At 40.7% G+C, this 144,179-nt stretch overlaps 3 protein-coding genes across 5 annotated transcripts in view; 1 reads left to right on the forward strand and 2 right to left on the reverse strand.

Annotated features, from left to right (window-relative positions):
* Nucleotides 1-35,752: 35,752 nt before the first annotated feature.
* tbx15 (T-box transcription factor 15) lies at nucleotides 35,753-72,313 on the reverse strand. Its single transcript, XM_088644845.1, has 8 exons — nucleotides 71,587-72,313; nucleotides 59,601-59,808; nucleotides 54,493-54,594; nucleotides 51,613-51,784; nucleotides 46,235-46,402; nucleotides 43,335-43,399; nucleotides 40,617-40,714; nucleotides 35,753-37,748 (listed from the first exon to the last, which is right to left on the reverse strand). Exons 1-8 carry the CDS (start codon nucleotides 71,786-71,788, stop codon nucleotides 36,964-36,966), a joined length of 1,800 nt encoding a protein of 599 aa, XP_088500971.1. The 5' UTR covers nucleotides 71,789-72,313; the 3' UTR covers nucleotides 35,753-36,963.
* A 6,809-nt stretch (nucleotides 72,314-79,122) lies between these two features.
* wars2 (tryptophanyl tRNA synthetase 2, mitochondrial) lies at nucleotides 79,123-99,700 on the reverse strand. Its single transcript, XM_088644858.1, has 6 exons — nucleotides 99,550-99,700; nucleotides 85,265-85,519; nucleotides 82,919-82,999; nucleotides 82,426-82,508; nucleotides 81,935-82,053; nucleotides 79,123-81,482 (listed from the first exon to the last, which is right to left on the reverse strand). The coding sequence occupies exons 1-6, from the start codon at nucleotides 99,652-99,654 to the stop codon at nucleotides 81,034-81,036; spliced, it is 1,092 nt and encodes a 363-aa protein (XP_088500984.1). The 5' UTR covers nucleotides 99,655-99,700; the 3' UTR covers nucleotides 79,123-81,033.
* A 42,756-nt stretch (nucleotides 99,701-142,456) lies between these two features.
* The window catches only part of hao2 (hydroxyacid oxidase 2 (long chain)), a 15,053-nt gene continuing 13,330 nt past the window's right edge, over nucleotides 142,457-144,179 (forward strand). The window contains exon 1 of one of the 3 annotated variants that reach the window (XM_088644913.1): nucleotides 142,457-142,609. The gene's annotated coding sequence lies outside the window, so the exon portion shown is untranslated. The remainder of the gene's footprint in view (nucleotides 142,610-144,179) is intronic. The other 2 variants (XM_088644895.1, XM_088644884.1) reach the window with 2 other exon arrangements.

The raw sequence follows: 144,179 nt of genomic DNA on the forward strand, positions 1-144,179 counted from the left end.
TGTTGTCATGCTGAAAGAATAGTTGATATTCTATTTTAGCCTCCATTGCAATATTCCTCTAAATGGATCTCTTGGCCTTTCTGAAATCCCTTTTCACCTGTGCTTGCAATACATTGTGTTCCTTTTCTTTAACTGGATCCTGTTGTTTTTTAATCTATTATGAAAGTCCTCTCTTTCTGCCTGATTTTTTCAACAATTAAGAATCCTGTTTTTTAAGACTTTCTTTTAATAAAAAAAATAATTTAGGTTTGCACAACAAAGGCTTTGAATACTTATGCAATCATGACTTTTCCTATTTACTGTACTTTCATACTGTATTAATTATCCATTTACTTCTTTCTTTTGTATTTTCAATGTATGTATTAGTTTGTATATATAATGATGTATTACAATTGCTACTTCAATTTATCATGACTGTAAGCACCAAAACAACAAAATGTAAAACGTGTGCACTGCATGTTTTCTTTCCTTAGGGTTAGCAGAGTGTATCTGTTATTTAATTATGCATTTTATTTCAAATAGAAAAAAGAGAAAAAAGGGTTAAATGCTGGAATCAGTTTGATTTATTGTAACTGATCTAATTAATTCTTCAGTTTTCTTAAAAGTACATGGAACTAATGTATTAAAATAATGCTTTCAAACAAAATGTCATTGAAAGGTGACATACTATATATAGTAGGAACAAGTAATAGGTTTATTCCATGCTGAAAAAAAGAAGAAAGAGAACACAACGTTTCGGCCGTGGAGCCTTCTTCAGGTGTGAAGGCAGGTGTGACACCTGAAGAAGGCTCCACGGCCGAAACGTTGTGTTCTCTTTCTTCTTTTTTTCAGCATGGAATAAACCTATTACTTGTTCCTTTGCAGCCTACGCATGCTGACGCAGCTACCCACCTGAACTACTACTATATATAGTATGTATCTATCAGCTGTTTAACAATTAATTGAAATGTATGAGATATATCTATAACAGAATTAAGTCAGAATAGGTCCTGACTCTCTCTGGTCATTAAAAATCCCAGGGTGTTTCTCGAAAAGAGTAGGGGTGTCACCCCGGCATCCTGGCCAAATTCCCCCCTGGCCTTTACCAATCGTGGTCTCCTAATAATCCCCATCTCTGAACCGGCTTCATCACTCTGCTCTCCTCCCCACTGAGAGCTGGTGTGTGGGGAGTGTACTGGCGCGTCATCCAGGTGGGGCTGCACACTGGTGGTGGTGGAGGGGATCCCCATTACCTGTAAAGCGCTTCGAGTGGAGTGTCCAGAAAAGCGCTATGTACTGTACGTGTAAGCAATTATTATTATGTTATCCTTTTAATTGGACTTTCCTCCATCATTTTTAGAGTGACAAAGCCAATGCTAGGAGTGTTTAGTAATGTTACAACAGTTGTAAAAATGAAAAGGATATAAAAAAAAGAAATATCTAGTGTCCAGTTACTACTTAAGTAACCAAAGCATTACAAATGACAGTGGTAATTAATAACATTACTGTATACTGTTTGCATGAAATATATAGTGTCTTCATTGATGTGCACAAATGAAAGGCTGTCCAAAATCACTAAAGACGTTATATTTGCTCAACACATTTAACACATGACTGCTGGAACAGGCAGATTGTCATAGTCGGATGATCCAAGCTTTGAGTCTGCTGCAGTTTTTCTAGAGGCTGTACAGCTGTCCTGTGAGAATATGTGAGATCTATAACAAAACCGAGGGCAAAAAATCCTAACCTGATTTGATTGAAATTTGGGAGCTGTCAACTTCCCTAAGACTTTCTTTTCAGCTGAATTGAAAGACATTTGATCACACGAACAGTGTCTGAGTTCTAAATGGTTATTTACAATCCATAATCTTGAACATAAGAGACTTCTGTGTCTGACCTCTTTACTCCTGTGGAAGACAAATGCAAGTGCAAGGTAAGAGTAAAATGATCCTAGAAAATTCTTAAGGCACATACTGTAAAAACCTTCCCAACGACCAAAAAAAGGAGTGTTAATTGTTCTGTTAATCTGCAATGAATAAATAAAATTCAGTTTAAATTCCCATTGCTCATCTGAGCTTGATACAGTGGCTAGCGGTGTAACACACGTCATTAGCAGCATGGTTCATAGTGGCCAAGTTAGATCTGAACAATATTCTGTAAAATAACTGTAAAATTAGCTTTCTGACCATTTAGAGTTGGCTTCTAACTGAGTGATTAGATTAATTTTGCTTTTATCTGTTTGTATTAATCCAGTGACTACCTAACTACTTTGGCTGAAAAAAAATCAGAAATTGACTGCAATCCAAGTGTTTTAGCACCTGTACCCTAGCGAGTATAATAAATGTCATAGGAATATTAATAGCATTGTATATGGAGAATTTCCAATTCCCTGCTCCGTAATAACACAGGTCCATCTGCTAACAGCATTAAGTCTTTTCAGCTTCTAAAAGATAGACTGAAAATAGAAAACTGCAGGGTGTACAGATTTCATGTCAAGCCCTTAGTGCTACCTTAGACTTTTCCATTAACTTCACCGCAGCGACTGCAGGAGCTCAGCCACAGATCACAGCACAGGGGTCGTGTAGACTCACAGAACTAACACGTGGGTGTGGACCCTGACAAGAGTGGGCATTGCTGGGCCAGGCAGGTTGCACACTAGATGTTCTTCTACAGTATGTCCTTCGCTGCTGTAATTTTGCAACACAGCTGTGACTGAAGTGATGCATTCCCTCAATCGCACTCGTTCAATTGTGTGTAGCATTAATGGGATTTGATCCCATCAAAAGGTGTGCTTTTATTTTTATTGAAAGATGACCTATACATTTCCGTTATTTTAAGTGATAGATTAATTCTGAATAATACACTGTCCTTTTATTCAGTATCACACTGCACATTATATTTAGCATCCTGTATATACCGTATATACATGCATTTGTACAGTATCTACACTGTAGAAGTTCACAAGATGTCTTCCGATGAATTTAGTGTACCATACTAAAAAGTATGGTACACTAAATAAAAAAAAATCTAGAGATCAGAAAACTGACATTTAACTACTTAAACTGTGGTCAATATACAGTATAGATGCATATTAAAAGTAGTGATCGCAAGTGCTTTTTGCTGCTGTTTATGTTAAGCATGAACAAAAGCTACAGTAATAAAACAGGCTGTGATTAAGATAACATTCACTTAAACTTTATAGAAAGCTGCCAGGTTTGAACTGGAAACTGCTTTATTTAGATGGGAGGCAGAGAGTAAACTAAGCCAAATCATAACAGCAGGTTTTCAACAAAAGTGACCAGAGATTCGTTTTCCTGGTGTTTTCTTTGCTAGGTTTTGACAGCTGTTTGTGGAAAAAAAAAAGGAAAAAGTGAGCTAGAAGACCTTGGTCAAACGGAATCCGAATATCACCATGATAAAAATGTTACAGAATTTCTATGTGGTGTGAAGGAATTATTGGGCAGGAGTGTCAGATTCTCTGTGTCACTGGTATTTTTAAAGCTGCATCTGCAGCATTTGACCAAGTGCAACTACACTTCACAGCCCACAGGAGCCAAAATAATCTCCACATTCACCAGAAAAAAAGCTTGAACTCTCGGTTCTTTGACTAACTCAGCTTCCTAGGGCAGTCAAACATGAAAGGCCATATGGCAAAAAATTTACTAGATATGTACTTGCAGTATTAAAAAATAAGAGAGTGAAATTTTGTAAAAATAAATAAATCGTGTGTTTATGACATGATATTTGGATAATCCAAATGTGCTATCCTGGCCAATCACAAAGAATTAAAAACGTTTTTTTTTGGCAACCTTGTGTGTGCTGTTACTGCTTGTTTTCTCCAGTCTGGCCATATGTGCGGCCATTATGGCATTAAGTCCTCTGATTTTCATGTTGTATACGTGCAAGTGTTTCTTTTAGTGTAAATCATTTCACCACAGCTGCAGCACACTCTTCTGTCTATCCTGAGATAAGCCTTCTCAAATCTCGTCTAACATTATCTGCCCTCATACTGGGACGGACCTGGCTGCCAATCAAAGTTCCCAAGTTGTTGGGCTCTGACTCTCGATTCCAAATTCTCTCTGCCTGATGAGTAAGCTCTTGTTCACAGCTCTCGCTCTGTGCTTCAGTGTGGAGTGCTGAGCTCGCGAAGGACATTCTCAGCCTTTCAGCACACTTGCTGGAATAACTCAGCTCTTTTGGCTCGCACTGGATATGGAGATATTTAGTTACATCTGGTGTACCTGTACTGTACCTAAGATCTGTACAATCAAGAAAGTTAACGATAACGCCATTCCTAAATGTATGAAGTTCATCTAACCATGGTTTCCTTTCAAAGCCTATTCCCTTTCTTGCTTTTGCATGTCACAAGTGTATGGAAAGAATGGCTTTTTACTTTTTTAGAGTTGCAATAAAAAATTGTACACGTCTATGAATTTGCCCATTTCTAGGCACATCACCAAAGAACGGTAAATACAGTTCCATCTTATATTGTTTCGGCAGCTGAAGGGTTTATTTCATCTTAAAGTAATAACGTAACAGAATAGATGAAAACGTTTTGTTTTATATTGCTCACTCAGATTGTCTGACTCTTCTCTCTTTTCACATGAATTTCACTCTTCCAAGTCTCCCCATTTCCCCTTATTACTCTGGAATAGTTTCAGATGGACAGAGGAGTACAATATGTGTAAGCTGGCTGTTGAAATGGAAAGTGTGAATTTTACAGAAAATTACATCTCCAGGACCTGAGAGAAAACAAAGGGAAACAGACCCCACAGAAGGAGTTTGGATTAGGTTTCAACCTCAAACTCAATTGACAGTGAGTTTTCACGTCTCTGTTTTAAGATACCAAGTGTAAGAAAGTATTAGTACTGCAAGGAACAGCTATATGCACATCAGTATTTCAAAAGAATAGCTGATCATTCATTTAAACCGAATTAATTAATACTTATCATAGACAATAAATTATGATTAAGCCTCAGTCTCAAAATACCTGTAATGATTTCATACTATTAGCAACAGTGTGGAGGCTATTAGTATTGATTATGTCTAAAAAACTATTTACACTTATGTCCTTTTTATGCAGTTCATAGAAAATGAAAGAATCAAGTTTCTTGCAGTACATGATATATTTTAATTAGTTATGTACACTTTGAAAGGCTTGCACCATATATATCATATCTGTATTTTGATTTATGGATCAATTAGGATTGATTGGACAGAGCAAACACATATGGAACATGATTTACTGTGAAGATAACCTACAAAGAGGTTTTATCACGGTTTCTCCTTTCTTTCCATTTCTTCCAAAACTATTTCACTCCTCATTACAACCCATCAGCCAGACACACTACGTAACATATTAGGGAAGCTGTGCATTTCTGGATAAATGCTATGAATCACATAATAAAGAGCAATAAGGATAAATTGACCATTACATCTCAGAGGCGTGATTTTTAATGGAGTAGCAAAAATGAAAGAAAGCCCACATATTTCTCAGCAGGACAGATGGACTATGAAATTAAGTGTGGACTTCCAAACAGAATGTGTAAACATGAGCTCTCTCAAGTGTAAAAGAAAATGTGTCTCTGTGTGAGTTCCAGTTAATTCGATTTTCTTTTTAAGGGAAATAGTCAAAAGTTGTTTTTTTTTTACATTTCCAAGTACAAGGCAAGGTGATGAAAGATTTTTTTTAGGTTTGTTTTTTTTTAAGTTTGGGGGAGGCATTGGTTCAAAACGTAGATTTTTTTGCAATGTAATGTTCATGAAAATATACAGAGTGCAAAATAATGATAATCCCAGCTTTCAGTCCCAGAAACCTTTTTTTTCAGTTAAGTGCTTTTTTTTCCTCTGCATTTTATGGTGCAGCAGACAAAAAGCAAGTGGGAATGAAGACAGACAATCTGTTGTTCAACTTTTGTTTCTAGATCTTCTGTAAATCTATAATATTAAACAGTTTAGGAGTCGATTGTTCAAACAATAGAAGCATTGATGTTTTAAATTCCTTCAGTGTTGACAAATGAGAGTGTTCTTTGGTCCTGGGTGTGATTCCAGGCTGGGGCCGCTCGCTGTGTGGTGTTCTATCTGCGCTCAGGTCACAAAAGCAGGCCTGTGTGTAACGGGGGCTGGTCCAGGCTCCCGTGAAGCGTAGTTCAGGACCCTATGCAGACGGTATAATCTGGGAGTGAGTGGAGTAGGACATCAGGGGAGGAGAAGACGAGGATCAGGACGGGTTGACGGCCAGGGGGGCGTGACGATGGTGATCTTGTGCTCGAAGGGCGTGGCCAGGGCGAACTAGTCCAAGGAGTCCAGGGGGGAAATCCGGGGCGAAGTACAAGGTCCAAAACCGGGTGATCCATCCGAGACGAAACAAGACAAGGTTAAAAACCGGAACAGGATCCAGTACAGGGACACGAAATAAAAACAGGATGACGAGGCCAGGCGTTCAGAGCCCCAGACTCAGACGGTCAGGACGCCGTGAGGAAGCCGATGCCGTCGGGTCTCTCCTGGACCCACTGGTAGGCGGGCTTCCGGGCGTCCATCTCCCTGTTCTGAGCCAGGAATACCGGGAGCGCCAGGCTTAAATAAGGAGTGACAGGATTGGGGGCAGGTGCACGTCATCAGCAAAATAAGAAAGAGCTGGAGCCCCTTAAGAGGAGGGATCACGATCGTGACACTGTAGGTTGATTGGCTGCTGCCCAAATTCTATCCATCCATTTTCTAACCACTTTATTCAATTCAGGGTGGCGTTGGAGCAAGACCCTAACCCAGCCAGTCACAGGACCAAGGCAGGGTACACCCTGCACGGGACAACAGTCCATCGCAGGGCAGACTGGCACAAACACAGACACTCTCACACCAGGGCGAGTTTTCCTAGAAGCCAATTAACCCACCAGTATGTCTCTGGGCTGTAGGAGGACACAGGAACACCTGGAGGAAAATCATGCGAGCTTGGGGAGAACATGCAGACTCCACACAGACAGCAGCTCAGGGACTGAACCCGGGCCCCCGGCTCTGGGAGGCCACAGTGCTAACCACAGTGCCCAAAGTAAAGCATCACCCAAATTAATTCATACAAACTGTCATTAAAAGCTTTGCTGTCTTGGTAGCCTTGAGCAGAGAGTACACTACAAATCTGATCAAATCTGTTTCACAAGTAGTATATTTTCCTTTGTTACTATGTATTGTATTTTATTTTAAATAACAATAAAAGTGTTATGAAACAAAATTACAATATTGCCGTCTTTGATGCTGTGTAAAGTTAAATACAGGAAATGATTGTGCTTTGCTGTAAGCTGTGATTTTACCCCTTGGGAACAGAGACACAGGCAACAGCTTGGACAACAGAAACTTGCTCTGTTACAATCATGATAAAACACAGATTTATTTTAAAAATACAATTAAACCAGGCAATAGTGTTGCTTCCAAAATACAGACATTTCAACAAATTCTGATCGGTAGAGATAAAGACGTTTTACCTTCTTGTAATGCCAAAAGGCAATCTCAAAATTATTATTATTATTTTCTTTCCTTTTTTGATAAAAAAAGGCAAAGGGATCTCAGCTATAATTATTTTAATGAATGCCTTTACATCCTAAAGAACAAAGAGATGTCCTTAGTCAAATTAAGTTCAGGTTATATTAAATTAAATGCATCCATGCCAAAGCTGCAGGAGTTCCCTGTGTTTCAGAGCCAAGCAGTGGATTTTGCCAGACCTTAATACACTCTGTGTTTCGTCATTGTAAAAGAGCTGGGAAGATGCTGGAAAGATACGATCAAGAAGGCCCTATTTAGAGGTTTCCTCCTGGCCCAACTGCTCAGTTTGGAGGGACAGCCTGATCCAGACAGTGTCTGCATGGTAAAATCCAACTTCCACTTCAGTTAATGATCAAAGCCATCAGGCTCAAAAGGCTATCCCATGTTTTTCCACGTTTTTGTTCCCTTTTCCTGATATGTGGCTTTCTGCAACTTTATTCTTGAGTTGTTTTGAAAGTTGAGTGAACCCTGTTCAAAGTTCACTACCGGACTGAGGGACCTTACAGACACAGGTGTATTAATTCTGCAAAAACAGACCAGAGGCCTCTTGCCTAATTGTTTGACTTGAGAAAGTGTCAAACGCGTGCTGGCTATTTGTAACACAGGAGTTGAATAGTAGTGCGATCAACATGTTTTAGTAACGATGTGTATTCATTATTTGTAATTCAACAAAACGGGCAATCGTTGGCAGGGGTGAATACTTTTGCAAGGCATGGTATAGACAGTGCAGAAAACCAGTGAAGTGGTTCAGGATGGTATCTCCTTTGATTGCCTGAGCGCCCTCTGCCACTTCACTGCCCTTTTCACCTCCCAGTGTTGCTTCACAGAGAAGCACGGCCCTCATTTGCTAATTAAGAATCAGACACGTCCTGCAAGCACCCAGCTCCCCACAGCCCCTCTCTCCCACCTCTTCCTCCCCATGCCTTCTTCCTTCTCCACCGCCCCATCAGTCTCACCCTCGGCCCGGACTGGTGGAATGGACGACCCACAGAAATCAGGACTGCTCAAGAGTGCTTTTGACCTCTCAGTTCTCTGCTACTACAACAGCTCAATTGCTATTTTGCACCCGGAATTCTCAAAACGGCGATGCAAGCTGCGTGCAATCCATTCCAACAGGGTATTTACACTCCCCCCTTGTACCTGCATACTATTTTAGTTCTTACTGCTTAATTTTGCTTCTTGTATTACTATACCAGCTTGTGCTGACCTTTTTGTCATTTCATTCTGAAGTTATTTATGTACACACTCACTTACTGTACACATAATGCTATTTTTACATTCATGGTACATCTCTCTGGGTAAGGACAAATCCTAAGCAAATTGTAATAAACAAAGTTGAGCTGAAAATCAAGATAACAATTAGTTAGATAACAACCAATTAACAAATGTAACAATTAATTAGGTGAGAGGTCTGTGTATCTGTAAGGTCCCTCAGTCCAGTAGTGAACTTTAAAGAATATTAACCCATGAAGACCAAGGATCCTTCATAACAATTCAGGACAAAAGTTGCAGAAAGCCACAAAAATTTAAAAAACACTGGATATACGTACCTTTGAGCCTGATGACTTTGATCATTAACTGAAGTGGAGGTGGGTTGTAGCACTCAGATGATAAATTTTGTTACAATTATTGTAATAAGAGCAGCTATTAAAGTAACTGTTATTTATTTTCTGCATCAGGAATTGGGTTTTCCTTTTATAAAGAACTCCGGTACAGGCTTCATTTTTTCAACTATCTTTTCCAATGCCTGGATGACATTTACTGCATTAATGTCTACAAACCTACCCTAGTTAGCAATAGAGGTGTCCATTCCACTAATCTGTAAATTGCCTCTTTACTCCAGATAAAGACCTTTCCATGCTAAATTAGGTAACCTGCTTTCAAAAAAGGGTGTGGAAACAAACTGCAAAGGAAATGTGTTCAAAACCTGACAGTTTAAGACATCGGAGCTCATGGATGTTGGCAGGTACATCTTTACAGAAAATCAGCTTTTATAGTTTTGTGTTAGCAGGTCCTCTGCTCAAGCCAATGAATTAACTCATCTCTCTGTGGAGAATTAAAATGAGCTCACTACCTGCATTGTGGCCAGCAGAGGGTTATGGTGAAACACAATGCTTTCATGGAGTTGTTGTGCAGAACCTCCTGTGACCATCCCTCTTCCAAAACAAAATGCTTTTCTACACCTCTCCAGTGAAGTGCACTTTTCCTTACATGAAAAAAAAAACTTTTCTAAATGGAAAGACATGAACGTTTCTGTCGCACAGAAAGAGGGATATTATCATTCCATCGTGTCCAAATGTCCTCTAGATACAGTACATGTGCTGAAGACAGTGAGGTCATGCTTCCGGCGCTTGTTTATCGAAAACAAAGTGACTTAGCAACAACAATGCGAACACTCAACACCTGACAAATTCCCACATGCGGGACCGCGGCACGGCCAGCCATTCCGCCCCCTGCTGACAAGACAAGGGGCTGGGAGTCTAGAAGGTTCCGCTAACTTCCAATGGAAAGAGCACATTCTGCAATACTGGGTTAGGTCAAGGCGCTGGCCATAAGTGATGACGATAAGTTCATTTTTAAAATGTATTCAAAGGTAATTTGTTATTCATATGGCACCAATTGCAGTTCCTGAATATGTCATCTTGTCACAAAAATGAGTTGCCTTTGAAAAGGAATGATATAAGCATCTAGCACATATTTCTTGCCACGGATGTATAAAACATGGAACAAAACAGGTTTCATGAGGAGAGATACAACAAAGTGCTTTACAACTACAATATGAATTAAATTCACATGATTATTTTATTTTTTGACAGTGAACAATTTGCATTTCCTAAATCACAAATATTTAAATGTAAAAAAGGGAAATTCAACTATAACATCCTTTATAATTGTGGGCATTGAACCTAGTTAATTAGAAAATCTGTTAATATGAATGTTATTTACTTTACATAATTTTAGCATCTTTATTCTTAAATAAATTATTAAAAAGACAAATTAAACAAATTGATTTTTATACAAACTCAAACTATATAAAGAGCTCTTTAAAATCATATGCTGAATATAGTGTCCATAGTTCAGTTACGGATGTTTTTTTATCGCTGTACACTATACGAATAAGTATAATTCTAAGTGCGTTTTTGTGAAGTCTGCCCCTGGGATATCTGAAATTGCAGACAAAAGTGTTAATGCGTTTATACAAGCCAGCATCAACCAGAACAAATATACTGTAGTGTGTATCTACAGCAGCTGAGTGAGGAAGAGAGTGAGACCTCTTCAGGCTCCTGCCACTATTTTCACCATGATACAGCTGCTTAGGTTAGAAACCTCGCACTCAGCACAGGTACTCCATATAAAAATGTTCCACGTACATACTGTAGGTACATAATGTTTGTTTGTTTTTGGTTCTCGGGCATCACACTTTTTTTAATTTCCATTTTCCTGTAGAAGATCTAAATTTTTCAAATTCAGACTGCATGGACTTCAGATTGCAGATCTTTTTGCTTCTCTTTAACTCGTTGCACGTTACGGCTGTGGAAGACTTCAACCACAGTCTGCAAGGGAGCAGGTGACTCCAGCCTGCTAGATGAGAAACTCACTGGAATGAAAATGGAGTCAAGAATAATGGAAATATAAGCAAGAGATTAAGCCCAATTTCCTGAGTTTAATCTTAAAGCTGTTTTAAACGCGAAATGCAGTTTGATTTTTAAAACTCTGCAAACAGATAAACAGAGGGTGTCTTTACTTATCTTGTCCACTTCTAACGCAATACAAACTCTGTATTTATATGTTCACCATCGTACAGGACATTATTCTTCATCTTCACAGGGGGAAGCACCTGGTCTTTTTCACGTCTCCTCTGGATTTCCATACCTTTTCATCTTTTTTGCAACATGACCTGCTGTATATGGACTGACATCAGTCCAGTGCAGCTTAAGAGCTGAAAACAAGCTAATCTGCTTTTGACCTCTGACTTGGCAGTGACAGGGAGAAGGACGTATGAAGACGATTGAATTTTGTTTTTCCATTAAAGGAGGCTGAGGATTTAACGAGAAATCAAAACCCTCTTCCATGGATCATGCAGCTGTCCCTTTTCCCTCTAATTTTTCTCTGTCAGATTTCAAGCTATAATTAGCTGAAAGACCTTAGTGACACCACACAAATGTGAGTGTGTGCTTGCACAGCCCAACACTAATGGACTTAATCCCCACTGCTAGAATGACAGGTTCACATGTAAAGATTTTACCCAACTCAATGTTACTCTTAAAGGAACATTATAGGACATACTGTAAAGAGGGACATTTACTCATTTCCGATCTGTTTCTGAAATATATATACAGTATATATATTCGATACACATATTGCACGAAAAACCTTAAAAACAGTTGTACTGTATACACAATTGCACATACTTCACTGAACAGCAATTAGAGCTTGAGAAACCCCTGATGCTCTCTGACAAGAGGAAAATCCCATTACAAGCACAAGGTACAGGTTCAAGTATCTCCATTAAAAGGAATCACAGAGCTAAGCAGTAAGAACAGATCTGACTGTTGTTCATAGGTCATCACTTCTGTTTTGTGCATTGACGCAACAGTATAACAAAAATAAACTACTCACTCATAACGTCAAGTCTTAAAAGGTCTTCAAATATGAACGGATGTAATTTTTTTCTATTCAATATTTTGCATTATGTGATGCATTGAATTTATGTTCACTACATTGTGTGCTAATTTTGTATCTGATCATTTTTGATTAACACAGCAAGATTGAAGAATAAAGAATTTCAAAGAGAGTTACAGTAAGATATGAAAACAAGCACCAGATCTGAAACAGTAGGTTTCTCATCATCATTCTGATGCTGAGAAGTTGTGAAATATGAACTTTCCTTAGTTAATTAACATAAGTATGACCGATTTGTATTAGGTGGCCTTGCTGTGAAATAAATATTATAACCTTCACCAGTTACATGAAAAAGCAAGTTTTGCTTACAGAACCGTGCAAATCTATTCAGTTCAGCCAATAACTTTGAAAAAATGTTTAATATAGGACTGACCCACACATAATATATGGGGTTTATCATGACATTAAGTTTTGTGTTTTGTGAAACAGATAATCAGTGCTTAACCTTTAAAAAAAATGTGTCGTGGACATATTAATATGTTCTGCGTCTCATGATGCTTTTCCAGCACACAGCTGGCCTCCTGCTTCCATGGGTTCACCATAGGGCACTATTCAGATGGTCTTCACATGTTTGATTAATGTGATTTGGGGGATTTTTCTGAGTTATATTTAGTAAGATGGCTGTAAACTGATAAAGATTGTTCACTTGACACAGGAGCAATATCACTGAGCTAAAAAAAATGCAGTTCAAAAAACTAAGCCAGTGTCTCTGATTGACATGTTCATGTGGAGAGACCTTTACCTTAGCAACATAACTTTGGTTGCTATGTAAACATGGGCAGATGGATGGAGCAAGTGGTTTTCCACATCGACCAAGAGTGAGATAGTTCTGATTCTCTTCGCACCAGTAGGATCCCAGGAAAATGACTTGGCACAGGGAAAATGCATTAGATTCGGGTGACAAATAAGAATCTGGCGTCGAATGAAATATCTGAGAAAAGGTTACATCACAAATATAACTCAGTCTTTCAATAAAACTCATTTTGAGCAGGACTGATTGCTGAAGTCATTGAAAAGTAACATGTAAGTCGCACTGATTGATAAAGCACCTATAAATTCTATTTAGAATGTAACACGCCGACAACGAAATGATCTATGTGGCATTCAAAATACACTAAACATTTACAGAGATCCTCACATAAACCAGTGGTGATCAATGATATTTGGAAAAGGGATTTATCTCGTGCAGAAGGAAGCGTTTCCTGGGATACTGTTTGGAGTCATTGAAGTTGTGTGTTAAAAACAAATCCCGACCACCAGTTGGACCATTTTCAATTTTATCCACAGAATCTGCTCAACCCCGCCCCCAGAATTGCTTTATGCCGTGTGTCACTGATCCCCCAAGCACGCTGTGTCCCCAGGGTGGAACGGGCACATTTTTCCATACGGTGCAGGAATGGACAGACAGGGTTTGAGCAACCCAACGCCCAGGTCTGAGGAATAACGTGTCCTGCTCCCCTCTTGGTCCTCTGCTGAGTGGGGACTCTTCGCGATGTGGGACGATGGTGCCAAGAGGAAGACGCCGCTCTGCGATCTCTCCCCGACCTCTCTGCATGGGACAGACGGAGTCACCAGCAGGTCTGGGCCATGGTGCTGGAGCCCACCCAAATCCTGCGAGACAGGGGGCGCTGTTAAACTCGTCAGCGTCGTTTGCTGAGTCACATCGTCACTAAGTGACTGTAAAAAGATGCCGTCCTTTGGATGAGACGTACAACCAAGGTCCTGACTCTCTGTGGTCATTAAAAATCCCTGGAGCATTTCTTGAGAAGAGTAGGGGTGTAACCCCGGTGTCCTGGCCAAATTTCCCCTTGTGCTTTACCCATCATGGCCTCCTAGTAACCCCCCTCTCTGAACTGGCTTCATCACTCTGCTCTCCTCCCCACTGATAGCTGTGTGGGGAGAGGACTGGTGCATCATCCAGGTGGGGCTGCACACTGGTGGGGGTGGAGGGGATCCCCATTACCTGTAAAGCGCTTTGAGTGGAGTGTCCAGAAAAGTGCTGTATAAGTGTAAGAAATTATTACTATATATATGGTTGTGTTTTTGTATGTTTATACTGAGCTGTTTTGTTTTCATAATAAAATAGAGTGATATAAACATTCCCACTCTAGAAGACCTTGTATCACAACACTGTGCAGTTACTTATTGTCTGATGCAGTCATAAATTAAACGTGCATTCATGCAGTAATATTGAGACTAACAGTCAACGGAGTTTTAAGAAAAACTGCAACAACAACAACAACAAAAATCAGAACTAGACGTCTCTCAAACCTTTGCTTGTTCAGATGAACCAGTCCGCAGACTAAAGACCTGCGTGAGTGTGTCCAGTGTGAGGAGAGAGCATTGCATCCAAGCTGTCCCAGTGCCCCAGTGCCCCAGTGTGTGGTCACTGTTAAGACCTTACACTCTTAACCTGCAGAAACGGTCAACAGAGCCTGAAATCTTTAGGAAATAAGAGAAGGGCAGCGGGTCCAGCTTGGTAATGAGTCACTTATTGATGCAGAGCTCCGCTTGTTTGTACTCCCTGTTTCCCCATTGAGGTCCCCTGGGCTGACTTCATCAGTGCCCTTGAGGATCTTGAACAGTTGCACCAGGAAGCCTCACGGTCCTCTCCGTTCAGAGCCAAACAGGTTCAGCTCTTTTAGCCTGTCACTGTACATTGATGGAAAGACTCTGCTTAAATGACACAAGAAAGGGAAGTCTAGCACAGCAACTATATTTCTAGTGTGCTCTGCTAAGACCATCTCAGAAATATTGTCTAAATGACATCTTGATTTATTTACTTAAGCCCTACTGTGTTTTTTTTTTTAAAGCTGGGGTTTCGTTTTCATGTGAAATCTTTACGTATCCAACCTAATCTGGCTGGAATGGAACAGGGACTCAGAAAAGGGATACTGTGCTCTGTGGCACAGAATTGGTGGTGAAAATGTTTAACATATCTGTGGGTTTTAGCCATCTGATGCCGTAAAATTATCACCTTTACAGAAAGATAGTGACCAGGGATATAAATCAGAGTGCAAAGGGAATATTTTGGCAGCTGCTGCAGCAGTTAATACTGAGCTGATAATATTTCCGTTTTTATTGACCTGTCAGTTCTTATCAGTGACTTTCTCTAAAAACAGATAATCCCTTTTCAACAGCAACTCCACAAACCAGGTAGTTACAGTATTTCGACAGGGTGAATGTTATGAAACATTGTTCTAAATACGTACATAATTTGTATTTTAAAAAATTGAATTGATTTCCAAAAACAATCAATGAATGGCAGATTATGATGGGCCATTGAACACACTTGTTTGAAGAGAAGAAACATATTTCTGTTTTATTTCAATATTAACAGATTCCTTCTCCAAGCATCACATCAACTGACAAATCAATGTCAATAAATTAACAGGGTAAAAAGCAGGTTACATTATGCTTATTACATTAAGCAGGAAATCAAATGTAACTGCTTTGGACAATGCACTGTATAACTTAATTTTAGCTTCCAAAGTAAATGTAGTTTTTATTACCACTGCATGTGTTGATCACACTGCCACAGCCAGTACATTAAACACTATGTACTGCCAAGGAAAATAAGCAGGATTTCACATATTTACATTTTAGAAGAACTTAGTATCAAATTGATTTTTAGCTAAAGAAAATATGAAACACAGAACCAGGCAGGATGTTTCACCCCTTTTATTTAGTTTTCTGTTTCAACGAGTTGTGAAGATTTAAAATGGCTGAGGAACAGTGGTCTTGTTCCAAAGAGAAAATTCAACCACCTTTTTTAGACATATCGCAGAACCTTCTCTTTTAAAACCTTGACAGTTCACCTGTGCAGCTTTCCTCGGAGAATTCACACCACCCCTGAGATCTGATCATATCAGTACAGTCAACTGACATTTGAGAGAGTCTATATGAGAGTCAATATGACCATAACCCAACATAATCATTATCTAGAAGTTCTCAAGTTGAAGTTAAAAAAAGACTTCAGTTTTATTGCATTTAAAAATGATCTAATTTTGTATTGTGTACTTATACTCAAATACTATTTAGTATATTTTATAACATATACTATATCAACAGATTTAATGAGCTCAAAATATGAAAGGACTTAAAATGAATGGTCTTTAAAGCCACAATTTCTGATCTATTGATAAAGATGAAAAAATAAATTATTTGTGTAACGTGATATCTTTTGAAAAGATGAAAAGACAAATTTATAATAGCAGTACTTCTAGTCTGAGTAGTAGCACTAAAGCTGCCATGCCCACTGCTTTTAATAATAATCAGAAGGGCAAACATGTTTATCATTCATCAGAAATAGTGATTGAATAACAGAGAGTAGTACAAGGTTCCACACTGGATGTGTGCTTTCATTAAGAGTCACTTAAGAAGAATTGGATATTATTCAGACTGCATGGTATTTAAGGAACAAGGGAGACAATCTTCCACGACAGGAATCTGTAAAACTGAGAAAAGTACAGCATGCTTAATCGTCTTAATCAGTTTGAGTAACAAATTAAAGTCAATTCTTGAGTGATATGAGGAAAATTTAAATATGCTTTTTAGCTTAGTCTTATAAACATATTCTATAGAATCTCTTCAAATCGGATCACATTTTATTTTCTCGTTTACTGTAAGTTACTATTTTCTTCCTCTTTGGTGTTTAAAACGAAGGGTATCATGTATTCTGGTTTGCTGTTTTAAACATGCCAGTGTTAACACAACATAGAGAGCAATATTCTCCAGGGTTCTGCTTCAAACATATATCCAGATTTAGTCCTCGAACGTGTTTTCTATAGAATGATGCTGTTCCATTCTTTTATCGAATTGTTCTTATGCCTATTTCTTCCAAAAAGTAAAGAATGTTCAACAACAAAAATATAGTACGGGGTTAAATAGTAAATGTTATATTGCAAATATTGATATCCGACTAAGCTTTCAACGAAAATACAAGAATCACCAAGTGTCTTATTAAGATTGTAGATAATACCTTAACATTGCAAGCAGTGAAGAACGTACTTATGATATAAGTATGTCATAATTAATGGCTTAGTTGCATTATATATGTCTATACATTTTGCAATATTTATAACTTTTGGTCCACCAACAAGGTCTGCTAAACCAGTCTGTGGTTTGGAGTTTTCATGTGATGTTAATAGTTCAGAACACTTAGTGGAAACACTGCATGCTTTTCAAGTACTTGGTATTCCTCTTTTAGGTTTCAACCCTTGGACCTTTAAATTGAAAAGTTCATGAGCTGCAATTTTTGATGTGTTGAAGCTGTAAAGAAGAACAGCTTTAACAGTTCAGAAGAAGGGCCTTCATGTTTAAAGGCAGTATGGAATAATCCCAAACAAGTATTAGCCAAAAAGATGTTTGTTTTTAACCATAATGCTTTTTAGAGAGCAGCATACATTTCTGTTCATACTTTTCAAAACTTGTTTGTGTTGAAATTACATTTTAATTACATTAATGACAACAGAACATTACACACACTGCTTCACTGCATCCATCAAAATTACATTTAAACTTCCTTTACAGATAAAATGAACTTCAAAGTTATTATTCTGTGTGGCAGATTATGTATGTGTCATTATGTGCTCTTGTTACTGGTCCAGATGTGCAGTATTTTATGGTTGAAGCCGAGATAAACTGCACTTGGCTTAAAGCAAGCCCTGAAGAACTAGTGAATGAACTGAAGCCCTTTCTGGTGCTGTTATTTTTTGTAATTGTATTTTTAATGTCAGTTTTTCATATCTGAACACTCAATATATCAAATGTCATTCATTGTTATTACAGTATGGCTTCATACAGATATATTTAAAAAGAAAGTGATGTAAAAAAAAAGTCAATGACTACTTTCAACGATGAATGCCTGTCTGTGTTTAAGGCTAGCAGTAAGGAAAGGTCAATGCAGGAGATGAGTAGAGCCTCTGGGTATCTTGTGCCAAGTATTAAAATACATTTTTTGTGTATCTGGATATCCAGCAAAGTGCCAGCTTTTGAAACATGATATGTTGTAAGTTTCAACGGCCAGAAGCCCAGCCAAGTGTGCTCCAACAACACACGCTCACTGCATAATATCAGAAATTCACACAGTACACCTATCTGAAAGTGTTTCTGATTTCTGATGTGTTTTAAAATTTGACTAAACATCAGAAGTAACTTCTCAATTTCTACAGGTATGTGTTTGTAAGAACAAAGTATTTAAATTTCAAAGTATTGAAAACATCAATTTGATCATTCAGATCTAACTGTGATACGCCTGAGTGTTTTTGTCACATAAACAGTTAATCTCCTTATTAGTTGGAGAGTTGATTGGACACAGATGATGAGGCGATGTAATCTGTTCAGTCTTAAGCCTTGTGAAAACTAAGAAAGAATAAAACTGTTTTAATTGCAGTGTATAAAGTCATGAACCTTATGTTTAAAATCAGCTCTACCTGTCACACTGTTGGCGAGATACAATGTGCCCCACACACCTGTGGGTTTGTGTTCCAGCTGAGCCCTCAGGTACCCAATCAAACCCTTCATTGAGGTGTGACAGCACGAGTCTCCCAGCTGTGCTGTCAAAGGCTGGTAGGAGACTTTAGGAGGAGACTTTAGCACAGAGGTCCACCAGGGACTGTGTCTCATGCCACAGAGCAGAAGTAACCACTGGCACAGAGGACCCTCAAAACCCTATCTCCACCCCAAGAAAGCACACTTATCCTTGTCAATTTTCAAAGACAGCAAGAAGTGTACTGTCAGCCAAATTTGGAAAGAGTGTATATTTCACACATGCAACAGCAACAGAAAGAGTATGTTTTCTGGGTGAATTTAATGTTCTATGCTTATGAACTGCTTTTAAGTAAAGCATATTTTGAATTGGAGAAAAGGATGCACTCTTTCTTCAGCAGGATAATTTAACTGAAACAATACTGTCCGGATTGTTTTATGACGGCATGTTTTTCCACTGAAATCTGCCCTCATCATGCATACTGACTGTCCATAAGTGGTAGGTAGAGGGACTGGTGATGACAGAAATGCTTGAACGATCGTGGACCCAGTTGCAGAAATGCTGAGGTAATTAAGACACTTGGAAATGCATGTGCGGTACTCAGAACAGGACATGGGAGCAGAGATCCAGACAGAAGAAATGTTCCATTAGCATTTCCAGAACATGCCAAGTGAAAAATACCCGTTACAGAAGTGTAGTGGCATAAGATTCATTATGGATAGGTCCACAAACCTCCCACAACCTGTCCCCAACACCACTACAATTCAGCAAAAAATATATCTTAGACACCTCCAAAAATATTTGACATTTACCAGGGTTTATATTTAAATGATAGATTCAGAGATTTATGTTGTGAAAATTATAAATTGAAAAATCTGTATTAGTAATATGATGATCTGAAACTGCACTGCATATTTTAGAGTTGAAATACTAAAACCATTAAACCTTTTACTATTTCAACATAGTCAGACAAATCTTAAAAGTTAAAATCTTTTTTTCACCTGGTGTCGATGCTTCTGAAACGTGAAGGCATTTTGAGATGTGATGCCTGCATCACGGAATCATCTGTTCGCCTCCTCACCCTTTGAATCTTGTGTGTGTTACTACTGTAAGACCACTTCGCTGCACATCACCTGTAGGTACTGGACTGAGTTCCATGCATCATGTTAAGTAACCCCTTTGTTAACCAGACACACAGGGGAGCTCCTGCAAGAGGGGGTCCCGTCCATAACAGGCAGAGTCCCCTACTGAGGCCTGTGGGTTGATACCACCTGAACCTGGACACTGTTAGCACTTTCCAAACCCGCAAAATGTCACACCGCATCGCTGATCGCAGAAACCGCCCTTGAGCTCGTCACCACTTGTGAAGGGATTCAAGGGGATAAAATGAGGCTCCCTGATTTATTAAGTACTAATTGTTGTTGCGAATGCCCTCCCTTCCTTCCAGGCAAGGTAACTGGCATGCTTTGCTGAGTGTCAGCTTTTATCAGCTGGCAGATTCATGGCTAAATCCCCTGCCGTGTACGTAATATTGTTGAAAAGTCGCAAAGTTGTTCCCACCAGTTGAAAATTGCCCCTCACGTCTACAGGGTTTTGTTGTTTTTTCACCCCTAATGGTCCAGTGATTAATGGCTGGCAGAGAGAAGCCGAAAATAAGTCTGGCACGAAGCGCCGGCTCGGGATGTGCTCATGAGATGACACAGGATGGATGATTGAGATAGCAGGCAGCCGCGGAGGACGGAGAGGGGGGAGCGGTGGGGCTATATCTGGAACTGAAATTCATCAGCACGGCCTAGCAGTCTTCTTACCATGGATCAGTGCAAACGAAGAGAGGCCCCACTCACACCAGTGAGTGTCAGGGAAGCATTGCCGCACTCCAATAACTGGCCGTGCCTTGGGACCCTTTAAAAACCATTAGGCACATGGCGTCCTTCACACAAAACAAGTCCCCTTCTTTAGAGCGGTCAGTCATGTGATCTGGCAACAGTATCTGCGACATTCTCAGAAAAATCTATGGCATGCATAGGTCCACCGCCGGCCAGTCAGTTGGGTACAGTTTGGGGATATTTATAATATTTGTAGATGTTACAATGCAGATCAAGATGATGAAATCTGGAATTTGTGAGTAAGGGAAAGAAACTGTTATCATGGGAAATATAATTTCACGTATAGATTGGGAAGAGCTGTGAAGGATGCCATAATATGAAACTAAAAATGTTTCAGTTTAAAAAATGGCCAACAACTGTTTTGTTACTCAATTTGTTACAGCACCTTCTATTAGGAAAGCATACAGTACCAATACAGTCTGTACAGAAAGTCTAATTATAAAAGGGTTAGAGAAAACTGAATAAAAAAAATAAAAATAAACTGTAATCATACAATTGCATGCTTTGAATGCTTTGAAGAAGACGCTGAGCTGTAACTGGTCGAGTCCATAACAATTGTTGGCTATGAGGGAATGAGAATTAAAGAGAAGTGGAGTGGGACAAGACAGATCTAGAATCAGTAAAGACAGAATCGCATTCAGTGTTAATTAAGCACATCTGGAAGCACAGAAAAGTTTCATCCCATGAGTGCATAAATCAAAGTTTAGAAAGCAGAGTATCAAATGGTTTCATAAATCAATTCAATATAAATATAAGGACAAAAAATAAATTATTTTAAAAGCGGCAGATCCAGATAAAGAAAATAAATATAAAGAAGTCTGATACAGAATTATTGTTGGTGTAACAACAGCAAAAGAACAGTAAAAGACCAATTAAAATGTTAGGAAAATAATGCAAAACATTTTAGAAATGAATAATGGAAAAAGGCTGAAATTGTGAAAAGAAAAGGGCTGATGCATTTCGTGAATATTTCACTTCAGAGTATATTGAGGAAGAGCTACTGCACATGCCTCAGAATAAACACGGAAAACGTTCTGTATTAAATTGTATTGACAATTGACAGAAGTGTTACAAGTGTGGGGCACTGAAGATAAACAAATCTCCAGGGACAGATGGGATTCTACCAATCCCACCGAAGGAAACAGATGTTATCTGTTCAAAAATCTCTTCCAGCAGTCGCTCAAAATTAGTGTAATTTCTGGGATCACATGCATCCAAAAGAGAGTGACAAAACTGAAGCAGGCAAGTACAGAGCTGTGCATTTCACTTCTATCACACGTGAGAGTGTGTAAACGATAGTAAAGGTTATAAGGATCAGCAGTATGGTAGTTGGGACAGAACGTTTTTTAGATTTCTAATTCCAAAAATATATGCTGTAATAAATTCACTTTAGTAAGAAACTGTCTGTTTAATTCTTAGAGTTTGATATTAAGTCCTTTGGACATGGATATATACTGTATTTGATTATGTGTCTGAATATCACCAGTGCACACAAATTGCAGTCAGCACATGTTCTGCCAAAGCTACTTTTTTCTTTCTCATTATCATTTGCTTGCAAAATTAGTGGAATGAGTTGCTATAATTTCAGTCCAAATCCACTAGTTGAGAGATGAATAATAATTTTATATTCCTCAACCACTTGTTTTGGAAATGACTCGTAATCTAGGGAAAAAATTAAACACCTAAATCAATCATTCTCCTTTTACTTATTTATTATGTGTTTTGTTCTCTCACTCTGAACGATCAGAAGAAATCCAACAGCTTCTTCCTGAAGCGTGATGTGATGTGACTATCAGTTACAAATTCCTTTACACAAATTCCTTTTTACACACACAAAAAGTTACATGATTAAAACATTTACATATTTATGTAACACTTTAAATCATTAAAATCTGAAAAGCACAAGCATTTCACCACATAACTCTGGGCACATTGCCATTTTAATTGAATCAATTATCATCATATGGAGAGAGTTACATCTTATATATTTTAATCACTCATGTTTTGATTAATGTTGCCAACAAGCATCCTAAAAGACCATCACTGATTTCTTTAGAGATTTTTCTGAAGTGATGGGGCTCAATATGTCTTTTGGAATTATAGTTTATGGAGAGATAATTTGTGAACTCAAAGTTTCAAAATTAGAAATCCAAAATTTGAAGTCAGGCTTCTTTTGGGTAAACTAAGTGGTTGTGTTTGATTGGAGATGATGTAAATGTAGTGCCTAGATTATTTTAAAGTCACAGTATAATTCTCAATTAGTCCTTTGTTTTTTTTTTAAAACATCACCTTGAATTCCATGATCTTCCCTTGTGTGCTGTCGGTCCCTTTACATCCTATATGAATGTACAGAACTTGCCTACAGAGACTATTGCTTGTTTAAACATACACACAGTATAACACAGCTTTCCAAACATGATTTTGAATTAGTGCCACTTTGTGTGGTGGTTTAAGCCACTAGTAAAAAGGTTAGAACAATTCAGTGTTTTCAGTGGAGTTCAATAATAAACCTCGGACATGACAAATGTGCAAACCCTTCACCTTAATGCCACTCTTGGGGTCTGTAGACATAAGTTATGTTTGTTATTTTTCATTTTTTGCTTTCTGAACTTAAGTGCACAAGCAGCTATTTTTGGTTAAAAAGTATTTAAATAAAACATGATTTCACTGGGGCAGGCAGTTCTCGTTTTGTTTTGTTTTGGCTTGTATGGAAGGGCTGTTAAAAAAAGAAAGAACTGACGATTCTGGCAATGATCTGGACATTCTGAAAACCCACGGGGGTCGTTCTGTTTCCCACTGGGAGCTGCTGCAGGGGTGCAGGGGTGCAGGGGGAGCCAGGATGGGGTGAAGGGAAGTCCCAGGTCCAAGACCTGTGCGGAGTTGAGAGGAAGTGTGTGAGATCAGGATCTAATCCTCCTCCCGAACTCCCGTTAGAAACTCCATTGATATCTCTTATCTAACCAGGTACTTCCTCGATGATGGAAAGATTTTTTTAAATTGTATTTTGCATTCATTTCCACATTGATCTTAACCCCTGCTTTTGAAGCTCAATCCTGAAACGAGTCTCGCCTGAAAACAAGGTGAACAGCAGATAGGGGAACAGGGGTGATGTTTTCCAAACGGTGCTCGGAAAATATTCCTATACAGCAGCACAGCAAATCCACGCAGCTAAAAACAAAATGACTAGAAGGAAAATTGAAATCGATATTTCTAGTGTCTGTAAGTAAATAAACAGAATGATGCCCTAAATGTCATCAAGCAGTGCAAAGAGAGGGGAAATCAAGGAGAAAGCAGGAGTGGAAATGCCATAAATCAGGAGGATTTTAGAATCTGATGACAAACCTAATTCCTGTCTGAAAAGAGCAGAGCAATCCCTTCCAACTGTCATCGAAGCCCTCCTATAAACATCACAGCTGTCACCCAAGCCTCCCTGGACTGTGAAGGGCATGCCATCACGCTGCTCATCAGCTGTTCCAGTGGCCAGGTCTGGGGGGCTCACGAATTCCTGTTTGCATTTTGTCACATCCTGAGCTGGGCCATCTGTTCAAGGGCATTGCTCTTGTAAAATCACCGTATCCTGCTTTCGCTCCAGAAAAACAGGTTGCGAAAAGCTTGGTGTGGAACTACTCGGCGGGGGCAATGGGGATCTGCCCAGCAGTCGTGTGAGGCCATGCCACTGCGCCATGTCGAAGGTGTCAAAGGCGGGGGCGCTGAAAGACAGCGCTCTGTCAAAGAAAACAGAACCGCCTTTATGAGATTAATGTGTGCCTCTGTGACACAAGTGTATTAAAAACAAACCATAAGCAGTTTTGGGTAACAAGTGAAATTCAGGTCCTCTTCCCTTAAATATCTTATCCTTCACCCTTATACTGTATAAATCCTGAAATATCCTTATATCCTTAGAAGTACAGATGCACAGAAACAAATGTAACGTCTTTCTGAAAGAAATGGAAACATGGACCCTACTGTACTTTCTTAAATCAAAACTGTATCTAGCATATCTAACTGAATATTTCAGGTGACTATATTTCAATATTTCAACCGAAAAACAGCATCGACTGCATGCTTTGATGTCATGCAGCCTCTACAATACTTGAAACATCATTGTGCAGAGAAAAAACAACTAACGTTAAAAATGATATTTCATTGTTTGTTGTCATTATGCAAGTGAGTTTCGGTAAAATAGGATTCTATTATTCTGACAAACTGCACAGTCACATGTAAGTGGAGCAATATCACCCTCCAACTCACCAGCAGCCATATCACCTGCAACTCACAACTGGTAACCCACTGAAGCTCAGCAGGTGTGAGCCTGGCCAGTACCTGGATGGGAGACCTCCTGGGGAAAACTAGGGTTGCTGCTGGAAGAGGCGTTAGTGGGGCCAGCAGGGGGTGCTAACCCCGTGGCTCATGTGGGTCCTAATGCCCCAGTATAGTGACGGGGACACTACACTGTAAACAGGCGCCGTCCTTCGGATGAGACGTAAAACCGAGGTCCTGACTCTCTGTGGTCGTTAAAAATCCCAGGGTGTTTCTTGAAAAGAGTAGGGGTGTAACCCTGGCGTCCTGGCCAAATTTCCCATTGCTCTTTATCAATCATGGCCTCCTAACAATCCTCCTCTATAAATTGGCTTAATTACTCTGCTCTCCTCCCCACTGATAGCTGATGTGTGGGGAGCGTTCTGGCGCACTATGGCTGCCGTCGCATCATCCAGGTGGAGCTGCACACTGGTGGTGGTGGAGGGGAGTCCCCATTACCTGTAAAGCGCTTTGAGTGGAGGGTCCAGAAAAGCACAATATAAGTGTAAGCAATTATTATTATTATTATTATTATATTTATTAGACTCCTAGATTTAGGATGGGATGTACAGTATGTGCAACAAAAAGAAAAAATCTCTTCAATTTGAGATCCCAGAGAATTAGTATCCACACATCATAAATAAATTGTGAATGTCACTGGTCTTATTTCCTGAGTAATTAAATAAATGTGCACAGAGCAATGCCTGTGTTGTGTGTGCGCCATATGTAGGGTAAGCACATATGTTTATATATGTTTGTTTAAATGGACATTAAACAATATCCTGATCTCTCAATAAAGAAGTCAGAGGGTTCAGATTTCAGTTTATTAAGCTGCAGATGAATGTATGTAGAGTGAAATAATTCACAAACAGCAGAGAGCTGTTTTCACTTTGAACACTCAAAAAACTTGGCTGCAGAAATACCTTAAGAAAAATGCCTTCCAAATGACCTGTTGCTGCTGCACTCAATAAATGATTTTACTCAGACGTGAGCTGACTTTTGAGCTTCATTTTAGAGGAGAGCTTTGTTTCCAAAGACATTTGAGTTTTAAAGCTTGCTATGGAAACAGCACCATGCATTTAATTTGAGAATTTATAACTCCTGCAGTTATTACCAATTATCTGAACTATACTGAGTGGCATTAAAACCAAAACAAATGAGTATTGTAACCGATGGCATTTACTGAATTTTTAATGCCTTGCAGCACATTTCCATTACATTATCGTAAAAGGAAAACAAACGTTTTGGGTGTGGAACAAAATGTTCTTTACTGGCAAAGTTTACTTTTGGTGAAGCTTTTTCAGTTATATTCAGGATTTGTGCTGTGTGTCTGTAATGTTGTAAGCAACAAAAGTTAAGACATTGCGGTTGTAGTCAGGATACACATTTGATGGTTAATGTTCAGATGAATGTTGCTTTTGCCCTGCTTTTACAAAGAATATGTGCTCTCCCAGATCTTCTGAGCTTAAGAAGGAATAGATAAACCATCTACGAAAGCGTACAGTAATTAAGTGAGATGGGAGATGCCATCCTTGTAAAACCATGAAATGCACAGGCTCAGTCTAAGCAAACCAAAAGGAATCTACAATTCATAGTAGGGTCTTCACATCAATTCATAGCTGGTTTTTGGATCAAAAGCAGTTAAAAGACACATGCGCAAAACAAAACTGTGACTTATTCATTTGAGCAGTTGCATATAGAAATGGATCTCAGCTGCAAGTTAATGTACAGTAATCATTTCACAGTGAATGTGGGTCTTGTGTAAGTTACATCTTTGGATAAAGGTACAAACAGCTGGCAGCATTAATTACTCAGTGTCTCTAACGATGCTGTGCACCAGGTGTGGTGAGTGGTATTGCTGCTTCACAGCTCTGGGCCCAGGTTGCACAAGACTGGAGTTTTAAACAAGTGTGTTTGAGGCGATTTCCTCACCCAGTCCACTCAGCTCCATACATTGCCCATTGTCCACGTGTGTACCCTGTGACAGACTGTCATCCCATTCAGGCTATAGTCTTCCTCATGTTTCTGGGATAAGCAGCCTAAAGCTCCAACACTTACAGTACCAGGAATAAGAATCTCATGTAACAAACTGAATATAATCACTCCAAGACTTCAAAATATAATATGAGTTACCGCTACAGGAGATGAGGTTATTGAATTAAAAACTCCCATCATGTGATCACACAAAGACGGTTATCTGCATCCACTGCTGTTCTTTTGTGAAACTCAATCCAAAATGTTCCAGTCTTTAAGCCTTTCACTCAACGCACTGTCTTCAAATTATGCTAATGGACACAATAATCACCCACACCAATGAAAACACCAGTAAAGGCATTTCTACAAGTACGTCCACAAATGGTTTTCATTCGTGGCAATTTTGCTCCTGTGTGGAGGTGATCACAACAGGCAGTAGCTGGTATTTAGTAGACTACGCTGTAGACAGAGTCTGGCAGACAACATTACAACAAATCTACTGGCAGAGGCAGTGTCCTTGGATGGGATCTCTCTTTACAGACTGTTGCCAGAAGAAAGAGGCTCGTGTGAGGCCTCACAGTTTCCTCCTTACATTCTGCTATGCAAGGTGCTTGATTGACAAGCAATGTAACCCTTCTGCCATTGCAGTTCTGTCAACTATGAATTGCTTAACTCTCATTATGTTACTTTTCAGGAACTATTCCACTATGTCGATTTTAAAAAAATAAAGCTATGAAAAGTAAAAGCAAGACACAGAGGTCACAGTCTATATCAGGACAGTTTGAGAGAACTGCTATGAGGTTTAAAAAAATCATTTTGACATGATGGCTTTCAAAGGCATTATATAAAACAAACATTATGAATTATGAATGTTAAAATTAGTTAAATTAGTTATTTCAGACATGTCAGCGTTTCATAAATTAAATTCTGCGTAACAGAAAATAAGTGCGTTTATGCAGAATTAATGGAGGGGAGTCCCTATCACCCGTAAAGCGCTATATAAGTGTAAGGAATTGTTGAATTGTTGTTGCTGTTGTTGTTCTGGCCACCTGCAAGAACTTGTTTCTCACTCTTATTGTCTCTTTGAATTAGAAAATGGGGAATTAATTCCCATTGAACCCAAGAATGCATGTGGTTACATTTCACAGGACTGACTTTTTTAATCTCGCGAATATACATTCTGAATATTCTAAATGAGCTATTAGCTGTCTTTGTGCATTTTAACATAACATCCTTGAATTAAATTCTTCACCCTTATGTAGTAACATATACTGTATGTACAGCATTGTATATGATCCAGTATATGTAAATATTGTTCTTTGTGGGCCAACAAAGATGTACATATCTATTATATACTCTGTATTGGGTTTTATTCAGATCTACAAAGGAAAAAAGAAAGTCTTTTACAGAGTAGTCGGAAATCTTCACAGTCTCACACACTCCCTGTTCAAAATCAGTCCAAACGACAGCACTTAAAAAAGCACAAGAGAATGTCCTTTTCTGTCTTTTCTGCTAAAGCACTTAAAGGGAGCGGAAAGAAAACTGATAAAAAAAATACAGAAACACAAACGCATTTTGCTTTCAAACCTATTGCTGTTATGCAGTGACTAGTTTAGTATAAGGCTAAAGTATAGTATAAGTATAGTATCTTGGCAGATCTGGTACAGAAACCTCTTTATCCTATTTATTGCTACACATGTTCAATTTTCCATCCCCCTTTTTAACAGCAGTGCTCGTTACAGGCAGGTATAACTCTTCGAACCACTGCTAGTGCTTTTTAATACGTTCAAAGCGGAATGTGCATCGAGTTAAAGTGGTCCAATTAAAACGTTCCTTGCAGCCGTAAATCTAACTTGACATTGCCTTTTGCAACAGGTGGTAGAGATTATTGACCCTCCAATTGCAATAAGGAGCTGAAAGGGAACGGGGGAGGGAGACAGCCTATCGGCCTACATTTGTTCTTCTAGCACATACGAACTTGAACTTCATATCACTCCTATATTAAGACACGCAGTTGACTTTATTTTTGGGTCTCTTCTCCCCCTGATGCGCCCTCCTTGTGCTGTCACAACCGTTACTGCTAAAAATTGATGTTTTACATGCACTGTGTAATTTATGGAAGATGAATGCGGCGCTATTGGCAAGCGAGATAAATCAGCTGTGGGAATGTCGGACCGTGCTGCTGTGGTTTGATTGTTTTCTTTCTTTCTCCCCCCGACTATAAATATCTGCAGATTTCCCATTAGTCTGGAGCGAGTTTCAGTCGCAACCCCTATTCGTCCTTCCTCACCTGCTACGCAAATTGAAAACAAGCATGGAGACTGGGGGCTGTTTTTTTTTTGTTTTTGAAGTCAGTTTTTGTTTCATATGTTTCAATAAGCACTCCCCCCCCCTCCAGGAGCCCCAGTCCCGGAATGACATTGTAAGCAGCAGGGGTTACCCGATACCCCCCTAATGCGCGTTCAATAGGCTGTACAGACCCAGAAATTGCTTTCGCACACAACGCCGGAGGAAACAAACGTAAATGGAGATGGCGGCTTTTGTGCTGTAAAGGAAGTTTTAAACGATTAAAAAAATAATTTGGTTTACACCAAAATCCTTCATCGGGTGTTTCGAGAGGCAGTTGACATTTCTTTCTAAATCCGAAAGCTGGAAGAGGACCTTTGTCCTAAACATCCTGAATTTCATTAGCTGTGTGCACGCAGATGGAGCTACTGTACCTTACGTTTTCACGCAGTTGTGCATCAGCGAGTCTGCGAAGAGAGGACTGATAGCTCAAGGAGTGAGGGCCGGTAGCTCAGACGGACCTCGGCAGAGGAAACTAGCTGTGATTACACAGTGATCTGGAAGTGCGGCAATGTCATTGTTCAGCTCCTCTCTTTCATTTACGTCCCTAGTATGTTAAAGGTCCTGTTTCCGCTGCAGCCACACGACGGCCAGGGGTGAGAAAGCTTAGTAGTTTTATCAACTCGGAAATAGAAAGCCATTTTTCCGGGCAGTTGAACGGGTAATTACTAGGCCTTTGAATAAAGGTCAAAGGCATTATTTTTTCCTGTACTGTAGGTGGCTGGGCTTTTTTCGTTGCAGGGCTGGTAGTATGAGGAGGAATGTGGTGCTATTTTTTATGCTGGCATTCAGGCACGCACGCAGCATATTTATTATAGCCAGGGAGGTCTAGTGGTGGCTCAGTAAACCGGGAATCCCAAGTGTGGAATCTCCACAGGCGTGACAAGTTGGACGGTCACGTTTGTTATAAACTAACGGATGCGCATAAGCTTGTAGTTACAGTAAGACATTTCTGACAAGCATTATATAAATGATTCATTCGATGCATGTGTAGCCCACATATTTTTCGGGAGTCTTCATCCGACGGATTACTGGTGTATTTAAAATGGCGTGAATTATGGTTGTTTCCACTGTCTAATAACGTTTTACAAATTCCTCTGAACGAGGTAACAGCGTAACAAAGTCAAGCGTGGGGAACGCAGGAGCAAATTCTGTTCGAGACACGGCTTGTTAATCTGTCACTCCAGGAGAACATGCCAGATGAAATTCAAGTTTATTTTTTGTTCGCCCGCCTAACCTTGTTATCCACAGTGTGCCATTTGAGCTTGCCAGAGCTCACCTTGTATTGTTTAGCCCAGTGTAAATGATCTGAACTGTACCGGAGGACCAGTTTAAACGGAGAATTGTTTTATACTGAAACTGTATGATATCCCCTGTAACCATCAGTACCACAGAGAAGGGCAAAATTGGTTATTTCAGCACCTAGAGAGTTAACCCTAATCACATTCTAAAGAGGTTTGCAATAATAATGATCACTGAACGCAACATTAATGAAGCTCGAAGAGCTACTCTGCAATCAGCAATGCAGTGAACCCCAGGGGTTCGCTTCCTGGCTAGTCTTGGGGGTGCGGATCCGGTCCCTTGTGAGGATGCACACAGTGCTGGCACGGAGGCCTCGTCCTTTCCCATCCCATCTCCCACCTTCCTCCGGCCCTCCTGGCCTGCGCTGGCAGTGATGACAGGCTCGGGAATCAGCTGCCAAATGTTTTCCATTCCCATGTGACCAGCCTGCTCTCGGAGCGCAGAAGATACCAGCCCTGCGGTCCGCGGCACTAAACTGGAAACAACCCCCTTTTGCCACACAAAAGAATTTCAGGAGGCAGGTGAGGGCGTCTGCAGCTCCAGTCGGACTTCACTGGCACTGGAAAACGCAGGGTGAAATTGAGCCCCGCAGAGGGCTTCAGCACTGGCGTGCTCGCTTAAAAGCAGAAAAAACGGCATCGGTACAAGTATGCTCCTGCAAGACCCAGGTGGCAAGCTGCATTTAAAAAGGACCCTTAAATAGTGTGCATCTGACATGAATGATCACGCTTTCATGTACTCAGATCCATCCTCTGTCCACTTCCTTCAGCCCAGGGTCAGGGTGAGTCGGCAAGAAGCAGGCCCAAGGCAGGGAGCACCTGCTAACACTACTCACCCCTGTGCCACTGCGCCACCCATGATCTGCACCCTGCTGCTCATAGCCGAGAGCTGCATATCCATACAGTCAATTCCAAAAGTCCCCATAAGGACCTAATTTTACTGTGAGGTGCTGCTGTTGAGTTCCGTCTGCAGGTATTTGTTGAACATTAATTAAGTGAGAAAAGATTGTACATCAAACAGCTGTGCCTACTTTTCCGCGCATACCTTTATATTTTCTTCCTGAATACCAACTCATTTTTTTTTTCAAATTTGTTTTCAAGATAATTGCTGTGTTGTCCAGGTATTTACTTCTTACAAAAATACAGTATATCTTACTGACTTAAAAACAAAGAGACAAAGAGGGTTTATATTTAAAACAAATCTATGTTTGTTTGTTTTTACACTGACCGTTTATAACGGTGTTTGTTACATGAGGTGAAAGTGTAAAACTTTGCTTCCCTAAGCAGATCTAATGACAAATCACCTTAATGGTGTTTGAAGGGCCTGACCAAAAAGCCTAAGATTAATTCATCTAAGTGTGATCTGCCGCCATACAAAACATAAAAACAGTGTGAATAGTTTGGAATCGGGAGTTTAATACAGAACATTACAGAACCTGAATATTACACTAGCCTAGCTTGAGTAGGTAGCTGCATCAGCATGCATAGGCTGCAAAGGAAGAAGCTCCACAGCCAAAACATTGTGTCTCTTTTCTTTTCCTTTCAGCAGGGAATAAACCTCTACACCTGTTCCTTTACACTACACCAGCAAAACAGACTTTGTTCAAACATACCCCTTAGCAAAAGCTCAAGGACACCACATGCACGATCACTTGAAGCTGCATGTTGACACTTGGCAGCCAATCCTAACTGGGTGTTTTTATTGATTTGTCAGCCACACTTTCAACAGCCGTCTGCAGTAACCCGCCGGTCACGCCTCCCCAACTGCAGGGTCAGACTCGAGATGTGTTTCCTCTCCGCTGCGGGTGGGTCTTATTGTTAAGAAACATGTTTCTAGACACTGTCACTGACCTCAGCCCTTACTGGGTCATTACTGTAACAGAACCAGGTTCAATGATGGCAAGCTCGAACTGGGCGTTTTCACATGCAGCAATTCTGCAACGGACTTCCTGCGCGCCGCACAATCCTTATTTCAAACACAGGTTGCAGATGTGCGATATCCTCTTTGTGTTTCCATTTTAGGGGCTACAAGGCTCTACAGCTACAGCTATCCCTGAAATTCACAAGAGCTGGTAGAAGATCATCTGCACAATCCCTTTGAAACAGCCAGCACCAGTTATCTGATTGAAAGCCTGTTTGAACTGCAATGTGAATGTTTTTCCAACTCAAGTGAAAAATTAGCCCGGGCTTTTCCTCTTGTAGACACATTTAACACCTGTTTGGCTGTATCCCGGCACAGGGGGTTCCCACACACATCTGCAGACCATTCACAGGAGAGCTAGACCTCTTTTCAAGTGCAAATTTCCTCAGCAGCATGATTCCACAGGGCTGAAATGCAGGCCCCTTTGCTGAGAGAGAAGGTCATTGCTGCTCACTGGCGAAACAGTGAAGTTCTTCAGAAGTCCACAGTGCCAGGACACTGGCTGCATTTGTGTAAACCTGATAACCCTCAGTGTCTGTGCAAGACCCAGGTGGAAATTACCCTCCTGCTCACCAGGTATCCTTCATGCAAGGGCTGAGTTGTTTCAACAGTTTATATTACTTCCACCTGTTTCTGGGGCATTGCACTAAAATATCTTTTTTTTTATTTTACTCCTTTCCAATAAAAATCACATGCAGTATTTCTTCCTGAAATATTAACTGATCAGTGTTGTTTCTTTCACACAGAGATGAGGAGAAGCTATGAATCAAGTACCAATCTAACCTACAGGCCCCGTCTCCCCTTTGGAATGAAAAACAACATGAACCTTGAGAGGTTTTTACACTCGTGTACAGTGCAGTTACTGAGAGATAAGCAAGATCATTCATGCCTTTATCTTTTATTTTACCAATACTACCTTTATAGGCATTGCCAATTTAATATATTCTTAGATGCTTAGAATTGAGTATTACCTGACTGAAGAGTGCTTGCCTGGGCTGTCAAATGCATGTATGGAGGAATAATGGAGGGACATAGGTTTATGATTATTCAGTATTTAGGGAAATTCATGCCAAGAGGGCAGACATACCCATAAGAAAGGATCCAAATGTTATCCTTGCTTCCCATCAGTCAAAGAGGCTATCTTATTCAGGTGGGGAGCTGCGTCAGCATGCGCAGGCTGCAAAGGAACAAGTAACAGGCTGAAAAGGGAAGAGAGAAAACACGTTTTGGCTGTGGAGCCTTCTTCAGGGGAGGCTATCTTATTGATTATTAAGTGATATTATGTTATGTGCCACAAGGGTCTAAATATTATAACAGACTGAAGGAATATATGTTGCTTAACGATATTGTGAGAATAAGCTGTTCAAAACAATTTTGAGCTTACAAGCTCAAGCATAAAATCAAAATAAACACAAGAGGGCAACAGTTTACCAGAAATCTGATGACAGAAGGTCACATTAAACCAGGAAAAGAGAACAGTGAAAGGGATCAAGTGTGTAGCAAAAGGCATTTTCGCATGTTCTTCCATTCCAATTACAGTAACTCCTGAAAATAACTTTGTTACGCCATTCAAGAAAGCAAACATGGATGTGTGTAAAGATTGTGGAATTCTAGCTGAATGAGTGTATCATTGTTTAGAATCTGACCATCCATACAAAATATTTACAATACATTCATAAATATGTGGCTATTTTGTTAAAAATGATGTTAACTTTGGTCTGTGTGTTGAGAGGACAGCTGTTTAATTGATGTGTCATGTATGAACTCTCCATCGTCTCTCCCTACCAGAGTTTCGTATGGAAGAGTAGAACAAATATTATAGCACCTAGTTAAGTGATATTCAGATATACTGTACCACTGAGTGTCTTGCTGCCTCTAATGTGTCAGATATCCGCCTGTTCAAGGCCTGATTATCTAGTCTCCGAGGGAGGTCTGTTCTTGAAAAGAATCTTTTGCACATGTATGTCAAATGAAAGCATCAGTGTTTCTTCCATCATTTCAGTTGCAAGCAAACTACTTGAAAATGTTTTACTCACCCATGAAAAAATAAACATGTTGGGATTAGTGCATTATGAGCAGAGTTCACTGAGTCACAAACACATTGTGTATTTCCACTAAATCTGTCTCTGCACAGAAGAAATATAATATTTCTAAAAGACATAACAGGCACGTGTTCATGTTTTTCTTGAAGAATATTTGATCTCTTCTTTAGCAAAAAGATTATCAAGAGTGTAACACAAAGACTTTTAAACTGTAAAGAAAATCGTTGGTTTCTTGCACAGGTGCTGTGATCGTCTTAAGTTGATCATTTTGTGCATCAACCTGTGTGCTTTGCCATAATTCTTTTTGAAGAAATGATTGCCATTTTATCACAACTACAAACTCAAAGGACTGTCCACACTTCTGGTAAACAAAAACAAAAAATAATTCATGTATTCTGTAATCTGTATATATGTCACTATGTACTGTATTTCATATTGCCCTGCTGTACTTAATTATTTAATGGGGGGGGGGGGGGGGGGGTGATCAGTTTTCTTTCTCATTCCCATGATCCATTTCTGCACTGTAAATAGAAACATTTCAAATGCAGAAAACAAATGATCCTGCATTTAAAAGAGGGCAAATGTTGAATCTGAAAGATCATTTTAATTTTAAAACGCGTACGGTTTTAGTATGTTAAATAACTTTGTATTGTTCATAACATTTACAAATATACAGTATATGATGTCGGGTGATGGTGGATTTTAGTTTCTGCGCTGATGATAGCTGTAAGATGTACAGTAACTGAAAACGTTTACTCTGGCACTTTACAGCGTTTCACTTGTCTTTTCACAGCTCAAGACTCTCTTTTTACAGTGTGACATGTCCATTTGTCATACTTTACATATCCAGTTTGAAAGCAGCTATCGAGGATTAGAATGAATTCGAATTTTTTGAAGATAAACGCTGAGGTTGAAAATCAGCTATTGCCCGACCTGCAGATATTTTCTAACCTTAAAGAACAGAAATCATATAGTCAGATCAGTGATTAATTTTAAAACGTTCCCCCAAAGGCACATGTGTGCATTTGATCATTGTGACAGGATTTTGAATTCAACCAAAGGCACAGATCTGACATCCACAGCTTGAAAAATGCAACTTTGTGAGTAAAAAAAAGCTAAAAGGAATCCCTCTTATACAGTATCCTAATTCATGCCTTTTAAAGTGGATGATGTTTTTCCAGGCTGGAAGATATCTTCCTTATGCTGTGCATTACTAGACAGTGCCTTACGTTTTTTATTTCAGTTTCTTATTTGAAACTAGTTGAAAAGCACACCATTATTCAGATCAAAGAAACACATAAAGGAATTATAATGTTTATTGAACTTTTTCGTGCTTTGCACTTCTATTTACAGGTTCACAAGTAGGCCTGTTATTGAATACCCCTGCCTTTTTTGTTTCAGTTCTCTTTCTCTCCCTCTCCATTTTTAGCATCCTATATATCTCTTACTGGCCTCTGGGGTCGATATAATTGTATTATTGCTAGGCACATAAATACAGTTATCTACAACACATCAAAACATACTTTAATAATTCTTTTTCTTATTATTTTGTATTTGCACACAATTCATAGCATTTGTTTCTTTCACCAAGATATATTTTAAACTAATCAGCAATGCATACGGTGAAGGCAGTTCTGACCGATGCAGGACAATGTCTGTTGTGAATTAGTCACAGCACCGCATGTTCAAGAGGTGATACAGAACATTTCAGAGTACATCTCCGATAATCCCTTTGGCGTGCTCCTGAACGTTCACATCCTCCTTGTTCAGTGTTGTGATACTCTTCAGCTGAATTTTCCAAGATATTGCTGCACTTTCCACTCTTAGCAGAATGTGTATTTCCATTTTCTGGGGATTTTAAATCACTTTTTCAAAATGTGGCTCTAGGCTATTTTCAGTCTTCAGTTTCCCAGAATACCTCCTCAGACACATGTCTTTCCTCAAGCTCTGCAGCAGAGACCCTTGTCCGTCTGCGTTTACTGCTCCAGGGCTTCTTGAAGGCAAGTGCCAGCCTCTTCGCCCTTGGCAGCGAAGCTGGTCAGATAGTGTTTCAGATAGGGGTCTGTGACCCCAGACAAAGTCGGCTTTAACGGGTTTCCTCTTCCTCTATTGCACCAACACTGCTGTCCACTTTCCCACAGGCTACTTGAAATCCCTTCTTCTTTGCAAACCCGTTGAAGTGCAGGGTGTGATTTTGCCTTAAGTCCTTCTCAGTCAGGCAGGTGGGTGAAAGTACAACCTGACATGGACCACTGACAAACACAGCAACTATTCAACTATTGGACACCTTTTTTCTTAACAAAGAGTTCAAGTTCAACAACATCCCTTCTTTTTGTTCGTTTACGCGTGAGAGTTCTGTCAAGGTCTCTCCCCTGTCGAGGCAAGCCGTCGTGTCCAAGAACGCATCGCCTGCCTCTACGACATGCCTCCGTCCTTCGGCTGAAAGGGCAATGCAAGAACGTGGGAAATGCAAACCGAGCGAGTCAGGCCGGTGAGGGTCGTTCCCCGTCTACACCATGTGCACCGACATCTGTGAAGATGGCCCTGGCATGGCTCCGTACTGGCGGCTGTCGCAGGTGTTGGCGGTCTGCTGTGCGCCGGAGGGGTTGGCGATCATGTGCATCCCCTCCATCCCGTTGGCCAGGTACTGCCGGTCTCCGAAGGGCCCGCTGGGGGAGGACGAGCACAGCAAGCTGCCCTGCGAGGCGGTCAGTTTCTCTGGGCTGGCGGCCAGCCTGGGGGACGCGGGGAAATTGTATCCGTAAAGGTTGTATGGATTGTGAAGGGAGAAGGCGTTGTAAGATCCCTGTTGCATGTGACCCCCACTGAACATGTGGGAGGAGGAGGAGCTGGAAGCCGAACCTCCTGCTTGCATGACGTACTGCAGCTGTGAGGGGGGGAAGGAGCCGAGCTGGCCACTGTAGGTGTCCATCTTGTTGTTGCTGGGCAGAGACGCCGGGCTGGCCTGCATCCCGGCGATTAAAGACGAAGTCCTCTGGGGCATGAAGGACTCGGAGGGCTGGCTGGCAGGGGTGCTCCCGGCCTGCAGCCTCCCGTATGAGCCCTCCCCCAGGCCCGGGTAGCTCTGCAGGGCCGCCATGTTGCTCCTGGCGCAGGCCGGGTACTCGGAGAGATTGAGGTTGCACAGCTGGTTCTCCCGGCAGCCCACGTTGAAGGTGTTGGGCGCCAGGTGGAAGGTGGGGGGGGAGCAGGAAGGGGAGAGGAGGTGGGAGGAGGCCGAGGGGGACGGGGTGCCCGTGCTGGATGTGGTTGGAGATGTGCCCGTGCTTCCTCCTGCGAAGCAAACAGACGCATTTTGGGGGCGATTAGTTCCTGCTGTTCTTGCCATTTAAAAATCACTGAAAACAGCCCCGCAGCCAGTGCTGATGCTGAATACACAGCAGTGTGCTGCTACGGTGGACAGGGGAGCCGCTGCCCTTTAGGCCCGAATTCCAGAAATATGAGTGAGGCGACCCATTGGATTCAAGGCCATCATGAAGGGATCTGTACCCCAGCACTGAAGGGCAGTGACAAACAGCCACCGAGTGCAACCTGACAGAGAGACACCCGTAGAAGGCTCCACAGCTGAAACGCTGTGTTTCTGTTCTTCTCTTTCCAGCATGGAACAAACCCTAGCTTGTTCGTTTGCAGCCTACGCATGCTGACGCAGCTCCCTGCCTGAACTACTTCAGCCTACCTCTCCTGCAACCCACCATGCCTTCCGCTAAATCTCTTTCTAGATCTCGTCGTCGTTCCTTCTCTTCCTCCCTGGGCCACCTGCCCCCCTCTCTCACCGAGCCGTCTCTGCACAGCGATCTGTTCCAAGACCAGGCTTTCTAACCGCCTCCTATTCCTCTACAGACGTCATTGTGTTATCATTCCAAAAGCAAGGCGTTTTACTGCAACTGTCAAACCTGGGTCCCTCTTTAAAGGGGACAACAGCAGTGACCTACAGTACCTGGGACCTGAGCCTTTTCAAACTAAGCCCTAACCGCTTCCCTACACTGCTGTCTCAGTATACAGACCAGCACGATGCCAGAGGTTTCAAAGGTACCCTAATTAGTTTTGGAGCGATAATGACCATGGTGTTTGACTCCTGTAAGCACAATTCTATATTAGGAAATTATCATTTCACATTACATATTTCATTAAGCTTTCAGGAGTGGTAACCCTCTGCTCCAGCTCTCTATCTGATTCATTTTAAGAACAGAATACAAGTCAGAGGGGGTTAAATTAGAGGAGGCTCATCTAGCCCATTTCATGGTCTGAGGATCTTTTCCAGCTGTTTCTTGAAAGAAACCGAGCTATCGACTTCAACCACATGGCTGGGTAGTTTGTTCCAGACATCCACAACCCTTTGGGTAAAGAAATGCCTCCTGTTCTTAGTTTTAATTAGACTTCCACATATTTTCCACTAATCTACCAGTAGGTTTCAGTTACCAAAGAATAAAATTAATTATACCTAATACTGATTTGCGTTTTTCCTCAGAGGCGTATGTTTTTGAAATTTGAGCAACTGTTTAGAAATAAAGAATTAAACTATTAGTACGGCATGAAACATAAGACATGGATCATGTTCAGTGTTCCTCTGCTATGAAAACAAATCTTTACATCTTTTCCAAAAACGCAATATTTTTTTCTCTAGCATTTATAAAAAATCTTGGATCCGTTTCATGTTCAATATGTCAAGCTTTTTGGAATGATGTTGTAGCTGTGGGAAATCAATCACATATTTTTATTAATGAGAATTTGGCTAGGGTTCATTTTGTTGTTCAAAACCCTTCCTAATTAAATAATTCAGGACACTCTTGGCTTGCCCTGTCTTCACACCATGTGTGTTCAATAATAACTCTATGCTGTGTTTTTGCCATAAGTTGGATATTATGGTGACGTAATGTAAAAAATCCTAAGGTTCTTCTGTATCGTTCATATACGAAAAGAGGGCTTTAGACACATGAGAGATTAGTCAGTTAGGCCACAAGTTCAAAGCTCATAAGTGCATAAAGTAAAAAAGATTAATTAAAATGTAGTCTGTTCAAATTAATTAACAATGAGCAGATGTCTGCTGGACAGAGCAGGAGATTTCTGAGAATTATACGACCACTGCCAGCAGTGCAAGAGTGGTACATCTTCAGGTTGTTAGAAAAGCAAAGCAGGGAGACCGTGGCTTAGTGTTTTCTCACTCATGTGTACTAGGGAAAATAAGCACTACATAATGTCAGGTTAAACCCAGCTGTGCGTTTTCATGGAGAACATGAAGGAGAAAACTTTGCATTAACTCGAAAGAGACTGTTGATGTTCAAAACACAATAAAATCAGCTACAAACGTGGATGTGTCCCAAAGTATCAGATTAAATGATAGCTTGCATCCACCTTTTTGAAGATGAGCCTAAACGGCAGACTCTTTTTGCCTTTCGGTGCTCAAGAGAAACACACTTGACTGTAGGGAAGGACAAGCACGGTTTGGAACTCCAGGGATGTACTGCAATCAGGCAGAATCTGTGGTTCTCTCAGTCATCAGAAAAACATCAAGAACATTTCTGTCATATCACTCTCAGGCTAATGTCAGCAGAGACAACACATAGGACTTAATTTTATATTTGTTCTAAAGGTGTAACTGTTTTAGACATAAAAAAAGATTTAAATCTGACTGTGCAACCTTGCTGGAGTACAAAAAAAATATTAGTTATTTATTGTGGTTCAGGAGGATAGCTGCTTCAGCATGCATAATCTGCAGAGGAACAAGTTAAGGTTTATTCCATGCTGAAAAGAGAAGAGAGAAAACACAACATTTCGGCTGTGGAGCCTTCTTCGGGTGTGAGAAAGACAGGGCAGACGTCACAGATTAAATAGCACAGGAGAACAAAAGCTGGAAATGTGGAGGAGGAGGGAGAGGGGAGAGGCAGAGAGGCCACTCAGGAAGTTATTTATTGGTTCACTTTAAGCCATTATGAACATATTAATTAGGCTTTATTAATTTATTAGGGAATTGGAAATCAGGGGGCTCACCCATATTTACATTAAAGGTTTTTCATACAAGCCTTTGTACGATATAATACTACAGCACTGCCTTTCCTGGAGAGCATCAGAGGAGACCGACTCTGAACGAGCCTGCTGTCAGGCTGGCTGTCAAGCTCCATATCAGTCCGTGGCCCCACACACCTTGCTGTTTTTGCATGGTGGTAAAGTCCTCGAATGTGAGGGTCCGCACCGGTGGTCTCCAGAAAGCGTATGTTTCCATTATGGCCTCCAGACCGGTTCTGTGAGACAGAAAAAGAGGGAGGAAAGTCAGAGGCAGAGCAATCCAGAAGGGAACCATTAAAGGACCAAGTTTACTGTACATATAAATCTCCCTGACATTCCATTTCCAAACAGTTCCCCAGTCCCCATCCTACTCCATACTGATTTATATACCTTCCCAGTCGGGTTTCTGTAAAAGAACGAAAATTGTTTTATCATTGTTTTTTTATAAGTTATAATTCTTCTGCTATTTGACATTAGTTTGTACAAATACTAGCCGACAAGGATGGTACACTGCTTGGCCTATGAATGCAAGTAGAGAACAAATGAAACTATGAAAGGGGCTAATGTTTACCAAGAATATGGTTTTTAACCAATAACGAAACTGAATCCTTCTACAGCACAAAATGCTTGTAAAGTCAGTAAAATATAAGCTCCTTTCATGACAACAAATGCAAATCCTGAAACAACACTGGACAGAGCCTGGTATAGCTGTCTTCATCACCTGGGGATCCTCCGAGATCCGGTGATGTCTTTTGTCAAGATACCTTTGATCACAACATGTGCGAGATTCCATTCATGGTGAGAGCTTGTTTCTCCATCTTGTCTCTCCCCCAGGGAATGAGCAGCATACAGAACTCAGAATCTGTACAGAATCCCGTTCTGAAACCCTGAGGTGTACTGCGATCGAAGCTGAGCGCTACGCTTGTACTTTACTGTAAGGCCTGTTCCAGTCTCATGTACAGCTGAGAGGGAGCTCCAACCTTTCACAAAGCAGTCCTCCACTTGTATGAAGATGTATCCTTCTGGATCCATGCTGAGCCTCCACTGCCAACTCGGGTCCAGAAGTATTAAACCTCAAGGCTGCACAGCTAAAACACCCTGACATGTTTATGCCAACGCGGGTATCAAGGATTGTCTACTACAATGGCATTACTTCAAGCACAGGCGCTTTTCAAGGTTGGGCTGCGTATTCAGATGTGCCGTTTCTGATTAGACTTCAGAGAAATCCAGGGAGACCTGCAGTGTCTCCCAAGCTAAACAACACGGGAGAACACAGTGCTCCTTCACTTTGACTTGAACTGGAATCCTCCCTGAGGAAAAACATCAACACAGTCCTTGGGAACAGCTGGCAGCCTTGCACCGTGGAGATTTTCTATACATGTAGCTGCTAACGGATGAATATATTGTTTTACTTCAGTCTAAAAGATTTATGTTAACCAAATATTTAAAGAGTTGTGTACTGGCACAGAGATCCAATTATCGGATCCTGTTTAAAGTCAGTAGGATATTTGTGAAATTGTACAGTAGAATAAATTTTAAAAATGCTCATCTAAAATGTGGAAACAAAATATTTGTGAATTTAGTACTGTACATCATCTTGCTGTAAATCACAGTGCTATACCAGCCAAGCTTCAGCCTGTGCTGCAGGGGAACTGCCTTTCTGAGGCTAAATTACATTAAATAAACTTGTCCTTCAATTATGGTTGCAAAGGAATTTAAAAATGAGTCAATGCATTTTGGTTGGGGAAATAATACAGTGATTTTAACCTTTATTATGTAATCCTTACATTACACATTTTGAGCAGGGAGCTGCAAACTTTCTGTCTTTTTTACTGGATTTTTATCCACATAGGCTCACATCTTTTCATCTTTAGTTTTCTTTTCAATAAAATTTTAATAATAGTTCATAAATCAGCCCCTCTATTGTTTGAAAAATGAAAAAAGATGTCTCAAATATCTGTGTTGATAATGTATTCCAGATGGCTGTACTTTCATGTGCTGTGGGTAAGTTTCACCATTTCCCTTGTTACATGATCATTCTGAGGCGAACCCTCCAATGTAACAGACAGGAAAGATCAGCTGGAGCCTCTGCTGTGCAGGAGAAAGATCACAAATCTACAGCACTGTCGTGTCATGGTGTGATGCTCACTGTACAGGACTTCCAGCACCTAGGCAGCTGTGTGATGCTTAGAAGCCTCATCGATATGAAAAACTGCCGGCCACAAAGATGATTTGCACACATCATAACGTCTTCCGTCTCCTTTCATACACCTCCGAAAAACTCATCTGCTCAGAGTCTCATCTGTAAGGCGTCAGCAAGTACTGCCTCACACCTGCTGAGGGCCTTTTTCGTTCTACTGTGCTATTGCTTCACCACTATAAAAATTACAAAGATCCTCAACAGCTTTGCATTGTATCCTTCAATCTGCAAACAATGCAACCTACTGATATCAGAGAGTGACCTTCTCTGAACTCCTTCATTCCAGACTCCAAACCTTCTTCTTTAGAAGGGCCTTTACTTAACTGGTTCTGTTCTTCACCCCTCTGCTCCTACTGCATTCAGTATCCCCTGTCTACTGTCTCCTCTCATTGTGTATCTTCATTGTGCATATCTTGTGTATTTTTTTGTTTTTGTTGTTGTCATTCTGTATATCGCTTTGAGAATCCACCTTTAAAGGCACTATATAAAATAAAGTTTATTATTACTGTATCTTTATGCACAACATAACTCATTGTAATTCTGTCATTTAAATTGTTTTTCCTTGTGTTTTGGTAAATACCATGAGCCAAATAAATAAGCAATCATACAAGTAGCACTATTCAGATAGCAGAATAGATAAATTATGTGTCCAGTACCTGTTTCTCCCTGAGTCTCTGAACCCTTTAGCAAAAGGGTTTCTGTCGATTTTTAGCCGGGTAATCTGAAAAGAGAAAGAAAACTTTCTGAAAGGGGTTTAAAGCTTCATGCACCAATTTTCTCTTTCAAACAAATTCTCATCGTAATACATCAGTTTGAAAAATGGACTCAGTGATACCATTAACAACCTAGATTAAGGGTTGCAAATTCCATTCTAAATTCTTTTCACAAAAACCTCCAGATCTAGTCCACAGCCCTCACAGGAGTGCAATACCGGAGCTGAAGCACAAACTGGTTCTGGAGAAATGTAAAGCACTTGAGCAGCAGAAACAGTTGTTCGGGCAGTGCCACATTCTAATAGGATTTTAGGCTGAAAGTTAGTGTTCCATAAAATGCAATTCAAATCCATATTATATATATATCGAGACAGAACTGTAGAAAAAGAACTTGAGAGACTTTTGTCTTTTGCAAGGAGATTTTGCAAGGAGGCAGTCACTTTGCTTTGGAGAGACTTGGCCAGTAAGGTCACTCAGTTATGGGAGGAGGGGAATTGCTTCATCCGAAACCAGCATTTCTTTACCAGTGTGCCTTCACTCCTTAACCGCTGTGCCGCAGAATTCCAGAAGTGTGACATACGAGGGTAATTAAAACGAACGCGTTTGATATTTTGTATATATATATGAGTTCTGCGTAGTGTCCAAAGTGTTGTAGCACACCTCCAGTGAATACACACGAGACAAAGGCCACACTCTTAAGACTGTTCACGTGGGAGCAGTGTGTAGTGTGAATAAAGTTTTTCAAGATTGAAGGATATAAAATACAGAAACACAGAACGGCTGAGAGCAGCAGAGCAAGAGTCTCTGTGTCTCGCAGTCACCAGTTCCTGCCGGGAGTGTGGCTGGGCACACTGAAATCAGCTGGTTCAGAGTATTCATCATAATGTTCTTGGGCCTGGGATGTGTGTGTATCACAGGGCATGTTGGGAGAAGGGGGCGGTGTGCTGTATTGATGTACAGTAAGTGTGCCATGGGATTAAAAAAGGTTATGAAACACTGTCCTCGACATGTCATTTGCTTGTCATGGACTTGCGGTGACTGAGGCCTTCTCTGTCGCTGCTCCAGTGTTGTGGAATGACCTTCCTCAGACTTTACGAGAGACAACTTCTATAAATCTGAACTTAAAACATACCTTGTACCAAGGTCTATATCTGATTGCCTACAGTCAATTGGTAACAACCTGTATGCTTTTGTTTTTTTCCACTTACTCTCATTGTACTTTTCTTTTGTTCATGGTGTACAGCTTCCCTGGGTTTGGAAAGGCGCTTTAGAAATAAAGGTTATTATTAATGTGAAGTTATTAAGTGAGAAACACCAAGGCTGAGCCCAGAGGTGTCCAGCAAGGAGGCCGCAGCTCAGCACACAAGTCAGTGAGACACACCTGTGCACCCCCAGTGCTAGCTGCTGAGCTGGCAGGAAATCACAAGGGGCTGGTGTCTAAGCTGATTAACAAAGGGCTGTTCAGAACGGGCTGGGCAGAGAAGTAAAAGTAAATAGCAATTCCAAATTCTCACACAAAGAAGACAACATGTCATAAAATAACCACCTAATATAAAAATATAGCTCAGAAAAAGCTGCGAGGTCCAGCAATTTAATCTGTGCAAACTATATTTTCAAGTGAAAAAGAAATACGACCCAAGAATCTGAACTCCGCATACAGTCAGTTAACAAAACTCTCAGAAATTACAGGAGAGCATTTATATTTTAGTTGGCTGACACTTTTTAACTTACATTTGCACCCATTTTGTACAGTTGCATATTTTACTGGTAAAATTCAGCACCCTGCTGAAGAGTACAACAGCATTGTCTTCACTGGGCTTTTGAACCTGCAAATTACCAGCTGGAAGTACAGAACTCCCATCAGTTCTGGTCCTTCACAACTGGCTCACAATAACTACACCCACTACCCTACAGGAAGAAATATACAAACCAGGTGATTAACAAGTGATCACAATTTGAAAATGTAACGTATACCTACACTGTACATATATGTAATCCCTGTTATTATGGCAGGGGGCTTCTCACCTTGGAATTATTTATCTCGGTATCCACTAAGTTTCTTTCTTTTTTTTTTTTAAGCGCTGGACATGCTTTTTCGCTATAACCTTCTGAAGGGAAATTCCGGGCTCAGGCTTTCGATCTTAGGGATTCAATGTCCTCCATCGTAAAAGCAGGAAATGAGGCTGTAAATCCTCCCTCATTTAAATCCCGGCTAACGGGAATGTGGGCTCATGCTCACCTCTGGACAGCCTCGTCTCTGTCTCAGACCATGACAAACGAGCTCTCATTTCCTATTTTGTATAAGTGAGGGCAAAGTGTGCTTTCCAGAAATAAAACTCACTTCATACTCAAGCGTTTTAAGCTCCAAGTGATAAATGGGTGCTCAGCAGGACATTCAGGGTTTTTTTTTTGGGGGGGGTTGTTTAAAATAGGCCCTGTTAAACAATCATCAAATTATTTATGACTTTATGTTCTACTACATAGCAAGTCATCATGGAGAACGGTGTCAGGACGAGAGCCACCAGGACGGTGATCTGAAAGTTGTGTAGCCTGTGGACAGGTCAAGGAGACGAGAGGAATTTTCAGCCAGAAACAAATGAGGAGGAACTCTGGAACTACTGAAGTCATTCAGGGCCTTTATCTCAGATGCCGACCCCTGGAGCCGGAGCCATCTTCGTGCAGCACTGGAGAAGAAGGACAGGCCGGCGAGGCTCTCGAGGACAGCCGGGGCTGGCCTGTGGGATCGCTCAGCTCATAGGAACCTAACGAACATGGCCCTCCCTGGCGCGCGACTCTTCCTGTGCACCCCACCGTTGGCAACGCTGCTGCCCGCCTGCTCTCACCTGCTGATTCTGATAGGCCGTCACGGTCGTGAACACCGTCTCGGGGAAGCTGAAGGTCTTCACCCCCTCTCCAGTGGGGACGGGCTTGGTGGGGGACAGGTCACTGCTGAAGTCCTTGCGGATCACGTGCACACGGGGCTGGTACTTGTGCATGGAGTGAAGGATGATCTGCAAGGAATAAGCCGATTATCGAGAGCGAGCCCTCACCCGGGTGTAGACGACTCGGCAGCTCTGGCAAGAACTCTAACTCAGAGAAGTCAGAGGCAGGTCCACACACGTGGCCATTTCCGTTACCAAGGGTCTGTCTTTAAAAACACAGCCAGACTGGCTCACATCATGTGTACCCATCTCATTTTTTTTGTTCTTCTGATTTTTAGCCGAGGTCTGTTTGTTGGAAAGATACTATGTTATTATATTGTCAAAATAACTTCATTATTTACAATTTACAGTACAGTCTTTTTTACATTAACCAGCTGATATATTGAGAGGATTTGTACAGAAGATCTGGCTTAAAACCACAAAATCTCTTGCTATAATTGAGCAACTGAGCAGAATGTTTTCGCTGTGATAACATAACTAGGAAACATTATAAATGGTGAAACCCAACGTGGTTATTTGATTATATAATGTATGTGATATAAAAATATTTTGTCTTGTAATTCTGGAGCCTTCCAAGTAATTTGGTGTCAACAGCATAATCGAGAGTTTTCTAAGCAAGTTCTCACTGCCTGGGACATACCGAGATTGAGTGTTAATGAGTCACTTACTCCAAATGCGGGTGTATGTTTGAAATAAAAAAATAAATGCTTAAGTGTGTGTGTTTTTACAGGACCTCCAACTGTTTCGCTTTCTTGTGTTGAAACTTCTGTGTCCACATTGCGACAGATCACATGAGGGGAGAAAGAGTAAATTCAGGAATTATACCTCACATCGCCATTCAAAGTGGAAAATGAGTACTGAATGCGGAGATTTCACACTAGAACTGTTCTGTAAAATATGGATAGTTTAACATCCCCTCCAGTCTCTGTCTCTGTTTTTAATTAGTGGAAAAGTGAGCACATGTCCCCCTGTACTGCTGGGGACCATAGGGTCAAACAAAAAGACATTTTGAAAGCAGTGCAAAAATAGTGACAGTAAATTTAATATACCGGCCACCCCCCCTCTGTATGTCTGCCTCAAGGGAATCCCAATTTGGGACTTAGACCTCAGCCCTACCTAAAATAAACCTAAGCCAGATCTGCTAAATTCGAACAACGTGGCAGAGGAACTGAAGCAAAACAGTTTTTGCTGGTCAGCTTATACTGCTGCTGTCTTGCATTTCCCCTGTTTTATTACTTAATGCAAAGTTAGAGGTTGGAGGAAAATGTATATCTAAGTTTTTGGTTTCAAGAACAAAAGTACATTTCATGGCGGAGATGTCTTGTCAAAGGTAACACCGTTTTCTGTGTTGCTTCGTGGTTAAAATATGGGAGTTCAATAAAAAAATACACCATAAAAAACATTGAAACAGGTTAGCCTCACCAATATCTAAAATAAGAAAAAAAAAAAACCGAGCTTTAATAGCCAGAAAAAAACAGTTTTAAAATTCATCATCCTTGCTTTTTAGGTTAGTAAATTGTTTTTAATTCACCATAACAGGCAAAAATGTAGATATTTTTAAAAATGAATATATATTTTCAATGTCTCCAAGCAACTATTTTTGTGATCTCCTGGATAAATTGACATAAAGCTTTACATTACTATAAATGTGAAATGTGTGTTATGCTTCTTCTGGGATTTTCATATCACAAGGGTATTGAGGGTCTCCACTGCACAACCATTTAACATACTTTCTAGAGGGCCACTACTGACACCAGACAGAATGGCACAGCAGCTCCACAAGAGAATGTGTACTGGAGGTGGAGTTTGCAGCTGATACAAGTTTTTCAGTCAGCTGTGATGTGGAGGTACAGTCCAGAATCACAATGCAGCTAGAAATAGCACCTTCCTTGTGACATCACTCATCATACAAACTGGACAGCCTTTGAGAATAACTACTGCAACACAAAGTTTTTCTACTGGGATGCTACTTTATCCACTTAAAATAAAAACCTATGGATTCGATTTTAGTATTAGTAGTAGTAGCCTGTTCTAAATTATTTACATACTCAAAGCAATAAAGTTAAGAATATTTCCCATTTTTGCTGATAATCAGACGTCGTGCCTTGAGTATGGGTCAGCCTACAGTACACACCGCAGATTGTGGTTCGCAGGATAACTAGAATGGCTGACAAATGGCTCACTGGAACCTTTCTGCTGACCACAGATGCTTGCTCAAAGCCAATTTGGAGCATTTCTTTACCACAGTGACATTCGTCTTGCGCAGGCTGATTTTCAGTAGACAAAAATAGGGAGTCTGTCGCCTTGCTGTGCCACATGTGCCAAATCAATGCATATCTGATAAAGAGGCTAGCAGTTGTGTTTGAGTGGGCATGCACCAGGGACAAGACCCCAAAGTAATTGGCATGGTTCTAAGGAAAATCAAAACGGAGGTAATTTCTCTTGACAACAGTAAAAGAAGAGTAAAGGTTCAGTCCTGCGTAGGGTGCTGCAGTTCTTCCCTTGAGCAAACTATTTAAAAGTAAAATGCTTTGCTAATCTCCAGGTTACCGCCGAAAATAAGAATTCGTTCTGTCTTGAACTTGTAAAATGGAGGCTTATTAATAGAGCTGGGCTGTGCTGTTTCTGTAAAGAGCTGTCAAGAGAGGTGCCACATTAATCAAAAGTTGTTTTTGCTGTTGTTTCTATCTATGCATCTGACACAATAAACAGCTGCTGTGATACTATTCACAAGCCAGGACCCACTTCTGACTGACTACTGAAGCCGGGGATGGATATTTAGAACACCTGTGCTATCCAAAAGGGATGTTTCAGAGTTTATTTTTATTTGTTAGTATTTCTTGTCAACCTGGGAAGAAGTTTGGTTTGCCACCAAACTCCAAAATAAAAACTGAGGACAACAACAAAAAATGAATACAGAACAAACAATAACATGATAAAATATACAAATATCTTTCTCGATGATCTACTTGAAGCAGCATTTTTAAATGCACCGTATATCACATTTTGGGTAATATAATACTATTAATAAATAATGATCTCACAGCAACAACAAGAGCAGCCTGTAAGGAACACAGCAGCAGCTCATGAAACGCAGAATCTGTGTCAGTCTTTGCAATCAGCGTGGGGCTCAGATCTCTGCACTCATCAGAGCTGGGTCTATACAGCACATCAACAGTGCCACGAAGAAGCTCGGAAATGCAACAGCAATTACTTACCACAAATGGCTAAATAGTGGCAGCAAATTTATTTTTTTAAACATGAGTTTAATCTCTTCAATTCCCCATCTTCTAAACAAACAATTCAATTATCTGAAGGATGACAGACCACACTGTTAAATCCTACAACGCCTGCCAAATACTTTTTACTTAAATCATGTAGAAGCAGATCTCAGACCATGCTTTTTTATAAAAACCAAAAAGCGGAATTTCAGTAGTCCGAAAACACAAAATCTTGCTTTCCTAGTCTGATACAGTGGACAATAATTATTATCAAACACCTTACACACCGAGAATCAGTCTCTCAATGTGTTAACCATTAGCGACTCTGATTGCTGTTTTTTTTTTCCACTAGGAACCTGAAATTGCACTCCTAGATCAGAGCAACTAGAGAATGCTGTTTTGATCTGTCTTGGCCCAGAACCCAGGGAAAAAAACATCTCAGTCAGCACTGAGGTGCACAGAGTTTTTCAGAGGAAGCTGTTTAAAGCTTTTTCTAGTACTTCCCCTGATTCTACAGGGAGAGATTGCTCAATATGTCATTTACATAAAAGTCACAACCAGATAATTTATAATAGAGCAAAAACAGTGAACATAATGATTGGTAGCAGACGAGGAAGCATGTGGTCAGAAGCTCTGGGCTGGGCCTGGTCGGTACTGGGATGTAAACCTCTAAGAAATATCAGGTCGCTGCTGTATGTGGCTTTAGTGGACCAGTAGGTGGCACTATTCCCTTTGAACCTTCTATTCATCCATCTGTGTTGGAACGGCTTCATCCAATTCAGGGTCACAGGCGAACTAGAGCCTATCCCAGCAAGCAACAGGAGCCATCGCAGGGCAGACACACACACACACACATACACACACACACACACACACACACACACACACCAGTGCCAGTTTTCCCAGAAGCCAATAAACTTACCAGCATGTGGGAGGAAACTGGAGCACCCAGAGAAAACCCGCGCTAATACAGGGAGATCAGATAAACTCCATGAAGCAGCCCAGGAACTGAACCCAGGGCGATGCTGAATTTCCTCAGTCAGTGCCTCGGTGAAGTGTCTGGAGACACAGTGCAGTAGGAAATACTATCCTTTGCATGACATGATAAACCAAGGGCCCCACAGCGTGGCCATCAGAGATCCCATGGCACTGCTCATGCTAACAGAAGTGTTAAACCTCATGTCCTCACTCAATCAAGAAATCGGACTCTCCTCAAAGCCATTTCTCCCTTCTCCACAGACTCTGCTGTGTAGCTCCTTCTGTATGCGAAGCATCACGGGTTCCTCTGCGATAATTGTGAGTTCTTGATGTTGTTATTATTAAAGATCAATGGCAATCCGTTCAAGTTTTCAAATCTGACCGCAGTCCTTTTTTTCGAAAACACAGGACCAAAACATTCACGGTTTAGAAAACAAATAGCCAAGAAGAGAATTAAAGTAGAATGATATCGATAAAACAAGTTTTCAAACCCACCCCTCTGTTTCTTGTCAGTAAAACCCTTCTGACGAAGATCTAATTTCTTAGGCAATGAATTACAGTTTCTCTTTATAAATATGGAGTGTTATTTAGTGGGGACACTCAATACATTTCTTTCCATCTTTCACGCCAATTTATATAAACTGCACAGGGGGGTAGGGAACTAATGCAAGCAACACTGATACCCAACGCATTCAATAAAAGCAGGGAATATTCAATAACAACATTAGGAATGTAAAGGATATACAGTATGTGTTAAATTGATTGGAGCAAACATTTCGTTTCCTGGCAGACAGGCAGTCTGTTGTTATGGTGGACCTAATAGCATATCCTTACTTAACCCTTCAGAGCCACTTCATACCAATGCACAGTACAGCACAGAACTCGTAAGTAGACAGGTTCAGAGAGACGGGCAGACAAACCATTATTAAACTCGTTAAAGCTTCCGTGTTCGTGTTTGAAGTTCAGTGGAGCTCGGCAAGCCCTCGTCTGAGAGAAGCCGGGCCTAGCGCTCCCGCGGGCCGGGCCCTGCGATGTCTGAGCGTGCACGTCCTGAACAAGAGCCGGCGCGCGCTCACTCACGTGTCCCTGGTCGTCCAGCTCGTTGTTGGTGAGCTTCAGCTTGTCGAAGCTCACCACCTGCCTCATCCAGGTGTCACCGGAGGCCAGGGAGTCGGGGTGAATGTAGACACGCGGGGGGACTGGGGAGTCCGCGTTCCCCGCCACCATCCACTTGGAGCTGTGATACACGTACCTGGAGCCCAGAAAGACGAACACGGCCGTTAACAGAGGAACCGCAGGGAAGTCCCTCTTGTCTGTGCTCACATCCTTGCTGCTGCTTCACCCCTGGAGAGAGCAGCTCCCCACATGCTGTACCACCGAGTACCTGTGTGTGGGACTGTGGGACATTGGGACAGCAGGACTGGGGAATTGGGGGACTGGGGGACCGGGGGATAGTGGGACAGTGGGACAGTGGGCGACTGGGGGACTGGGGACAGTGGGACAGTGGGACAGTGGGACTGGGGGACAGGGGGACAGTGGGACAGTGGGACAGTGGGACTAGGGAACTGGGGGACAGTGGGACAGTGGGACTGGGGAATTGGGGGACTGGGGCACCGGGGGATAGTGGGACAGTGGGGGACTGGGGGACTGGGGGACTGGGGACAGTGGGACAGTGGGACAGTGGGACTGGAGGACTGCGGGACTGCGGGACAGTAGGACAGTGGGACTGGAGGAATGCAGGACAGTGGGACAGTGGGACGTGCACAAAGCAGGGTCCACACTGGGCCAGCGTCCCCAGCCTCTGTCATGGGCACTGGAGGAAGCTCAGTTTTCACAAGCAGGACTCAAAGGTCCGTTTTATTTTTACCAGTCTGCAGTGCTTGGCAACAGCGGTCACGAAGTATGTACTGTGAGTGTTAAAGAGCTGCATTGATAAACGACCTTTTTCGAGTGAGGGAAGGATTCGGGTATTACCTTTTCTACTTCCACAGCAAGACTAATAACTTTTTTGTTTGATTTTTTTTCTTTTTCTAACACAACACCTGGCCGACATAAAGGTTTGAGTTCACGGCAGTGCTAAAATATTTCTTTAGTAAACGTTTTGAAGTTTTTGTTTCTTAAAATAACGATATTTTGTCACTCTCAGGAATGATCATACTGGAAACAAATCACGTCACATGGATTCATTTAAAAATTATTCAAAACCTGAGTCGCAGAAATGTAAACCCTGCACAAGTATTCAAGAATATAACACATAAGAAAGAAGCTGGGATGACAGCTTACATACAGAGTAATTTTACTCATGTATGCTTTACTGGCATTCCTGCAGACCTTGAAAAACCAGTGTGTGTATTTTTTTTAGCATTTGGGAACTGTTAAAAATTGTATTCTTAATTCACTTCCACCATAGCTTTTGCAAAAATAGGATTTTATTCACTTTCCGAATTCTGAAAATGCATATAACGATCAGTACGTTCTGCCCCTCCCAAAACAAAGCATTCCTCCAGCAAATTGCAAGAATGAGATATTGCTGCTAGCAGAGGAGCAGCTGTTTGACTTTAGTTCTGGCCATGCTAGCAGTTGAAAGTGCTTAGCTTCGCCCCTCTGCCAAAATTGACACTAAATGGTCAAATTGACAAAACTCTCATTTCACCTTTTGTTATCGCTTACAAGTATTAAACGCTCCCCTGCGGAGAATTCAAGGCATTTCTATAATTTCCTGTGTGAAGTTCTGTTTAGGGTTATGGGCTGAGTAGCAGGGAAAGTGTTAAAGGAGAAACCTAAGCTGAAACAGAACTGGAAATTTGATTAGTCTCTTTCATCTTTCATAAATCTGCCATCTGGCACAAGCACAATCAATAAAGATCCGGGCTTGTGTGACACAATCCTGGACAGATGGCCCCCCCACCTCCTCCCGCTCTCGGTCCACACACATGCATCTCCGCCCGAGCAGCGTGTCGGCAGGTCCCCCCGTCTCGCAGCGCTGCCAGTCCCTGCTGTGTGAGCTCGTTCGTGTGTGCAGCAGGCACATGCCAGGCACGTCGGAGTGCGTTCCTGGTGCTGCTCATGGGAGAGCACCCAGGGGCACGTGCAGAAGCGCCCGAGTCCGCGCGGTGCTCTCTGAGCTCCTGGCGCCAGTGGTAGTGGACAAGGGGTGCGAATGTGCACGTCTGTTTCTTGGAGTCTTGAAACAGACGCATCTCTGCTTCAAAATAAACTACAGGAAAGGTATTGGGCAGGAATCACAGTTCTACGCGAGGTTCTCACATGATTAAATTACATCATATGCTTGCACTGTGCATCTGCTAACTATGAACTGGCTCCATCACTCTGCTCTCCTCCCCACTGAGAGCTGGAGTGAGGGGAGAGGACTGGAGCATCATCCAGGTGGGGCTGCACACTGGTGGTGGTAGTGGGATTCCTCGTTACCTGTAAAGTGCTTTGAGTGGAGAGTCCAGAAAAGCGCTATATACGTGTAAAGAATTATTATTACTAACGTACTGTAGCTGAATAGCAATTGTGTGAATACACAGTAGCTTTTAAAAGGCATTAAAGTGCTGTAGTATTGCCACTACTAAGTTCAACTAAGTTTTATAATCAGTAAACAGTGAAATGGCCTTCTAGCAGAAAAGCACATCTTTTTCACACGTACCAGGAGTCTGGGTTAAGAGACTTAAGGGGAGCAGGAGAACATCAGAGAGGTTATAAACAAGAGGAAGCCGTGCAGCCTGTTTCGCTTGTTTGGGTTCTAGTAATTAATTGATCTGAGGATCTCGTCCAGCTGTTTCTTGAAAAGAAGCCGGAGTTTTGGCTCCAAGAACTGGGCTGGGTGCTTGTTGCAGATCCCCAAGATTGGAATGAAAGCAGTAATTATTATGACTGTGCTGATTGCTGAAATACTTAAATGACTACTAGATCGGCAGCGAATGTGCTTGAGCGAAAGGGAAAGAACAGGATTACCTATATCTTTTGTTGTCCACGGGCACTATGTCCATAGCAATGTAGTACTGCTGATGTGGATCCAAGCCCAGGATTTTTACTCTCATGGCAGGAAACATTCTCCTAGAAATATATTAGGGAAAAAAGGGTAATGAAACACAGGGCTGGAAGAAATCTGATTTCAGCTCATCCCCGGACGACCAGCTTCAGTATTAGGGCTGCTTTAACAGAACATGCTTTCACTCTGCGTTTAACTGCTGCCTCTCCTGCGGCCCGGACATGGGCCCTAAGAACAGGCCTGTGGGCCAACAGAAATCCTGTAGACCCTCCTCTCCATTTCCGATACTGTTCCTGCAGGAAGCCTTACTGACACGCGACATTCTCACACGTGGAGAGGTAGAGCTAACCGGTGCTCTTCAGCTCAGCTCATTCACCCGCATGCCTCCTCCTGCACACCCACCAGCAGCCCACGAGCTCTGCAGAGTGTCACTTGCTCAACATCAAACAGGCAGTCATCTGCATTTTCCCTCCATACCAGCAGACAGCCGAAGTGGGAGGCAAGATTGCATGTGAGAGTTTCTCCTTTTTATCCGCCGTCTCTCAGCGCCGAGGTGCTCCAGTAGAGTACACAAGAAGTGCAAGGATGCAAACAAGGCAGGAGGTTTAATTTGCCTGTGTATTTACACATCAGTGCTGCTTTGCAAATGTCAACGACCAGCACTGTAATGAGCGTTACAGGAGTATAGGAAACTGGCCGGAATGGGACACAGTCAGGGGACTGCAGTGCCTTACTGCACAGACTGAGCAGACTCACAGCACTGAGGCAGACACTACTTTGGCTACAGGAGGCATGTTCATGACTAATGTATTGACCCAGGCACTGATCAATTCGGAGACCTGTTTCTACACATTGACTCGCTTTCATTTCTGCTCTCATTAACCCCAGCAAGTAACAGTGTCTGACTTTAAAATGACAGAGCTCCTCTATAAAACACGTCATCTTGAACGACATTGTTTGGACCCGAGTGATCGCCATTTATATGATTAGAGCAGCCGCTTAAAGGAAACCCAGTCATTCTGGGCTTCAGTACAAAAGATTTTAACCATTTTGGAAGTGATTCTGCTTCTTTTCAAAACTGACGTCAGCACGATGATGTTCTTAATTATTTTAACATGTTTTCACAATGCACTGCACTGTCCAAACACAGTCCATGTGCATTTGAAAGCAAATCTAAAGAGCGATTGCACGCTAACAGGAACAGGGAAATGTACTATATAGTTTACTGCCTATATACACACCTCTGGCATTGTAGGATAGATCAACTTTCAATAAACCTCAATAAAATGAAATGTGTTCCAAAAAAATGAAAATCAACAATTAAATGTACTTCAGCATAATACTTGATTCAAACATATTTTAACTTAATTCTATTTTATTTTTGCTTCTACAAAATCTAGATTTTCGCCCTAGAGAAACACAATAAACTGGTGCCCTCATAATGAAAGAAAAAGTTATTTTTGTTAAACTTTCGCTTACTTTGAAATGTGTATGGTTATTAAAAACAGAGCCATGAAATCAATGCCCCACGATTCTAAAAAGGCTTTTTAAAACACGAAAGTTAATTCTTGTTCAAGGATGCCCGCTAACGTGGTATGAATTTAAAATGTCATTCATCACACAAGGTTTATGCGAATTTAGCCAATTAAGGGAAAACAGTTCGAGTATCTAGTGTTTGCGCTGCAGATAATAAATAATACTAGACGTAGTAAACAATAATAAAACTACAGTTTATTTAAACAATAGTTTTCAGATTCTATTTTTTTTTTCATTTTAGCACTGTACAATAACAAATTACAGTGATTTGCAACTATACTGTAAGTATCTGGTAACTTAATTCAATTGCTATATTAGCCATAATGTAAAATCCGTTTCCATTATATAAATGAACAATATTAGAAATATTAGTAAAATGTCTAGAGATGCAACTTCAGACATAGTGATAATAGCAGGGAAGACATTATTAAATATATTATTCATAATATATAAATATGTCAATTAAAAGCATTGTTAAGAATAGTTAACAATTGTGTGTTTTAAAATATGCGAGAAAACGTTTCACGAAATTTAGCGACACGCCGTTATTAATGCGAACAAACTAAGAATGTAATATTCTATTTATGCGGGACATTTCGAATAATCTGCTGAAAACCGATAAGGTACAGTACAGCGAAGGAGCATCCAATATCAAAGCGTTATGAAAGAAAAGGTTCTATATATATTATATATATATATAAATCAAACTCACGTTGTCCAAGTTTTAGGTGTTAGTGGTCAAATAAATATTTTAAATTAACCTTATTTTGGAAGAACAAGGAGCAGATTATTCTGAAAACCCTTCCTTACCGATTCTCGAATTACCCATTAACGAATTGTGCACTCCTTGAATTATCACGAATGATACATTTGTCGACCATATGTATTTACTTAAAACTACTCCATTATGTTGATTAAAATAGGCATTTCTTTTTTATTTTTATTGTAAATAGATTAACAATTAATTTTCTCGAGCGCGCGGATTCACACTACACACCTCTTCCATTACTTATTTCAATATTTGTATTACTAATTAATAATATGCCTAAGAGTTATTGAAGATTGATGGCTACACACGGAAAACACGTTGTGCTGGGTTTGTGGCACGCGGCTATGACAACAATTCGGTTTAAAAGTCTTCTACATTGCCCACATTTCAGCCTTTAAAAGTATGAGCAAATCTATAAAAATGAATTTGATTCAAGAGTATAAGAAAAGTTACATACAAGAAGATGCCATCAAACCGACCTCGATCTTTTTCGTTGTTTAAGACGGAAAAACCCAGCTTCTTCAACTCAATTTCTATTTGAATCAAAATAGTTTTCCGGATAACCATCCTCTTGTTCAAAGTCCGTTTCTCCTGGCGACGGTTACGGTTGTTCAAAACGCTGAGCGCGTCAATATCACGGGAACATAAAAAACTGGATTTTATATTTTATATTTATATTTAAATGTGTAAATGTATAAGCAAAGTAAGATGTTTCACACCTCATCAAGAATTTAGGCCTGCTACTTACTATTTTCCTTTTTACTCTGATAACTTTAAGAAAATGTAATGACAATTAACGATCTGTTACAAAATTTGCTATTATCTAACTTAGACTTCCGATATGAAAGCAGCGCCCCAGAGCTCTGGAATGTTGTCCCCAAGGAAATCGCGAGAGTCGCCTTCCCGATCCCTTTCAAATCCAGACTCTAAAAATTCCTCTTCAGAGGCTTCGCCCGAACTATGTCTGTCTGCTCCTCTGCACTTCTCCCGGTCTCAAAGTCCTTGGTCTTAATAGTGCTGCTATCTTCCATATTTTCTTACTCTTGGAAAATATAAAACATTATAGAACGTACATAAAACATTATTATTATTATTATTATTATTATTATTATTATTATTATTATTATTATTATTATTATTATTATTATTATGTCTGCGTTTCTTACGCAGACCTACGGTTCCTAGTAGTCCATCATGATGTTTAAATAAATTCTTTATTAATAAGTCTTTAGCTTCCTGATCGTCTGTGGATGTGTAGTAGGTATACTGTACTTCCTTGTTGCAAACGAATAAAATGATATTAAGTCATTTAATAATATCAAGTTATATCTGAATGATATTTTCTTTAATTATTTTTACTCCTGGGCTTTCGTCTTTGATCCCAGGGAGAGAAAATATTCCACCAGAAGTCGTCATGACCTCGGCACAGAAATGAATTTCTTATTTTGCAAATAAAAAAAAGCGATCCATCGTAATGCGTCAGCAGTGCTCTAAAATAAGGTTTTTGTTGTTTCTAAAATGTTCTATCTCTGAGGCAGTGCGCGATATTCTGCATGTTTAGAATTAACAGCCAGTTGTAAGTCCCTTGAGCAAATGAGGAAGTAAGAGTTCTGGCGTTTGATGGTTTTTAATTAAAATCCTTTGAGCTCTTTGAGGACAGTTCCTTCAGAGACATCCGTACAGAAACCCGTATGGCCCCTTTTAGACTCTGCGGGCGGCACGGCGGCGGTTGTTGCGGTGGTCCGCATCCTCGGCTGCTGTCTGTGTGGAGTTTGTATGTTCTTCTCCTGTTGGCGTGCGAGGGCTCCGGGGGCTCCCGCTGCCCAAAGCCATGCTGGTAGAGTTACTGACTTGTGTGAAAACTGCCCCTGGCGTGAGTGTGTGTCTGTGTGTCTGCCCTGCGATGGACTGGCGTCTCGTCCAGGGTGTACCCTGCCTTGCGCCCGTTAATTTGCCGGGAGAAACTTCGGCTCTGGATAAAGCGGCTAGAAAAGAAATGGATTATTTCCCCATCTATGTCGCAGAAGTAACTACAGTAGGAAAACGATCACTTCAACTATATAGGAACAAGTAAAGGTCTATTCCTGCTGAAAAGCAAAGCGAGGCTGTGGAGCCTTCTTCGGGTATATTTATATGTTGTTCAAATATTTATTTCAACATAATATATGTACAAATTTATATTTTGATTCGACTACACATGACGCCCGGGATGTCCCTAATTTGTTTAATCTGCATCCCAGTCGCATACTCGCTGACAATTTCGAATTTACATGTTGTTGTTTGGAATAAATATTACGTTACCATAACTGTCTGGGGTCATTTTAATTTGTAATAAAAAACGAAAAAAAAACTTTACTAAAAAACGTTTAAATACATTATTATTATTATTATTATTATTATTATTATTATTATTATTATTATTATTATTATTATTATTATGTAAGGGTCTGTCCCGAACAGCTGTCGGAAGAATTGAGCCAGTTTTAAGACAACGTTAAAAATAGCAGAATCAGTGTTGGTGACTTCATGCCGAAAATTAAAAAGAAAAAAAAACACACCGTGTTTCTGCCGTGGAGCAATGGGTGAACTAAACGAAATAAAAACATTTTGCTTCTGCAGGCCCCCTTCTTTCACTAATACACACAGAAAACGTTTTAGGAGAAAATAAAGCAGGCAGTTCATTTAAAACAGTATCACGGGGGCAGGAGATCGCCTGGTAGTTGTTATAGTACTGTTCACGACTTGGCGATGGAAAACCAGCGTTACCTGCCAGCTTTAGTGATGATCATCTCCGTGCCGATGTCGTGAAACCTCTTCCAGAGGTCGGCGCACTGCAGCTCCACCTGGATCTCGTCCATGGAGGAGGCCGGGGAGGCGTCGCCGGGCGTGTGGCACAGGTCGGAGCGCGACTCGAAGGAGCAGGACGTGCGCTCCGCCAGTCCCTCGCTGTCCGAGCCGGGGCTGGCCTCCGCCTCTGGGGGACACAGACAGGCTGAGATCGCGGGCGGCCGAACAGAACTCCTCCCGAGCCGCGGAGCAGACCGGGCGCGTCTGCACTGCTTGTGCGCGGAGCCGACCGCTACGGCGTCTTTATCTTTAGGAAAATATTACCTACGGATAAAGCGTATTTTCAGCGCACCGCACAGAAAAGCAGACTTCATGGAACATTTTAGATTTGTTTACACGTGTTGTCACCACAGCTATGCAACCGAGCTCTACTAGGTCTCAATTTCCCTTGACCACGCTAGAGCTTTGTAAATATTTATGAGGTAACAGAATAGATTTTATGGCCCATTAACGGTATTGTAAGTTTGCTTTATAAAATAATACACTGACTAACATCGTTGTATTGCGCTACACAACACACAAAACTGATTTTCAGTGTTTAAAATCACTCTATAAATGAGAACTTTTAAAACACGAAGCACCTTAGCCCAGTGTTATAACACATAAAGCTGATCAACATTTAAAAAGTTATATACAAATAACCACAACAAATGGGTATCAGAACCGATAGGAGTTATTGCCTTTTCATGCTTTCAGTCCAGTTTAAATTGACGCCTCACTGTTTTCTGTAGGCAACAATATAAACATTATAAAAAAGAATACATGTACAAAGCTGAAAAGGGAGGTTTTATAATACAAATATTTCTGTTCCCTAATTACAGTCCGTCTAGAGCTCTAGACCAATTTAGATAACTGCTGTAAGACATGTATTGCTAATTGTAGACAAACACCAAAGTAATGTTTTATGTGATATTTGTGTGTTGAGAGGAAGTACATTCAGATTTCTTACACATGTAAAAACCTAACTTCATGTTCAAAAACAACATCAGCTACAACAACGATAACAATAATAGCTTTAAACAATTACTGATGTGTTCAAAGTTGGTTTTAAAGCTGTGCAAAAGAACAACAGTGTATTTGCGCATGTTCGATGGACGATATATAAAATGATTGTTTTTTTACCATTATGGTTTAGGGATGGTCAATAACAGCCCCTAAAGGCTAAAAATGAGAACAAAATTGCACATTCCAACCAGTGAAGGTTTGCATCTGTCAACAGGAACCAGTGAATTCTAGATTATAGACAATTATGATCTTTGATTGGCAGTGAAAGAAGATTCACAACCATGACCCGTGACTCCCAACAACAAACAATTATTGTATAATCTGGAACCACAACATACGCATCAGACTGGGTCATATTTGGGAAACGTAGTTTGGTGACTAGAGGAGTTGAATTATTGCAGTACATTTACCACACAACAGGACAGCCCCTACAAGAGCCTTAATTACAGGTGTAATTCCACTTCTGAGCCAAGGGCTGCTGAAATTAGAACTAGCCTTCTATGAAAATCAATTGTTTTACTTTTGCCTTACAAAATATTTTCATTACATTGTGTGTATGTGTTTAATATGTGAGAAAAATACATGATAAAATTAAAAAAACAGCATTAAAATATTGTTAACCATACAGACTACATAATGTTAGACTAAATTGCTCCATTTTGGATTATTCACCTCACGTAATTGTGAGTTTGCATTCATTGAATACGGAATATAGAAAACCTAAAATACTGTACACAAGAAAAAGAAAAAAGTACTTTTACTTTTTATTTAAAATGAGTAACTGCCCATTAAGGAATCATTGCCTTGTAGCAACATTTTAGTAACTAATAAAAATTAATTGCAAAATAGTTGAGTAGAATAGTACTCTTGTCTGGCTTGCACAGCAGACGTACACATTTAGACCCGAATAATTTACAGATCACACAAACAGCAGAGCAAGCGGTTACTTAGAGTGGACTACAACCACAGGACAATAGATCTTGAGAAATTTCCAAACAGCACATAGACATTCTGGAGTAATGTTAAACAGGAGTTCCCCGAGGGAATCTGATCAAAGAGTGAGCAGACCTCGTGTAAGAGACAGGACCTACAGGTTGTAGGGAGAAAACAAGTATCACCTGAATTCAACCTCACGTACTGTACATGCAGGTCAGACCTCCAGAGAACCAGCTTTCATCTCTCGGTCTGACCTGTGTCAACAGCGCCCCTCCCACAACAGCACCCTCATTGTACACGGAGAAGCATTCAAACACAACAAATGAGCACTGGAACTAAATGCATCTCTCATCCTCTCAGTGAGTAGTCCTTAAGAAAGTAATGAAGCCGATAATGACATGTTATCTAACATCTGGCATTCTTTGTCAAAATGTCTGCAACCAGCAAATTGTACTCACTGTACACTAGCCAAAGACTTAGCTCTTTTAAAAGACTGTGATTTTACGAAAGCCTGGTTATCAGGATATATACTGTAATGACTTGTCATCTGCAGAAGTCTTGCAATAAACAGTATTCCATGATAATGTATTTTCAGAAAAGTATACTTTAGACAACAACAGTGTATTTGCACCCATCCTTAAACTTCATTCTATACACCTCTATTTTGTGTATATACTGTATGTGTACACATCATTTCATCTTAAAAATATCGAATATGAATGCTTTATTTTTAGGTAATTGTTCAAATTTATCTTGCAAGTCTCATGAATATTATGTTTCACGGATTTAAATTGTGCATTCACCGCAAGCATAATAACTTTAATGTATAAACCAGGGAAATTACTACTGTTGTAGTTTACCTGCGTTAGTAGAAAACAGATACTTCACCTCGGTGAAACACACTCTGGAAATGTGTCTTTCTTCACATTTGCCAGAGATCCTGTGTGTGTCTATTCTGAACGGGCCTGCTTTTAAGTATCGAGGTGATTACTGGCTTGGCAAGAGGGAGAGGGACCTCAGAGGGCCATACAGCTTCTCCTGTGCAGGGAAACAGTGGAGAGAGCTGTTGGAGCTGTTACAGGAGAGTGTGAGTCTTTAATAGAGGCTGACACAGAGCAGGGAATCAGAGAAACAGTCCAGACTGGAACAACTGCCTTCGCTGGAAATACAGTCCACATTTTCAACAAGCAGCACCTATCTGTTAAAGATATACTGAGCTAGTCATGTTAAAGCCCAGGACACAGTGTGACATATGCACAGCAAACCCTCGGTTAACAGAACTACTGGCGGGAAGGGGTGTCTGTTAAAACACAAAATACATTTTTTACACACACTTTAAATATGCTTGGTGGATTTTTTTAGACTTATTTTTTAACAATTGCAATCAACACAGCCAATGAAAATTGTTGCTTCTAATCTGAACTGTCCAATCAGAAATACACAAGCTCTTTATTTCACGTGTGGTAAATACACTGCATAGAATTTCTTGAAAGCACATGAAACACCCATTGCAAGCAATTGACCTACCCCTGGGTCACCAGCACTGCTCCTGAATTTCAAACCTAACCTGTGTGGTGGTTGTTTTGATCGTGTTTTATTATGTGTGCCTGTTATTGCAGGGAAAGTCAATTATTTCTGATTTTTACAGACAAAATTCCCTTTTAGCAGATTTTGTCCCTTCAATCTGAAGTTTATAAATATGAGGGTTTATAAATATACCATATATCATACAGTTCTTTAGAATTTAATAAAATGACACTTGCATAATAATAAACATAAAAAGGAGTAGAAGAGAAATAGAAAGGAAAGTAGTAGAAGGATATTCTTCTCTGACAGACACATTAATAGGATATGTGAATTACTAACTATGGCATTACGACAAAGTGCCTAATTTAGACATTTGTGTTAAGACAAATAATAATGCTCTCAAGAATGGGACATCAACCAATATGTCCTCTTCTTCTGTTTGAAATACTTGTTAGTTCTGTTGATAACAGTGGGATTGACTATCCCTGTTTCTGTTAATGAATAGAGTAATACACCAAAGCATTCACACAGATATGCCTTACAAGCCAAAGGAGAAAAGTGACAATTAGGACTGGGACATCCCTGCTGCAGTCTGCTTCCACAGATGAGGTCCCAGGAACACCTTAAGAACATGAGACAAGTTACAGAAGAGAGGGAGCCACACAGCCCATCTAGCTCGTTTTAGTTAATTGGTTAATTGATTCAAGGTTCTCATTCTGCCACTTCTTAAAAGAAGCCAGTGTATCAGTTTCACACACGTGGCACAGCCCCCAGGTATTCAGGTATTCCCTGTCTCCCCAGCAAGTACGAACCAGGCCCGAGCATCTTCCGAGAGCAGGCGCGTCTGTCAGTTTTCAAAATGGGATGGGTAACCTTAGAGGTATGAGAAAAGTACCAGACTGGAAAAAAAAAAAAAAAATTATCTCATATGAAAAGAGTTACAGCTGGTAGGTTAGTTTCTACTAAAGCTCGGTTTTAGATTTATTTTTGCAAAATGACCTATGGTAAAGGCTCCAGCTGTCTGGACTCCTGTGTAGGTAGTTGGTAAATGCTGAGGGCTTCACAGAACACAGGTGCAGTCCACACAGGCCTGCGCTGGAACAGACACTAGCTGTGTAATGTTATCTATGGAACTACACTGTTATATTATATACAGAAAGAAGTCTACGCAGCCTTGCAGCAATCCAAACTTCGATCAACATTTGTAACTACGCGTGTGTCAGGGACAGGAAAATTTGAGCAGGCCTCAGTACACCTAAATTAACTGCAGAAATGGTATTACTAATACAATTATATGGTCTGTAAACTAAAAAATTACTTGTAGGCTTGACAAATTCACCCATCGCAGAAGACTCACATGATCTTGGCCATGATCTGAAATTTTTGTTTTCAAGAGGAGAAGATTAGTGCCAATTTATGACTATGTCTCCAAAAGAACACACAAGTTAGAGAATCTTTTTCCATTCATTGGTATTAATGCTCATACTGGAACATAAATTAATATGGATAATAATATTTAGATCCTACAGCAATATTTAAATCACAGCCAGCCTTCCATCAATGTAATATTATGATAACATATGATGTATGATGAAAAGTCCTTCTGACAACAGTTATATAAAAAACACCATGTACTGTGGTTCCTGGCTCGATACATTTATATGCTGCACAGCAGAGATCCCGGGAAAACATGATGTACTGGGGCACCATGGGAACAAAAGGAGAGCGAGGATCTCTTGTCAATCATCATGGCCCACTCTCCATAAAACCTGTCATATGTGTTGCATTTAGCTATTGAAGCGGAAAATCTGTACCACCGTCTCGACGCAATGCTTTCAAGATACGCAATACCTTCTCTACGTGATTTCTCTAAAACAGGGGTCTCCAACCCTGGTCATGGAGACAGAATCCCAATTCAATGCATTTCATAGGTCGGTCTAGATTTCCTGTTTCGAGCGACGGGGAACACTTGCAAGCTATTAATCAATTAAACAAGTTATTTTTTCCATTAGGGTAACTATGCTGTTTGAGAGCTGAAGGGTATTTAGATTTCTTGCCAGGTGAACTCCAGTTACTTAATTGAACAAATTACCTGCTCAATCAAACAGAATTAAAACGTTGTAAGTATTTAGAAATTGGTGAGTAAGTGGTTATATATAAAAGCTGTTGGATTGAGACTCGACAGGTCCACAGGCAAAAACAATCACCAAGTATTGTACAAAATCCATATGATACATGTGTGTATACAATTGATATATCAGTGACTTAATGTCTAGTTGGACTCAAAATACATCCACATATAATTTTCTGGATACATGTTTAAAATATATTCATAATTTGCATGTGTGCATACAAAGAGAAGCATCCGTACTCCTGTGCAAACAATGAAACGTTAAGATTATGTTGCATAATATGGGTCCAAATCACAACCATATGCTTAATGAAAAAAACAATGCTATAATAACACAGCACCATAGCATGTTACACACAGTACATATCTTTAAAAAACAACTGAATTGCAACTGCATGGACAAACTATACATCAATGGTTTACCGCAACAAGGAAGTGCCACGTAAAACATGTTCATGTCTACACGAGTGGAAACACCTTCACAATAATGTGACTAGCCACAGGTCGAAAACATCAGGCAGATCCACGGAAAACCTCAAATGTGTACAAGGCTGAAAGTCTGGGAACTGGTATAGCAAAATTAATTAGTGAGAAAAATAAGCAAACGGGTCAGACCTGAGAGTCCGAGTACAATGTCTGTTAAAGCCGAGAGACTCATTATAACGAAGAGTAAAATATAAAGTAAAATAGACAAAAGTGAGGAACAAATTTGGCGGACCCTGCAGGAACAGTTCATAAGACCATCGGACAGTGATATCCGAACAACCCTACCCTTCTCTAGAAAACAGACACAGCTTAGTGTACTGTACATGGCACGATAATCCAATTGGGCAGAAGTAATGAAGACATTTACAGTATACTGAGAATTTCACTACAACTACAGGGAAGCATGATTCACCTTGTGGTGGTTTAGATCTTAAGAAACTCTCACTCTATTGAAATAGATACTTAAAGTATTTAAAGTGCAGAATCTGCCTCAATGGTACCAAATTATTGCAGATTCATTTGGCCATAGCTTCATATTTTAGCATAACAGCGATTCACAGTTCTCAATCCTGACACAAATTAAAAGTAATTCCTGAGAGCAAGGGGTTCTGTATGGTATAGAGATCAGCGCAGTCTTCTGTCTGGAACTATGGGGCCTTCATTATTTCTCTTTGCATATGATAAAACAGTTTTTAAAAAACAAATTTTTTCTTGTTTTTTCTATCGATAGAGTCAAAAAATGCTTGTTTTAGTTTTTTAAATTGTAAATTTATTTAAAAGATATCATACTCATCTATTGCTATACTGCTGTGTATCTAACTCAAAGTTTAACATTACAATGTGAAACTTCATTATAATATATAATTCTGTCCTACCTATTTGCAAGAGAAAGTCTAGATTTTCCAAAAATATGTATGCACTCAATAGCAAAACGAGTACAATCAAAAACAGATTTGTTTATCACAAATGTATATTGTTCACTTATAATATTTATAAAATGCAAAGAAGATAGTAATTTTTAGTCCTTTCATTACAGTGTTCTGGACAAGATATTTTAATATCTTTATTCAATATATCAGAAGAATAAAACACCTCCATTTTGCTCATGGAGCTGACCTTAAAACTGCTCCAGAGCTTTCACATTTTTCGTTGAGGCCCATCATCCGAAAAGGCGCACAGCCGTGATGAATCCTGCTTTGCTAATGCTTTTGGTTTTCTGAAACTTTTGATCTTAATTTTTGCTCCAGTCATGTACTTCCAAGTGTACAGCATATAATATTTTGAAGGCAAACATTTGAGAACAATTCTCTGCTTAAGGAACAAAAAATAATAATAATAATAACCACACACACTGACCACAAGAAAGCTGCTGCTCTGAAAGTGTGTAGGCTACCATTTGCTCACTGATGATCATACACAGCGCTGAAAAGACAGGACACCCACATTCAGAAAAATGCGGTGCCAGCAAACTTCAAAGTCCATAGCCTTCAAGATGCAGAGGTTTTCAAACACTGGGGCACGACTCCAAGGAACAGACCAAAGCTAACCCCGATAAAGTAGGAATTAGAATTTGTAAGGCGACTTGCTCAGCCGCCGGTGCTGTCCTCTGCGAGGAAACTGAAATCACCTGCAGTGTCTTATCCAGGAGCTGGCCCAATCACTCTCCCGGTGCCGTCCGTAATAGCGTCGGTCCCTGCTAAATTTCCATTGTATTTACTTGATTTATTTCAGCCCAAACGTACAGTAGTTAATACGAGTAATCTCGCAAATGTATTTTTATAGTAATCTTTCGGTAAAACCTGATTGTCTCACTGGGATTTTCTTAAATAGATGCGTGTCTTTCTTGTTAAAGCCAGTCACAATTTACCACAAATCTCGATTAGAATTCACCACCACGGTGCTATTTTTAATATCCTCCTCACAGTCACAGGTAGACGTGACAGGAGCTGGTGTTCTTTTTGCTGTTACCGATGTATTCCGTTTTTTACAAACGAGCGAGCTGGGAGTCGCGCTGCTGGCGAGCTCTTGTAAAGCGCAGAAGCGCAGAAGACCGAGGACGATGTGTGAACAGAAATGATTTAACATCAAGACATTTCACTCGGCTGGTGTGTGTTTCTGGACTATGGGCTGTGAGACACATTACGGTCTAGTTCATGAGGAAAAATACTTATTCCCCATTTTGGGATAATTTATTATAATCGGCAAAATGAATGTTGTAGTTCAGGTGGGCGGCTGCGTCAGAGGAACAAGTAAAGGTTTATTCCTTCCTGAAAAGAGAGGAAAAGAAACACAACCTTTCGGCTGTGGAGCCTTCTTCGGGTGTTAATTAATTCCAAATTAATTGTAGATAAGAGTGATATAAATGTTAGAATATCTTGCACTTACTCCTCCAGACTGTAATACCTTTCGGGGATTATGAACGGCCTAGTTCCCAGAGAGAATCTCCTTTTCATCGCAGCAATCCGAATCGCTCCCATTCCCGTGCTATTGAAGCTGCGGTTGTTAACACAGTCGAGTTGTTTTAATGCTTCTGTCATCTGGGAGGAAGAAACGGAACTCCCAGAGTTTCATCCCTTACTCAAAATACGTGGCTGTGAAACAATACGTACGAGCACAATACTGTGCAAAGAATACTGAATGAAAATTCATTAGCTTGACGACGCAGTCAACTTCTGACAGAGAAAATAACTCCTTTATTATTATTATTATTTAGTAACTGAAGATTATTTATAAATCTAGTTATTGGTATTAAGAAGTCGTGCATGTACAATTATGATAACTGCGTGTGAGAATGAATTATTTTTTTAAGACGTGCTGTTGTGCACTGGCCTAGGCGCTTGGCTATCTGCGCATCACACCAATTTAAAAAATACTACTGTCACATCGCTTGGTGTCTCAAAAGGAAATGATAGCCCAGAACGAAAAATAGGTTTGTATCTCAGTGTTGTTCTTCAGTAATCGCTGAACTGAAAAATATTGATTAACAAGAGAAGGCATCTATTTCTGGTTGTGGGAAATTGATTCGGGAATGAATTTGTTCAACTATGAATCATGTATTAATTTTCACGCATGTCGCTTTCATTAATTTACAACACTGAAAATGTTTCACAGTGATTTAGTAAGACTCCGACCACAACTCGTCCAGGTTGAACTACTGTACGGAATCGCAGAACGCCCGCAGAAACTGGTTACCCTACTTTTTTTGTGAAGCTGTATATTTAGTACATCCTCTTACCTTGATTAACTTTCAAATCATGTTTTAAGTAGTACATGCTTTTCATTGTGACCAAAAAATAAATGTCCCACTTTCAATTTCTACCGATGGAAAAGCAGGCTATTTTAATGTTCATAAATTCAATGCAATGATCCCCAAAACAAGCTGTCGCGTATTGACATGGATAGGCGTTCAAAGTGAGGTAGCATTTAAATAGGTGTGAACGACAAAAAATGTGAACAAAAAAATCAAAGTTTATTATAATATAAATATCGATATTTTACTTCTTTATAAGCATCTGATCAAACTTTATTTCAAGTCTTAATATTCCACATCCGCGTAAATAACTCACTCCTCTGGTCCTACGAGTACATTTTGCTGTATAATTAAATCAAAACTCGACTACGCCACGCAATAACAGTAAGGCCTACTAATGTGATAATAATAACAACGGCATAAAATGACAATAATAAAAATCGGTATTTTATGTTCGTTTTTTACAATTGAAATTCGCAGAAATGGGCATATAGTTAGAGCAGCTTGATAAATTGTGAGCAGGACTTTTGCTGTGCGTCACCCGATCGATTTGGAACAGCTCACTGTGAGAAACTAACCGGCAGGTCGAAATATGTATTTAAAATTATTTAAATAGACCACTCTGCAATATTTTGAATATGAGCATATTCTTGAAAATTATGATGGCTTTCAAATGTTATTTTTCAAAAATCTGTTAATGAATTCATTAATGAATAATTGTAAGAAAATATATAATATTACTAACAAATCAGTTTTATGTCGACTAGGTTATGTGAAGGATGGAGCATTTATAGAAAGATATAACTGGATTATAATTGCATCTATATCACTGCTCGGTAGGTGAAGAACAATTGAAAGAATAAATGAAATTACAGTATCTTTAAATGGTTTAAGAAACGCAGCAAAATCAAAATATCGCAGCACAGGGTTGTTGGCAATTTATTGCACGGTTTAAAATAAAACTAAGCGTGATTATAATATATAACAATTTTTTAAATTTCGGATTTTTTTTTCATTTTTGCAGGAAAATTAAAATACATTTACCATTTCATTTAAGACACTGGGAATATGACAGTACTGATACTTTCAACGTGTGTATGCTATTCGCAAAATGACACTACAAACCGATGTCCGATGCCCCAGTGTAATACCACCGGTAGTATTTAACATTCGCGCATACGTCGATTTGATTTTTTCAATTCATATACAGAGCATTCACATCCATAACAAGTTCCGATTTCAAAGCCCCCAAAAACAAAGATTTTGAGAAGAGAACGCAACTACACAACGTTGCAAAATAGCGAGGTCAACATATGTCTTGGTTCTAAATCCCTGTTGGCGTGTACATTAGCAGAACAATTCTGTTTCATGATTTGTATATATTTAGCTGCTCCATTATCAAAACTCTATTTTTCTAACGATCTCTATTTAATAGAATTCTCCCTATACAGTATATACCTATCATTTTAAATAGAACTTTTCATGTATTGCGAAGGTATACATTTCTGTTTTAACAGTGAACAAATACATTAGTTGTTTTCCTCCTGTGTTACATTTTAATAAAAGGAGAAATGAAATAATTTACATGTACTGTTTTTCTGTGAGCATCAACAACTCGATCATCTAGGAATTGTGCACATGAACTCGTTGCAGAAAGGCCTCTTCCTAATGTAATAAGTAGAACAATTCTCCGCTGTTAATCTGGCAAATCAGTCTCTGCACGTGTAAATATCGTGAAGCGGCGGTTTCAGGAGATCGTGTTTGATACTCGAAGTAATAAGATTGATTTCCCTAGACTTCACTGAAGTATTTATACTTGTATGCGTGCGTGCATGACACTATATAAATAGAAATATTTAATGAAATATGTCTGTAAGAGTTTAATACGCCGAAACCCGCAGACATATTTGAAATGACCTGCAGACATATTTGGACTATGACAAAACCTCTCTGAATGTTTCGTCTTGGAAAAATAAGTATATAAAGAATTTTCATACTTTTTGCCGGATCCCAAAAAAAACGGGGAACAGATTTTGTAAATCAGAACAAAATCGAACACCCGAATAATCGATCAATACTATGAAAGTGGAATAAGGGGTCTTTTGCGGTACGAAAATATGTTAAAACTCCAGGTGGACCACAATGTCACCATACCAACAGGTATGACAGTTGAAATAAGTGTCATAATAATAACATTAAAGCCTGCTGATGATCAGAAAACGGTTCAGACGAGCCTTCAGCTATTTACTCGTCTACCTCTTTGACTGATGAATTGGTTGAATGCACTTGGATTAAATTGTTTAATGTAAGACTAATCCAGCCAATATCTGTGGTCATTTCTATTTCCTGAACTCGTTTCGTTAAATTATCTGTAAAAACACACAACCAGTCAAGCAGTCATCCAGTATTACAGATACGGGCCTTAATACAATTAAAGTGCCATATTTCCTGATGGCAAGACGGGATCATGTTTTTTTCTCTACTCTATTCGACTCTCTCAGCCCCCGCGGGCGCACGGCGAAGCTGTGGAGATGTCTGCCTCCGAGCAAGCCTGTCGTCTGAGCACTAACCGGGGTGGATATCCAGACAGTGAGCCGGGTCGTCCTCGTCTCCTAGCTGTCCACTGGGGCTGAGGCTCTCCATGGACAACTCCAACTCCTTCTCCTCCCAGTCTCTCAGCTTCCTCTTCTTGTTCGTCCCAATCAACGCTTCGACTGAAAAGGCATGAGCCCTGGAACTAAGCGCCGCCGCGGATCTCCTTCTGTCGCTCATTGTACAGCAAATCCAAGAGAAGAAAACAACACACTCACACACACACACAAAAAAAAGAGCTCCTTCCAAAATCACCCGGAAAAAAAAAACACTTACAGAGAATGTTAAAGACGGAAACACTTGCCAAAAAAAAAGTAATCCAGCGACTATGACTAGCAAAGGGTTACATCAGCTTTTAAGGATGAGGTTCCATGCCTGGAGCTTTTCCTAGTTTAAAACCTGTCGGGAGATTTTGTTTTGGAGGGATCTCGGGCTTTGGAGCGCCGATTGCTGCAGTTCTTCTTTCTTTCGCTTCTTTCGGGCTGTCTCTGATTGATACTCACTTCTGCGGAACTTTTTTTTTTCTTCGGGAAGGACCCGGGCTGCCTCCGTGCCCCTGTCAAACGCCGGGCGTCCAATGGGCGGCGCGGAGAGGGAGCGCAGCGAAACGTGTCGCCCAATGGCGGCGCGGAGAAACGCGAACCCCCCGGTGTGAAGCCCTCAAACCAGATGGTCATTACTGGACATCCCTTCAATTAACCCCATCAGCACAGCGCGGCACTGACAGCATCACAGCACCTGAAAAAGTGGCCACCGCGACAGCTGCGGTTTAGGCTCAATCCGTCTAAAGGAAAACACATTTATTTATATATATTCTGATGAATATCATTGCAGCTTTAAACGCACACAGCATCTGTATTCTACTGATGTATGGTTTCCCCACGTTAAAATAATAAGAGGCTTCTTAAGCGTAGAGTTGACTCTTAGTCTATACAGTACAAGAAGTCTCTCACACTTGTCTTGCAGTAGGAGTTCTGCGCAGACACCTCGCCGGCTCTCTCGACAACGGGCCTGTATTTGGGAAACCAACGGAGAAGTTCAAACGTCTTTTAGGCCCTCTTTCGTGCTTTTGCGATCATTGTTTCCGAGTTTAAAAGTAGTAAAGTCTCCATGTGCATGCGCTTTTATTCCATGCAACCTGACATTTACCGTACATACAACTATCGCAAAATGAGTCTAGAAAAGCAATAAAAGTGCATTATTTTTGTGATGCAAGTTAGGTATTTCATATGGTGATGAAAGCAGTTTATTTAGGAGTGTGGCACATATATTTCGGATTCATTACGTCTCCTATACTATACATTTTTTTTCTTTCATGTATAGACCACATTTAAAAGGCTCACATTTCGAGACGCGAGTTTCCCTCTGTTTCAGTCTAAAAGGCGTATTAGGAAAGACTCTTATTCCAGGTCGCACGTACGGTATGATCCTAAAACATGCAATATGCCACGGCAGTTAGACGTGAATTGGTTATTTTCTCATTAGTCTGACATGAGGATACCTGTTGTTGAATGAGAGCGCTGATCTTTTTATTCTCATAATTAACCTCAATATTTAAAGGAAACAACCCTTGTCCCATTCTGAAGTTTATGGCAGGTGGCTTGGTCGTTGCGATGAGATTTCCAATGAACTGTGTACAGGAAACAGCACGACGCGTTGAGCTGGATATCTGGTTTATTTCACTAGATTTGATTTTCACAATGATAATTGATGTCAGAATCACTCGTTAAAGGTTAAACGTCGCAAACATCTATCTGTAAAAAACACTAACTAAACGCGACGCCGATAGGAATGACATTTAAATCATTTGCCTGGTTTCATCGTTTATATTCGATCTACTTTATCGACTCCGCAATACGTTTTACATTATAAGTGGAATATTATTGACTACTTAACCAGCAATAGTATATATTGTTTTCATAATAGCAGATGTAGCTGACATTAGTTTAGGTGAGATGGCAGCATTAATAATGATGTTATTAGTAGTCAATGGTTTTGCATGGATTTGGTGAAAATTGTAGATTTTTCTGTTATATACAAAAGGTTGTTCTGTACCACCACAAAAACGCAAGACGCAAAGAAAACTCTCTTGCAGCATTATAAAGTAATATTTTAACTCCTTAAATTGAGAGAAAAATCGCACTTTATGCAAACACTAAGAGCTTATCCCAGAAAACCAGTGAAATCAAAATACCAGCCTGCTACACAGCGCAAATCGTTTTAGATGTCATTGGATTGGCAATAAAACCGTCTTTCTGAATTAAATTAAAATTAATTCGACAAACAAATACGGTTTTAATTGGACACGTACTGTATACGTTACCGTGCTGTTGACAAAATGTTATCTTGCTTATTAACATTACCTAAATACGCATACACACAGCCTAATATATTCCAGAAAGCACACCTCGACTCGAGGGTTTTGCCTTTCCCCGCGAGTTTCGTGACGAGTTGACTCTATATCCGTGTTTATTTATTCCTCTTACTGTGCTCGTCACTGTGTTGAACTATTAAATGTGTGTGTCAAAGTAACTGCTCGCCGGAGAGCACCCGACTGCAAACGTTTCGATTGGGAAGATCGTTGGTAGGAGGAATGCAGATTGAGGTACTCTGGCTTTGCAGTGGGAAAAAAAATAATCGAAAAACAGCAAAATATTTTTTTTCCAAACAACGGCACGTTTTTTTGATTCAGTTCAGAAAATGATATCTCCGTGTTTTGTTATCCTACACGTGCAAGCTGAAACTGTACTCGAGACAAATAATATTCTTCCCGATGTCTTGTTTTCGATATAGTTTTGTGCAGGCTGCTATTAAATGTACACTATTTATTTAGTAGGAAATACGTTACTCTACGGCTCCCGTTTTGAGTCGTAAAAAGGCAGGCTAAAAATTAAAAAATAATATTCGATGAACGTATTGTCTTAATTATATTGTATATAATAGCACAATATTAAAGTAGTAGCGCGATTTATACTGTATATGAGCTACGTAAACGCTGAGTAATTTAACCATTATTTTGGTGCGACTTAAAAACTCACTTTTTGTGTTGAACATATATACAATATATGATTAAAATAAGTGCATTCATCTTTTAAAAATATATGGCAGAAAATAATTTCCCATTTATGTCTGTTGCCTGTAATTGTGCTTATTTCTATGACTTTTTCCGTCCACTCGCGTTAACGTTCCCGAAATTTTCTTCAGGTATTAAAAAAAAAGATTAAATGTTTACAGTCCATTTTATTCTATTGATGTTCTTCGCTATTTCGTTCTTGATTTGTGAAAAAAAAAACAGAACTGTGATTCACGAAGGGAATGGAACGGAATAAAAAGACGACCAGATTTTCTTTTGCGGAAATTTCCTGATGAAAAATACCCTGTCAAGAACAAGCCGGTCACTCCCAGACTTGCATCCACGTGTAACGAGGGAAAGCAGAAAACACTGAGCTTAATACTGGGACCCACAGTCACAAAACTCACACAGGTGTTCAGACCCAGAATTAGCACCAACTTCAGCAGAATGTCTGGTAGCGACGGGAGCAGAAACTGGCAACTCAAATTAAAGTAGTCGAAATAGTCACATCATTTTTTACTTTTTAGAAGACCTCATTGCGTATTGTCCACCTTTAATGTCATGTTAATAAAGAAACGATAAACCCGTACAGTACATTTTGTTCACGTTCTGCTCCCTCGCTCCAGCACCACAGCATGCACTGTACATATACACACATATACATTTAAATGTTCATTTAAAAAAAGATGATACGTTTATTCTGTTTGAACTGTTAGAAATATCGAGGAGAAAATACTAACTGTATTTCCATTAACGAGAACCCTGTCTTCGAAAACCTACGCCATCGCGTCTCACGCAATTCAGCGCCTTTTCCACCGTCCAGTTTCAGTCCTGTATGAGGTCAAAGGTTGTAGCACAGATCCAAATATAATTGGAATGTTTTACGTAACACGATCGCGACATGCAGCGCACTCGACTTTTATCCCATTAACATGTGACGACAGGTGCAAAACCGTCGTTTTTAGATATAATAACAAGCGCTCCTTAAATAACGGGGCTATAGCGTTATATATATATATTTTAAAAAGGTTATAAAAATAGAAAACTATTAACCAGCTGATTTTCTTTCATGATACTGAAAGGCATTCATTTAAGGTTTCAACTGAAGTTTAACGTCAGCTGAACAAGTTTCCTATTTCCCTGACTGGTCAATTTTATTCACAAAACACACTGTTATGTCTGGTCTTTGGGCATTCCGCACTTCATGATTTTTTTTTTTCCACTGAAGCAGCAGGTTGACCTGGCTGCCATTTCATAGCGACGATGATAAGTAACTGGCCCTAGAATTAGCGATGTTCGGGAAGGCATTGGGTAAAAACAATAGCACAGCCGCACTGATGAGTGGGCTTTTACATGATTTTAAAACACCAAGCAGGGTAAATAGACGTATAGACGCAACGAGCGGTCATCCTCATTGTCCTGCTAGCGACATGCAGCCCCATCTGTATGGAAACACCAACAACAGTTAAAGTTGTGAGGTTGCCTGCAGGCGGGAAGCGAAAACTGAATTAGTACATTTTATCCGTGTAATTATTTCCGTAACTTTACGGCAAAGACAAGTTAATTTAAAAGTATTGCATTTTAGCCTCGTATACCGTTGTAAAGAGGAACGGTCATTTTAATCCAGACCAACCCGACCCGAGAGCAGGATTGCGGAGGACAGAGAAAAACTCCGGATGTCAGTAATGTTATAATTGTAATTAAGAATGCAAAGGAACAGCAGATTATTTTCAGATTACCGTTTAAAAAGGATCCTGGCAGAATTCAGTTCCCTTTTAATACATCTATTCAGACATATGAGAACGACGCATCGCCAATGTTTTTTTTTTTTAAAAAAAGCAGTTTAAAAACCCCGCATCGTGATATGGTATTTGAAATATTTCTGTAACTTTAAAGGACTGTTCTTTTTAAAGAACCCCTTACAGGAAACGAAGAGGAACGCGCTCACAAAAACTCACAACGATCTGAGGTTAAGATCTTATTAATACCTCGCAATTATTTCTGGTGTCTTGGTTGCGCGAGTACTATGGCCTAAGGCTATAGCACCACCGCACTGCAAATTAGCGAAGCGAGGCGAATATTAAAGACGTTGATCACATTCATTATCGTGTTATCTTGATAATTAGAGTTGAGATGACGCGCAGATGCAGCAAGGAGAACACAAGAAATAACATAAATAATAAATGATATTTTAACGTGACGGGATTGAGTTCGGTATATAATACTCAAAATGTAAAATAATATTTAAGCGAACCGCAAAATTAATTAAATGCGTTTTTAATTCAGGATGATAAGATGTAAAGGGGCGATGATAATAACAGTTGCAACAAGAACAATAACAACTACAGTTATAGCGATGATGTTGACGAGCGAGGGGAACATTATTCCATCCTTGTGGGCAAACTACGGAACAGCAGTATGTTCTTCCCCGGCAAGGTGTCCCATAGCTTCGGCTATATAAGGAAATAATAGTATGTCAGAAAAAGGCCAAGGTCAAACATTCCTATTCGAATTCAAGTTGAAAACGGGCCACCTCCACACGTCACCATAAGAAGTTTTAATTTATATTTATATTACACTGCAGGTAACATGCTATACGACGTCAGTGGGATTGAAGACATCTAACCTCGCTTATTACCTTTGGACTGTAATTTTAAAAGCCTAAAAGTAATTATTTTTCTTACCAACCCCATGCATACACGATCAAATATGTACATGATCATTTTCCACAGCCTGCTTAGCAGCGGAAAGCCGGCAGCGCGAAACGTCTGTGAATCTTAGGAGTGCCCCCTACTGTTGTAACAGGTATACTCCAGCTTCAAGCGAACCCGGTTTGGAAAGGTATTATTTACACGCTCAAACGCGGACTTGAAGTGCACGTTCTGCTGGGGAAATTGCTTAAATAATGAACGCGAATTGATCAAGAAAACAGAAGTTGAAAACCTCGTTCGACACAACTTTAAACGCTGAATCGACTGCAGGAGAAACAGCACTCGTCGCAAACTGGAAAAACACGCAGGACTTCAAGAGAAAACGGCCTCATCACACCGCGGAGTGCTGAAGTTAGTGTCCTGTTCTATCAGTCCGCTGTGAACCAGCCAAATTAGTTTGAGTCCAAAGGCCTATACTAATAATATATATATATATGGTGGCGCACATCACCGCCTCAAGCAAATCGCTCATGTAGTCAAGCGGACCTTTGAGTTCGGCTCCCGAGTTTCCTGAGAAACCAACGGATGTGTAAAATAAGATTTTCCTTGTGTTTCTGTGATTTCACGTTGCCCTTCGAAACGTCCCCTTGTAAGAAATATAAACATGTATCAGAAGTACTTATTTTGGGTTTCCAACATACGAATGGAAGACTGAAACATGTTTTTATATTATTATAAGATCAAGGCACGAACAGTTTGGCTGTTAGCGGCGATTTCTACCCCCCCAGTATGTCAATATCTGCAAACGCGTAGTAAAATTGACAGAATCCTTTAAGGACACATTCCATAATGATGGGAGAAATATCTGTGGTTTCCTCTTCGATTCTCTGCGTCCTACAGTACAGTATGAAGAATGTAGCGATCAAAGAAACATACTGATCTACAATTACATGACAAATTTAAATTTGGTTCGAGGAGCTTCAATTAACTCGGCTTATAAGCCCTTAAGAGCGATGGGAAGTGGTTACCAATCATCTGCCCCTACAGACAGGGAACAAGGGACTGTGGGAAGACCTAGAGGCCTGAAACATTTTTAGCTTTAAAAAAAGAGCCTGTCGATTTTGTCCCATGATAACACTTTTCATATTAACAGTGCCTGTCTCTTGAAAAGAACTAGCCCCTCCACACTCTTGATCATTTTAAACATTAGGAGAAAAGGTCCAGATGGAAGTAATTTCGCTATTCTCATTCGAGAAGGCTGGGGAAACATCATTAACTGCGCTCCACATGAGCAAAACTAGTCGCGGGATGGGCATTAACCTTGTTTTTAAGAGGGGGTCTTGAGGGAGAGAAAAAATACTTCTAAAATAATAATTTTACTTAACTGTTGATAATTGCTATTTTTGATTTTCAGCTAACAGGTATGGCTCAGGAGGGTTTTCCTGGAACTGACAAATAGCAAACAGTTTTACTCCATTTTCCAAACAGTGAATAATAATGTTCCATTGAAAAATGGAAAATTGCTGAGTGGTGTGTTCTGTTAGCTGTCATTGGAGTTAAAAGAATAAAACATTTCAGGAAGAAGTCCACAATTTATAAAATTCTATTCCCAAGGTGAAAACATTATGATTGCAGAAACATTACAGCAATCTTATTGCACTTTCTTAAAAAAAACATCAGAAAAAAGGGGACTGCTTAAAGAGGCCGTTGCTCTTTAAAAACAAATTTAGTTTTTAAAGCATTACTGAACAATCTCAGGAGAGCAGTTACTGTAAATAAGATCAGTCATGTTTAATTCTTCATTAATTTAATTCATTAAACATAAAAAAATAAAAATGTTAAACTGTCTTTTTTCCCCCAAATTGTTTTCAGTTTTCTGGCTATGTTACATCACAGCCAAAATATTAACATAAAGCTTACAAAGACTCGATACAGAGAGATTATAGCACGATCCTTTGACATTTCTCTAGCTTTCATAATTTTAAAGATAATATTTAACGTAACTTTAAAACATCTACAGTTTAGAAAACAGAATATTAACACTCAAACCAGTTACATAACAGCAGGGACAAAATTCCCTTTTACTAAACATTCCCAGCATAAGATTGGTTAACAGCTTCTCTTGTAGACCAGATGTTGAAGTAAACTGGTAGAGCTCTTCTTTCCAATTACCAGATCAACCTGAAACAATGTAGTTCGCCCCTGTGTTTCCTTGCAATCTCTATGTAGACTGGAGAAGGAGAATATAGGAGGATTTGTACGTTGCCTTTCACATTGCTGATGCAGTGAATACAGACACTGTATCCAGTATGAGACTGATCTACTCCTACATCCAGGAAACGAGCCACATCAACAGATTTTGCAGCATTTAGATATGGAGCTCAGCAGAGAAAAGATTTAGCAGATGTTGAAATCTGCAAACAAAATTTTAAACACGGGGTAAAATGATACAAAACTGTATGGTCGGTTTGCAGATATGTTATATTCAGTCCCATCTGGCAAACACTGGAGTTACATCTGAGATGTGTGTGTGTTCAGAGATGACTGGTAAATGTCCCCCAGAAATGTCATCATCTAGAGATCAGCAGCAAGTAAAAGATCACCTCCTAAGTAAAGATGAGTCAGCTAGTGAAGAATTAAGCATTTTTCACAAGAATTAGTGCTTTCTAAACTTCATCTCACACACTTAACGTGGTCAATTTTAAAGTATTTCACAAAATAACATTCTATAGGAGGAAGCATCTTAAGAACATTTCAGGATCAGAACAGAGACAGATCTTACATCTAAAACCCAAAATTGCAACATTATAAAACCCTAGAGTATGCATTTCTTGTGCTTTGTCAACATACCTAGACTTAGTGAGGTTTATTCATTTAAAAGAATAATAAGTTTAAGTACTTAATTACTATGCTCTTGTACTGTGTTCTGCATGTGTCTTAAGAACATCCTTAACTTTCAAACACAGTAAAATCACACTTAAATGAATAAAATCAATGAATGACCCACTAAACAAATATAAACCATGAAGAACTGCTGAAATCTTCAAGGTGTAGGTCTCCATCTGTTGTCTTTTTAAAGATAACTGGGGGATGTTCAGTGAATCTCATAATGTTGACAACTTACTGATGTTACTAGCAACATTTGAAAAGTAAGTTCTGTTCATTTTCCATAAGTAAAATCCGCTGCTCCCCTTGTTTATAAAAAGTCACAAAAGCTGCCTGATGTTGACATTAATCAGGAATGACACTGGGCTACCAAGGGTTATATTAGTTTACATCAGTGATCAGAACAGATTGTAGAAACCAAAGCATATCTAGATTCCACTGAGCACCAGACACGTAACTCTCTTGTTTCTGGACAAGTACAGAAAAAAATGGACAGCATTCAGATTGCACTTGCTATTACAAAAGTACTGAAAAGCTTTACTTAAAAAAAGCAACAGATTATTTGTTCAACTAAATGCTGGTTTCCTAAATGATCTTTTCATGGTTACTCAACACAGATTTAAAGATTTAGTGAACAGCAGCAAAGATTCCAGGTGAATTAATGACATCCAGAAGCTGCATTTCTGTTAGCAGCTACATTTTGCATGTCTCAAAAAGATAAATTGCAAACGCAGAAGAGTTTTTTGTGGAGCACACCTATGACCATCACTGCCGGCAGTTCCCAGAATGCTCCTGCCTCCAGGATAATTCCTCCATCAGGAAAACCCAATACGTCTCCTAACCTCCTGATAAACAACAGAAGCACGTTCCTTAGCCTTTTCTGCCCCTCGGCTTAACACCTTCTCCAGGTACCCAGCGTCGGCCCGGAGTCGCTGCACCTCGGCCCGGATCGGGGAAAACTTCTGGATGACAGCTTCAGCTACAACGTGTTTGTACTGGGCCGTCTCCAGTCCCTCACTCTGGTGAACCACCTCCTCCACTGTCTGTCCAGTCACTGCTGCATGGATAGCCACCAAGTTGGAGACGCCAGGCCTGTTCTCGGGATCGAAGGTGACCTCGGAGGTGAAATCCGTGACTGCTTTACGGAATTTAAGCCGGATGTCATCTGGAGTGTCCGTAATGTTGACTGTGGCTAACTTCCGAGGATCGGATTTAGACATTTTGGATGTGGGGTCCCTGAGGGATTTTACCTTTCTTGTTACACCTGAATTTTGAGAAGACAAACAAAGAATAAACGAAAGTGACTTTCTTGCTCTTTAATTTTAAAATCAATACAGAAAATGGCCCACTACAGCTGGACTTGCGTTCTATCCAAACTGTACGTTCCTATCACCGAAGACCTCCCCTCCACCCCTGTCAATCGCACCTTTCAGATGATTTCAGAAAGAGGCGATGACTGGTACGTGCATCATAGGTGTAAGAATGCCACAGCCGCTCCAGAAACAACTCTTTCTCTCCTTGTGGGGTCAAAATATTGCAAATGCACGACATCAAAAAGACTTGTTTTTCGCACTAGTAAATCCGAACCTTGGTTGAATTTTAAAGCATTGTTTTAATAAAGCCCGTCTCCTTGTCTGACCCAACCCATTGTCCTGCACTGTACCTAAACTACAGTAACTAAACAGCACTTGAAAACGGTGTTCGGACTCCACTTACTCAAAAGTGGCTGTGGGATGGGAAAGCAGTCCCCGTACTTTTGGTTGAAGATGCGAGCAGTGTCCTGCGCCAGTTCCAAGTGCTGGATCTGATCTTCTCCCACCGGAACATGGGTGGACCTGCAGCAACACACGAGGTTTCCGTAAAGGATCTGGAACCGTCGGCTTGACTTTCCCCTGACAACAAGCACGTCTCGCATGTGGGCACTCAAAGGGGAAAGGACAGGCGTGTAAGATATTCTGAGAAACAGGTCACCTTTTTTGTGTTGCTTCAAAAGCCCCTTACGAATCACAGATCATTTACCTGGTGAGGAAATTGTGTCACCTAGCTATGGCTTGCCGGATTTAATAAGCCCTCAAAAGCAGAAAGAAATAAGCTGTTTTATTTCATTAAGGACGGTCAACAATAGGCACCAGGGCTGTGGCTGTTGCTGGAAGACTTCCGACAGTAGGCTTAATGCCTGTCTGTGGAAATGTCATAACTTGTCGTACTTGTATAAGAGGATGTCTGCAGCCTGCAGAATGGGGTAGGCGAACAGGCCCACGCTGCCTTCATTCTTCCGATTGCTCTTCGTCTGGTGCAGAAAAAGGAAACAAAGGATCAGACACACCAGATGCGTTTTACGCTGCTTTGGAAAAGGACATCCCAGTGAACCTCCACTGCAGAAGTGACCCTTACCCGTCATTCTGCGGGAAACTTGCACGAGTGTTTCCAAGCTCAGGGAGCCCTTTACATGTTAGCTATGGACCTGAATGACTTAACACGTTTGTTTTTGTAAGATCCGATGTGCAGCAAGACTTTGGCTGTTCAAAGTCAAAACTGTCTTATACTTCAGCAAGACTTCCAACAGTTTTAAATCTCTGACCTAGAAAATACTTGCCAGTTTTAGAAATGTCCTCCTGAAGCATACAAGACTTACTCGGTGTGGAATAAGTCACCAAGAGATACAAAAATGGCCAAGACAGACTGTACTGCACTGTTTACCTTCCACTGAGGTAAATGTCGTAGGCGAGGTATGCTGGTCAGACAGCCAAGAACCCAGCAGAGCTCTGTGTGCTCAGACACCTGTGGGAAAGCAAAGAAGACAACGGTAACGCTCACCTGATCGCTTAAGTAACGACACCTGGTCAGCAAATACCTGCACAATTAACAGAAAGGTGGAAAATGTCTGAATCCTTCAGAAACATTATTTTTTCCCCCTAATCTGGGTGTGAATTTGCTTTTTTACTTTCTCTTCAGCCACTTGTCTTTATGCAGCATCAAAACATGCTCGCGAGGATACAACCACGTCGGCCTCGGCTTAGCAACTCCTCTTCTCACCTGACTCTCTTTCCGGATCGGCTGCAGCAGTCGTAACATCAGCAGACAAACTACGTTTCACTGCGAGCCTTGGAATACATGGTTATACCATACCTGGCACGAAAAGCTCATTCTTCCCCCAAAATGTAATTAGCGATCGATAACACTTCACAGGGTTACGTTCCAGCTCTCAAGCTTGTTACTGCTTCGACACCCTGAACTAGTTCACACTTCTTGATCGCCGTTTTTAAAACCCGAGGTTCTCCAGGTGTGATGAACCCAATCCAGTATTCTGGGCTAATGCCAAGCAGCGCAGGTTAAAGCAAATGTGCACCACACTCCACATTTCAATGTCGCTACATCGTCACCAGGGACACTGTTGGTCCCACAGTGGAGTCAGAAAAGGGAGAGGGGAAGGGGGGGCTTTCCGTGTTCATATAACTTTCCTGCCCAGAGAGGCGCACCTCGCTGTCAAGACCATTGCACGGTTTTAACGAGCTCGTTCACGGCTCACACATCATGTGCCTCTGACACCGCCCGATTCCTGCCAAGTGTGCGGATTCTCGCTGTTCCAGGCTCCACGCTGAACAGCACCCGCGCCCACTGAAAGGTTCCTCCACGATCCCACAGGAAGAAAACCCCCTGGGGCGGTCCGGAACCTGCCCCAGGTGCAATCTCTATTACACCAGAGCAGACATCTGGGAGCTGTTTTATCAACCAGCAATGGGCCACACAGACCCCTGCAGAACAGGTCTGGGGGTACCCAGTGACGGAGCGGGTGTGTCCAGCAACCCTGCTGCAGGGACCTGCTTCATGTCACAACACATGAAGACACACCAGGACTCTACCGAGATCAGAACGAAGCCCGGCCAAGTGCAGGAGCAGTATCACGGACGTATAAAGGAATTTCAGACACCGTTTCATCACAGTGCAACTGTTTTTCTCCCTGATTCGCCTTTTAATTTATGCAAACGCTTCAGAGCCCTGACGGTTTTCAATAACTCCAGTTAAAACAAATGAAAACTAGAATTTCAGCACGGGTCCTAAAAGAACAGCCAAAGAACTGAATCATACACTAAAAAATAAATCAGAGATATGATTTGGATTATTACAACATTTAATTATTTTCAGACACTCATTGGTAACAGAAAGAAATGTTATATACACACAGTTAATTTTACTCCATGTTCCCCTTGGTTTTTGTACACTGGCATGCCACAAAAACTAACACTACACCCCCCTAGGCTGTCGTTCCAGTAGGTTAAGTGTTTTATTCACTTATGAACCCTAAGATTTCTTCTTTTTTAACCCTCTCCCACTGCCCCCTCCTTAAGACACTATTGATTTCAATTCGTCACGATGTTCAGTGAGGTCAAGTGTTTTTTTTGGATATAGGTTTTATTTTTACATGTGGAATGAACTGTACGTTGTATTCGATGGGAGGTCCCCAACAGAGCCAAGATATGTGGCATGAAGTTTAACTAAAATAAAAACAGGGGTTGTGGGGGTGAACGTTCAAAGTTCCAGTCTGAAGGGACCAGCAATCCTGAAATGCTAAAATCACCACACTACTGAGAAAACAACCTCCCTGAAATACAGTGGTGGAAAGACATCTTTGTTTTCTCAACAGATCTTTTTTCATCTTGATCACAGTGCTTTGGCTTTGCACTGTATCCGTGTTTTAAAAAACAACGTGTTGGGAGTGAGCTCACAAGTGCGTCTAGCCCCGATGTTTCCAAAAATAAAAAACCCGTCTTTTATCACTGAATTTCTCAGCAAATCTCTAAGCACTGAGGACTAGATTTAAGGACTACATGCTTTGTAAACCTCCCTGTCAATCGGTGGAACCCACAGAGATGATCCTAAACTGTGAAAAATTACGAGTACAGTGTGGAGAATAAGGAACATAAGTATAAGTACAGTGTGGGGTATAAGGAACATAAGTATAAGTACAGTGTGGAGAATAAGGAACATAAGTATAAGTACAGTGTGGGTATAAGGAACATAAGTACAGTGTGTGGCCGTCCTGACCTGCGACTGCTGGAAGAGGATTGACCGCTCCGGGTCAATGCCGCAGGCGATGAGGCTGGCCGCCACGTCCAGAACGCTGGTCCGCAGCCGGGCGGGGTCCTGCGGCACGGTGATGGAGTGGAGGTCCACGATGCTGTACAGGACGGAGCCGTGCTGCCCCTGCAGGCGCACCCAGCTCTCCAGGGCGCCCAGGTAGTTCCCCAGGTGGGGGATCCCCGTGGGCTGGATCCCGGAGAAGACGCGCTCCTCCGCCTCCTGCAGGGCAGACGAGTCCAACACCGCGGCCGTTATTACGGGGAACGAATTCCCAGGCAACGTTCTGGACCTGTGCTCCTCCCCCGGGGCTCCTTTCAGCCGCTGGCACCCGAGGTGCTCCGCGGGAGCCGCTGATCTCCGATTTTAAAGTGACAGAAAGAGAATGAAAGCCTCCAGCGAAGGTGCTTGTGGAGAGAGAAGCGCCCGGCAGTAGAGGAAGGCAAACCAGCAAATGAGCTTCCTTTTAGCTTTTTTCCTTTTAGTCCTTTTAGGACTTCGCCCTCTCGCTCTCCAATTCCTCTTAGCCCCACGCAGCATAAAAACGAACAGCACAACAGAAGGTGCTATCCGTGAGAATCAGGATGAGATCTAGTCTTGCTTTTTGTTTAAATAACCAGGAGTTAAAACTTCAGCGGTGTTATAAGGGACTGTAGGGACAGAGATGAAAACTTTTGTATGTTCTTTTTATGTGTGAGAAGAAAGTTTTAAACCTCCTTGTTAAGGTCAAGTTGAGGTCACCTAAAAATGAAGCTCAATCTACAATCCTAAACATTTAAAAGGAAAACTCACTATAATTGTTAAAATACACAAACATTTTACTCTTTCAAAACTGTAATGATTCTCCTTGGTGTCTCTGTGTGTATTTATTACAATTTAATGCAATTTCCACATAGCCTGTCATTCCATTTAATACCATTCATGACATTGATCCCTGATATAGGAGGAGGCCCAGTACAGTGACTGCAGAGTTGTTAATAATAATTACAATAATTGCTAACACTTATATAGCGCTTTTCTGGACACTCCACTCAAAGTGCTTTACAGGTAATGGAGATCCCCTCCACCCCCACTAGTGTGCAGCCCCACCTGGATGGTGCGCCAGTCCTCTCCCCACACACCAGCTCTCAGTTGGGAGGAGAGCAGAGGGATGAAGCCAGTTCAGAGATGGGAATTATTAGGAGGCCATGATTGGTGAGGGCCAAAGGGAAATTTGGCCTGGATGCCAGGGTAACACCCCTACTCTTTTCAAGAAACGCCCTGGGATTTTTAATGACCACAGAGAGTCAGGAACTCAGTTTTATGTCTCGTCCGAAAGATGGCGCCTGTTTACAGTCTAGTGTCCCCGTCACTATGTTGGGGGCATTTGGACCCACATAGACCGCAGGGTGAGCGCCCCCTACTGGCCCCACTAACACCTCTTCCAGCAGTAACCTTAGTTTTTCCCAGGAGTCTCCCCTCCAGGTACTGACCAGGCTCACACCTGCTGAGCTCCAGTGGGCTGCCAGCTGGGAGTTAATTTGTTGGTACAGTCAACACTACCGAAAATGATAATAGGATCAGTCTGAAAAACAAATGACCAGATACATTTAACAGAAATACAGACCATTTTGCTGGAATTACAGGACATGTATAGCTCACCACTGCCAGCCAGAGTTTAAGACGTGCTTGTCCGATTGATGTATATAGCAGGCTTCAAAAAAAGTCAGCCCACTTAGAAAATGAAACACCTGACAGGAGCAAGAGGTTTTTGCAATGGCCCACATGGCACACTGGAAATGTTCAAAAGATTCTGTGAGACCTTGTACTGCCACTCAACAAAGGCCAAGGATTGGCCAAGGATTGCACTGGAAAGGTACCAGATAAGCAGCCGTGAGCTGCCAGTTGGCAAAGGTAGCGGCACTTGAACTGCCAGTTACTGAAGCTTAGCTGTACGGTTCTCTAATTGCACAATTAGCTTAGCGGTTTTGCACAATGCAGATCTCTTTACTTAAATGACATTTTCCTTCAAGGCAACTTCCAGCTTTTCCTCAAAGTCATACATATGGATATCATCAGACAAAACAGGAACATTAACAACACTGACACTGAGAAACAAAGAGATGTTAAAACATGAAGAATCTCTAAAACGAACGCAACAGAAAAGTCAAGTATTAGCAAAGTTTTTTTCTCCATTCCATCTGGCCTACTAGGCACCAGGCACTGTGAAACACGGTCTTTGTTCAATGAACAGACTTCAGGTGGACGGGGCCTCTCAGTCCTGACATGTGCTTGTGCTGAAAAGAGATGGCACTCTGGGAGTCTGGCCGCTTTCAAGAAAACACTGGACGAGATCCTTGCTCAGTTAACTACTAGGTACATGCTTGATGGGCTGAATGGCCTGCACTTATTCCCAGTCTTTCTTGTGCTCTTTATCTCTTATGTTCTACTATGAAAACCAAAATTACGCAGGTCAGCATCCACTACCGCTCTAAGTGCAACAGCAAGCGTACTGAAAGATAGTACAACACCTCTCTAGAAAGTCTAAGCGGCCCAGAAAGACCACAGTAAAGCCTCCAGTCAGGCTGCCAGGGTCTACACCCGGACAGCCCAGCCCTGACCTCTGCTCTTCCCCACATCCTGGCAAAACTAAAAGCAACAGTCTAAACGTCTGCTCATGTTCAGGGCTTCATAAAAAAATCCAGGACTTTCTTAACTCGGGGGAAGAGGTGGGGGAGTGCTAAATTAAAACTAAATTACAGTGTGTTTTTGAGCCTTGGACAAATGTTTTCTTTCTAGTGGATGTGCTGGGACTCAGCAGGCACGGGTTTGGCGATGCTCCAGAGTGGTTCAGGCAGCACAGTAACGCCTGGTACAGTACCATGAAATCATGAGCCAGGAATGTGGCTCGTAAAGACGGGGAGAATGGAGAAATGGAAGGAGGAGGTGTGCCCGGGTGGGGAGGGGGGTACGGCCAGCTTGCCGTGTGGATGCAAAGCTGCCAAAATGAACAAGAGAAATTCCCAAGTGAGCCACGAGAGGCAGTGCATGGCACATACCGTTCAAGTGATGCAACAGCTTGACTCCTCGCTTCTATGCAAAACAAACAGTACTGCTAGAACTATTTACTCCAAGGGAACAGCCGAGGGGAAGAAACCTACACTGAACAGGGCCTGGCTCTGCCTCTGCAAGACGCAAGGTAGGGTCCAGTACCTGCAGAAAGGCACGTTTTCTGTCTATACGACCCACATGCGCCCAAGCCAAGGTCTCGGCCAAATTATTAAAGTTACTAACTCTAAAGGAAAACTTTTAATCAGGCATAGGTGACAATTTAACTTTATTACAACTGCAGATATGGCACATATTATGAGAAACAATAACTTACTTTTGCGAATGAGCAACAAAGAACGTGGAAGAACAGGTCATATGCCCTTAAACCATAAACTGCTTCCTTACTCGTATCGGTTTTCTTTGTCGTGGGCGCAATTGAGAAACCTGCATCACACATCACTTCATTCGAACCTCAGTTACAATCCCCAAACTCGAGCTCATCAAGGAAATAAGTCTTCATTTTTTGGGAAGTAACTGACTGACTCTCCAATGCTTGAGCCATTGGGTCACTGTACTTAAGTATCAAGTGAAAATTCAACATTATGTCCATTCTTTAAAGTACGTTCATCACAATATAACTACTTCAAGCTAGCCTTCAATGCTGAGAATAAACGTTTCTATATAATTTACTCTGATTGCAAAAACAAGAACACACGAACAATGTCAATGGAAAAGGACAGGCTAGAACACAGAGAGGAACCCTCAGATCTTTCTCTTTGCTAATAACATAAGAATGCTATTTAATTTAAAAGACCCTAGTCTGTTTGCTCACCAGTATCTAATGGACTGGGGTTAATGCTGACGTTTCATGAAAGATGCCAGGGTATCAGCTTCAAGAACACAGCTGGGTAACTTGTTCCAGATTCACACAATTCAGTGTGTAGGAAAGTGCCTCCTGCCCTCAGTTTTAACATTATGTCAGGTTTGCAACTAGTGGGAAAGGCAGTTCTTGAGGAAACCACAATTCAGCCTGTTGTTTTCTTCTGAAAATCATGGTCCCTCTCGATACCCCGCACAGCAGTATTATTACGGGGTGTTCCATGTTCATATTTTATGCTTACTGAGGTTATGTTGTTGTGTTAGCCTGAGGAAAGCAAGGAAAGCAGGTTTTCATACATTGCTACCATATGGTGTAAGAATTATTAATTGATACTGCTGCTGGTAGCAGCAATTCATGCACTACGCGTATTTCAAACATGCATTTAAGCATTTTATTACAATAAAAGCTCCAGCTCAGCTCTCCTGAATTAAAATGTTAATTTTTCAATTATTTCTCATTGATAATGACTCTAGGACTCTTCCCAGGATCGTCCTCCTGATTTTCCAGTGCTTGAACCGCAACTGCAATCACTTCTTCTCCCAGGCAAAAATGAGAAACACGTGGAAATTAAACCAGTAAAAAGTTTTTTTTTTTTACTTCTGGTTCAGGCTTTAAAAACGCAAACCTGCCAAGTACCTGGGGTTTCCACCCCACGAGCGGCTTTCTTTATCACAGCCCTGCCGCATCACTGGGGTTCACTGTGAAAACGAACAGAGGGCTGTTTTAGAAAGAAAAGTGTGAAAGCATCTCTGTGCCCCCTTCCGCGCACGTGGCAGCCCAAAGCTTATTTTTGTCACTGCTGGCTGCCGAGAAAATAACAGTGCCCACAGAGCTCGCTTGGAAACGACGGCCTGTTTCATTTGTGTAGCCCAGCGCGCACAATGAACGGTTTCTAACGCTGATCCTAACGTTCAGCCAGTGTAACTCTTTGAAGAGAAAGATGTGAGAGCTCTTCCAGCTGCTGCTGACACATCAAAGGTAGAAATTCCAGGTAGGGAGCCAAGTGTCACCTCGCTGAACTTAAAGGGCAGAACATTCACCTCTGAGAAAGTGGAGAACAAGCCCATAAGCAACCAGGAAAGAGGCCTAACATTTGCAACACACTCCCCCATAGTTAACCTGAGGGTCCTGCTGAGCTTTAAATGTGCAGCCCACAGTACACACTTCTGTCAAGGTAAACCGTAAAACCATTAAACCAGACATCATGCTGACCACAAAAAGGCATTTCTAGGTAATGTGCCCTCTGTTCCTACTGCAACAGTACTTTAAACATTTCCAATCTCTTTTAGAAAAGCAGGAAACAGCAGTGAAATACTTAATGCTCCATTTTCTGTGTGTACGAGGGCAACAGATACAAACCTCACTGCACAGGGAAAAAGAGATGGAAAAAAGAAAACAAAAGAGAAAGAATTAAGGACACAAACGAAACAGAGTCCAAAGGAGGCACAGTGAGAGGGAGGGCAAGAGAGAGACAGAATGGAGCATTTGATTAAATCTGTGGCTGACGTCTCAGACAGGTAAGATTGATGATTTTCCTCTACACTTCACACTGTGCTGAGAGGGAAAAAAACAGAAAAACACATTGTAGGAGCCAGAGCCTACACAACGTGGGTCCGAAATCTGATTAATGAGGCTAAAATGACTTCAAAACAGCATTCCCAGTAGAAAGGTAGGAAAAGATTCCAAAAATAACCAAGCAGTTAAGAATAGCCAGTCTAGCAGCTGAGGAATCAGCCTGAAATGCTGATCTGCTGTACAGGGCTTACATTCAACTTTGTAGCAGAGCCCTTCCTTATCTTAATGCTCCTTCAATTAACATACACTTGCAAAAGTAATTAACCTGGGAAACTAGAAATTACCTTACCAAATACCTTCAAAATACAGATTTGCTTATCCAAACAAATATTCTAAGACATTTGTCTGGAAAGGAAAGCGAACAACGTCAAAGAGGCTAAGATTTATTTTTAAAGTAATGCTGGATTGAGGACGCTTGTAACTTATTGTCAAACCGAATGACTTCACTGGAATCGTTCTAGTTCTGCATGATTGCATTATTATTTTTAGTTTATGATGGCTTGGATGTCAAAACTATAATAGCATATGTTTAAGTCTAACAAAACAAACTGCCACATAAAGCAAAATCAACACACACTTCATAAATTAATCAACGTATAATTTTGGTAATATTCAGGAACATGCCTGCCAAGACAGTTACTATAATGATGTTTAATAAACAATGAGCAGCTGTCTTCTATGATCATGAAGGATGAAGTGATTTTTCTCCAAAAGAGGTTACAGGCTATTATGTCGTACTGTATATACTGTATTTTGTATGGACTGCTTGTTAGATTACTTAATAATCAATTTATTATTGTATTGCAATAAATTAAAGAGATTACTTCACAGCCGTGTTGCTAAAAGCAAGCTCAATTTTAAATAATTCAGTGCGTACAGTTCTAAGAACGTGTTATTTTTTCTCTTTGTGGAATTCACACTCTTCCCCAGTGATATTTACTAAAGCAGCTCTCCAAAAACGCACACGGTTAGAAAAAACACAGACCTAAAAATAAGCTTAGATTTTTAATCAGTCGTACAGCTTTCAAATGAGAGCTCGGGAGGCCAATACAATTTGAGGTAAAATTTAATATAAAAATTCTCTCTGTAACTTTGATTTCTTCAAAGCAAAGTCCGCTCTGCAACAAATCCAGACCACAGAGAGCCCCAAAAATGTTTGATATATAATGAATGTGAAAGGCCCATGCTTATTAACTGTCAGTCTACAAAGCTGGTTCCTAAAATGAACTTTTAACCTATATAGTCATAAAGAGGCATAACTGAAAGACGGAAGCAGACAAAGGAAGGCAGAAAAGACGAGATAAGACATGAAATAGAAGGAAGGACATATTTTAGCCCGAAACTTTGGCGTTTCCAGGTGTTTCTGCTTAAAGCATAGTGACGCAGAAAGTGCTTTTTTTAGCTCAGAATATGAGGTAAAAAAAATAACATAGATTAAAACAAACAACGAAACAAAAATAACAGACGTACTTCATAAATTCATCAATGTCTAATTATGGGAATAGTCAGAAGAGCTCCGGCCAAGAGCCACTCCGACAACTCTGGTCATTTCCTCTGTGTGCAGAATCGCTGCTTACTTGAACAGGACCCAGAGGTCTGATACCAGATATGTGGGACATTTTAATCAAAACCTAAGAAATCTGTCCAAACTTTGCAAAATGTGATGTGGAGCATTTATATGGCACCGTTAAAATTTATGGGAGTTTACGGAGCTTATTTCCAACAGAGGAATACATCTTAAATGCTAAGATCTAAATGAAAAAAAAAAACAAATAAAACATTTCTTGGACATGCTCTAGTTGCATTTGAAAAATATACTATTAATGAACAGCCTGAAGAATTAAAGCCTTGATTGAATTTTGTTTCATGCTTAGTATCTAAACTGTTCTTGTGTATATTTTTAAATGCTAGAGTTCAGTTTTGAAAGATGTACAAATATACACACCATTCTGAAGTCTGAAGACATTCGGTGCATTTCAAAGGCAGGAAGTAGTAAGAGACCCCACTTTGGTTCTCAAATATATCCTTATTGTGCACAGAGCAGGCCAGACAGGATCAATTTCTGACAAACGAACAGTATTTCTTAGCAGCACACAGCTTGAAATGTGCCATCACAGACCGATTCCTTCAATTATCTGTAAAAAAACTCAAACCTGAGCTCCACAGAGCAAATGTGCCTGTAACACATTCATGCAAACAAAACACACATTTCAGAAAAAAGAAATAACTTTTAGATTCACGTGGCGACGAAAGCTTTACTCATCACAGACGCGATTTTGTATCCTCCGGACTGTGCTGTTGTCTCAGCTGGTCAGACTGGCTTTTCATGAGTAATCGGCACAAAAAGAAAATGCAAAAACAGGCTCCACAACTGTAAACAAGTAAAAAGCTAAATAATTAGGAAAAGCAGATGGAAAATGCATCAGTTAAAAATAATATTTTGATTTAATATATATATAAAATATGTTAGGTAACTAGAAACTTTATTTTAAAAAGAGGCCAAACCGCACCTACAGGGCCCTGCAGTTAAGAAGGGAGATAGAGTTGCCACCACTACAAGAATTATGTTCTGTTGTCTTTTCTCCTATAAAGAGGTCTGTTTCTGTGCGGAAATCATATAGGTAAAGATTAAAATACTCTAGTGGAAGGCAATATATAATGCGCTTCTTTATCACACATCCGTTAAAACACGTTTCAGATTCGCCCTCACTTGACGCGTGTTAAGGGGTCGACTGCAACTTCTTGCTTACATTATGGGAACAATTATTTTTTTTAAACGAGAACACGTACTTTTTTTGACACACCCGCCTCCGGACGTTGTGCGTTTCAGCGCGCACATTTGGGGCAGGTTAATGAAACGCAAACTAACACTTCATTTCTGATGATGTTTCTGGTAAAGAACTCTTGCCATGTTGAGGGCCTGCCCACCCTCCTCCCATCCCAGCACACACCTTCCCAGAGACCCTCAAGACCAGTCTTAACAACACACAGACGCCCAGCGGTTACCTCACATTCCAACAATAAAACACTGCACAGCAACTTTACAGCACACAGCTCATACATCATCTGGAAGAGCTAGCAAAGCATAAGGGGCTTATTTGTGCAATAATGCAGGACCAGCCTAATAATTAGTGCCCCTGTTTTTGGTAAACGGACTAATGATTGTTACATGCGCCTTGGGACTCATTGTTTGAGTTCGCACTCTATTAGCTCTTGAGCACTGCTCGTGCCATGCTGACAGGAGAGGCCCAGCTCTAATCCCAAACTAGAAAAACCGCCGAAGACGTCTCGGCACTCTTGAGTGAGCAATTCCACCACGTGTCACAGTTAGGCAACACCCTGCTTTTGTTCATGTTTCTTTAGCCTTTTATTTTCTTGCTGTGCTTTAGCTTTCGTTATGATTTGAGCTAGAAATCTTGGCCGCATCAAAAGCTGCACACAAACCGGTACTTCAAATCGCATCGCAGTCCCTCAAGTATAAAGATCCAGGGAGCTGATAAAGGAACAGAGTGATTAGGCTTTTCCAGATCTCTTATAAATATGTCAAAGAAAAGAGTGACAAAAATGAGTAAAACAAGATGGGAGGGGGGGAAAGGTTCTTTGGACTTAAAAAGTCAGAGAAGTAAGATCAAATGCATCTGATGCTGCCAAAATTACCTTAAAGATCGGGGACTGCAAGCAAAGCTAAAACCAGTGCTTCCCAGCTGACTGGCAGCTGAAAGTTTGACAGACTGCAACGGGCCAATTAGCAAAAGCAAACACAGAGACACATTTCAAATAACTTCTGTCAGCTTCTTCCTCTTAATCCTTAACTAAATAAGTAGGAATAACAAGCTTTAATTTGAAAGCAATAAAAAAGTCCCAGTTCCATCGTTGTGTTATGTGCAGTAACACATAACTCATGAATACCTGCTGCCAGCAGTGTTTAAGGTTTACCTTCAACAGTGCTTGTGAAGGAGTCATTATGAGGAGAGGACTCAAGCTAATGAGGAAATCTTTCTTCAGCTTTAACACATTCTCTTCTTCTACCAGACAAAAACCGGTCATACGACCAACAAACACAAAGGTGTGAACACAGCGGAGCAGTAAATTTCAAGGAAATACGATGAAGAATGAAAAACATCTGCAGTTAGTTTGGCTTTGCAGTACAGGATTTTAAGTTAAACTTGAGTGGAATTAAAACTGCCAATTCAGTTGCAGGAAAGGGCAAATATTCTGGGCTTTATTTAATGTCCTCTTCATAATCCAACATGACAATAAAATTGATGTATTGGTCATAAGTCAGAGGGGGCAAATACACAACGTCATTATAAGACAGCTGTAGTCGCTTCATGCTGCGCTTTGTGACATACAGTTAGTGCTGTGCCGACTTTCCCACAGAACATTACAAGATATTCTGTGTATTAAGTGGAAGCTAATGAAATGCATGAAAACTGGAAGTAGGAGACAGTTCATCACCCATATGGCTGTGAAGGTTTGGAACAATCAACACAGCCATGCTGAGAACTGCCTGGCGTCTCTTAAACACTGCCTGCAGGCTATATGTGCAGAACAGCCACCTCTGCCTCCTCATTATATATGTTCTTAAATGTATCATTTTTTCTACCGTGTCAAATGAGGACAGTGAGGTGTAAACTGAGACTTTCACCACGATCTCTAATAATAATGTTCTTAAATGTATCATTTTTTCTACCGTGTCAAATGAGGACAGTGAGGTGTAAACTGAGACTTTCACCACGATCTCTAATAATAATAATAATAATAATAATAATAATAATAATAATTTTTCATTAAAGACATGTTTGCGAAGTGCAACTCCCCAAAACTTTATTTTTCTTAAAGTCAACTTAAAGTTTACTTAAAACTTTAAGTTCCACCCTGAACTGAAAGCACTGGAGCCCTTTCTTTAGAGGGAGCAAAGTTATTGGGACAACTGGCTGACCGGGGGTCTCCTGCTTGTCAAGTGTTTGTTCTTGGCTCATTAAAGAGCTGTGATCGTCCTATCAACCTGTTAGAGCTCGGAGTCCACTTGGAAAACTTAAAATAGAAACACAATAATCAGAACCACAGCGCAGAAACTGGACACACCAAAACCAACAAGTCAGAATATACTGAAGAATAAAGAAACCACAGGTGTAATTATCAATTAGCCAAGACCGCATCGGCCAAGAAAAACATCTGCTGCTGATGACAGAAAGATTAGCAGAGCTGCCTAGGTAAAACCCTGAAACAACTGTCAGTGACACCAACAGCAGCCTCCAGATTGTAGGAGGTACCAAACCCCACCGCCTGCTGAGGACCAAGACAGCAGACTTACAGGCTGCAAGATGCAAGCCTCTCATCAGCTCCAAGAACAGAAACGCCAGATCTGAATTTGCTTGGGCAACCCAAGATGAGCCAGGAGAGTTTCACAAAAATGAAAGATGAGAAGGTTAAATTGCAGAGAAAAAAAAACTGCAAATGCTAAAAAAACACCACTTTGTTTTCACACATATTAGGAGGCACTTAACCAGGCAGAATGACAATGACCCAGAATATCTCGTGCCAAAGCACCCAAGGAGATCGTCATGAGAAAAAAGTGGAAAATCTTACATTAAACACAGTTAATCATGAGTTAACCATGCTGAATAAACAAGTGAAGTCAGAATCCCTCAAAAACAGGTAAGAACACAAAATGACTACAGCATAGCATTTCAAATGATTACACAGAGAGATGAGCACAGTAGATCACAGGCATCCTGCAATTATTGTCTCAAAGGGAGATGCAGACAAATAATGACTTTTGCATTTTGAAACTGACTTGTAAATACGGATCAATACTTATGCTCACTTGAAATCACAGGCTGGAACACAAAGTATTTTTTGTTCGAATCAGATGTATGGACGGAATTAAATAATACAATTTATGAATCAAACATCTATCCTTTTTCTAACCACTTTATCCAAGACAGGGTTGCAGCAGAGCTGGAGCCTATCCCAAAGGACACACCCTGGACAGGACACCAGTCCATCACAGGGCACACACAGACAAAAACACAGGACCAGTTTTCCCAGAAGTCAATTCATCTACCAGCATGTTTTTGGACTGTGGGAGGACAGCAGAGCACCCTGAGGAAACCCAACCGACCAGGGAGAACATACAAACTCCACACAGACAGCACCCCAGGTGCAGAATTTAATCCAGGTCCCCAGCACCGGGAGGCTGCGATGCTGAGCATGGTGCCACCACAAAATGAAAACATATTATACTTATCTTCATATTAATCTCTTGATCACAAACCCAGAACATGGGAACGCAAAGACAAAATAAGATTTTATTTTGCTGTTAAGGAGGAGGGGGGCGTATGTGTCTTATAAAGATCAGGATGCTGAAGGCAGAACAGATATTTAAGCATTTTTTTGCTTGCCTCTTGGAATTCACTGGGTACATGAGTCTGTAAATAATTTACCTTTAGTAACAATAAATCTTAGTTGTAACAGTTTTTAGCTGTCTGTTATTAGGAGAATAAGGATTTAGTAGTACCTGCGTTTCTGTGTGTTTAAAAGTCTGTGTGTTGTTCTATGTAGATGATTTGTTCTGGGTGCTTCACCATAAGAAATCTCTTTACTGTCAACATGGGGTAAAGTAAAGTAAACTCAAGTACTGTTAAAGTGGTGTCTATTTCTTGTGTGAGTAAAAAGCTGGAATGTACCACACCAAAGCACCAGAGGATGTCAAAACTCTTCTTTGATTATGCTCATAAAATACAAAATCACTTAAAACTGAAAAATACCAACAAATAAGGAATTTTAATATCCAATGGTGAATCAGAATGAAGAATATGTTTTCTTTATAATAAGGTATCTGCAAAGTGCTTTACACAGAAAGCAAATGCTGAGATGGATTGTTTTAAATTTAACTGAATTAAGAAATGCATTGTTAAAAGGCACCTGAAGACAGAGCAGGGGGGCTCGTCAGTAATGTAAGGAGTGTGTTCCACCGATTAACACTTCAGAAGAAGGCCATATCGCCCAGACTGCAGCATCTTGTCACAGGGGGACATGGCCGGTCTTCATTTAAGAAGTGTGGAACCGTTCAGATGCAGCACAACAGCTCAGCAGATCCTTAAGGTAGGAAGACCCCTGAATATTTCGGGTTTTGTAAGTCAGGAGGAGTATTTCCAAGTTAGATAGCAAGAGACAAAACATAGAGGCTTAAACACAAGTGGTGTTCCTGTGGGGGCTTGGATCTGGTCGAGATTGCAGCAGCTCTGTTTTGAACATGCTGAAGTCCATCAACAGTGTGCTTAGAAGCACCACCAAGCAGTGAATTTCAGTGATCCAATCTAGAGAAAATGAAGACGTGGCCCATAATATTATGCAGGTCAAAGACGAACACACCTGCAATATGTGTGGCATGACAGTTAATGACACACTGATTAACATGTTTCCCTATATATCAAGATGCCAATCAACATATAGATGTTATGATTTATCACAGAAAGCTCTACGCCTGTTCACTTTCTTGAGACTGAACTTCTAGAGTCTAGTATTTCAATAGTCTTTGTATCGTTGTTTGGTCTATCATGTAATATTACTCACATTTTATTCCACATTATGTATTTTGTACTGATAATTCTTTTTTTTGACTGCAAACACTCTGGAAAATTAATATCAATAATATAATCAAACTAATCAAAAGACTAATACATACATGTGTGTGGGAATATTGCCTTGAAGTAAAAACTTAACCACAAAGGATTGATAGCTGAAAATAAAAAGGAAGACGTTACTATCACTCTTTCATAAATTGATGGATGAACAGAAAAGCAGATAAACTGAGAGTAGTAAATGAAATTATAATAAAGAATGACGGTTTGATCCAAACTCCAGTCCTTCCAGTATGGAACTATTAGCACATAGTGTATATTTCAGGTGGGTAGCTGCGTCAGTATGCGTAGGTTGCAAAGGAACAAGTAATGGGTTTATTCCATGCTGAAAAAAAGAAGAAAGAGAACACAACGTTTCGGCCGTAGAGACTTCTTCAGGTGAATTAACATGTTCACACCTGAGGAAGGCTCCACGGCCGAAACGTTGTGTTTTCTTTCTTCTTTTTTTCAGCATGGAATAAACCTATTACTTGTTCCATAGTGTATATTGATACCTACTACTGATGAAGTGCACTTAGTCAAGCTTTGCCTTTATTGGCATCGTGAAAAACGATTTTCTGTCTTTAAAACGATGCAATTGCTCTCACACTTATGTTTAAAACCAAACGTAAAAACAGAGCTACGGTATATAAGATGTTAAGGCGAAATAATGAAGTCAAAGCGCAGGAAAGTCCCACCACAAACTACCTTAACTAGTGGTGACTAATAGAAATGGTAAATTGATGCCGTCGTTACGTTAAACTCAAATTTTTAATTGAAACTTTCTCCTTTGCAAGACGCGATCAAATACACGTGTTAAAACGAGGGTTACGTTTTTCCGTGTCTAATTCCTCTTGTGTTTAACATCAACCTGTGTGTGATGTTAAACACGAAAGCCACATAGATCATAATTTCATTTTTAACATCTCATTTTTTGTTTATTTCTTCTTCATTTATGTTTAAAATAACAAAAGGGGGATGTATTTTTCAGTTTGTCATCTGGGCTTCACCTAGTTAAAAACGATACAATATGAGCATAATCAGCCCATCTCTTTCCAACTAATTGGACACTAGAGTTTATTCTGTCTTGGTCTTGTTAACCAACAGTAAAAAAAAAACACGACCTTAAAAAACTTTACCTTTTTTTCACAATCCTTTCCAGCACTGAACGACACTTTCGCCACTTTAAAGTTTTGAATGAAACCCGAAAGCCTGTTCATGCTCGTCCTCACGGGCAGCGCCATCTTGGGGTAAACAAGGAAGGTCAAGCCCACCCGGCCTCTCGCAGGAACTACGGCAACACAGGTGGGCCACTGTCAGCGCAGATTTAAAACGCCGAAGTGAAATATACTGGATGTATCTTTTTACACCAGGAAAAAAGTGGAGGTTAAAATGAAATTATGAAACAATTTGAAAATAAAAAATATACTAGAATCCAGAGTTTCCAGATGATGATTTAGGTTACTTGCAACATCTCAGAGGAAAGGCAGCGTTTGTTTCCATTGTTAAATTACTCTGTAACAGCTAAAGTCTGCCGCCTTAACTTCTTCTATGGGACTATCAGAGAACTGTCTTTTGGCAGGACAGGGGGAATAAAATATGCTATTCTCTCATTTTCGATTTATCATGTGTTTTTATTCTTCGTTCGTGTTTAACTCTCCGTTTTTCTCAAGTTTCATAAAAAAAAATCGAGATTGCATTTTCTTTCTGGGACCAGAATTAAGTAATTAATTACTTCCAAATGGTTTAGCAGTAGTCTCCCGCCGAAGTAAAATGTATTCGTTTTAAAAACAAATTTTAATTTGTTTTGCATTGCTCAAGTTCAGTCGTAACAACTCGGAAAGAGTCTTCCCTGCCAGAGCACCACATTCAGGCTGGGGCAGTATTCTCTTATAACACTCTACTGATCTCTCGAATGGGAATCTGGAAGATCAGAACAGCACTAGACTGACAGCCTTCATCCTGAAATAATAAAGCAGCCATTTCCCACAGTCATTGAAGGGCTTTGGAAGACTGTATTTCTGTTTGTTTTGTTTCCCTTGACAGTCCAAAGATGTGCTAGTAGGTTACTCCGGGTTTTTTACACATAATATAGGATTTAGGTCCATCCAGGGTGCAACCTGCCCTGTGCCTGTGGCTCACATCCCCACGACATAAACGATAAGGCAGTTAGAAAATGAATGGATGTTTTCAATCTTTGTGAAGGCCACGATTTTTTATTTGTATGTAAACTGTTAGCAGCGTGAATCTCATAACGAATAGCTTTTAAAGCATTTGTGAAAAAATGACAGGCAGTGAAGCAACGGGTACCCCTCCCCATTCAGATTCCTTGCATTTGTTGGTGAAATACATGTACTGTATCGTGAAAGTTGGTTATAGACAAAGACATTCTGATCTCAGAAATAATTAATTTAGTTTGCATGAAGCTAAAAATGGCTTCTCAATACCAGTTCTTTGGGGGTACAGTATGTAATTTCCATCCACAGTGAATCAGGTCTGGCTCATACTCAGCTAATCCCCTGATGCATTTCAGTGATATCACATTCTGAATTGCTGGTTCAGACACACACTTTTCCATGACACCACAGCACTGGGTTGGTGAGCCTTTGTAGACAGTCTACTGAGTTAATGAGTGAAAGCACAGAGCTCTTCAAGTTGCCTCTGCTGGATTTGGGTCTTCTGGTTAAAAGGAGGCTTTCTTTTAAAGAGTGGTTACTGTCTGTCACTTTGCCTCTCCCTTCCACGAAGAGCAGCATCAATGAATATGCAGAAATGTATGTTGTCTTACAGATGTTGGAGTGCCAATCCCCTATACCCCCCCCCCCCCAACATCTGCTCATGATTTCTCTCTGTTGCATCTGGTTGCATTTGTGCAAATATCACTCCCTATTCATTATTATTTCCTGGGGCAGAAAGCCCTAACACATAACCCTCTTAATATTCTCTCACGTCTGCTCGGGCCACTCTAGCGTGTTCTGATTAGAGCTCTGTCTCTATCCCCCTCTTCGAATCCCGAGCTTCTGGCCTCTGCTTCCTGGCCACCCACATCTAAGCTGTGCGTCTTCGCCCTTCTCTCAATTTCAAGGAATTTCCTCCCTTCATATTCAAAGCGTGTCAGATATTTTTGTTCATCTCCTCTAAGTGGTAGGTTTAACCACCTCCTTATGTTTCTTGTCAGCTAGCTGTGCTAAGACCCCTGTCTGTATTTTAAAGTAGTTCCTGTCGAAAGAGTCTGTGTAATGCTATACTGTACTATTACCTGTACAGTCTCTTACACTATCAGTCAATAGCTGTAAACTGTGTTATCCCACACCAGTACTAGGGCATGATATGGTATCTGATACGGTTTCAATGCCAAATCAGGCATTAGCCAATGGAGTCTTGTGTGGCTTCAGATGAACAGATCCCATGTAATTTCGACACATACAGGTTTTTTCAAGCTGTCTCATATTCTATCCAAAGCAGCAGAGTCAAAATTTTGCCTCAAATTATAATGTCATTGATGGCAGACACAGTCGGAGGCATTTGAATTGGAAGAACAGAGGGAAAGCCAAAGAACTTCCCACAGAACAGCCAGATGCCTCAGAATAATGATGATGATAACAATATGTGAGAAATGTGACTGTGTGTCCTTACCAACCTTTTTTTGCGGATCTGCTAACTTCATCCTCTTAATTTGTTTTGTCCTCACTTCAGCCTGGAGTTCATCTTCTTCGCTTGTCTATACTTTATATTTTAAACAAGGAGAACGTCCCCCCTCCCCGTGCCTCCACCCTGATTCAACACCGTTGTGTTCAGGACTTCATTCATCAGTCCACCCGCCTCTCAGGTGAGACATCTTCTGACAAGATTCTCACTTTCTCAAAGATGACTTCCACTAAGAGCAAAGGGCACACTAAAGAAAAAGAAATCACAACGTGTGGAAAATAAAAATAACATTTACAGATGGGTTAACACTGGTACACTTAAATACTTCCTCACCACAATTATTGAACCCGTTTCTCTACATTGTTCCCCTTTGCAACACTAACTTGCTACTACCCTTGTACACTTCATGACAGTTATCTAAGGAAAATGGTTTGTAGGCTATTTTGTTCTTGTGCTCCTTGTAGTTTAAAATGGCAATTAATACTGTAAATGAATTAGAAACAAGACCAGACCTCCACGCTGCTTTCAAATGCAGCTTGAAGAAGCAAATTCACTTCTCAGCAGCGACTGAAATTCTGCAAAAACCTAAATTCCAAAAGTTTTCCCCGAGCGGTGTTGTGGGGCCTCGTAAGGCGAGACTTTTAACATTTCCAGTCACGTCAGCGTGAATCCCCATCGCCAGAGATATTTCAACTGCTGTTTCTAACCCCATGCCTGTGCGCTGAAAGACATAACTCTCGCACTATTTGTTTTTGTGAATTGTCTGACCCGAAGGTTCAGGACATTCTGACACTGCTTTCACCAGGCACATCAGCACGGAGCAGCAGTGAATGCAGGGGGCTGTGTCTAGCTCTCAGTCCCGGCCGAGTCAACCTGCCTGAATACACTTTTTCTTCAGAGCACCTTCACTGAAAACCGCACTGTGTTATTTTAAAAGCCGGGCATGACAGCACAGATTCCGACTTGCTCTTTTTTTTTTGTCCTGCGCAAGCAAGTTACCACCATAAAAGTATTAAATGAATACCGAAAAACTCTTCACCTCCTGTTTTCTGATGAGTAAATTCTCTTTTGCGCCGTGTTGAGAGATAAGGCACAGGGCAGAGATGCCGTGAGCAGGTATCGCGGCGAAAACACAGACCCTCGGAAAGACGTTGCAAACCCGCGTGTGTTACGAACACGCCTGCTTTACAAAAAAAAAAAGTCCCCAACAGTGGAATACGAAAGTCTGGAGCCGTTGTGGATTTTAACAGGCGTGAAAACATGGAAAGGGTGAATCAATTTCAAAGTGAAAGTCCAGTCACTGCCCTCCATAAATGTCAGCCCTGTCTCAACTCTCAGCTGAGGCTCTGTGTATTGATGCGAGTCGGGGGCAGTGGGAATAGGGGAGCTCCATCTTTATTTAAACCTCCACAGCTCCCACACAGACCAGCATGTTTAGGCCAAGGCCTATGACTCCCCCTCCTGTTTTGTCTAAAGCTGTGACGGTGGCACTGTCTGACCCCCAGCTGTAATAATACAGACCCCCAGGGCCACAGCCCATGTCTGGGGGGGCGCCTGGACCACAGGGCTCAGTCTTAAGCAGCGCTGTTGAATTGGCCTGTATCCTGCCACTGAAAGACGGGTCTCCAGGCCTGACTGACGTCTGAGTGACATGACAGGTTCACACTCACCCACAGTGGAAGGAAATCAAATCACCATGAAATCGACCAGCTTTCACTCTTCCTGGAAGACATTAAGCACGAAAAATGAAAAAAAAAAAAAAACTATATTTTTCAGTTTCAAAAATTTAATTTTGTAATGTTTTTTTTGTGTGTGTGTGTGTGTGTTTTTGAACAGCTTGCTTTGGATAGGAATAAATATTATTTAATGAAACATGATCAAATTCCATCCCACAGGCTTTCTGGAGATCTGTTGCGTAGCATCTGACAGAACCTTGTTTCGTGGAGAAATTCTACAGGTCTTGGTGATAAAAACTGTAACGTTTATTTCTTAAATGAGTGTTGCACTTCATTTTTTATTTCTCAGTATTTTGTGTGCATAAAGGTTAGGTCGTGGAATGTAAAGCAAGAGCCGCCAGCTGCTTGAGCTAGGATACAAAGTCAGACAATACAGAAAGAGAAAGGCTGAGCAACCCCATCTCCCTTTCTGTGGTAAATACAAACAGATGTTTGTTGTGCTTTTGGGGGATTGGCAACATGCTGTCACAGCTGAACGTTCGCACTACTAACTGAAAGGAATATGTTATTCTGTTGCACTTTCTCCATGTCTCGTATCTTCAAATGTAGGTTTAATTCTAATTCTGAACTGAAGAAGAGCTTCGAGTGGAGAGAAGAAATTTCATCCACAGACCATAAGTGGTAAATGCAAATTCCCAAGCAGTAGATATTTTGCCTGAATTAAAGGTTTTTGCTTTGAGGAGATAAGATGGTGCATGAGTATTTGTCCGCAAAAGCTCGATAGCATGTTAAGCAATCAGTCATATTTAGACAAAATGATCATCTTTAAGGCACCAAACTAGACATTTCCCCTGACGTTTCTTCCTGAAAATGGGCATTCTGTAAATGCTGTCACGTTTGTAAAAAGTATTCTTGCAATGCAAAGCTTGCTTTTGTATCTAAAAACAGCTACTGTATGCTATGCCAGTAGAGGAATAAATCCTATGGAGAGAAAGAAGAATGCAGCTTTGTTACTGTCTGCTGCAGCTGCATGCTCTCCCCAGATAGGAGCGTCAGCCTCTTCAAGGGCCCTATCAGACCTCCACTGTCTGTCAAAGCAGGTCGTCTCTGCGGTAACAGTGAGGGGGAGCCTGTTTCAGCACCTTTTCTCCTTCAGGGGAATGTGTTGATGGCACAAGGGAGCTCAGCCTTTGGCTGTCAGTCTTGCTAATTCAGCTCATACTTCTGAGGCGTCCTGAATGGGGGACCAGCCTACAGCAGCGCTTCATGCTGTGGTAGAAAAATTAGCACGGCAGATTTGACTGTTTTCCAAAAATATCAATACAAATAAGAGCCCGACACATAATGAATAATCCTTATTTGTTTTATTTTAATTTTGTTTGTGTCTGTTGTGTCATGTCAAGTGCTTTTTAGTGGAGGTAATAAATCTACAAGTTAAGTAAGTACTTTAAGTAAGTAAAGAACTTGCTGAGACACAGACCTCTGTCTAAGAGGCCAGGGAAGGCTAGACTGAAGGACTGTGTCTTTTAACATGTGTTGGAAACAGACAGAGCCGGAGGGGCTTGTCCAGTCTCAGGTAAAGTGCTCCACAGCTTCACAGCGCATTTCTACAGAAAGCCCAGTTGGCCAAGTGTATAGTATAGTATAGTATAGTATAGTATAGTATAGTATAGTATAGTGTAGTGGCGTTGCAAGAGCGAAGATGAGGAGAGTGGAGCTGTTGAAACAGAATTTAACGTTATAACACCAGTGTTGCGAATTGATATTGCCTGTTCAATTCAGAAGGATCCTGATACACCACAGAGGTATAAGATGACTCTCTTCATCAGCCTCTGAAATACAGCACCCATGTCATGTTAACAACCACTACAAAGTGAATATGGTGAAAACCCCAAGCATGTTCTCTGCACGGTAACACTATTATTACTATTGAAACAGTGTATACGTAATTGAGCTGTTAAACACTCATATGCCTTGGTAAATATGCGTTGGTTTAACTTGAATTCGTAGTGACATTCTCCTTAAAATCTAAGCAATGAAAAGCAGTAGACTTTTTTCAATGTCAAATGTATGGCAATTAGGGGATACAGGTTTCAATTGTAATATAATTGTAATAAAAAATACAGGTCCCATGACTGAATGGCGATTCATATTCTTACAATGGTAAGTAGTAAGTAAACGCTGTTTGATCCTACAACATGACATTGGACTGACTAAAACAATCAATTTAATAGCCTTAAATAATAACATTTTTTTCTTCCAATATGAAGACTGTCTTGTGGACAGAGATGACATTCAGAGACACAAGCTAATTTGTGAGGTATTTATTCTTTCAAGCCTCCCTAATAATATTGTACCTGCATGTTGCATCTTCCATCTGTTTCAACAGTATCAATTGCTTTTTGTGAGGCTCAGCTGGCATTGTTAGTCCTGGAGCCGGAGCTCAAGAAGAGATGAGCACGTGTCGCTCACATCTGAAGTTCTTAGAGCATCTGTTAGTGATTTTTGCCCACATAGTCTTCTTCCAGCGGATCCGTGATACCTTACCAGTCGGCTCGTGCAATCTGATATGGAGCACAAATCACGGAATCTGGCCGAACAGAAACACACCCAGGAGGAAGGCTCTGAACATTTTTCATGTGTTCATTAGAACTGCTTGGCCCACACAAAGGAAAGGGTGGAGGGCGAGTCAGAGCGTACAGAATTGATTTGCTTTGGCACAGAGTCCCTTCTTTGATGGTTAAACCATTTATTTCTTCAAATACTCATTATGGAACATTAGCCCTTGTTACAGCTATTAATGACTCTCACATTGTCAGAGTGTGGAGATTCAATAGAAGAGTCAAACTAGGGGCTGAACACAGACAGGATGTTTTTTTGCAATGTTTTTTGTAATTGGCGGTGATTTGTGTCTCCCTGTTTATTATTCTGTAAACCCCTGTTTACTCTTTAGAGGGTTAGGTGGGTCAATAAGGACATTCTTGTGATTCACAATTTCACATTTGTGAGAGGATTCAGATGAGTCTCCTGCCAGGCTTGAAGAAGGTCTTAACAGGTCACCTACAGCCAGGTGAATAAAGCTTCATAGACTGGGACAGAAACTGAGACATCCCCAAGTGGTGATCCAGTTGCAGTGAATCCCAACACCTACACTGTGAGGTATTGGGCTTCTCCTCTGCTTTCAATTCACTAACAGAACTGGGCGGGAACAAGACTTGCAAGCCTGCAGGTTAGGCATTGCTCAGACCTGTGCCTTTTGGCTGCTATGCCGTGTGTGTTTTCCAAGCATTACGTACAGTAAGAGAGAAGACAAAGCTTTTCGTCAGCTCTTGTTCAAGAGCAACAGCATTCAGAGCCACGAGAACAGAGCAACTTGCAAGACTTCAGCACAAATGGAGTTTCACTCATGAAGACGGGCCGAGTCCATGTGATGTGATTCGAGGAAATTTGAAATCAAAGCATGAAGAACGCTTTCAATACCGAGGTCTTTCTGAACCCTCCCTCCTCTAAAAATCTTACATATTCTGTTTAGTAAAGAGGAGGATCTTCGCCTATGATGAAGTTTTGGAAGCCAAGCAGCAGAAGACTGCACCCTGTGCCAGAGAGGATCACTGCAGGCTCCCAGCCTGGGTGGACACTGAGCCGGGCCTTCAGTCCTGTAAGAGGAGCACAAGGGGGAAAACGCAATAAGAATAATAATAATGAAGGAAAGCTGCTGGGACCGCAGCCTGATTTCACCAAACAGCAATCCCACATGAAGGCAAAGCACGTTTTCTGTTACAGGAGGGTTTTCGTTTCTCTCGGTTCCTTGTCAACATGGTCCTCGTTAGCACAGAGGGGTATCGCTTTCCACTGAAGTCATACGGTTGGATCCGCACTCCACACCAAGCCTGCAATTTCAATTTGCATTTCATTTCAGTTTAATCTCTTTTAATTCCCATGGCAAACAGGCGCTTGTGTTACAAAACTGAAAATGTTTTATCTTTGTTTGTACGCTTTTGTCTGGGCTGTGTTCTCACCACAGCACAGTCCGCAAAGAAATAATGATTATCATAAATAACAAATAACCAAAGACAGGAGAATAACTACAGTATGTTGAATCCTGTGATCATTGACACACTACAGAATCAGGGTAAGGTTTTACAACAAATTATGAGCTAAGAACTCTGGTCCACTGTTGAATAGTACAGTTGTGTGTTGAGAAAATGTGTAAGATAGTGTTGCAGCCTCAAACTACACACCTCGACCTTGCAAGCTAACAGTGCAATGTTTTCACTTCTGTTTAATCAGTGTCATGTGTTTTCTGGAAGCTCAGATGGGCTCAGAGTTGAGGGTATGTTTAAGTCGTCATATCAGAACTGTGGATAGGTTGTTTCATTCCTAGTCATTCTTAGGCAGTGTGTTCGCAGTATACATTTCCCAGCTTTAATGAAAATAAATTCTGTGGGCTCTGTCCCAAGCTGTGTCAGGACCACAGTCCCGATTACAATCTCCAATGTACTGGGATTTAAAACCTGCTTTGTTCTGAGCATCCATCCATTCATTTTCAGGCCACTGCACCTGAGGAGACTTGTGTAATTGTTACATTGTTTCGTCTACAGTATTTCATCATAAAGATTTCCCTAATTCCCTAAGAATCCAAGGTATATCCTGCTTGTCCTGGTCTTTTCAGAGACTTGCGATGATTCTTCTGCAGGTTCTCTCATCACCAGAATACAATGTTTTTTAATTACATTACAAGGTACAGCACAACCTTGCTAAGTAACATGGTTCCTGACAAGATGGCTCTTGAGCTTTCCCACTCATGTTCAAATTCATTGTTCTGTCAATCTGTGAGTTCAGCTCCCCAGAGAATTCAGAGCATGGTTATGTATTTTACTTTAAACAGTAATTTTGCAGCAAACATTTTTTTTTGTTTTGAATTATACCAAGAGGTAAAATAATGCTGTTGTCCCATTGTAGTGTATTTGTAATCCTTTATTCAACCAGATACGAGAATGAATCTGTCACTTACAGGGATGACCTAGACATATATCTAGACATGGATAACATAAGATAGTTACTGGAGCAATTTGAGTGAATATCCCACTCAAAATCTGAAGTCATCATCCTTAATGCAAGAATCAAGAGCCCTTCTTTTTCCCACCTGTTATCACATGCTAACATCTGCTGGAGACCCAGAAGGAGGATTAGCAGGCTGACACAATCCGCGTGAGATGTGTAAACAAGTGAGCAGTGTGTCACATTCTAGGACCGATGACTGGTTCCCTTCACACTTTGTGAGTATCTGGGTGCTTTCAAAGGCAAGGATCACAACTGCCAAAGAAGGCGCAAGCAGCTTCAACTGGCAGCGCAGAGGAGAGTAAGGTAACAGCAGATCGGAAAGGCCAGGGCTTCACCTCAGGGCACATAACTGAAGAGCCCTCCTGTGATCTCTCCTAAGCAGACAGGGAAACAGGGTGCCAGAGGGCTGTCCTGTCATGTTTTGTTGTGTGTGGTTTTACTTACCCACCTCTTAGGAAAGAAGGAAGCAATAAAAGAAAGAATCGCTGACTACACTCCACCCAGCATTAACAGTAAGAGAAGTCATGTCAGTATCCTTTGAAGGCAGAATTATAGTTCATTCAGTAAACGCACTGCACATTCATGCCACTCTGTGCGTGATGACTTTTTCTGTTTTCCTATTATTATCACATATTGATGTCCTTTGGAAGCTCAGAAAGAAAATTAGAAGGCTAACACACACTAAAAAAGCCCAGTGTCCTGTGAAGTTTGCAAGTTCTTTAGGGCCTAATTACAGAACAAAATACATTGACTAGAAAATATGTTGCATTTGGGTAGTTATTGTAAACATGCTCACAAGATGATTGGTATGCTGGCACCCAGTGGTGACTTGATCATATGGACTCCAGGTTTTCAGTGCACACACAATATTGATTTTAGACTCTATACACATCGAGAAATATTTATTGGCATCATCTAATTGTTGATACCAGACTGCCAGAATCTGTATGTAACCTGCAGATCTTTTAGGGGCATTTTGTTGCCACAGGGTAGTGCAGTGGTACAGTGGTCAGTGTTGCTGCCTCACAGCACTGGGGCCCTGGGTTCAGGTCAGGGCTGCTCTCTGCCTGGTGTCTGCATGTTCTCCCTGTGTTGGTTTCCTCCAGGAGCTCTGGCTTCCTCCCACAGTCCAGAGACATGCTGGTGGGTTAATTGGCTTCTGGGAAAACTGGCCCTGGTGTGAGTAATGGACTGAGTGTGACAAATCCAGGGTGTGCAAGTTTCTCCAAAAACATGGGAAACTACTGTAAACCATGAAGAAGGCGCCCCAGCCGAAACGTTGTGTTTCTTTTCTTCTCTTTTCAGCGTGGAATAAACCTTAACTTGTTCCTTTAAACCTTTATACGTTGCCTACTTACAGTAGTTCCTAGTCATTTGCACATTACTCCCAGATAGAAAAACACAAATGAGAACTTTCTCTGTGTTCGCTTGAATAACTGAATGGTTTTCGCATGCATGTGAGACTAGGAGAGAGCGCAGCGAGCCCAGCAGCGCGCAGACGGGGAGGGGCAGAGTGCAGCCCAGTGAGCTCAGGGTCTCCGCACGCTCCCAGCTGCTTTGATGGGGAGGAAGAGCTGAAGCTGCACAGAGCCCTGTGGGGATCAGGGGCTGTACCTGCTGGGCACATGTGTTACTAGACACTCATTTGCACAAAATAAATTCCACACTGCCTTGAGCTATGCGGTAGAAGATCAAAAGTAGAGGTTATCTTCAGAAATTTCCGGATTACATCAATGAGGTGAAATAATACAGTCTATTCTCCACAGAATAGCTGTCCCTTCTGATTGGGTAAAAGTCCCTTATTCTTGGCAGGCTCTTAGAATGTGAAGCATTGAATCATAATTTTTAGCCTTTCTTCTTTTTTTTACGGACAAAAATATTCATGTTTTCCCCCGCAGAAGAGGGAATAAAGAACTGTAGAGGACAGAACTACCAGATTCAGACTGAATTTTAATGGAAGAGACATATCAAAATCTTTCATATCCCTGTACAAAAAGTCTCTTAAAGTCGTCAACAAAACGTACATACATGTGTAGCATAAATATTTCCGATTTCCCCAACAATCGCATTTATCCGTTTCTTGAAAGCTGGCCTCGAGCAACTTGGCTGAGCAGCTCCTTTCAGACAAACCTTCGTGTAAAAAAGTGCCTCAGATCTGCAGGGTTAAATGCACTTTCTCTTATTTTCCATTTGTGTAAACTGCTTCACGTTTCGCACATTCAGTTAAGTCTTCAGTAATACGCTACAATATTAAAATAAAAATATCAGTTTCCCAGAGTAGTGCGTTTGTTTTGAAGTATTTACCTTACGTATATATTACGTGCATATTTCATATGACAATTTTTAATTTTCAAAATATTGTTTATTACGTTCTCATTAGCTTTCCATATAAATGTGTGCGAGTCCCCCATGGTTTATCAATAAAAGATGCGTTACGCATAACTTTACTTAGCTTTATAACTACAGTTTTATAACTACAGAGGAAACATGCATCGCTTTGGTTGACTTGGCAGACTTGAGATCTTTCTGATACAAACTGGTCCAAATGCAAACTACTGTAAATAAGTAAAATAGTCTTTGAACAGCACAAACCATTACATTTTTGTTGATTTCCTTTTGACTTAATTAGAGAAAACTCGGGGAAAGAAATTAGTTAAAATACTGTAGTAATTTAGTAATTCACATTACTTTGTTGAACAAATCGAACAGTTTATCTTAGTCCGATATTTTACTGCTTTTCATAATTTTAATTTTATCAATGCATACGGGTAGGCAGACAAAAATATTAAATTCTTAAACTTGATTTTTTTTTCAGACACCAGTAACTTGATCCCTATTGTATGTATTCCTATTAATTTAAGGAAAAGCATATTTTCAGTCTCTGTTGTCAGAACCTGTAGTTTATGAAGCACTTCTGTGCCATTGTAATACAGGTTTACATCGCCATCTGCTGGTGCAACACAGAGTCTGCAGGCAACTCGAGTGTTGGGGATTGTTGGATATCAAAACCGTATTGATGCAAAATCAGGAAAAACAACTATCTTACACTTACACTGTGTTTTACAGATTTAATAAAGTAAACGGTTTTAACTGAAATCAAAATGAAATTGAAACAAGTGAAACCTATTTGTTGTAGGAAAACGTGAACGTTTACATCACAGCACAACGTTGCAAACATTAGAACAGCCCAGCTCAGCTAGTCATATAAATGTATAAGATCCAGCCGGATGTTCCCATATAGTTCAGGCGTTTCTCATAACATACGCAGGTTTCCAACCTAAATATCAATCAAGAACAAATTCCGGGAGGCCAGGAACTGAACAAGGTGTGTTGAACAGTGTGTTTGGTGGAAATAATCCTTGAGCGTTCCTGCTTACTGTAGGTAATGTGTTGTAAACACGTTATATCTGTGGTCGTTGTCTATTGTTTCATGAAACAGCAGCGGTAACGTTCAGGATATCACTATTAACACGAATGAAGGAAAGTACTGAAGCTGAGTTAAAATGCATTGTGGTTTCCATAGTATAGTCAAAGCCTCAGGTGGTTTCCAAACTTTCACGTATAAACCTGAATTTGCCACAGTAATTACTTGCTAATAAGATTGATATGTTGTCTTTATGGCATTTTCAAGCTTCTGATAAAGTCTGTTTACTTAGATGACTGGCTGATTCTCATGATAGGGATGGGATGGGATATTGAAACTTAGCAAACAAAAAACAGACTTCAAAATAAGCCGTAAGCTATGCAGCAGACCATTTAAGATATCTAAGGATATAATTTTTTACATATGCCTTTTACAGACATAGTTACGCCTCTCCATTTATTTCTGCCCTTATCCTTAACAAGCATGTTACACCTGTGACAAGCTGTGCACCATCCAGCCTCACTTCGGTTATTAAGGGCATGTGCATGCAATCGAACCACACAAATATGTTTTAAGAAATTTTAAGTAACTGTGAAGGCACAGATGGTACAAATGAATTGTCTTGATCTACGCAAAGATGGGTTTGCGCTCCTAAGAGCTGAGGCAGGTTGAAAACGCCTCACTAAGCAGCCACCTCCTTTTTACTGCTGCTAAAAAGTGCTGCCTCTCGGATTTATTGCTCATTTTGGCAAGCACGCGTTTGCTTACGTGAAAATGTGTAACTAAAATGTGGAGCATCAATTAAAGCATTGCAATCAGTCAGCCCGCCAGCCCTGCCATCAGCACATCTACTGAAGTTCCTGATTGCCCCTGTAGATGGTAGCTCAGGCACACAGGCACATAACCCAGACAGAGGCAGCATCAGGCACAGCAGCAGCGAACTGCACGATCAGCATTGCATAAGTGTTTGGAGTCGAACCAAAAGCTGCATTCCTCCTGGCCTTTCACTCCCTAGAAGTATTTATTAACTAGCAATGGTGCATTAAATAGGAACATCTCTCTTTTTATGGTGGCCTGTGTTTTATTGTTATTGTGAACCATTTTACGGCAATTTGGGGAGGCAGCTGAGCAATTTAGTCTTTATGTTGGGGAAAGTGGTGAAATAAAAGGCGAAAATCCTTACGCCAGGATGTGAAAATCTCCGTGAAGCTGACGCTTTAGGTCCCAGAACTCCACAGACTAGCGGAAGGACTTTCTCTCCTCACCCTTGGCACAAACGTGCAGGAACCTGGAGTCTCACCCAGCAGGCGATGGATACGGGGCAGGAATACTGCCTTGCAAAAGGATTCAGACTCTCACACAGTTTTCACATTTTATTGCTTTACAATTTGCAGTCATGGCACTTGCTTGCTATTAATACCTGTTATATACACAAGGTACCCTACAGTATGCAAGACAAAGAAGGAAAAGATACAAGTACCTGGATAATTAATAGGAAGGAAAAGTTGTTATTGTATACCCTGTATTCATACCCGGTACAGTGACAAACATAATTAATGTAGGTGCACAATATTTCCTTAACAAGCCACACAATTAGCTGAGTGTCTTAATAGTGGTACACTACATGTGATTTAACATGACAGAGCAAATACATCTACTTTCTCAGTCATGGAGTTATAAGCATAGCAAAATGTCAAATCAGGGATAAGGTGGACAAGGGCACAGATTGGGAGAGGGTATAAAGATATTTCAAAGGCCCTTTCAAAGGCACAGAAAAGTGCACAAGTCGTAGTTTATCTCTAACCTCCATTTATCCTGAATCTTTCCCTTTCCATCATCTGTCTACCAACTGTTTTCATGTGGTTAATATCACATATCCAGCCACAAGGAGACAAAAATTGTTCCATTTGTTTCTGAAACGGGAAGAAAAAGGGAAAATAACTTTTTTTAAAATACCTAAAAACCCCAAGCAAGGAATTGTGCATTGTTTCTGCCCAGACCTGTAATTTCTCTGACTTCGTCACATTTGTTTTGTATTACAGTACATTTTGTTGATGAAAAATCTGACTCTGTAGACGATGTCACGCCGTAGTAACCCCAATGTATATCAGAAACAACTTTCTAAAAAACAATTCAGAAACAATTCAGAAGACCCCATCAACACATTCAATTATCAGTGAATGTCTAGATAGTGTTTTCCGGTCATTTAAAACCATGAAGACCTCTGGGTTATTTTCCATTGTCTCAAGGACACATTCGCAGCGTGTTCAGGACACCCTAGAGCCCATGTTTGGAAGCAGCGTACTGTAAAAAGGGAAGTTTTGGTACAACATGGATAAAAATGTTTAAGTTATATTTTGCAAGCAACGTATTCTTGTCTACGGCTGTAGGAGAAAAGAAATTATGACAAACGTAAGGGGTGAATAAAAATGTGTCCATATGTTCTTATGAAGATGGCATGAATTAGTGTTTAAATACAAGCCAAATAAGAGTATAAAATATCAAACGAAATAGTTAACATTCTGTGAAGGTACATGTCTACAGCAGATTGCGCATCCCAATGAAAATGACCTTCATTCCTAGCAATCACGTCTTGAAAATTATTTAAGCTAGCATTATTGAAATGATGTCTGGTTACTGTGGAAACCAAATACATGTAAATAATGTGATCTGTTGGTGCCATCTGGAAATCATTGAACTGGGTGCTATTTTTTTCTTTTTTTATTGCAGGATCCATTTCCATATTTATTTGTGTAGCTAAGTCTTGGTTCGCGAAAATGGTTATGTAGAGGGATTGAGAGCATATCTTAAACAAACAGGCTTATTAACATGGATTTTGGGTACATCCCGAACAGTAATGGATTTACAAGACAAGCCTTTTCTTTCTCTAACCTCTTCTTTTTCCGAAAATTAAAACCAGACCCAGAAAGCGCTCTGTGGTGCACACAGCGTAGAGGAGGGCATTCTGTCTTACTGCTTTTTTACAAGATACAATCTGCCAGGATAATCACAGTTATGAAAACAAGAGTCAATACACAATAGGTGTTAATACGATCATCAGTCTATTGCAAGTAACCTTGCAATACTCCAATAATCTTCTGTGCAGTGTTAAGTGGATAATTGCAGATAAGCTCCATGCACATTATTCTGTATTCAGACTTGTTTCCCTTTCACCTTCAACTAACATTCTATTTAACTGACTACAGCGCATGCAATTTAAATCACATCTGGGTCTTTACTCCTGTCTTCCTTGGTGTGTCAGTGAAGCAATGCCAGCTCGTTCTGGGGAAGGCAGGGGATGTATGAAATAAGACGAGTCAGAAACTCTGGATAGCTGTAATTTTCAAATCGGGTACAGAAAGAATGACTGGATGCACTGCCTCTTCCATTACACGTACAGCAGAGTATGTGTAGGAAAACTTCTTTGTAGATTCAGATTTCAAATTCTTTTCATCTCATCTGACCATTCCTGAAGTTTTCAAGGGCTGCGAAATTCTCGTCCTTTCACCTCCTGGCAGAAAAATGGCTAAAAGAAAAAATCATTGCTAATTAACATGGGACAGAAATGAATTATTGTGTTAAATGGATGTTCCATAACTTTGGAACCCAAGTTTCTGCATCATATTGTCAGTGAACAGTGAGTCTGTCATTGCTGTGATTACATACATTTTCTGTATGTAGTTTTTCTTCTCAAGAGACGTGTTTTGACCAATCACAGGTTAGTCATTGACAGAAGACTCATACTGTTATTTTGACCTACCAGCTCTTCTGCACCTCCAGACTGCTTCCAAGCACAATCACAATCAGGCTAAAATGTGCAGTGCTAATAGGGCTGTCATCAGATGGATCGCCAGGCACGTCTGGAAACAGAATCAGAGGTTTTGACCCTTGTGGTGGCATTGTGCTGAACAGCCGAGAGAGGAACAGCCAGATCTCAAGGCATGTTGTGGTCTTATCAAGATTGATGTGGCACTCTGGACTACTGTAGTCTGAAATCTACACTGATGACGGCAAAATATAGTTGTCAAAAAAAATAACAATGCATGAGTTTCTTTTCTTCATCCATTATCCTCTTACCAGTCTAACTCAGCTGTAACACTAAACCAATCTATTCGCCACTGTTTTTTTACAATGAAAAACCTGTGGTATTTTTTGTATTTTGATTGAAATCACTGCTTGTAATTAATTTGGTTTATGGACTAGGAACTCATTCATTCATGTGATGATAATGGATACAGGCCAAGAATAAGTGTTAATTATCCACAAATCAAAACTCGCCACAAAATGAAGCCCTAAATATTAATTGCTAATGATAATAATATCCCAGGCATGTAAAGACTCCACACAATAAGTTCGCAGTGTCATTATTACGTGGAGGCCTGAGCTGTTCTGATCAGAGAGGCTCCGCTGGGCTGGGACCTGCAGGGACAAGCAGGCTGCAGTACGTGGTGTAGCTGGGTCAGAGGGAATCAGTCTTCCCTATGGAAAGAAGACAGGAAAAACAACAAAACAACACGCTAGAATGATCAAGGTGCTTTGCAGTCAATGATGAAAATAGCAGATTTTCAGAAAGGCTGAGGTGTCGGTGATGGAATCGATTCCGAGAAGGGAGAGTGTGCAACCCGTTAGTTCTGCAGAGCAGACCAGAGTTTGCAAGTTAATGGCAATGCTGTCTGCAGACACTGAGCTGGAGGAGGTGCCCTGCTTTGGGTATTTCACTGACGTTCTGACTGCTTGGTCGTGGAAGAGCCTGTGGTTCTTTTCCAAGGAGCAGGGTCGTTAACCCTGGTGTCCTGGCTAAATTCCAGTCTGTGCCTGACCCTTGTGGTGGCTTAGAAAATCTGGGTCCCTTAAGTTCCCCTTTACTTGACGGGTGAAGTAATTTCTCTCTTCTACACCTGATCTGCTGTGCAGAGCAGCTGCTGCTGGTCGCCCAGCTGGTGGCCGAAGTCGGTCCCTTCAGCGTGTGAAGTGCACTGGGATGAACAGGCCTGTACCATAGAAAAGCAAGGAATTCTTGTTATTGAACTCGTTTAGCGCTGCTCTGAAGTTTGGATGAACTGATGGCAAGAATGACACTGTACAGGGATACAGTCAAATTCTGTTTTCCAGATTTTTTTCAAGTTTGCAATGAACCGTTACTAGTCATACCATTTTGAGCAAATGCTTGCAATAGCCAAAAAAAAAACTTGCTAGTGAATTCTGACTTTTGGCTTGGTTATAGGTCAATTTATACTGTCTTAAAATAAGACATTGGCCAAGATATTATGTTCGCTTTCTCTTTTCCTTTTAAATCAGAACTCCCTGCGGTAGTCCCTGCCCTGGTCTCTTGTTTGTGCAGAGACAATGGGGCTGGAGAGCTGGGTCTCAGATCTCAGTGGTCTCAGATCTCAGTCTCACCTACTGCCCGCTCCTGAGCCAGGGATATTCCCTACCTTCAGCCTGGACTGCACTAGGACTCAGGAGCAAAGTCATTGTGCTTTGTGATACATTGCTGTTCAATGCTCCATTCTCACGAGCTGTCTATCTCTCCATTTTCTACCCCCACCCGGGCGACAAGCCACAGTCGGTCATTCTGTGCCAGAAGCCTCAGTACAGAAGCCTCAGTGGGAATTTAAGCTGGTAAGAATGTGTACATCCAAAGTGCAATTTATCCATTTCTCTGGGGTTAACATCCCCACCAGAGCCCCACTGTCACCACATTGACTGCCTAAAATATATTATAACAATTTACTCATCAATAATTAATCCTCCATGAACCTACAGGCGGTCTTTTTTAGGCTTCAGTCTAAAGTGCCAGGTTCTCTTTTCTTTGCTGGCCTCGGGTTCTCTGCATCAAATGGGAGTTCTTAACTGATGTTCGGAGGGATACCAGCAGACAAGCCAAGCTCCTCCAGGCATTTTCCACTGCAGCCATTACCGGCTTACTATAATAATAATAAACTTTATTTTATATAGCGCCTTTAAAGGTGGCTTCTCAAAGCACTTTACAGAATGACAACAACAATAAATAAAAAGAATACACAAGATAAAACACAATTACAATACACAGAGGAGGCCGTGGATGGTGGTACTAAGTATAGTAGAAGCAGAGGGTTAAAGAACAGAACCAGTTCAGTAAAGGCATTTCTGAAGAAGAGGGTTTTGAGTCTGGATTTGAAGGAGTTTAAAGAAGGTGACTCTCTGATATCCTCTCTGTTATACTATACAGAACCACTGCTCACAACTCGCGCCTGCGTTTGTACACAGTCATGCTCCTCCAGCCCAGCTCCCCCCTGGTGACCTGCTCTCTCTGAAGGGAGGAGAGCCCCTGAAGCCAGTGGGTCAATACACCACAGGAGTTCTTCAGTGGGAATCGGGTTATGAAAAACAAACACGTACGGTAACAGCCAGCGCAGGTAGGAAGTGCAGCCTTGCCTTTGTTTAACCAACACCGCCATGCGCCCAGATAAAATCCAAATAAATGAAAAGTCTTCAGGACAACACTGGAGGGGGAAAAGCAGGATAAAAAGGCCTTCACTGCCACCTTTTGACAAAAACGTCACAATGAAAACACTCATTTAACGTCCATCCCTTAACACTTAATATTAATTTACACAGTGACGTCTTCCAGGTTTGATTACACCCCTGAGTTCTTGGGCTTATGACTTTATTCTAGGCCCTGCTGTCGAACACGACATGACATATTTCATCTCTGACTCACCGATGTCATCTCCCTAATGCAGCTCCTGCCGATTTCTGGGCAGTTAATTAAAACCACTTAAAAACAACCCTTTTGTTTACATACAAATGAATCCCAATTAGCCATCAGACTTTTACCCAGGAGATTAAAATCCCTAACCCCACCCCACTGCAGGGAAAAACGAAAGGAAAAAAGCAATAAGAAGGGGGTTCAGTAACCATAAAAGAGTGCTTATGATATTATGCTTATGTATAAGCTTTTTTGGCAAATGTCATGAAAATTTGAAAGGACTTTTCTTTCTTCTGTATGGTTTTCAGATTTGAGATCTTTCCAAACCCAGATCCTGAATTCGCTACCCCAGCGCAGTTTCCCAGCCTGTTTTCACTTGGCATCTCACTTCGGGAAAGAAAGTTAAGCTTTTCAAGAAGTGAAATGTGCAGGATGTTATGCGCACTGGGCTTGTTGACTTAGAGTTACCCAGATTAGGAAACGCGCTGCAGGGAGGGGTGGAGGAGCCCGATGAAGCACAGCCCGTCGACTCAGTGACCGTATCTCGTTTCCGCCCGCAGAAGAACAAATGTGAAAGTGTTTAAATGTCTTAATGCAAAAGCAGTGAGATGGTTTTTAAATCCATCAAATTTTTGTTGTAATATTGTACTGTATTTATTTATACTGTGTTAAAACACTTCTGGGCTGAAAGAAGGACTTCTCCTTACATTTCTGGAGTAAAACCATGCAATTAATCAACGCTAATGTTACAGAAACCTTTTTTACAAATGGGCGTCCGGGGAACCGTGCTTGAAACGCAGACTTATCCAATAATGCAACACCACTGTGACATGCTCCTATGGTCTTACAGTTCATTCAAAAACTAATCTGAACTGACATTATAAGAAGAAGAGATTTGGGTATAATTCAAGAGTTTTTTGGAACACATTGCTCATCATCCAGGCAGACTCTTCGTGTAAAAGTCCTTATTTTCACGAATGTACAATGGGACAGTACATTGGCACTTTAATTAGGAGTCCTCCCACAGCCTCCCAACCAAGCCTGAACCAGATTAGAGCTGAATAGCAGAAACAAAAGACGGAAGTCAATGACAGCAAAGCATCAAATCCACCAGACTCACTGGCAAAGGCTTCAACACACATGAGCTCTCTTCATTTCCTTCCCTGTCGCGGAACCTACCTGATTGATAGATCAGGTCTCAGTGAGGAACTGTGTGCTGTTGTGGGTGTTGGCAGGTAAAGGTTAAATCCTCGCTAAAAAACACGAAAAAAGAAACACAAAGCTTTAGCTTCACACATGAAGAAGGCTCAATGGCTAAAACATTGTGTGTTTTTTTCTACTTGTCAGTCTTTGATTGATAAATTAGCCCATCAGGGGCTACACCCAATGAATCAGATCCTCAGCAGACAGACATGGGTCAGGCCTGAAGGGTTTTTCCCTTGTGTTCACTGGAGTACACAGATTTTTCTTTCCAAAATTCTGAAATTAAATTATGCATTATCTAAAGACCTGTGCAACAATCCTAAGCACCATACACTCCTACATTGGTCTAATATTCTGACTCCATCAAAAATTAATTGTAGATTATATTTTTTTTTACTCAAAGTACAAACATATGAATTTCCCTTGTTATTATGAGTGAAAATACCTCTAAAACGTAAAAACTGTGGGGTGGTAAAGTTTCATGGAGATCAGAATTCACTCACGAGCTCTGACAAGCACCCCTGGAAAAAGTTGTTCTTTTGAAGATCCCGTCTTTAATGCTGTTATGCATTTTTATGACATGCTTAGAACGTGTTGGAGGATCCGCAAACATTACCTTAACTCATCAGCCATCTGCTCTGCAGAAAACTGAAAACGCAGGTCAGATGGCAGGCACTCCAACCAAAGGGACGGAGGAATCCGAATGTTTGTAACTGGGCTTGTTTGTTTCGGTTTTCTGTGTGGTTTGCAGCGCAAGTGTGCAATCACGAACGCTGCAGAGGGGACCAGGATCAGGTGGGACTGTGAGAGACATTTCGGGTGTGAGGAAATGGAATCTGAAGGGCAAGAGGAAATGATAGGGGCATAACAACTCTGCTGTTCGTCTGGCAGGACACAGCAGCTCAGGAAAAAGCATGCTCCAAAACCACACTGGGATCACATGCTTCTCTGGGCTATCACACACCCGAATGGAAAGAGGTTTCCTACCACCGAAGACCAAATCATGGAAACACCCTCCCTGCATATGAAATAAAAATTATTTCCTACTGTTGTACAGTTTATGACCAAATCACGAAAGAACAATATGTAAGAGAAAGTAAAGAATATGGTCCCCAAAGAAAAGCAGTTTTGGCTTCTGTTTCTGTCTAATAAATTATATCAAATAAGCTGGAAGATTGCATCCTGAAAAGTAATATTAATTCAAAGCAAATGAAAAAAAAACCGTGGCCAGCTCAGTGTGTGAATAAGCTGTGCCTGGATCGAACGGGAACGTTTGCCTGTCCCTCACAGCGTCACGAAGCGACAGAGCCGTGATACAGTCGAATGGAAGTCGCTGCGCAGACACAGGGAAATACAAGGTAAACTAATGAAATGTCATCTGCCTAAAAAAAAAAAAAGAATAAAAAGGTAAGGAAGAAAAGTTTTTTTTTTTCAGCTTCCCATCTGTTTTTGATTTTCCTCCCCAAGCCTCTTAGCGTTGGAACATTTCCACATCAGCGCTCACAGAGCTCTGCAAACTAATTAGACTTCCACAGAGCCAGAGGAAGAACAACTGCCAAGTCCTTTTCCCCCCACAATCCCTCACCTTGCCGGCCTGCCTTAGGCCAAGTGACTAAGTGTGGGCCTCTCTGTGTGTGAGATGCCAGGCCCAATTTTCCCAGCTTCTCTTCACTGTATCATGTCCGCCCCAGGGGAGAGCGCACTTTGGGGGTTACGTGGTGGTGTTTCTTTCCTTTTTCTGCATAAATTGCCATTTGCCTCACGTCTCCGATTACAGTGTTGACTTGTTCATCTGACTCTCGCTCTTTCCCCTTTGTGTCCCGGGACGTGAAGAGGGCTCGGGGTGGGAGGCGTGTGCTCGGAGCACCATGTGGACACGCAGGTGTGAGGCTGACCAGCAGCAGCAGCGGAGGAGGCAAACGGCCTGGGCTGCACCTTGCAGGCAAGGAAGCGCCTTTTCAACAGCTGATTTCTAGCTTTCAGGCAACGATCAGTCATATCATAAAATATCCAGACCAGCTCCAGTTGAAATTTTCCGTAAGCTTTAAAAACTCCACAGTAAACTCTGTTGACCGTTTTAGGGAGAGGGTTTCATTATACTGTATACTTTAAATACTGTATGTAAGGGATTAAATTGCTTGGTATGGCTTATATTAAATAAAATCGCACTCTCCCAGCTTGTATAAAGGTGTTCAGCAGTTCGATTCTCAGATGGAGAAAAGGTGTCTATCTGAGAAACCAGAGACGTTTTGAAGACTGATGTGTTTACTGCTATATGGTTCTAAAACTCAGAAGCACAGGCTGTAAGTACTTTCCATCAGCAGTTAGGTAAAGTTATGGGAAAAGCTGAATATAAATTTGCCAGGTGATGAAGTCTCTTTGTTGCAACATGACAGAATATGTATTCTGAGATATATGTGATGCAGGTTTCATGCGTTCTTCAACACATTTTGTCCATATTTACACTCCGATTAATAAAAAAAGTTAGCTCAGTCAGAGGAGGTGGGGATCAGAAAATGGAGAATGAAAGAGATTGATATGCTGCAAGTGCTTCACAGGAATCTTTATAACTTCAACCTGAAAAATGAAAATTCTGACATCAACGAAACTTACAATGCCCATAAATGTCTGTTTTCCACTTGCTTTGCAGAGGTTTGGCTGATATACGTCCATAAGAGACATAAAATGTAAAGTAACAATCTGTTTAACAGATGTTGCTGAAGACCCAGTAAATGATACATGCTTATAATTTTGGAAATATGCCCAGTTTAAAGTTGAAGGAAAAAGCAAAATGGAATTGTATAATTTTACTAACTTATCTGGAAATTGTAGAGTTCATTAGTACTTTAGGGTCGTCTCTGTTAAGAGCTCTGTTGCAACCCAACTGCAATGTCTACAAGACGGAACTAAGTTTTCTTCGAGAGCAGTTACCAACTTGGCGCCTGATCTGGCCAGATGTCTGGACCGAAACAAGGCTGGGCATGGTCCGTACTGGGATGGGAGATATCCCATGTTGTAAGTAGTTATGGTAGACCAGCATGATGACAGGGGACACTTTTCTACAGGAGGTGCTGTCCTTTGGATGAAATGTTAAACTGAGGTCCTGACTACTTAGTTATTAAAGTTCCCTTACTGGTCTTTGTAAGTGTGGGATTGTTAATCCTGATGCCCTGGCTGATTTGCACTATGAACTTGCACAACATATACTCCTTAAATTCAGTTCCCACTTAATTCAATTGGTGAATCAGTTTCTTACTTTGCCTCTGAACTGCTGTGTAATGGGGCTGCTGTGAGTCACACAAGTGGATCCTGCAGTTAAGTGGTAGACAAAGTCTCCCCTTCTATATGTCAGGCTCTTTAGGACAGATGTTAAACATCACAAAACTATGTACAGTATGTATTTTCAAAGTCTGAGTTGGCAAGCTTCAGATTTATTTATTTAGTGCATGCTGCAATTGTCGATGTTCTGTTGCAATAGCATATTGAGCTAAAATGTTGGCATATTTTTACACATTTTTGTAAAATGCTTATGCAGTAAAAATTGTCCAGTTTTTGCAAAACTTACTTTTATGTCTGTTTTGACATTAGACGTGGACCTCCATTTCCACGATGAAAAAAAAATATCTGTGAAGAACTGCAGCTTTGCACTGCCACAATAACAAGCCTGTTGTTTTCATATTGACAAAACATGAGAGACCTTTCTGCTTCATAGCTTCATTTGTGATTCAGAAAATCTGAGAATATGCATATGTTTTTGTGCATTTAAATGAAAAAGAAGGCAAAATTAAAAAAAAAAACAATTTTATTGCCAAAAAAATTGAGATTGTTATGCTAAGAGACTTTTTGTGGCATTTTATTATATATAGTACAGTTCTGCAGTGTGCCAATGTTGAAACTGAAAAGCCAGTGTTCCAGCCCATATGGCTGAGAGCCCCCTAATACACTATATAGAGTTAGCTAAAAAAGATTGCAAAGAAACAAGCAATAGGTTTATTCCTTCCTGAAAAGAGAAGAAAGAAAACCCAACGTTTCGACTGTAGAGTCTTCTTCGGGAAGGCTTCATCGCCGAAACGTTGTGTTTTCTTTCTTCTCTTTCAGCATGGAATAAACCTATTACTTGTTCCTTTGCAGCCTACGCATGCTGACGCAGCTACCCACCTGAACTAAAAAAAGGTTGGTATGTTATTGTGTTATATGCTGATGTAAAATCTTTTTTTGGTTATAGTTTTCAGATATCGCATATTATATAACCCTGTTATCAATCACAGACTGTCTAAATAGGCTATTTAACAAGTTACCCAGTCATGCTGTTGAAATACCCTGGCGTCTTTCAAGGAACAGCTGAATAAGATCCTGGAATCCCCAAACTATAAGATCAGTTAGAAATGAGAGAGGCCATTTAACCCATCGGACGCTTTGGAGAAGTCATACATGTCAGTATGTTATAACAATTGGGAATGGCTCGTAAAAGCAAAAAATACATTTTTAAAGTAAGATGAACCAAATCACCTCAATGATCTGCACGACATGTCTAACGATAATGTGCAAGGCTCTCTTTTCGACTAGTATTACTGTATTAAAATCTTTTCATGATGTGGATGCAATGCCAAATTGAAAATTATTTCTCTAAAACCTTTAAATGTCCAGTTACCTCAACTTAACCTATGTCACTCGCTTAACTGGGATGATCAAGAAACCATCTTTTTAACAGCTGTTCTCATTTCAGGCACTTAATGATAATCCCAGCATGAGACAAGACAGTGCCTTTCCGTTTCCATTGTCCCTGAGACATTGTCGATGTGGAGATAAATTGCGAAGCAGACCCGCTCTTGTGGAACGTTCAATGTTCTGTCTGCTTTGTTGACAGAAGATTGTTGGGTTAAATTTCTTGGAGAGTGTTAAACTGTCACATCCACCAAAATAATAGCATGGAAAAATGGCAACATTGCTGCGCAGATAAACAGAACCACATTAAGTTATCCTTTTCTGCTGACATGCTTTTTTTTTTTAGATGAAGGAAAGTCTTCACTGGCCAGGTATTTGTACCACATGTACTGTAACTCCAGCAGTCCTGCTCCCTTTTGATTGGAATTGTGTCGCACAGGGACACCACTGTCAGCTGAAGCTCAGCTGGCTCTGTATTGTTGTCTCATTTCATGACTCCTCACTACTGCACAAGACCCTGCACGTTAATACAACAGCAAACCTCTTCTTTCCCTTAGAAACACAAAGTGCTGCCTAGGGAACAGCTTTCTCAGCAGACTGCTTTAAAGTCTAAAACATACGCAATAACTGAATACTCTAGACAAGCCGTGTAAATGTGTTTTTCGTTATTGCTGTTCATTAGCTCGGGGACAGACATGGAAGGGGCATTCAAACTGAAATTTGATGTTTGGAAATATGAAAGAGGCCAGAATGAATTTTGTACAGTCACTCCAATCAGTCCAAGAGATCCGATGGTGGCACTATGATTGCCCATAGCTTGAGACTGGGGTGTGCTAAAAGTGTCTTAAGGGACAGTGTTTACTTCTAACCATGTACTGTACTCTACCTACATTATTATCTCAATTTCTTTTGCTCCAGCATTAGAGCATCATATGTAAATTGGTACAAGAAAATGAACTGGAACCCAGAAAAAAAATTTGGTATTCAAAGATACCAAGTTTTTTGTGGTGCTAACATTCACAGTATCATAACCATCCATAGCTAGTAATAGTTTACGCACAAATCTCTTCTCCCATGAATCCAATTTAAAGAAAATGATGATGCTCATCAATGTTGTGTGAGCATGTAACTTCTGATTTAAGACAGTACATCGTGAGCACAGATAACATAACACATCCTTATTGCAATGTCAATTCAATACCTGCAAGAATGTTAGTGATATGGCCTCAGCTATTTTAGAACGGAATAGATCTGCTAACAACATTATCCTTTCTCTAGATGTTTTTAATAACATTGCACAGGGAATGAAACACACTTTATATTTATTTTCACAAACTGTAAACCTGAGCATTAACTCCACTCTTTTTATCACGTAGTTAGGAGTCTATGGCTGCTGTATTTCCTTTGCAACGGGCTTGAAACACATCCAGGTAGTCAGCACTTCCAAATCAGTCTAATCTGATTCGAGTGATCACAATTACAGAACGATCGAATAATTTTGTAAACAGCAATGAATCTGACAGTTTTCCAAATGAGCTTTTCCACGAAATGTACAGGGTATCTGCACTCAGGTACCTGTAGCTAGAGGAGGTGGAATTGAATATGCTCGGTCTTTGCAATGTGTGAAAGCACAGCCTAATTTTTAGCAGTCTTTCTCTTTAGCTACACACTGATTTGAGTTGTCAGGCTGGGCTACTTGTTATTAGATGGCGTCTCCTCTTGAGACTTGGGGCTTTCTGTGAGTGAACACAAGGGTCACATTCTTATAGAGCACTGATTACTTCTAATGAAAACCAGGGTGTGCTAGAATTTCTTATTAATAATCCAGAACATTTGGATGCTGCCTGGGAAAGTGGAAGTTTCTCTAATTCTTGGGAAACAAATGCAAAAGAAAAGGTAACCAGACAAGGAGGAGTATAAGTCCAAAGCGTTTTCAGAAAACATTTTTCTCTTTCTCTTTTCTCTCTTCATCTTTCTCTGGAATGACCGGGCTTTTTGACTTTCCATCTTGGCTCATTCTGCTTCTAGATTACAAAGATTTTTATTTCCCTGCGGAACATGACTAAAACAGCCGCTGAAGCGAGGCTAATCAAGACAAGGTACCTACCTAATTGGCGGTCTTCATCTTCATATTTGCCATACTGTACAAGGCCCAGATACTGCCTTTCAAGCCTTTCAATCTTCAATCTGCCTTTCAATCTGCTAATAGGGATGAGGTCAAGCCCTGAAGGGAGATGTCTTTTTTTTCAGTAAAGCCAATCAGACTTCATCTGCATGTCTCTGGGAAGAGGGGGGACACAGGGGCAGCCAGATAACATCGCTGCGAACACGGATGGGGGAGAGGAAACTCCACACCAAAGGCAGCCAAGCCACAGATCCCAGATGAGCTGCCACACAAGCACGCAGGGACATCGTCAATCAGCACATCTGGGCTTCGCCAGCTGCAGGGTGCCAGTCACACTGTGCCAGTGAAGCAGCCAATCAAAACACTAAACTCATGTCTTATTAAATACCTGCACTGACTTGATCGAATCTCCAAATGATGTGATAATGATAATCCAGTGTGTCACAGTCTATGATGTAATTATACAGTACATCATTCACAAAATCCTGTTCACCTACTCAGACAAACTTTAATACTTCCTTTCTTTTGCTTTGCTGTTTGCTTAACCGCTGATTGGTCCTTTCAAAAAGAACAAGTGTCTTTAGCCCTTGGAAGACAAATCATATTATATGCATTTAGTGAATCTGACAAGTAAGTACACATATTTAATATATGAATATGTTACTGTATATGCACCTTTTAACTTTACCATTACAAATTTGTCTGTGCACATGTACTCTGAGTAAGAATTCTTTAAAAAGCATAAAACATCTGCTGTTGGCTTGCATTTCAACCTTCAGATAAAAAAACGCTTTGATCAAACTGTTATGCAACTGGAGTTTTAGGTTTCTTAATGTATCTTGCAGTCTTTAGAAAAAAGACATTGATGCACATTCTTAATTACAGTGACCTTAGTTTCAAATCTAATTATGTTCTGTTTTTCACTTTGCTTTCATGTTATTCCTGTGGCTCTCTTCACTGGCTTTGTGAAAGTTGCAGTTCTGAAACCCTCATGCTCAATAATCAGTATGTCAGTAGTTTGGTAAAATTCTAATCAATGTGAAAAGCAGATGAATATAAAGGGATAGACATTAAACAGGTATTGAATAATGCGATGCTTGGTGTTAACTCGCCTGGCTGAGCAAACGACAGCTCTGGCTGTGGGTGAAACAGACAATTCCCCTAGTGCCACCCAATTCACGAGTGAGGAATGAGTCAGGGAGGCTGCAGCAAGAGTGAAGATGGGGTGGAGTGATGAGGGAGCCACAAAAATGTGCACATAGGAGTGCACAGCAGGCAAGTAATTATTGGTAAGAGAGTGCAAGATGTTTTTACAAAAATGATCCAGAGGGCTATGGTGCTGTCAGTTTGCTGTCAGACCATACTGTACATAAACATTATTGTAATAAAGGATGTGTCACGCCCCACACTCTCCCTCGCAAACGACGCTACATTCCCGGAACCTCTGCTTCCCAATCTCATCCCTGATTGAACCCATCACATTCTCACATGCATCAGATTCCTCAAATTCTCACTCCCTAACCAATCATCCAATCACACCCCCTTTCCTTTCAGTATTTAAACCCCCTTCGCACACCTTCCCATGCTCCCTATTGAGAAGCCTTTCATTGTATTCTCCAGTGCGTGTTTCCAAACCTTTCGACTGATCTCCCGTTACGAATCTTCTGCTTCTGCCTCTTGACCTTGCCTTCTGGATTTTGCCTTTTGAATTGTTTTTGAATATCTCTTGTTACCAGACCCTCTGCCTCCCTTATCGACCCAGCCTTTGGATTTTGTCTTTTGGATTGTCCCTTTGCTACTCTGCGTCCTGTGGGATTCCGGTCACGCATAAGGATCCTCCTATTCCACGTATAGGTTCCCTGACAGGATGTCAGAGAATGCTGCACTGTCAGCTCAGAATAAGATAGATGCAATCTCCTGAACTGTATTTGCTATCACCTGCATAAAATACAGTGCAGACTTAGTTGAAAAAATCTATAATGAAAATGAATGATATGCCAACATTGTCATTAAAAATACACCAGCAGGAAAACATGCAATAACAGACTAAGGCAAACTCAGGAGCAGGCCGTATCATGACAGGGCTAGGTGGACCCTCTTGTTTCATAAACACGTTCTGGATTAGCAACAGTATGTTTTATAACCTGGAGCTCAGTCTAACAAACAGAAGCTGTGGCTGAACTTGCTGTTCCATTTCCTCACAAATTATGTCAATTAGACTGTGGTTGTATAATTCTTGAAGAAGTCATGGAGAAACAGAAATTGATCAATACCGCGTTGATACATTAGACATTATTTAGTAGTAGCTGTGGTATATTAGACCAGACAAAAAATATTAAGCTACACCTGTTTTATGGAGTCCATGTCTTTGGAAACTGATCTCAGGCTGAAGTGGTCTTTATGAGCTGCACAGTTAAATCTGGAAAGGAGCAGAGCTCTAAAATTGAAATATTGGAATTTTGGATTACAAAGGCAAAGAAAAAGGATATTGTACGGTTTTAGGATCTAAAAGGATAAGAATCTCTTTGTTGTGGGGTCTCTGTTATAACTCAAAACATGTCTTTGTTCCCTTTTCTCAGCCTATTGTTCCAAATGCAGACCCAGCAGAATTATTTGTACCCACAAACCTTTGCCAATACCACAACTCATCAGTTAGTCAAGTTGTTAATTGAGAAAGACAGCTTATTAAATGTTAACTGCCAATTACACTCGACTTGCTGGGAGAAAGTTTTCCTCCACAAAGTGGTGAATCATTAGTGTAATAGTGGCTTGCATTGTCCTCCCCCACGCCTCCAGACCGAGGAGAATTACAACCAGGCAGGTAAATGTGACACTGTGAGGAGAAACATGCGGGAATGGCCAGAAAGATCTCTTCTTACCCTGTAAATCTGTCAGCAAGCTTTTTAATGTTTTTTTTGGAACAAGGTTGCCTTAATCTAAGTCTGGTTTGAGACCAGAAAGAGATTTACTATTCTCTCCTCAAACAAAGTGTGAATTGAATTTAAAGGTGCAGCTTCCCTTTTAAGTGTCACATGTGTGTCTCTCCCTCATTTTCACTCGAGGGGTTCAGGCTTTGAAAGAGGCGTACAGTTGCTTCACTGCATTTAGTTCTGTTTTGGCGGACTCATTACTTATAGTTTTATTTTATTAATGGATATGTGTTTTACTAATTCTGTTAAGATGTAGGGCTTTAAGGTTCCTGGCTGGGATGACTAAGTGGTCGGACAGGCCTACCTGTTTGAAAGTGTTCCCTGGATTCAGTTTTCATTCGACATTGCTGTTTGCTTTTGCACATTGTGTGAGCCTCTGCATTCTAATATGTGAGAAACCACTGTTCGCCTGTAAGTATAAGGAGCTAATGGCTGTCAACAGGCTTGAGGAACCTCCATAATGGGCAAAATCAAGTGAAGATTTTCATTTAAGGGGTTGGTCATGTTCCAGGATTGCTTATGTATTTTGTTTTTGAATATTTCTGATTTCTGTCTTAGCTCTGTTGGGTATTCTTTTACTTTAAAATATATAACCATCATTTTGAGAATGTAGTTTTTATGTTTTATCATTTACTCAGCTTCAGGGACACCCCTGAAGACACACTGACCCCCAGGACAGGACTGGACACCCTGTAGACACACTGACCCCCAGGATCAGGACTGGACACCCTGTAGACACACTGACCCCCAGGATCAGGACTGGACACCCTGCTGACACACTGACCTCCAGGACAGGACTGGACACCCTGCTGACACACTGACCTCCAGGACCAGGACTGGACACCCTGTAGACACACTGACCCCCAGGACCAGGACTGGACACCCTGTAGACACACTGACCCCCAGGACCAGGACTGGACACCCTGTAGACACACTGACCCCCAGGACCAGGACTGGACACCCTGTAGACACACTGACCCCCAGGATCAGGACTGGACACCCATGCAGACACACTGACCCCCAGGACAGGACTGGACACCCTGTAGACACACTGACCCCCAGGATCAGGACTGGACACCCTGCTGACACACTGACCTCCAGGACAGGACTGGACACCCTGTAGACACACTGACCTCCAGGACAGGACTGGACACCCTGCTGACACACTGACCTCCAGGACAGGACTGGACACCCTGTAGACACACTGACCCCCAGGACCAGGACTGGACACCCTGTAGACACACTGACCCCCAGGACCAGGACTGGACACCCTGTAGACACACTGACCCCCAGGATCAGGACTGGACACCCATGCAGACACACTAACCTCCAGGACAGGACTGGACATCCCTGTACTAAGATGTTCCCATGGTCTAGCTGTAAGTGGTGGGGTGTAATAAAGTTCTGCACCTTTAGAAGTACTTGCACTTAGGTGTATGGTAGTTTTGTCAGTCTGCAATATGATATAAATTCACTCTATAAAATTCTGAGCTATTATTTGCTAACATATAAATTCATACTGTATATGCTAACTGGTATCAATAATTATATATTCTGCAATGGTTTGCATTTTACTTTAACTGCTTCAGGAAAAAATATCTTAATCTTATAGCAAAGTATATAAAATTGATTATTTTATATATGATGTAAAATATAATATACAGTATAAGATTATATATCATCTCAATACACGAATAAAAGTAAACATTATATCAATTTCAAATAATCAACTGCACTTTCTTTAAGATTAAGTATTAATTTCATATTTACAGGTTCGTGCACTGAAGTGAATTGGGGATAGATAATTTGATTTTTCTAGTTCCGGATTCTTTGAACTGAACAATGAAATATGACCTTATAATAGCAAACAGACTGGAAACAGAGACGCTGTGTAAATCCTGGCAGCTAAAATCTCTTTAATCATCAAAGTGAGGTCCAGCCAATAACTGAACTAAACCTACCTAATGATCAACATAAGACTGGGTCACAGGATGCTATATGCTGGGTTAGATTGGCCACAGTTATACTGGACACAGTTACTGGAAACATGCCATTCTGTGAAGTATCTGCAGTTTTATTGTGCTCAATCTACAATACCTTAACCCACAGTATTTGTCCTGATCTTGTGTTCATCATTATTTAGGTTTAGTTTATGCAGAAGGTAAGAACTGCAAACCTAAAGCCCAAAACGAATTCTTTAGCATGGAATGATGGTCCAAGCAAAACTATCCCTAGTCTCAGAAAATGTGAAGGGTATTTCATTGATAATGAAGAAGCATAAATCCACACAGAAGGTCTGCCCTTCGGTGAGGGATGGAGAAAATGTTGTTGACACTAAGCCTGTGTATTACTTGTTATCTGTAACATAAGATTATTCAAATTGCAAATTGAATAAATCAGACGTGTCCAGTTAGCACTAGAGCCCTGGGGGCAAACAAGTAAAATCAAAGAGAACTGAAACCATCTGCTCCACGAGACAAACAATAAAGTTACTTCAGAAATTCCTCCTGCTGTTTGAAACAAACTGCACGGGTACCACAAGGTCATGGACTCTGGGATCTGTAACTACTGCGGAAAATTGGTCATGCCCTTATTTTAGAAGCATAACAAACGCTGAACTATTTCTCTCTTTCTTTGTATTTGTTTTTTATTGGGACAGCAGTTTTTTTTTTGCCGGTAGTTGAAAGAAAAGGCTGCAGCCCAACTCCGCACTGATCAGAATTTCCTAGAGTGTCAAACTTTAGCGTTCTGTGTCAAGCACCTTCCTCAAGGGAAACCTTGAACAGGGGTCCCTGTGACACCTACTGTAGCAGCCTCACCTACTGGGCGAGAGGAAGGAGGGAGATGAGGACAGAAGGCAGAAGTGGGAGACGCACACAAGTATTGGAAGAGATGTCCTGTTTATTGGAAAGGGGAGATGATTACTGTATAAGTCACACGCTGCATATAAGAACTGAGGTCAAATGAAAATAGTCTCAAACTAAACTCTAGCTCCCATGACAGATTGTCTTTGTTTTTTCTTTGTTTTGGGGTTTTAATTCAGTCTTGTGGTTTGAAAGGAGTGGCACAGATTTGGAATATTAGGGATTTTCAATCCTCCTTTTTCTTTTTTAATGTAATCAGGATTTTAATCCTTTTCTTGATTGATTAGGGATCCTGCGGAATATTGGGGAGTCCAAGACAATTGTAGGATGAAGAAAGTTAAATTGTTTTAATAATTTTGAGTTATTTTTTCTGACATCTTAAAAGTAACACAACTAATAGCTAACAGACAATTGAGAAATATTTCCAAGAATAAGTCTTAATGAAATTTATATTTGTGTACTGTAATTTATTGCAACAAGCAAAACATGTACAAAAGTGTACAAATATGTACTTCCAAATGAAACATTGCATTTCTCTATTGTTAACAAGTTTCTAAATTGATTTATGGTATTATTATAATAAAATAATATTAAGTAATTATCCTTTAATGTCCATGACCATGGCAATAATAATAATAATATAGAAGAAGGACTGACAGGTACTTTTGTTTTATACCTTAATTAGTTTATCTACTAATAGTAAGAAATTGAATTCAAAGTCATCACAGAAAAGTAATGAATTGTGTTTATTGCCAAGGACAAAATTTTAGGGATGCAAACATCGAAGAATAACAGAAAGGAAGACATTCTCTCAAACAGACAGATACAGGCGGTGACTCCTGGCATATTCATTTCACCTTAATGAGGATGTGTCTCAGTCTCTTTTTGTTATGATTGCCTCATAAATTAGACCTTTCTCTCAGTAAAAACATCTGTGCTCTAGATTTGCACACCACATGTGTTTGTCACCATGACAGGCCAGGGCTAAACCTAAACTAAACAACGCTGTAACGAATAATAAGACACACCATAAATCACAGTATTTTTTCGTAGGCAGGGAACTCGCCCGTAATTAGTAACGGCAAGTGCTGTTTGCGTCTTATCTACCAATGTAATCTCGCAGCAGTAAATAAAAATACAAACCGCCAACAAAACCAGCCTCGGAGGATCTTCCTCATCCAAAAAAGTGACAGGATGAGTTACTCCGAATGTGATGAGAAAGATATCGGAGACAGTCTCAAGGCAGAGGGATGGGTGAGCTGTGGAGTGATCAAGGGGGTTCTGGCATGTCATCCCATGATTCTCATCCGCCGGGAGTCGTCCTCAATTAGAGAGAGACCTCACGTCTCGGGCACAGGGCGTCTCGAAGGATGACCACCTAGAGCATCTGTAAGACAGCCAAGTGAGCAAGGCTGACCCAGCGTTCAGAAACAAATTGGCCTCCCTGTTTGTTTCATTACTGAATTTATGTGGGGAGCAGCTTTCTGTGCCTGGTTATTGATCAGAAACAAGAGCATACAACAATTACAAGCTGGAAGAATAAAAACCTTCCAACTAAATCAGAGATGATGGGTGTTTACAAACACAAGTTTGCTTTCATTCTTATGCTTTCGTACTTTTCCTTTTATTTCATGATTGGAATGTACAGTATCATCATGAAAATTGTACAGGTTCTGTTTTTTTTTTTCTTTCGTCAGCAGCATTAATCAGTTTAGCACTTGGTACTAAAAATACAATTACAAGTAGAGTATATTTTTCCCAACAGCAACAAAATAATTTCCCCTCCTAAAATTATTATTATTTCTGAGACTTGTACGCAAACGCTAGTGCTAAATGGTTATAAAATATTTAAACGGAACTAAAAGATATTTAGAAACTATTGAAGTACACAGATCAGGGCTGGCGAAGAACCCTTCTAATATCAGAGAACATTACAGCTTCACCAAGGTGTAATATAGCCTCAGGTGTATAAACCTCTCCAGCAGGTGCCGACACTTAGTCACAGTCATTACTTTTAATAAGGCACTCTTATTCTGGGTGAGATACAGCACAATATGTATTTGAAATGTATAGTATATACATGTACATATACATATAGGATATTTACAGCATGGATGATATATGTTCAACATGAAACACTAAATAAGAAGAGAATGCAAGGGCTGCATTAAGCAAACCAAAATAAAATCCGAAAGCTGAAGCAGCCAGTAGTCAGACAGAGTCCAGACACCAACAGAAATAAAGGCAGGCTCTTGCAAGGTAAAGAGTCCAGCATGAGTAACAGAATGACCATATGGGAGATTCGGGGTCCTGGTCTGTGTCACAACATCACAGAGGCAAACCAGAATAGATCAGGCCAGGAGGACAATCACTACCTAACGGCTGTCACTAACTGCCCCCCTCAAGATGTCAGTGAATATTGAGGAAAAACGACTGGCTGATCAATCCTTTTATTGATCACTTTATCCAATACAGGGCCACAGGGCAGCAAGCAACGGGTGCGAGGCTGTCACGGTCGTCAGCCCTCCTCTAGAGGGGGCTCTGACGTGTTGTTGTTAGTTTCATTATTTCGTGCACATGTCTCCTGTTTGACCCGTCACTATATTAGTTATGTGCCTCCTGGGCTCTGCGCTCTGCACTGGGAGATGGACGCCCGGAAGCCCAGATCCAGGTGAGACCCGACGGCATAGTCCTGACCGTCTGGGTCCGGGGCTCGGCGCGCCTGGCCTTGTTATCGTGTGTTCAACTTCCCTGTTCCTGCTCCGGTTGCGGTTCCGACCCGGTTCCTGTTTTAACTGTCTGTCTTCGATTGATCTCCTGGCTACCTGGACTTTGGACTGCGCTCTGTCTTTCCCTTTTGGACCCACTGGACTTGTGCGCCTGCGCTCCCCCTCGCACCCAGATCACCATCTGTCCTCCCATCCACTCCTCTCCGTGTTTTCCTTGTTGCCCTTCTCCAGTCTCTTCCGGATTATACTGTCTGCACAGGGTCCTAAATAAGCACTACACGGGAGTCAGGACCGGCTCCAGTGACAGAGACAGGATGTGGCCCTGGCCTGCATCACTCTCGTGCTCTGAAGCCTGCCACATTCTGGGATTTCACATGACAGAAAACAGCTTTACTCCTCACACAGTGCTGACTGTAAGAAATGAATGATTAAAGGCTTTCACCCCAAATCGGATTTGTTCAATTTCAAGTTGTGTAAAAACCTCTACAATATTACACTGTCTGAAATAATAATAGATAGATAGATAATACTTTATTAATCCTGTAGGGAAATTGATACATCATATGTAAGGAGCATAATTATCCTACAAAGCTAAACTGATCCATAGATATTGTTCATAGTATGTTATGTAATAGTAATATTTAAAAATCTATAAATAACATTAAATGCTCCCAGGAATGGCTTATACTGTACAGTTAGGGCTGTGAGCAGAAATTCTAATTGATAACCGAGTATTGTGGAGTCCTACACTCTGCGTAGTTTTTGTTCTCCAGATGCTCAAATAGCCCGCCTGCTCTAATCAGAGTGCAGAGACAGAAAGGCACTCACCAAGGTCTCTGGTGAATCATATTTTCCACCCTTGTTTACTAGAAGAAGCTGAGGGCAAAGCTGAGAATCTGCACTCCTTAACAATTGAGTATATGTTAAAATCCTCCGTCACGCGTCTTTCCAGAGCATGTTGCTCTAGGACATTTTCTTAGTCTTTCTCTCTATAAAATTCGTGAATGATGAACGCATGAAGGCTGGGGCACACTACCCAGACAAGAAACGAAAGGTCTTGTAGAAGTCTCCAGTGCCTCCGTGCATGCCTTATCTGCTGAAGGCTGCTGACAAAGCAAACTCACAGCCCCCTGGAGCAGATCAGTGTCCACTGCATTTTAAAGTAAGTGTCAGACTTTTGGCTGATTTGAGATATTTCCCCAAAATTTTCTGCAAAGCAAAGGCTATCAGGTAGGACTGAGCAATCGTTTCATTGAACGCGGCTTTTCAAACCAAAGCCTTCACTCAAGGAAAAAAAAAACGTAACTTTACATTTTAATTTCCTTGCTGTTACTATGAAGTACACGTGACGCCACAGCTTTGCGCAAGGCCTTCCAGCTGAATACAGAGGTAAGACCCTGCTGAATGAACACCAGAACAATAATTAGGTAACACTATGCAATACGATGCAGTTTTATTTTATAATGTGTCTGGAAAATACAAAAACACCACTCTAACTTAGTAGTGTTGCTACCTCTGCTTCATTAAGCAGCCATAAACATAAACCTGAAGCTGTTCTACTAGCTTTGGTAGCGGACTTGATTGGAATGGTGTTGGGGATTTGTGTGTGCGTGTCTCTGTATGCTTTTTTAATGTGTTTAGAATTACGGGCACACAGCTCCTGCCAAACCTCAAAAAGCGAACATGGTTTCTGTCACAAAACAACTCCAGTAATTAAGTATTTCACAGCTGTCGATCAGCAAATTTAATAAGGGTGACTTGGAAATAATGAAGCAAGTCTCAAACAAAATGACAGCCCTGGGGTCCCTGTTTCCTGGGAATGTGCGGCAGCCCGAGGGAAGCGTTAAAATTAAATTTCACTGATAATGTTCTTTCCCCTCCAATCAAAGACACGCATGTGGACAGACTGAAAAATAATCCCGGTTTGTTGTGGAGCTGGCAGGACATCACAAGGTTCCTCCATCCCAAATAAACTGGGGTTTAAAGGCAGAACTGTAATGAAGAACGTCTTTCAAAAGAGGGGTGTTAGCAACCAGGAGAGCAATAGGCCTCATACAGTGATGCTCAAATGCTGAGAATGCTGAAGCCACAGGCTTTAAATACAGGCGCCTTTTCTGCAGCTAGTTTATGAGTGTCTTAGGGATTTTAAAAGGGCTTGAAACCCAAGCCCTTTGTTTCCTTTTGGTGCTTTAACAATTTCACAACAATTTTTTTGAACTATTAAAAAGCTGTTTTTTTTCTGTAGGAACTAAGAAAAAAACACAAATGTGCTTTCAAACGTACTCAAAACATTTAGACGATATAAACCGTGTTGATAATGTATTATAATGCTGATTCATAAATTAACTGCTGCTTAACCATTAGATTAGCTCAACTGAAACCAGCAACGTGCTTTGCTTTTGTATATATAATATGTATAAGAATATGTTTATACTGACAATGCAGAGATTATTACTATTATCACGAAGAGAAGGCTGAATTTTGCTGATTAAATACCAATGTGTGTCCAACTGAGCCTAGAATAACAACTCAGGGGAAGTATCATGTCATTGTCCTTCGTGAGGTCGTTGTTACTGCGCGCTGAATCAAGCAGGGCCCAGGAGCTGGAAATAGCCTGGAAGCGCATCTCTGGAGCTGGGTGTGGGAGATCTGGGGAAAGTGGACTGAGTGGGGTGGTTCTGGTGGCAGTACTGTGCTGAGAGCTGTCCAGAGTGCTGAACTCTTCTCATGAACACCTTACCCATGTTGTACTTGGACTGCGTTTCACCAGGGGGGGATTATTGTATCTTTACACCCGTTGTGAAACGTCCACACAGACGAATCCCTAAGACAGAACCCACCCAGGGCCCTACTGCAAGAACTGGAAAAAAAAAGCATTTCACTTTTTCACTCGAATGAGAAAATTCAATACGGAATTCTGAGCTATTAATCAATTACAGTAGCTAAAGTTTTGTTGTAGTAGGATTACCATTGCTGTGTTATTTATTAATTGAATTCACAAATAAAGCAAGGGTAAACCCAGGAAAGGTAGGTAGTTACAACATAATTCCTTAGTCCCCATTTTCTGTACAGCAGGTGCATATGGAGAGGGGTTAATTGTAATAGCGGTTAAATAATATTATCTCCTGACACATTATATACAACAAATTATGAAGCGTAAATAATAAAATATCCCTCACAAGTCAAGGAATACTGAGTTTTCTCAAATACTGCATCTTCTTTCATGTTCTGTAAAGAGTTTAGTGACCATAAACTTTTATTTTGGTAAAAGAAAATAGGAAATATGTATTTATTACTCTGGTAAAATAATAAAGGAAATAACTTAAAAGTTAAGTATCTATTAATAAACAAATGCATAATATAACAATAAACAAGACACAAATCACAGAAATATTTACAGACTGCGAAGTATTGTTGGATTGTCTTCCAGAGAGCAAAACATCACATCAGACCCCTGCATTGATAAACCCTACTACACTTACTGTATATCTAAGAACTAAGTTTAATATAATAAAGAATACAGTTCATTATTTATCAAATACATATGTGATTTATAGAAACCCACTTTAGAAAACAAAGACTCACCCACAGGTGGGCCTGCACCCCGGGTTGATGCTACAGGAAAAGGCCATCAGCCCTGTGTAAGGATGCACCCGAACCCAAGTCACTCCTATTTCACACCCCTCGTGCGGTCCTTCTGTACTTCTTTATTCTGCTGCATATTTGCTGCATTGCTGTCTACCTTCTTAACTACAGTGTCTGTCGCATGGGCAGGTTCCAGGCATACTGTAAAAGATGTTGAGTGAGCCTGCTTGAGACACAGTAACCCCTGTGGTGCACAAGTACTAGATGAGGGGCAGCAAGGTCATTACAATAATACAGGCAACCTAGATATATCCAACACATACTGTACGGTAAATAAATATACTGTATATGAGGCTTAATGCACTCAACACAGTGTTTAGTTTTAGGGGCTTTCCTGCAATAAATAGAGCACCCCATGTTACACTTACTGTCAAGTCTACTCCAGTAAAACTGACACAAGATTCAAAATGAGTGGTTTCTATCTGCTGGGCCCCTATTATATATTCTTTCATGCCTTCTGTTTTGCTTTACTCATTTTATAGTAAGTTCCTTAAGATAATCTATTTGCACACAGATCAGCAGTTCAGTATTAAGCTTATTCTGCACTGATCTGCACTGCTGAAGACTCTGACACATTTATCACTTCACTGATATTTTGCCTTTTTGCATTTCCATTAATTCATAAATAAAGTAGCTGATCATTGATCAATTTAAACTCTAAATATTAAAGTTACAGACAGATAAAAATAGTAAGTATTGCAGATATATCCCCTCCCATATTTTTGGTTTTAACCGGGTCTTTTATATCAAAATAGCAGAACGCTTTGTATTTAATGGATCTTGATACTATTTGACAGGGGAAAAATAGTGTTTTCATCAGAGCAGTGTAGTGTGACCATTGAGGAGCCTTGTTTTGGCTTTGTCTGATGTAGAACAAAAAGGCAGAAATAAGAGAGACTCCACTTTCTCAGCCTGTGCCAATGGAACTCTTGTTTTTCAGTGTGAGCTAACTCTCAACTAACACAACTTGGAATTCAGCAATCTAACACACATGTGTTCCTGGAGCCTGTTGCCTAAGGGGAGTATAACCGACAGATGAAACAGATTTTTGCTGAAAATGTGGTCCCCAGCAAGTACTGCAGAAATGCTACTAAATGAAACAGATTTAGGCTTGTACAATTGACACCAAACTAAATCATCACAGAGGGTTTTTCATCTCTCCTGCTCTCCTGCCTTTTTATTCTGAAATCGACTGCACTTCAGTGTTTTTGTTTCAGAGTCTGAGAGTTAAACTAAGCTAAAATACTTTGTTAATACTAGTTAGGTCACTAACTATAAGTTTTATTTAAAATCTCAGACCAATACTCTTTTCACTAGAAATGTTTTAGCACATCTGCATACATTGAATTGTTTTTCTGTGTCTTTGTCTGTTGTTGTTTCCATCTTGGATTTTTGGGTATTTTAAAAAACTGTGGTAAACTGTGTTCTGTTGTATCCCAGAAACCTATAACTCTACTTTCCAACAGATTAACGTGTCCATTGCTCAATCCGTTATGAGAAAGTCACTCATTGCTCGTAAGAGTCGTTCAGCCCTGTTCCTGACCCAGAAGTACAGGGTGCAAGCTGGGATTACTGCCTGGATAGAACACCATCTCTCCAGGGCAAACACACATGCAAGGACAAGAGTTTAGAGTCACCAGTCTACCTAGCCAGCCATGTCTTTGGAATGTGGCAGGACACCTCAGTTGGCAGCTCTCCTCTTTTATGATCTTTCATATGGAGAAAACTCACACAGACATGCACACTCCACACAGAAGGCACCCCCAGCTGGAATCGAACCCAGGACCCAAGAGCTATGGGGCAGTTCTAAGTGCTGTCATGTAGAACTGACTACAGGGGGCACGTTTTTCCACAGAGGGTTGTGGGAATCTGGAAGGAGGGACTCAGCCGTGTCGTGGACACTGAAGTCCCATCTTCTTCCCAGAAGCAGCCGGATAAGACCTTCAGATCACTTCGATTCTAACAACCAAATGAGCAAGATGGGCCGAATGGCTCCTCTCGTTTCATGTGTGCTCATGTTATTACAATCTGTAAACTGTCCGACAGTATGCAGGCACTCTGTAACAGGAACATGTAACCAGTGAATCGTTGTAATGGTTACGTTTGCTCATGGAATATTTGAATGGAATGATGCTTTCCAACTCATCTGTCTTTCTAGAGCCGTCAAGGAAGGGTGTGGAATGTGTATGTTGGGGGAACCAGATTCAACAATGAGGAAACATTAAAGAAAGAAGAACGCTCATAATGTCGCCTTTTATTTACAAGACTCTGGAGAACAGGCTGCTTGAGGATTTCATGACGTCAGCTCAAATTTCAAAGTAGCAAGATTTCAGAAAGTTGTTGTTCTCATGCACTCTCTCATACGGATTTCAAATGCCCTTTAATCAGTGACAGCTTAGCACGACTGATTGGGATACAGTGCCCCCTAGAGGTTTGTGTGAATATAGACAACTACTGCAGCTTCATGCCGAACACCACTGATATTTAATATTTAAGTTTAAAGTGTTTTGTCAGCAATAGGGGAAGGGGGGTAAAACCAATAAAAGAGAAACTTTACAAATGTATGTCAAACAAATATTGAAGTACTTAAATAAGTGGCACATGGTAGCCAAAAATCACAAACTAGCGATTTCCTTTACAATATGTGCAGTACACAGTATTGCTTAAAGGAATCAACAGATAGAGCAGAAGTCTGGAACATGGAGACAAGTTGTGTTAAATTTGGATATGACAAATATTTCAAATGTGCACATGAAGAAATTAAAATCCACAGGATTCCCTAGATTAATTACTCGCCCTGTGATATACTGCGATTTATGATAAAAATGCTAGAAGCGGGACAGGTTGATTGAGATTAAAATGTGCAAATGTGTTCATTTTGTCTGGTTTTGTTGTTATTTCTAGAATCAGTGACCAGCGGTTTATCAGGTTTCTCAGTGCATGGCGACTGAGCATGAGCAAATCAAGCAATGCGGACGAGAGTTTGCTTCTTTCTGTTTGGCAGTTACTACACCAAAGCCCGAGGTAAAGATCATCCCCAATGCTGAACAATACCAAGGGGAGAGAGGGAATTACAGATCTTAGGGAAAAAATAAAAATATGAAAGAAGAAGGGAAGTACTATGGTATTATATAAAGACAGGTTATTATATAACGCATGGGGAAGTTAGTCCATTACCTTTCCTTTCACATGAAAAGTACTCCACCAAACAAACACAAATATTCTGCATATTCTGCTAAGCTCGTTAGCTCTCCATTCTGAGCCAGTACACCCATTTCAGAGCAAAACAGACCCAGTGAGGCTTCACACAAGGCCACTGCCAGCTCGTCAGCAGGGGCCCCGGAGTCCACTCACAATTGAAACACAAAGTGGGTATCCACCCTTTTAATTCACTCACAAAGCACGGCACCGGCCTCAAATGCTGACAGCAGGGGTAACTGTTTGAAAACCAGTTGAGACAAACAGCGTGTCCCGTCAAAAGACAGAAAAGGAAGCAGAATGCAAAGTTAAAAGCCAAAGCAGCAGAACAAAGCTGCAGGCATGCAGCACAGTCCAAATGAAATACATCGTGGAACTAGAAGGCACCGATAACAAGGTAAGAAATATCTCTACCTTTAAAAATATGGAATCCATTACCTACCACCATGTCCTTAGTGGTCCTATGATTGATTTTGATACTGACCTAATAACAAAGTCAAGACTGCAGTGCTTTCTCAATCATAGCTCACCTTTGAAAATTATTGCCGAAACAATATTTCCAGGTGGGTTAACAAATAGGCTCAAAATTAAGATAAATAAATCTACTACATTGACAGTTATACTCAATTCAGTATTTCATTGAAAACTAATATCTTTTTCAGTGATTAACAGAGTTGGTAAATTTCAGAGAAAACTCTCGACATCCTAAAGTAGCCCCTATTTAATAACTCAGTGTCAATTCTGGTTAAAAATAAGGAGATACCAAAATGCGATTAGTGTTAATAAAGTTTACCTGCAGACTTGTAAAGTGATAATGACTTTATGTTAAAGTACTGTAGGCATGATCTCTGTTAGATAAAAGAAAAATGTGTGAATAATACTAAATTGTGAGCAAACTATTTCTTGTTATATGCTGTTACCAGCAAATCAATATTGCACGGATTAAACTTCATCTTCTTCAGCTGTCACCTTTATATAAAAAAAAACTTCAGATTTCACACATTCCGAAGGGAGAATGTTACACTGTGGATCACCTGTCAAAATAACAGATGTACACAGATGAGGAAGTTAGTATCTTAACAAAAAATGATGAATGATCACCATAGTAAAATATGCTGAAACACTGGCATCCTGACAATCAAGCTGAGTAGTAGCAGGATAAAGAACAGTTCATTCAGCTTGTGATGTTGTTTTGTGCTTTGTGAAAAGATCTTGGACGAAGATTTTTCAAAAGTCAGGTGAGGTATTCACTACCTTCTGCATTCATGTGAGGTATCTCATGAAATCTGTAAATCAATGCTTGATCTGTGGTTATTTGTAAGACATGAACATTGAGATATTTGTCCATTCACATCATCACTGAGTAAAAGACTGAGTCAATGTCAAGCAAAACTGCCATCAAAATAGTGTTGATCCCAGACTGAGACTCTTTCCATGCACTGGAGAGCACTAAAATACTGGATGATTAATAACCTGGACATTAATATTGTTCTAACGATGAGTGGATTTGCAACTCGGAATGCTTTCAACACCAAGCTTTGCATGGCTATAGACCACGACAAGCCAGCCCCTAGAACTGACATTAATGGTGCCTCACAGAAGTATTTTTCTTACTTTAAATTTACCAGGTAAGCCAATTGAGAACAAATTGTCCTTCCATCAGTTCGGTCAAAATCTAATTACAAAAAAACGAGCGGATGAATCTAACGGTATAGCATACTTAATATCTTTGGTCTCAACTCGCCTGCATGAGGACATGACAGGCCGCTGGCAAAGTTCTGAGCAACCCCAACCCCCAGAAGGGTCCCCAAAACAACAATATAGATTCCTTTGAGCACGGAGCTATTGGAGCACATTGTTTCGACTGCACAGCTTCTCGGGAATCAAACAGAGAACTCTCTCTGCAGTAAAAGTGTAGCATTTATGAGGCAGGCCTAAGTAGATTCATATATACACTGGATCCAGAC

Source organism: Lepisosteus platostomus, chromosome 2 (genome assembly GCF_059453375.1).
Source record: "Lepisosteus platostomus isolate fLepPlt1 chromosome 2, fLepPlt1.hap1, whole genome shotgun sequence".
NCBI classification, from domain to species: domain Eukaryota; kingdom Metazoa; phylum Chordata; class Actinopteri; order Semionotiformes; family Lepisosteidae; genus Lepisosteus; species Lepisosteus platostomus.

Coding starts and splice junctions, on each gene's coding strand:
- tbx15 (XM_088644845.1), bottom strand. CDS start 71,788: ATGAGCGACAGAAGGAGATCCGCGGCGGCGCTTAGTTCCAGGGCTCAT. Junction 59,809..71,586: donor CTGTCTGGATATCCACCCCG/GTTAGTGCTCAG, acceptor TGTGTCCCCCAG/AGGCGGAGGCCAGCCCCGGC. Junction 46,403..51,612: donor AGCTGGACGACCAGGGACAC/GTGAGTGAGCGC, acceptor TATTCCTTGCAG/ATCATCCTTCACTCCATGCA.
- wars2 (XM_088644858.1), bottom strand. CDS start 99,654: ATGGCGCTGCCCGTGAGGACGAGCATGAACAGGCTTTCGGGTTTCATT. Junction 83,000..85,264: donor TCCTCTTCCAGCAGTCGCAG/GTCAGGACGGCC, acceptor GCTTTCCCACAG/GTGTCTGAGCACACAGAGCT. Junction 81,483..81,934: donor CATCCCACAGCCACTTTTGA/GTAAGTGGAGTC, acceptor CTCAAAATTCAG/GTGTAACAAGAAAGGTAAAA.